We start from the raw sequence: 141,354 nt of genomic DNA on the forward strand, positions 1-141,354 counted from the left end.
CAAAAACAAAAAAAATGCTCTTCCATTCTATTCATTCATTTATTCCATAAACAGCTATTGAATTCGTACTACATTTGAGGTCTTGTTCTAGGTGTTGGATCTACAGTAGTAAATGAAATAAGCTAAGCCCAGCCGGTGTGGCTCAGTGGACTGAGCATGGTCCCAATGGACTGAGAGATACCGGTTCAATTCCAGGTCAGGGCACATGCCCAGATTGCTGGCTCGATCCCCAGTAGGGGGCGTGGAGGAGGCAGCCTACTGATGTTTTTCTCTTCCTTCGATGTTTCTTTCTCTTCCTTCCTCACTCTAAAAAAATCAATAAAAACTTATTAAAAAAAAAATCCCTAATAACCCAAAATACAAACAAACCAAGATGCCTGCATTCTTAGAACTTAATATTAGTGCAGGAGTTGGGAGTGTAGGGGGAAAGGGACACACGGACAGAATTAAGTTATGAAGAGTATTTATTTTAAAGGAAAAGAAAGGGTGTGCTCCTTGCATAGGGAGTCCAGGGAAGGCACCTCTGCTGAGGTGACATTTGAATAGAGATCTGGAGTGAGCTGTGCACACTGGGGAAATAACCTTCTAGGCAGAGGGAACAGCAAGATTAAAAAACTAGAACCTTGAGTGTACTTTGCGTACTCAAAAAAGCAGCAAGGAAGGCAAAAGAGCAGGTAGGAAATTGGTCTAGAGAAACAAGATGGGAGCCAGATGAATTATGGACTTACAGAACAAGGAGAGGACTTCAGATTTTACCCTGAGTGCTAGGAAACCATGGAGGGTTTGCATAAAAGAGTGATATAATCTGATTTATCAATGAAGAATTTTACTTTGGTTTATTCTTTGAGAATTGCCCCCAGGAAGGCAAAACAGAAGCTGCAAGACTAGTTAGGAAGCTACTGTATGCCTACAAGGCTAGTGTTGCAGTTTAAGTGGTAGGAGTGGTTGGATTCTGGATATACCTTGAAAGGGGCAGAAGTGATTTGCTAACGGGTTGAATATGGAGTGCAAGATAGTCAATATATCTCAGTTTTTACTTGAGCAACAGGTTAAATATCAATGCCATTTACTGACATAGAACTCCTGGGGGTGGGAGGACAGGAACAGGTTTGGGGGGAAAATACCCAGTTCTATTTTACAGGTTAAGCTGGAGATGCCTATTAGATTCCAAATGAGCTACTGAGTAGACAACAGATATATAAATCTAAAGCTCACAGAAGAGACAATTGGTGGTATTACTTGGGGAATCATTAAGGTACAAAAGGCATAGATAGCCAAAGGATGGGAAGTGCTCACTTCGTTAATGTGGAAAAAAGAGAAACAATCTGTAAACAGAGCCCTCTAATTCTGAGGCACTCCAACTAGTAGAGGTCAGAGAGAAAGAAAATCCAGCAAAATTGATTTAAAGGGAGCAACCAGGAAATAGGAATTTAAAAACTAAGAGTGCCCTGGCCGGTTTGGCTCAGCAGTTACAGCGTCAGCCTGCGGACCAGAGGACCAGGTTTGGTCCCTGCTAAGGGCACGTACCTCAGTTGCAGTTTGTCTCCAGCCCTGGTTGGGTTGTGCAGGTGGCAGCCACTCGATGTGTCCCTTTCATGTCAATGTTTCTCTCTCGCCATCTCTCCCTCCCACTCTATCTGAACAAAAAATGGAAAAAAAAAAAATGTCCTCGTGTGAGAATAAAAAAATAAAATGTTTCAAGAAGGGCACTATAAACTGCCATTCCTGTTTTAAGAGTTTGAAGTTGAAAATTACTGAAAATTGATCACTGGATTTGGAAACATGCAGGTTATTTAAGATCTCGACTAGAGTGATTTTAGTGGAGCTAGGGAGATAAAAACCTCCCCTTCTGTGATCTGGTTTCTGTGCTCACTGTTTTGATGGACACCATTCCTTCTACCACCAAATAAATTGCTATTATCACCAAGTCTTCTCTTTCTTATTTTGGGCTTTCCTATTGCATTTGAGGTTGTGATGACCCCTTCTAGATATTCAATCCCACTGTTTTCTGTGATACTGTATTCCATAATTCTATCATATTTCTCTGTCCATTTATTTCTACATGCTCTTCCAAACTGACCTTATCCATTCCCACCGTATAAACTACCATCCACATAATTATGATTCCTAAGTATTTATTTCCAACACAGGCTTCTCCTTCAAGCTTAGATTTACATAACTGATAACCAATGGCACTTTAAAAAAGTTTTATTGAGATGAAATCCACATATTGAAAGTGTACAATTTACCCATTGAAAGGCTTTTAATGTACCCATCACCAGTTAATTTTCAACCATTTTTATGACCTCAGAAAGAAACCCAGTACATGTTAGCTATCACCCCAATTTTCTCACACCCCTCTAGTCCTAAGAAACCATAAATCTACCTTGTCTTCATAGCTTTCCCTATTCTGGACTTTCATATGAATAGAATCATATGGAATATAGTCTTTTGTGACAGTCTATGCTTCTTTCATTTAGCAGTTTTCAAGTTTCACTCATGTTGTAGCATGTATCAGTACTTCATTCCTTTTTATAGCCAAATATTACATTGTATGGATATACCAGATTTTGTTTGCCCATGTCTGTGGATATATTTGGATTGTTGCTACCTTTTGGCTCTTATGAATGCTGGTATAAATATTCATGTGAGCCCTGGCTGAACCAAATATTCAGGTTTGGTTCAGCGGTTAGAGCATCGGCCTGCGGTCCTGAGAGACCCGGGTTCGGTTCCCGCTAAGGGCATGTACCTCGGTTGCAGTTTGTCCCCGGCCCTGGTCGGTTGTGCGGGTGGCAGCCATTCGATGTGTTCCTTTCACATCGATGTTTCTCTCTCTCTCTCTCTGTTCCTCTCTCTCCCTCCCACTCTACCTGAACAAAAAAAAAAAAAAAAGAAAATATTCATGTGAAGTTTCTGTGTGCATGTTTAATTTATCTTGGGTATATACCCAGGAATGGAATTGCTGGCTCATAACTTTATATTTAATCATTTGAGGATTGAGTCTGTTTTTAAAAACCGTTACCTCATTTTACATTTCAAACCAGCAATGTATGAGGGCTCCGGTTCTTCCCATCCTTTCTAATACTTGGTATTTGACTTTTTTATTCCAGACATCCTAGGGGATCTGAAGTGGTTATCTCATTGTGGTTTTGATTTGCACTTCCTTGATGACTTGCAAAGTCAAATTTCTTTTCATGTATTTATTGAACATTTTTGTCTTGTTTGGAAAAATATCTATCAGATCCTTTGACTTTTTTTTGTTGGGTTGTCTTATTATTATTGAGTTGAAAGTTTATGTTTTCTAGATACAAGTCTGTTTTCAGATATAATTTGCAAATGTTTTCTCCCATTCTGTGGGTTGTCTTTTCACTTTTTTGATGGTGTCCTTTGAAGAATAAAACTTTATTTTGATGGGGTCCAATTTATCCATTTTTTCTTTTGTTGATTATGCTTTTGGTGTCATACTTAAGAATCCTTAGTCAAATCCAAAGTTATAAAGGTTCTACCCATTTTCTCCTGAGAGCTTTATGGTTTTATTACTTTTAGGTCTTGGATCTATTTTGAGCTATTTTTGTGTATGATGCAAAGGAAGGATTGGACGCATTCCTTTGCATGTGGCTATCCAGTTGTCTAAGAACCATTTGTTGGAAAGACCATTCTTTGCCCCTTGGATGGTTTTGGTACCCTTGTCATAAATGATTTCATCATAGATATACGGGTTTATTTCTAGGCTTTTAATTCCGTTCCACTGGTATCTATGTCTATTCTTATGGCAATACCACACTGTTATGATTACCATTGCTGTGTAGTAATTTCTATTGTAGACTCTATTACAGATGTCTCCCATCCCCTCCCCCTTGCCTACCTTCACCCTGTGCCCACCCCTACTACAGAGTAAGTTTTGAAATTGGAAAGCGTGAGCCTTCTTTATTCTTCTTTTTCAGGATTGTTTTCTTATTCTGAGTCCATTGTGATTCCATGTGAATTTCAGAATTAGCTAGTCAATTTCCACAAAGAAGTTAGCTGGGATTCTGATAGGGATTGCATCAAATCTGGAGACTTTAGAAAATATTGCCATTTTAACAACGTTAAGTCTTTTCTGCTCCATGAACAAGATTTTTCTTCTTCCATTTTAGATTTTCCTTCTTTCAACAAAGTTGTAGATTTAAAAAAATTTTTTATTTATTGATTTTAGAGAAGGAAGAGAAACACCAATCTGTCATTCCACTTATTTATCTATTCATTGGTTGATTCTTCTGTGTGCCCTGAAGGGGATCGAACCCACAACCTTGGCATTTGGGACAATGCTGTCATCACCTGAGCTACCTGGCCAGAGCAAGTTTTGTAGTTTTCACATTATAATTTTGCACATTTTTTGTTAAATTTATTTCTAAGTATTCTTTCTTTCCTTAAGTTTATTATTTTGATGCTATTGTGAATAGAATTTTCTTTTTTGTATTCCTCACCTGAGGATATTTTTCCATTTATCTTCAGATAGAGCAGGAGGGAGGGAAGGAGGAAGAGAGAGAGAGAAATATCAATGTGAGAGAGATTCATCGATTGGTTGCCACCCACACAATCCCAACTGTGGCCATGGACAAACTACAACCAAGGTACATGCCTTGGCCATAATCAAATCCGGGACTCTTTGTTCCGTGGGCCAAACCGGTCAGGGCATAGAATTGTTTTCTTCATTTCATTTTTGGATTATTCACTGCAAATCTATAGAAATACAACTGATTTGCCCAGCTGGTGTGGTTCAGTGGTTGAGTGTTGACCCATGCACCAAGAGATTGCTGGTTCAATTCCTAGTCAGGGAACATGCCCAGGTTGTGGGCACGATCCCCAATGGGGGTCATGCAGGAGGGGCCATTTGATGTTCTCTCTCATCAATGTCTCTATCCCTGTCCCTCTCCCTTCCTCTCTCTCTAAAATAAAAAAAAAAAAAATATTTTTTAAAAAGAGAGATAAAATTGATTTTTTTGTATATTATGTCCTGCAACCCTGCTGAGCTCATTAGTTCTAGTTTTTTTAGGGGCTTCCTTAGGAGTTCCTATATACAAGATCATGCCAACTGCAAATATAATTTTATTTCTTCCTTTCCAATCTCAATGCCTTTTATTTATTTTTCCTGCTTAATTGTCCCGGCTAGAACCTCCAGCATAATGGTGACTAGAAGTGGCAAGAGCTGATATCCTTGTGTTGTCCCTGATCTCAGGGGGAAAGGATCTAGTCTTTTACTGTTAACTATGATGTTAGCTGTAGGTTTTTTATAGATGCGGTTTATGAAGTTGAGGATGTTTTCTTCTATTCCCACCAATGGCACTTGAATATTACCAAACTGAACTCGCCTTTGCTCTACCTTCTGTCAAACTCAAACTGCTACCCTGGCCGGTTTGACTCAGTGGTTAATGTCGGCCCGTGGATCAGAGAGACCCGGGTTAGGTTCCTGCTAAGGGCATGTACCTTGGTTGCAGTTTGTTCCCGGCCCCGGTTGGGGTCGTGTGGGTGGCAACCAGTTGATGTGTCTCTCTCACATCGATGTTTCTCTCTCTCTCTTCCCCCCTCTCTCCCTCCTGCTCTATCTGAAGATAAATGCAAAAGTGTCCTTGGGTGAGGATAAAAAAACAAAACAAAAAAACAAACTCAAACTACTCCTATTCTTATCTCTTAGTTGACACCACTGCTCTCCTGTGTTGGGTTGGATTCCCTAGAAGCAGAGCCTGAGAAAGTGATTCTGTGCAAGTGGTTTACTGAGGGGCTGCTCTCAAGTAAAACCTGTAATTCAGCCCTGGCCTTGGCTCAGCAGTTAGAGCATCGGCCCACAGACCAGAGTACCAGGTTCGGTTCCCCATAAGGGCACGTACCTTGGTTGCAGTTTGTCCTCAACCCCAGTTGGGGTCATGTGGGTGGCAACCACTTGATGCGTCTCTCTCACATGGATGTTTCTCTCTCTCATCCCACTCTCTCTTTCCTGCTCTGTCTGAAGATAAATGCAAAAATGTCCTCGGGTGAGGATAAAAAATAAAAAAAGTAAAAAAACAAAAAACCTGTAATGCAGTGAGAGAAGTAAGACAAGACAGGGGTAAAAGTTAGGCAAAGATATGGGTTCAGCTGATTAATTTAGCTTCCACTGGAAACTTCTGGCACATACATGGCACATTTGTTCCACCTTGAGGGAAAGGAATTTTGTACCCTAGTATCATTCGCAGATAACACTTACTGCATATTACCACTGATAATGCAATCCCTATCAGAATTCCAGTTGACTTCTTTGCAGAAATGGATATACCATTGGTTGTAGTGCTATCCCTTGGAGGGCAGAACCTTCCAGAATTGGCTCCTGTTGGCACAGATAGCAGTTCTCAAGACAATGCAGCTATGAGCTATTAGCAGCTAATATTCTTACTTCCTGGTAAAAGGGATCTAGACAGGGTACCAACAATGTCTACTATAGTCAACCTCTAGCATCACTCAGATCCATTTGCTTTGTACATTAAACTCACTCTATTCAGGCAGTTTCTCTAGCATTCTGGTCACAACTTCTGGGGACACTTAGAAGAGGAGGTTCTGAGCCCCTGGAGATCATGCCCTTATCAGGTCATAATTCACTTACTAATTAACAGGTAAAACTGAAGGCGGCCAAGAAATATCCTAGGGATCACATGTGCATCAAACACTTTCCTCTTGCATCCATAATGTAGCCACAGTCCTACCTCCTCACAATGGTCATTTATCCCAGAGAGTACAGTAACTCTTTCTTTGCCTGATAGTTTTCTGGCATTAGGAGCCCAAAGTGATTGGATGACAGCCCTGTCTTTGAGATTCTTCTATTGTGTCTGATAGAAGCCACCCCCTTCTGGGAACCAAGACCTCTAGACCCACAGAATTTAAAGTTGCTGGGATGGGAAACACAGATCCTCAAATGGGTGACTGGGAATAACGTTGAATAGGGTCACTCCTGTTTCTACTCCTTGATTCCGGAGTCCATGAGAGTTACCTATTGGGGATAAATCACCCTATTATGGTCACGTAAGTTTATATTGTGTTGCAAAGGACAGTACCCCATCCTCACCCGAGGATATTTTTCCATTTATCTTCAGATAGAGTGTAAGGGAGAGAGGGAGGGAGAGGGGGAGAAAAAGGGAAAGGGAAGGGGGGGGTGAGAGAAAGTGAGAGAGGGGGGGGGGAGAGGGAGGGAGGGAGGGAGGGGGAGAGAGAGAGAGAGAGAGAGAGAGAGAGATTGATTGACGTGAGAGGGACTGAACAAGGTATGTGCCCTTGACTGGTATTGAACCCATGACCCTTTGGTCCGCGGGCCAAAGCTCCAACTGCTGAGCCAAACTGGCCAGGGCTGTTTGTTCTTTGTTGCTAGCAGTTTGGATATTTAGAAACAGCACTATTGAGGTGAGCCTTAGGAGAGAGTCCATGCTAATAGGCCACCATACAGCCTCCACCTCTGCCTCTGTGATGATTCTATTTGTGAGAACTCTATGCAAGAACTGGGATAGCTAAGATGGTCCTGAAATCATGCCATCCATTTGGTTATTCAGCACTTTTCTGGTACTTTAACAGGTCCCACTCTCATAGATCACCCCAAATGCTCCACACCAGACCTTGTTTTCCACCATTTCCCTATCTTGCTCCATCTGAGTCCCTGACCAACTAGCTCACTGACAATGCATGCATGTATATCCTTGCCTCAGGCCACTTCTCTCCAGACATTGTGATGATCAGGTACACTGCCTAAAGCCCTACTCATTGTAAGAATCTCCCCTCACCATTGTCTTCCAGGATTACTTTGGATAGGGCTGTTGAGAAGCAGTAGTTCGTATTTAGTTTGCCCTAACATATTAAGCCAACCCATCCACAAACCAGACCTGGATGTTTCCTCCTTTGTCAAATGCTCAAAGAATTCTTATGCTGCCCTATGATGAACTAAGAGAAAGGTATCAGTGCAACAGAAGTCGGTAATATGAAGGTTTGGGGCCTTGTTCAATTGAACTTATTTGTGCCCACCAAGTTTGCTTGGGCTTCTTTTCCTGAATTTATCATTTCCATTTTAAGATGGATTGCAACTGTATCCACCTAATCTTATGGCTTGGCAGGCCTGACAAGAACCAGCTGGTTGGTTATATGGGTAACTGGTCACAGTCACTTGATATTTCATGGTCAGGCATTGAGTCTCTATCAGAACCCAACAGCATGCCAGGAGATACTTTTTAAGTGGTGAAACTTTCCTACAGATTACATCATCTTACCCCAGAACCCTAGAGGTCTGTACTGGAGCTCTCCTGCTGCAGATAGTCAGAGAATTCACACAGCATCTTTTCGTTCCACAGATACCTCTAGTACATTTCCAGGTCATATGGTCCTGCTATTATAGCCTGGACCTGCTGCAGAGGCCTTTCTTGCATTCCAAGTACAGAACATGCTGCCTCCAGAACAGGAAGAGGCCTAGATAGGCACTGTGCTTCTTTTTGGGGGTAAAAGACACAAGATGCAGTAATTTATCTTTTACTTTGGAGAGGATGTTTCAGAATGCTGAACTCAAAAACTTAATGTGGCAGGGCCCTGCATTTTTGCAGGGCTTATCTCCCACCTATTGGAGTATGTGTCTCACCAAGGAATTTCTTATAATGACAAGATGCCACAAGAACTTAACTCTATTTTGTATTAATTAGCCTATGGTAAAATTAGTTTCATTATACAGTTTCAATATACATATACATATACTTTCACTTAAAGTTACAAAACTTATCAACGTCGTTAAATGCCATCTAGAAACTAGGAAAGGAATTGTGACTTTTCATTGAAGTTACTGACCTCAGCATTCTGTTCACCCATTCTTGGTCTCTTTTAATCATATATAAATCAATATCCTCCTTCGCTACCCATCTATCTGGTCAGCACAACCACCCACGCATGGACTATGCTGCTCTAATAGAAATTCACACACCCTGCTTCTGAAAGTTAAATGCTGCCATTTGGCATCTGTTACGCCAGAGTCCTGTCATCCCCACTGCTTTGAAGGAAACTAGATCTTAAACAACACCCCCTTCCACCAGCCTCCACCAACAGAGACAGCCACTTCTAAACTTCTCCAAGATACTGGTTACCACTTTGTTAGTGCCTTTCCTTTATAAAAATTACAGTTAGCTGTCAGGTTTTCCAGTGTAATAGGCACTCATTCCTGCATGCCCACTTCCTCTAAATCCTTTGATCATTTCTCATATGGTCTGTCACCTCAACTTCAGATGTGACTATTGGGCCGTTGCTTTTCCCAAGCTCCCAAAAGCCATCTCAACAGTTTGTTATAAGCACCTCATGAGGAACTTGCCAGGATGTTCCGGAGTCACAGGAAAAGTGTCCCTATTATAACAAATTCTGTATGAATTTGATTCTTAATTCTGAAACCAAACAACCACAAATTTCTAACGTATAGAATTTTGGAACAAAGGGGCATCTCCTTTCAAATTGAGAGCAGCATAAACACTTCACATATAGCTTAAACCCAAGCTTTGTAACGGTTATTATTATTTTTTTGTTTGTTTGTTTGTTTTTTCATCCTCACCTGAGGACATTTTTCCATTTTTTGTACAGATAGAGTGGGAGGGAGGGGGAGAGAGAGAGAGAGAGAGAGAGAAACATCGACGTGAAAGGGTGTACACATCGAAGTGGCTGCCACCCACACGACCAACCAGGGCCGGGGACAAACTGCAACCGAGGTACATGCCCTTAGCGGGAACCGAACCCGGGTCTCTCCGGACCGCAGGCCGACGCTCTAACCGCTGAGCCAAACCGGCCAGGGCGGTTATTATTTTTTTAATCCTCACCCGAGGATATTTTTTTGTTCATCCTTAGATAGAGTGGGAGGGAGAGGGAGAGAGAGAGAGGGAGAAACATAGGCCATGAGTGAGAGGGACACATCGACTGGTTGCCTCCCGCATGACCCCAACCAGGGCCGGGGACTAACTGCAACTGAGGTACGTGCCCTTGGCCGGAACCAAACCTGAGATTCACTGGTCTGGGGCCGAAGATCTACAGCTGAGCCAAACTGTCCAGGGCTGTAATGGTTATTTTTAAGTAACAGAAAAGGCAGCTGGAAAAATACTAGAGATACCCTTTACAGTGACACACTATTGCTGAAGAAAAAAGTTTAGTGGGGGCAACCCTTACCTTGGAGACCTACAGAGCTACTGAAACTGGGGAGGGCCCCAGAGCAGCGCTCCTCAAAGGTGATTTGAAGACTTATACCGGTCTGTGAACTTTTTTGTTTTTATACCATTCTGTGACATGATGAGTTAGATTTTGGGGTGTTTAGAAATTTTTTAGCCTTTTGACATTGTGATATTCAAGTGTATGATCAGTGGACTTATCCTGATGAATGTGGTCTGATCAGTTTGAGTGTTGTCAAATTTTCGTGGTGGGAAGCATTGAGTGTGAACTGCACACTTGTCAGGGTAACAGTAACACATTGGTGGTACAAAGAACTGGCTATTTATAAAATGAAAAATCTGGTCCTTTACCAGTTTGAGGGCTGCTCCACCCATCCTTGCACAAGTCTTACAATAATTCAAGTAGTGTTTTTAGAACAGAGTCAATTTCTTCTTGTTAAATTGAAATAAAAATGAAAATAAATGACTTGAGAAAAAAACTAAAGTAGAAGGAGTTATCTGTTTAGATTCCTGGAGTAAGCCCTGGCCAATCCAGCAAAAAGTAAGAATTTGTAAAAGAAAATTGGCAGTACAGCAGGCACACAGTTCAAGAGGCAGGGCCCTTTGGTCTTCCCTCCCTCTTCTTTATCCTCATCCAGTTTTTTGCTGGAGCTCTGAAAATTTGGGCCATTTAGGTTCGTGACCATCATCACAAGTCTGTCTATACTTTCCCTTTCTCTTGCAGAGTAGAGGAATCTCAGATTCAGACCTGGGCTCTTCCAACACTCTGATATAAGGAATAGTAGCTAGACTTTCCCCAAAAGCCTGTCCTTCCTTAGCAATACCAGAGAACATGTGAGAGCTTATGGGTTGAAAAGGCTTACCCCAGGAGAAAGTGACATGTTAAGAGTTCAAAGTGACTCAAACGATGAGTGTGAATTTGCTTTGGTAGTTATTTTCTGAGTGCTGAATGAACCAGGACAGCCAGCTGGTCTGAGCAGTGTTCATCAATATATGGCAGCCAAGGTCCATACCTCCCCCCAGAGAAGGGCAAGGTCAGCTCAAAGAAAAATAATTTAGAAAACATGTTAACAATATATTACTAACATTAATAAAAATAATCTGAAATGTTAAAATAAATACAAATAAAAGGGCTTCCCAGATTGAAATACTCAGAGGAAACAAGGAAAGGTCATGCAATCTCCTTTGCCAGATTGAGCTGGGGAAGGGTGGTGGTGGTAGAACCCAGCATTACAATGTTATGCAGAACTAGTCTGCTAACATTACTCACACTGCAGCTTACAGAAGCTGAGGAAGATCAGAAAAAGACTTGGATGAAAAAAGGCCACACTCCTCACTTACAATATTTATTAGTCTGGAAAAAGGACCCAGGCTGCACCCCACCCTTTCCCAAACCACCTCCCTGTATCAAGGGACAGGATTCAAAGCTGTTTCAAATAAGCCAAATGTATCTGGGGAAGAACAGTCATTCATGTCCTAGACCTGACATAATTACATGTGCTGCCTGGGGAAGAGGGGGCCAGTGAGAATCACAGATGGACTAGATGTGGGGAAACAGGATGGGCCCTTCTTTGTCAGTTTGGGCCCAGAGAAGGGTTGAAATGAACAGGTATTTTTGAAAGAGGGGAGATATTAAGGAGAGACAAAGGGAGGTCTAGGGCTGGGTTCACCCAGATCACATAGCACTATGAAGAAACAGGGCAGCAACTTGAGTTCTCAGGCTGAAACAGGGAGGAGAGGACTCAGCACCTGGAGAGAGGAGAATCCCAAGGCTTCTTTTTCAACCCTACTGTGGTTACTTGCAAAAACCTCTACTTCCTTTCCCTTCAGAGAATTCAGAAAGGTCTGTCTGAAGGCAAGATGTCATGGTGACAGACCTATGGCTCCAGCCCAGGCTATGTTTCTCCCCAATCATTTCCAAAGGCCCTGCCCAAGAGAACCATAGAAATACAGAGTACCAAGACTCTGTCCCTGCTCCCCAGGTCCAAGAAAGGGGAGTGGAGACAAGGCACGAAGACCCTGGATACAAAGGTGAACATCAGTGTGGCCAAATATAACATTTTGGGAGAGGGAAGAAGATGCATACCCTAGAAGGGATGCCTTCCTTCACCTGGTAGGCAGCTGGGCCTTTGCTAGCAGCAGAAACCACAATTGAAAGGGCTCACAGAAACAGCCTGCAGAACAGGTCTTATTCCTACAAAGACAGGGAAAAAGCCTCAGTTGGTATGGCATCATCCTGGGTGGGATGACAGAGGGCAGCAGGCAGACCACTCCTGCAGACAACACTCCTGCTGCCTCAGCTCCCAGTGGTTCTGCTGACTCCAGACGTTCCCCATGGCTGGAAATCAGGGAGGAAACATGTTGTGTTTCACATGATCAGACACTGTTCGCCATTGGCACCTGGTGGGCCCGACAGATTGAGGGCATCCAGGTCAAAGTTGAGGCCAGGAGGCTGGAGAGAGATGAAGGAACTCAGATAACTGCTCACATTTCAGGTCAGAGCATCTGAAGGTCCATCCCCAGTAGCCACAATTATCACCTGAGGTGGAATTACTAAAGGTTAAAGAATTCTGGAAACCTGGGTTCAGATTAAAATCTAGGAGAAGATGTACTCACCATCTCCCCAGCCAGCTCTTTTGGAGGATGGCCCAAATCCTGTAGCTGGAAAATAAGAAAAGAGGAACATGAGACAGAGACAAACCCAAAAGACAATACAGCACCTAAAAAGAAGAATCTGAGCTATGGTCTCTCTGCTTTCTCCTGAGGACCATGCTATATGGCCTCTCTTGTGCTCCCTCTTCCATCTGGTTTTGGCAGTGTGGCCTCCTTCCCAGATGTATCCTCCACCAAACAGCCAACCTGACAGCACAAGCAGGCAGATAGCAGAAGGAGGCCTCACCTGCTGCATAAGATCCAGCACTGTCTCAAAGCGAGCCTTCTGAGTAGCCTCACTGTCTGTGGGGGTCTCAGCCTCAAACTGCTCACATATCTTGCCCATAACAGTGTGTTGTTCCTGATATTTTTCAAACTGTTCTGGAGGCAGAGATTCCCGGTGACTCTGCAACCATTCTGGATACTAAAGAAAGAGAACGTGTGTGGGGAAGAATTAAGCGAACAATGGGCAAGAAAGGCAATAAAATATGAAGCACAATAAAGTACCAAGGAGAGGTGAACACAAGAAAAAGAAAAGCTAAATAAGCTAGTTCAGCATGAGAAGTAGCACTGACTCCAACCAATCACCTGGCTGAGCTAGCATTTGTCACCAGATGAGGGCAAACTTTTCCCACGAAGGGCCAGACAGTAAATATTTTAGGCTTTAAGGGCCATATATGGTCGCTGTCACATATTTTGTTTTGATTTTGCAACTTTTAAAAATGTAAGAGTTGGCCCTGGCCAGTTTGGCTCAGCAGTTAGAGCGTCGGCCTGCGGACCAGAGAGTCTCGGGTTCGGTTCCCGCTAAGGGCACGTACCTAGATTGCAGTTTGTCTCTGGCCCCGGTTGGGGTTGTGTGGGTGGCAGCCAGTCACCGTGTCTCATATCAATGTCTCTCTCTCTCTACCTCCCCCTCTATCTGAAGATAAATGCAAAAATGTCCTCGAGAGAGGATAGATTTAAAAAAAAAAAAAGTAAGAGTTCGATTTGGTCTACCCAGACCCTGGTCTGCTGACTGCTGGTCTACACCATTCATTCACACTTGATCATATGTTGCCCTATATAACTGAAAAACTTCTATTCCTGTATTTTATCTCTTTAATAAAATTATAAACTCTTTCACTGCAGGAATCACCATTTAAATTACTTTTAAATTATTCATAGCAAAAAGCTAATAAATCCTTAGTGAAACCTTGTTGGAGAAATGAACAAAGAAATGCAAGAAAGGGTCGATCAGACAACTACTAAATAATATGAAACCAGTTTACAGCAAACTAGAGCTGAAGGATTTCCCCTTCTACTTTAAATATCCTGTGTGGGTAGAGCTTTATTCTTAGAGACACAGCTCCTCTCCAACTCTCCCCAACCCAAATAAAAAAAAATAGAAGAAAGAAACAGATGGACTTGTATACTCGAGTTTCTCTATCTTTGCAGGCTCTAAGCAGACAAAGTAGCCCACAGGAGTTGATACAACAGAGAACGAGGAGGAAAAGCAGAAATAGAATCTCAAACCTTTTCTGTGATCTCCTTCAGTGATGGGTACAGCACATCCTTGGACAGTAGGTTCTGCATGATACTTTGCATGATGGGGAGGATGTTTCCTTCACCATCCCCTTCATCCATGCCCAGCCCTTCCATGGCCTTGGTCAGCTCCTCTTCTGACATGCCTGAGTTCTACAAAGGACAGAAGAGAGCTGAGCAAGTCCATTACCTTCTTGGGACACTTACTACCCTTTCAGGTGGGAAAGAACTATTTAAACTTGCCTGTAGCAAAACAGTGAGGCAAAAACAGACTTGAAATGATACCCAAGAGTCTATCTTTGAGACTCTGCTGGTGAAGTGTCTGAGAGTGGGCACCTTGTGGTTCCCTAACCCCTCCCCCTCACCTGCAGATCAGTGGCATTTTTGGCTAGTCCACTTAGTGTCTCCTTTAGGCAAGAAGTGAATTCTTGTTGGGAAGTTGCATCACTACCTAGGAGAGATCGAAAGAGCCAAGGTCATTTATGATTTCAACTGCTTGCTTCCCTAGAGTGACCTGGTCACCAGTTTGGATATGGAGCATTTACTACTGAGTCACTAGCACTCCAAATTTTTTAATGTTCTATGGATATCTTCATAGTTATTTTCACAAATCTACATGAACTGTGTGTTAGTTTGTGCTCCATGATGACACCCACAATAACACTACAACCTTTGAAACGATCAGTTTTCATTAATACTTCCTATTTTATTCCACCTATTGCACCCCTTTCATCAGCAGGGTTCCATCCCTCCTCCCAAATCCTTCTCCACCCCATGGCAGTGGTACCATGATTGCTATCAACTTTACTAAGAATTTTGGTGGTCTCAAGCAACAATGACTTAAGAGGTTTGTTCAGATATTTCCAGTTGTCTGGGCCCCTCTCACCCACTCTTCCAGCAGCCTCTGAGAGCTTTTGGAACTGCTCCACCAGGTGGGGCTCTTCCTCAGCCAACTCCTTCATTGCCTTCTCGAACTCTGCAGTGGCTTGGGAAGCCAGCTCACTGTCGAATAGCTCCTGGAAAAACTTCTCTTGGGAGGCAAAGAGGGCATCCTGCAGGTGAGAAGTGGCCAACAGGCATCTCTTGGCACCACCCTGCACCTGGCCTCTGACAAAAGCCACAGGCAGAGGCTCTGGGAAATACAGTGCCTCCCTCCAACCACTTCTATTGGACATTCTAACCACCTCTCTTAATGAGGACAGCAAGAAAGGTATCTGGCCACTGAGGGAAAAGATATAGAGTGGCATTCCCAAACCAATCATTTAAACTTGCTCTTTTCTCAAGTAGATCCACTCTACTTCAAGTCCCTGTATCATAAGGACTGAGGCTTGTAAGAACACAGTAATGTGAGGTCAAGGCACCCTCTTCCCACTCCCCTCTGGCCCACAGGGGCCTGGCCCCACCTCTGCTCAGAGCTGCATGCCATCCCCTCCCCGTCCCAGGGTGAAATTTATACTTTGGCAGTGTCTCCTGGCGATCTCTTCTGGGGCCCTGAAGCATCAGGGGCGGTGGTGGTAGGAGGAGGTGCTGGGGAGGGTCTGGCCTTATCGAAATCATCAAGAGCACCTTCAGAGACAAGAGACATGGTGTGTATGTTGGGGATGCGTGAGAATAAAAGGCTGGGGCGGTGGGGGAAGGGGGTCTGGGGGAAGTACTGAGAGAACAATCTTTCATACTGCCAACTTTCCTAAATTTTTCTCCTTTTTTTGAGTCTCCCTATTCTGGCCCACCCCTCAGTAAGACTCCCAATTTCCTCCTCATTACTTAACTTATTGCAATTAAAGGGGAGGAAACACCTTAAGGTAACATAAGCATCTCTCTAAGAACCAGGAAAGTTAAAAAAAATTCTGCAGAAATATATCTCTATCTACACAGTGCCTTCCCTGCCACACTGTAATGATTCCATACAAATCCTATACATGTATCCAACAGAAGCAGAAAACACAGATCTCTTTAACTCCTCTGAACTCACTCTGGTGTCCTAAAGGAAATAATCTTTGGCAAAAAAGCAGAAGCCACAATATATCCCACCCAGCTTCCCATGGGTCCTTGGTACTAGTACAAACTGCACTCCATGGAAGGGCAGTTTCTTTTTTAAAACTTATTACAGTCTCTTTTTTAAAACTTATCTTTACTGTTGAATATATTACAGATGTTCTTCCTTTTTCCTCTACTGACCTCCTGCTTTTCCTTACACTATTGTCTGTGTCCAATGGTTATACATATATGCATATAAGTTCTTTGGTTTATTTCTTCCCACCCGCTCACCCCTTCCTTTTGAGGTCAGTACAACAACCACTCTGTACTTCTTAACCCCTTCACCTTTTTCACCCATTCCCCCAAACCTCCACCCATCTGGCAACCAACAAAATGTTCTCTGTATCTATGAGTCTGTTTCTGTTCTGCTTGTTCATTTCGTTTGTAGATTCAATTGTCAATAGATATGTATTCATTGCCATTTTATTGTTCATATTTTTTATCTTTTTTCTTCAAGAAGACCCTTCAACATTTCATATAATACTGTTTGGTTTTTTTTATCCTCACCTGAGGACATTTTTCCATTTTTTGTTCAGATAGAGTGGGAAAGAGGGAGAGGGAGAGAGAGAGAGAGAAACATCGACGTGAAAGGGACACATCGAGTGGCTGCCACCCACACGACCAACCAGGGCCGGGTACAAACTGCAACCGAGGTACATGCCCTTAGGGGAAACCGAACCCGGGTCTCTCTGGACCACAGGCTGACGCTCTCACCGCTGAGCCAAACTGGCCAGGGCCATATAATACTGTTTTGGTGGTGAACTCCTTTAGCTTTTTCTTGATGGACTCTTTATATGTCCATCAATTCTAAATGATAGCTTTGCAGGATTAAGAGTAATCTTTGGTTGTAGGTCGTTACTCTTCATCACTTTGGTCCTTCTGGCCTACAAAGTTTCTTCTGAGAAATCAGCTGACAGTCATATTGGAACTCCCATGTAGTTAGTTAACTGCTTTTCTCTTGCTGCTTTTAAGATTCTCTCTTTGCTTTTTCCCTCTCCCTTCCCCTCTCTCTAAAATCAATGAAGAAAAAAAAAATTTTTTTAAAGAAAAAGATTCTGTATCTTCAACCTTTTGCATTTTGATTATGATGTGTCTTGGTGTGGGCCTCTTGGGGTTAATCTTGTTTGGGACTTTCTGTGCTTCCTGGACTTGTATGTCTGTTTCCTTCACCAAGTTAGGGAGTTTTCTGTCATTATTTTTTCAAATAGGTTTTCAACTTCTTGCTCTCTCACTTCTCCTTCTAGCACCATGATGCGAATGTTGGTACACTTGAAGTTGTCCCAGAGGCTCCTTACACTATCCTCATTTTTTTGGATTCTTTTTCTTTTTGCTGTTCTGACTGAGTGTTTTTTGCTTCCTTATATGCCAAATCAATGGTTTGCTTCTTGGCTTCACCTACTCTACTATTGATTCTCTATAAATTTCAGTTAGTGCCTCCTTCATTTCTGACTAGTCCTTTTTATGCTCTTGAGGCCCTCATTAAGTTCACTGAGCATCCATAAAAGCAGTGTTTTGAACTCTGAATCTGTTAGATTGCTTATTTCCATTTCATTTAGTTCTTTTCCTGGAGTTTTGTTCTGTTCTTTCATTTGGGACATGTTTCTTTGTTTCCTCATTTTGGCTGCTTCCCTGTGTTTGTACTTATGTATTAAGTAGAGCTGTTACATCTCCTAGGCTTGGTCGGGTGGCTTACTGTGGTAGGTTTCCTGTAGGATCCAGTGATCTCAGGCACAGCCTCCCTGATCTCCCCAGCTGTGCCCTTGAGGTGCACCCCTTGTGTGGACTGTACACCCTTCTGTTGTAATTATAGTCTTTTTTTTGTTTTGTTTTAATCCTCACCTGAGGATATTTTTCTATTAACCTTCAGATAGAGTGGGAGGGAGAGAGATGGAGAGAAAGGGAAAGAAACATCCATGTGAGAGGGACACATCGACTGGTTGCCTCCCGCACGACCCGACCAGGGCCCAGGATGAACTGCAACCGAGGTACATGCCCTTGGCCTGAATCAAACCTGCGACTCATTGGTCCGCTGGCCAACATTCTACTACTGAGCCAAACGGGCCAGGGCTGTAACTGAGACTTTATTGCTGTTCGCGTGTCAGGCTCATCAGCCTCAAGGACTGGCTGTGCCCACTGACCACTGACCTCTCACTACTTTGGATGACCAACTGTGCAGGGGCCCGCAACACAGAGCAAGACGTACTTCAGCAGGGCTCTAGTACCTACTAAATCCACTCCTTGAGTGCATGGCTTTTGGAGGTGGTTGGGTGGTGGTGCTTCGATGTGTTCTGAAGCTGTCCACTGGGTGTCCTGGCTCTGGGGCAAAGTGAGACACTGCCTGTGTTCTACCAGAAGCCACCAGACATAAGCTACAAAGTGATCTACAGATGACTGCTTCTTGTGCTGGGCTTGGAGGTGCCCAGGCAAAGCCAAGTTGTGAATCAAGGCTGGCTGCTTCTAGTGCCAGGCCTGGGGGCACTTAGTGAGAGGTATGGGGCTCACTGAGGCAGATGTTCATGCCCTTTAAGAGGAACTGCCTGGGGCTCCAGCTGCCTCAGCCTCCCTTAGCCTCAGTTCCCACTGGTTTTTATAGGCAGAAGTTATGGAGACTTCTTTTCCTGGCACTGGAACCCTGACCTGGGGGCCTGGTGTGGGATGGGGCCCCCTTGCTCCTCAATGAGTATCTTTGCAGCTGAGGTGCCCCTTCCTGATTTATATCTGCCAGGTGGGTGTGGGACCAATCTGTGCACGCCTCTGCCCGCTTCTGCCCCTCCTACCAGTCTCAATGTGGCTTATTTAATTTTGTAGTTGTAGGACTTCCATTCAGCTTGATTTCAGGTGGTTCTGAATGATGGTTATTCTGTAGTTTGGTTGTAATTTTGATGTGGTTGTGGGACCAGGCGAACACTGCAAGGACCACGTTTACCTATGCCATCATGTTGACTAGCAGTATCAAACTCTCTCTTCTTATCCTCCAATTTAGCCCTCCCAGGGCAAAGCTCCTAGAGCTCCCTCAGACCCAGTCTCTGCATATAACTGTGTGCCAATTTACACTGAGTCCCTTGGCACTCTTCACTGGTTCTATTCATCCTTCCGCCTACCCACATCTCCGTGACTGGGCAAAACAAAAAATATTCACCTCTGCCTTGGAAAGCCTATGTTCTAATCACCACTCTGCTTGCCAGGCCTAGGGAGAGAGCACTGGCCCCAGTCTGGGCAAGACACCAAGAGGAGCGGTGGACATGGCTAAGGAGGAACAGAACACCCACCCTCGTTGAGGAGGGTGAGCTCTCTTCTCCTGAGACCTTCTCAACCTGTTTTTCAAAATAATAGAAAGGGAGTGGGCTTCAGCTCTGACATGAGGAAGGAACTGGAAAGGGGCCTGTGGGAGACGGGTGCACAGGCTGGGAGAAGGAAAGACGTGTCTTTTGCGTTCAAGAGGGCAGGCTGCTGGGTGGAAGGGCGCGCTGGTAAGCGTTAACGCGAGCGATCCGTGCGTGTCCGCTTCGCAGCCCACCGAGGACCGAATGCTCTTCTGGAGAGAAGTTAGACTTAAAGTAAGGCCGGTTTGGAGCCGGACCTTGAACGCTGGCCTCTGGGTTACGGTTTCCCCTCCGGCAGGGAGATGGACAGTCTGGGCCCTCCCGGGCCCAAGGGGAGCTGAGACCCTCTGCCCCCGTCCAACCTTTGGACTGCCTCCCCGGCTCCGCCCCAAATATCTAAGGTTCACTCCACGCCCTGAATGGGTCCTCACACCCGCCCTCCTCGGGTCTTTCCATTACGGGCTCTTACTTTCCAGAAGCTCTTCCAATTCCCGGTCCGCGTCGGCTCCGACCCCGCAGTCGTCCTCCGCGGCGGCCATCTTGCTGCTACCTTCGCAGCACCGTGAGAGGCGGAGCACCGCGAGAGGCGGGACTCCGCGGCGCCTCGCGCCCCGCCCCTTCCGCCTCTGCGGCCAATGGTAACACGGCCAGGGCAGAGTCGTCCTCTTTAAAGGGACTGAAAGCCTTGGTTTTTTTCCCCCCTTTTTGCCAGGACTGTGTAACTGGTGAGACCTTACGGTTAGGTTTCTTACTGGCCTGTCCTTTCAACTTCCCGCATTATCCAGAGAAGCAGCTCTTCCATGATTTTTTTCAACACTTAGAACTTTCTGACATATTGTATATTTTACTCATTTATATTGCTTATATTGTCTTCCCTTCCCCTTCCTCTATCCCCCTACCCCTGAATTTCAGCACCATGATGCCAGGGATTTAAATCCTGTGTCATCACTAGTGTACGCTCAGCCCCTAGGCTAGGGCCTAAAACTTAGCCTGCACTCATTGGCTCTCCCAGACCCTTACATGAAGCACATCTCTGTGCAGAATCTAATGGATATCTCGTGTTTCCTATTCTGCATTAGAACTGTTAGACTAAAGGATAGAGCCAGGAACTCAGTTAGAACTCAATGTTAGTTAATTCAGGTAGAGAAAACAAATCTGGGATCTTGAACTGAGCAAGAGGGTGATTTGAATGTAGTAGTAATAGACCCGCCTTCCCTGATCCATCACCTTTTCTCTGTACAGAACCTAAACTCCAATGGAGTGAATTTGGAGAAGCTCACATAGAGACAACTCTAGACATCCCCTTCCTCTTCTGGATTGTTCTCCTATTCAGATCTGTCAGAATACATAAACTGCCTCAGACACAAATCTATTTTAGCACTTGGAGTGCATCTACTATTGTCTAAGGCCCCCACAGTGGAGGACAGATAAACCAGTACCAACTGTAAAGTAGCTGACTGGGAATTAGGCTGGAGGTAGGACTAGACATATGCACAGTAAGAATGGCACAAGGTCTTAAGTGTCTTAAAAGTGGTAAGGGTAGAATGCTCTTTAGTTTTAAAAGGGCCCTGGCCTGCACTGGCCAGTTTAGCTCAGCTGTTAGAGCGCCAGACTGTGGTCTAGAGAGCCCCGGGTTCAGTTCCCACTAAAGGCCCAGACCTCGGTTGCAGTTTGTCCCTGGCCCTGGTTGGATTGTGCGGGTGGCAGCCACTTGATGTGTCCCTTTGTTTTTTTTAATCCTCACCTGAGGACATTTTTCCACTTTTGGTTCAGATAGAGTGGGAGGGAGAGAGAGAAAGAAAGAAACATCGATATGAAAGGGACACATCGAGTGGTTACCACCACCGGCATGACCCAACCAGGACCGGGGACAAACTGCAACCGAGGTACATGCCCTTAGCGGGAACCAAACCCCGGTCTCTCTGGACCGCAGGCTAACGCTCTAACCGCTGAGCCAAACTGGCCAGGGCTCGACGTGTCCCTTTCATGTCGATGTTTCTCTCTCTCTTCCTCTCTCTCCCTCCCATTTTATCTGAACAAAAATGGAAAAATGTCCTCAGGTGAGGATTTAAAAAATTAAGAATTAAAGGGCCCTGGCCAGTTTTGCTCAGTGGTTAGAGCATCTGCCTGAGAGTCCTGGGTTTGGTTCCTGGTCAAGGGCACCTGGGCTGTGTTGTAACCCAGGAGAATCAACCTCACTCAGACACAAAGTTGGGTGAATTAGACGTGAGCTTTATTATCTGCGCAGGGACTGCAGCCAGGAGCTCAGGTTGTAGGGTTGCTTATATAGGACAGGGGTCATTCAAGAGTTTAGCAGAGCAAGCAAGCTACGTGTACAGAAATGGAGGCAGTTAGCAATAAGCAGGAGGGAACAGAGATGGGCAGGAGCTGAGGCGAAAGGGAACTGGGTGAACTGGGTCAGCATACATCTATCCTGCCATTTATTCTATTATCTAAGATTTAAAAACTAACAAATTTGAGACGGATGTCAGCAGTTAGCCAGGTGCAATACATATATTTTTAACAATTACAGTTTTATGGGGTAAGGGAAGCTTCAGTTTTTCCCTATCAGTTTATTTACAGAGTATGCAGGACACTCTGGCCTTGGGGCCGTTTCTGTCCTCCCTTTTTCTGAAGTATGTTGCTTTTCAAATTCCCAGTGAAGGTCAAACTCTAGTTAATTGTTATGGGGCTAAAGCCGGCTATAACATTCCCCCCTTTTCTTGCTGTCCCTGAGGCTATTAATTAGGGCAGCTCAAAGACAAGTTGTTTTTCTTTATTGAATTCCAAGGATAGTGAGCTATAACAGGCTGCAGGTTCAATACCTGGCCCTGCTTAGGGTTGTGTGGGAGGCAACCAATTGATGATTAAAAAATAAAATAAAATAAAGGAAAAATCACATTGAAATGAAAAAAGTCACTTCATGGCTTTCATCCTTAACTTCCCAAACACACACCTAAATACTTAAATATTGTTTCAAGCACCAGATTTGGTACGCCCTTTTTCCTTTACAGACAGGGCACAGACTTGTAAAATCATGCCAGGGAAAACTTACTGTATTTTTCCAAGCACAAATGGGAGAAAACATTCTGAAGTGGGAGTCAGAAGACCTAAATTCTAGTCCCGACTTTCACTAAATTACTTTGTTAAAAACCCTTCACAACTCTAGGCCTTGATTACAAATATGTAACAATAAAGTTGGAACTCTAGAGTCCTTGTCAATCCTAATCTTCTCTAATGGAGTCCTCTGATTAACTTTTCTCCCCAACACCTGTAACAATCTATTACAGGCTAGCTTTCTCATTCAATTCCAAACTGTTTACACTTGTATCTCTAATATGATTATAGTTATATCAACCACATGATTAAAAATATAACAAGAATTTCTATTGGCCTTTCACTAATATGCTAATATAAGCATGTTAATAAGGAAAATACTAGATTGTAATTTACTCACCTCCTGCCTCTCTATTGTATAGTGAACAATGTTGCAAAACAGTAATTTACAGCATTTTCTTTATATCACTCTCACTTAAGGACATAAAAGCTCTCCACTGTTTATTGATCAATTTCAAATTCTTGCCTGGTATTCACAATTATTTCACATATATACCTTTTGTTTCCCCAATTCCATAAGCTTCAAGAGGCACGGATTATCCACTTTTTTCATATTCCTGAGTTCAGAATAATGTATATGTTTGTATGTAAAGTTAATTTTATAATTTAATTTTAAAGTTACAAAAGATTTTTTTTTGCCAAAATTTATCACCAACTTGCATATATTTACAGAAAGAATGTTTATAACTTGAGAAAGTGTTATCAAAGTAAGGCAGGCTTAGTCTGGGGATACTATGTTTAAGAAAGAAACTCTTAAAGCTAAAAAATATTAAGGCCTGTGCTCTTTGACACAGAAGTTCTATTTCTAGTTTACCCCCCACCTGTACAATGTATGTTCAAGTTATTCATTGTAGCACTGTTTAAAATAGCCAAAGACTAGAAATAACCCAAAAATCCATCAAGAAAACAACTTACATAAATTATGGCAAATCATATATGGTACACTATGCACAGAAATAAAAAAAGAGTGAAGCTCTCTAATACACTGATATGAAAAAATATCTCTAGCCCTGGCTGGTTTGGCTCAGCGGTTAGAGCATCGGCCTGTGGTCCAGAGAGACCCAGGTTCGTTCAGTTCCCACCAAGGGCACGTACCTCGGTTGCAGTTTGTCCCTGGAACTGGTTGGATCATACAGGAGGCAGCCACTCGATGTGTCCCTTTCATGTCAATGTTTTTTTCTTTCTCTCTTTCTCTTCCTCTCTCTCCCTCCCACTCTATCTGAACAAAAAATGAAAAAATGTCCTCGGGTGAGGATAAAAAAAAAAAACTCTCTAAAATACGTTAAATGAAATAACTAACAAGGTGCAAAATCATTAAATAGTATGCTTCCATTATGTATAACAGGGACAGGGAAGAACATATTCATACCTGCTTGTATATAGATAAAAATCTCTGGCCCTGGCCGGTTTGGCTCAGCGGTTAGAGCGTCCGCCTGCGGTCCTGAGAGACCCGGGTTTGGTTCCCGCTAAGGGCATGTACCTCGGTTGTAGTTTGTCCCCGGCCCTAGTCGGTTGTGCGGGTGGCAGCCACTCGATGTGTTCCTTTCACATCGATGTTTCTCTCTCTCTCTCTCTGTTCCTCTCTCTCCCTCCCACTCTACCTGAACAAAAAATGGAAAAATGTCCTCCGGTGAGGATTAAAAAAAAAAAATCTCTGGAAGGATAAGGAAGCTAACAACAGTGGTTACTTGTTTTGGGGAAGGTGATAGGAACTGGGTGGCTGAGGAAAGGGGTAGGAGGAAGACATCACAGAATAGCTTTTTACATTTACTGATTTTTGAACCAGATGAGTGTACTTGCTTATTGAAACATGATTCTAAAATAAAAAAGGTATGTATTTTAATTAAAGGCATAGCATGTCATTCTGCTTAGTACATAGCAAGCAAAAGACTATATTGGCAATGTAATCATTATAATATAATGAATTTATTTCTAATTAATCTCATATATGTATATTACATGTAAAACATCTAGAACAGTGACAGATATGATAAGTGCTTAATAGATACTGGCCATAATTAACAACAGATGAAAGATTGTGGTCGATAATGGAACAGGGGAACTATCTGCTTTCCACCATTCTCACAGCCGTGAGAAAGAAAAATGTGCACTTTGTTTTAAACAATGGGTATTTACTACTTTTGTAATTAAAAATAATTATCGAAGGAAAGATATGCTTTGGTGGGGCAGATGCATGGAGTAAGCAGGAACATGAAAGTGTCCAGGAAACAAACAGAAGCCACAAAACTCACAGTAATTTACTTTATTTTGTGTGAGAAACAAAAAATAAGAACAATTATAAAGAACAAATCAATAAAAAGTGATGTGCAATTTTGGAAACAAAACAGTTTCTTTTCAGACTTAAAGTTTCTGGGCACACAGAGAATACTTTCCTAGAAGTTTAAAATGCAGGATGGCTGAGTTTGCTGTGACAAAGCAAAAGATGCTATCTTATTTATTACATCCCGCTCCTTTCTGGCAAAAAGGATACAAAGGTAGTAGGGAAGAAAAGGATTAATGTTGAAGTAATTTACTAAACAAATGTTTACCACTGAGTTTTCATTTGTTCCTTGAAAGAGCTAAGCTGGGAAGGCAAGTCCAATTGTGATCACAACTGTAATGACCTTGAGAAAATGAAAGGTCCTCAGAAGCAAAAAAAAAAGTCAAGCTTAGACATTTGATTAGCCATAGAACAATAGAAGAGAACACTTGCTTTTAGGACACAGAAAGTTAAATACCCATTTAAAAAGTAGTTAAGGAATAGCAAGTTAGAAGGATATATAGACTAATTCTCGGGTCTGCGTCGAGATTGAGGGGAATATGTTGAATGACATACAAAAGGGGCCTTAGCGAAACTGCAGAGGACTGATCCTTAAACCAATCACATCTTTGCCAATCTCTGTCACCTGTGGAAGAGGAAAAAGAAAAAAGTTAGTTTATGAGGGTGAGAAACCTAGAAGGTTTACTCCCTCCACTCTCCGATGAGCACAGTAAAGTGCTTTATTACTGTTTGTTAGTGATTGATAAAGATCAGTGGGGAGAAGCTCTAGCTTTATCTAGTATCACTGTCACAAGGAAGTAGGGGCAAATGCAGTAGAAAAAGGACCAATGTGCTTCTTTCCCTTTCCCCTTCCCTCAATATCCTAGATGCATTTCTTGACAGTACTTACTGTAGTGACCCTGCAGATCTGACCCTTGAATTCAGGGGAATAGCAGGCCCCACTGAGTGGACACTTCTCCACTGGTTTTCCACGGTAGATGGGCCGGTAAGATGCAGCACAGATGTCGAAAGGGTTGTGCATGTCATAATTAAGCTGACAGGCATCTGTGGGGTTCTTCTCGCAGGCAGCCAGGATTTTGCGGGTCTAAGAGAGGGAAGGACATTTTATTTAAGAGGACTAAAAGTGTCACACAAGTCAAATGATCTCACCTTCATGGTTTTGTAGTTTCTTGATGCAGGGTGAAATTGTATTGAATACAGAATATATCCTCTGTACAGGACATATATGAAGGGGTAACAATGACCATTCCTGTGGTATCAGGCTTTCCCCTTCTCAATACCAAAGAGGCTCCATGGATCTAGACCCATACTCCTCTACCAGTCAGCATTATCAGGGTCAGGCCTGAGTTAGAACTGGCTTCCATTGCCCAATAACGTTTTTGGAGAACACAATGGGACATATATGTGGAGGTTAGTGGCGGTGGTAATGGGAGATCTGGAGCTTAAGGAGAGGCATTCTCACACTAGCACCATGTCTAAATAAGTTATTAGTTCGGTTTCCAGGAACAAAAGGAGGTATCCATGGCAGTAAGCACGCAGTACTTTGTTTTAGTGGCAAGGACCTTGGTCTTCCACTCCCTGCATGTCAGAGCAGATCTAGTTCTCTTATCCTCACTGAAGGAATTCCTATCTACCTGTTGAGCCACCTCTGGCTTGGGCCCAAGTTCCAACAGGCGCCGCGCAAAGGTGGCAGCAGTTTTAAAGTTCTTGAGCTTGAAGAAGAGGTTGAGGGCTGTCCGCAGCACCAGGATCATGTGCACAGGCTGCAGGTTTGAGTGGGTGAAATATGCTGCCATCTGGTGGACAAAAAGAGGAACAAATGCCAGGCTGATGCTACAGCTGAGATAGGTCACTCAGCTGGTACATGCATTGAAAACAAACAAAAAAACAGGATTGGCTATAAAGCAGAGAAATCTTCTGCTTCCTAGGTATAGAAGACTGATGAGATGAGGAAGAAGGGTAGAGAAATGCATTCTCTCCTTACAGAAATAGGACTAAATTTCTCTTACTCCCCAGATTGAGATCTGGGTTTGGAATTAAAGAATTCAGACCTAATGGAGGATAAAGGAAAGGACACCTCTTTACTGCTCAAAGGGCCAGAGATCTTACCTCACAGATGCGTTTCTGCTGTTCCAGAGTCTCTTTGGGCAACTTCTTCCTTTCTATCTCCATGGACAAACCCACGATGTACTCACGGCAAATGGTGATGAGTTGTTGGGCCTGGAGGAACGGGCAAAGGAAGATCAGGGTACAGAGGCAAGAATGTGTGGAAGCCCATGACTAGGACGAGTAGCTAGACCCCGCCTAACCTCTGAAATCTCCTGTTTATTGTCCACAACAAGGAGTGGTACACTGAGTAAAATGGATCGAAACTTTTCCACAGCCTCCTCAAACTTGCCAACTGTGGTGAGCTGGTAGCACAGTTGCAACCGTTGGATGAGGTCATTAAGTTTCAGGCCCACAGCTGGTACACCATTCTTCAGCCCTGCATCCTTCCTAGAAAGGGAAAAGTAGGAAGAAGACACAATAATCAGGAGCCCACCAGGACTCAACTTTTTCTGGCAACATGATCACAACTACCTTACTGTGAAAGTAGTTTGGAAATAGGAAGCAGAAGGTGTAGACTAAACCTCACAGGATGGCAAGCCAAAGACCTTTTCCTAATAAGAAACCTCAGCTTTGGGGAAATTGTGACTGCCCCTGAGGCTACCACCTGAAATATCTACGCCATGTTGGAACAGGTGAAAGCCAGGAGCAAGAAGGCTTACCAGTTGCGATTAGGATAGCCATACATGGAGGGCAGGCAGGGCAGAGCCTGATAGGTGGTACGACCTCGGGCATAGGTCTGTAGGAACAGTTGCTTGTAGGGGCCAAACTGGATTACTCCTACCTGGTCGTGAAGGAGCTGAAATGTAGGAAGCAAGAGACATAAGAATTTTGGTCCTACCACTTAAAAACTACGTACCTCGGGCAAGGTTCTTAACTTCTCTGAACTTGTTTCCTCATCAATAAATTACAGTTAATTATAGGACCTACTTCATTTAATAATACCTATTAAAGCATTTAGGATAGTGCCTAGCACAGTCAACAGTGAATAAATGTTAGTTGTTGCAGTTGTGATCATTGTTATTATTGCTATTAAACACATGGCTTAGTGTTCAAACATATACCTGTTCATGAAGGGATGCTTATTCACTGATGTGAGCCAGAAAGCAGGCTATAAAATGAATGGAAGATGGCTGGAAGGATTCACCCTAGGAGATTACTAAGCCAAATGGAAAGCAGGTAAGAGGAAGGCCTTAGGAGATATTTCCTCAGTCAGGACCAAGGTTTCCATGATAAATACATGCCTCTGACCTTGTGGGTGGGATAACTTCCACTTGGTTAAGGTGAGTCAACCATCTCCCTGGGACCCTGGTTCAGACACACTCAACAAAAGCCAAAGTTACTTTAAGACTTACCCGCATGGCGGTTTCAAAAGAGCCTGCCAGGATGTGATCAACTGGAAGCTGAGAGTTATTGCACCAGATCTAACAAGAAACAGAAAACCCAAGCCAAGTGAAATCTTGCTCTTACTTTTCCCAAAGAATTCTACTTTGTATCAGTACTCCTTACATAGCAATCAGTTTTAGCCAGTTCTGAAACACTCACCCCACAGGACTGTGTTTCCCTGCTTACCTGAGTTGGGCTTGTTCCCTTGGTGGGAGGTACAAAGAACCCATCCTCAGCCCCACCAGCTGCCCCAGTGGGTATATCCTAGGGGAAAAACAGAAACTGAGTCATTTTTAAGCCATTCAAGCACTTGGTCCTGATAAATCTAAACAGAGCCCGGTACCTTGTCCCCAGTCTCTATCAGAGAGAGGGATGGTGGATGCGGGAGAAGACCCTCAAAATAGGAGCAGCTTCGCAAGTAACAAAATGATATACCAAAAGTGTGTTGACAAAAAAGCTTGCTGCCTTTTCATAAGCTGCTACTGGCACAACCCTGATTATCTCATTATTCTTTCTTTCAAATGGGATATAAAGCGTCAGATTAGGAGGGTCTAGACCCCCTTCTTCCGTTTGGGGACCTCAGGACACGGGTGTGATAGGGTGGAGGGCAATAAGGCCACTGACTTCCACAGGGAGAAAGAGAATTTTACAAGGGTAAGAATCCCACATACCAGCTCAGGAGGGAGCTCCAGATCTTCTTCTACATCCCAGCCACCTCCTTCTTCCTGTCCCTTCCCAAGAGCGTCATCCCCTAAACCTTCTGTAGCCTCCACAAACCCATCTGTAAGAAAAATGCAGGCTCAGAATAGCTCTTTATAGTGACACAATCTTAGCCAAAGAAAAGCAAAATGTTGAGATCATTATCAGTCCCATGGTTTGGAACCCCGCAGAAGTGCCCACAGCCCACTCTTAACCCAGGGGGCCCATCTTCCCAGGCCAGTCCTAGCACAGCATTCTTACCTTCATCCAGCTGTAGCTCTGCGTCCTCTCCCCAACCCTCAGTACTAACAGTGTCAATGTCAATGTCAGCAGCCAGTGCTCCTCCCTTCCCTACAGAGGGAAAGGACAAAAAGAAGCTTGTCATAGTCAGGCAAATCTGAGATATGGCCTCCTCTGCAGGCAAGTTGAATCGTACAAAAGCAGGTGACTTGTTATTTTTATTTTTATAATATATAAATTATGCTAACTTTCAGTAGGTTTTAGAGAGAGATGGAACAGAAAAGAGAGGGAAACAACTGGCCTTACTGCTACCCCAAACTGCCTCTTAACCATTTTTTACTTACCAGCCTTTGGCTACGAACTTTAGAATTTCTTACTGAGATCTTTGTTAAATTATCATGAGTGTTCACAGGGCATGAGAACATAGGGTTGGTTAGAGGAGATGGAGGAAAGAGCAGAGCTGGGCAAAAAATACCTAATGGTCTATTTAGGCTCTAAGTCAGGAGAACTGCCTTAGTAGACATATCCAAGAAGACAGGAGGAGGGTTGAGGGAGGGTATGGTGGCACACATCTGCATATACCCACATGAAAGAATCTAAGGTGGCTGAATCTGTACCTTTAACATTGTATGTCATGAGTCAAAATACTGAATGGAGAATATAACCACATATATGTAGTAAAACCCAAGGAAAAAGACCAAAATCCTAGCAGTGGTTGTTAGTAGCATGGACTAAGAGACATCTCTCTTTTTTCCTCACCTATTTTCCAAATGTTAAGGATCTCATAATGCTTTTATGTATTATTTTAAAAGACTATACCGTAACTCTGTTTGGCATCTCAATGCTCCATGAGGCTTCACACAGAAAAAAGGACATATGAAAAGGACGGAAAAGCTGATGGTACTCTCCAGGACAGTTCTTCACAAAATAAACAACGAAAATGCTATGGCAGAAGTGAGCACCTACCCTTGCTGGCAATGGAGCCTTCAAAGAACCCTTTGGACACAGTCAATAAGGGCCAGTTAGTATCCAGTGGCATAATAGGTGCAGGTGGCTGGAGCAACTTGGCCTTAGGGTCAATATCTGGAATCTGAAAGGTAGAAGAAGGCTAAAAGCAAACAACTCTAAGGAATCATGTAGAGAAGGCTATAGAGCCTCAGGTAGGACAATGAATTTTGTAGGTTTAAAATGTCCCAAGATTTCAGTGTTAATCCTGTAATCAAAGACATTCATGTAAATAAAGACTCACTGTCTCCTTCTCTGGGTCAAAAGTCTCCTTCAGGCTCTCAGCTTCTTCATCTAAGCCATGGGTAGCAGCTGTGAGATAAGCCAGTGACTCTGTAGAGAAAACAGACTTTGTGGTTCAGGTACATTTCCAAGTGAATGCTGCTGTGGATAGACAGGCTCAAAAATGTCCCCTCAGTGATCTCTGCCTCTTGGTGTTTGTCCTTGCATAATTCTCTCCCCTTAAATGTGGGCTAGACTTACTGACTTGCTTCTAATGAACAGAACATGGCAGAAGTAATGAGACCTCAATGCTGAGATTAGGACAAAGACTGCAGCTTCCATCTTGGGTGCCCTCTCTTGCTCACCTGCTCTAAGGGACACCAGATGTCATGAACTGCACTATGGAGAAGCTTATATGGCAGAAAAACGCCATCTCTCAGCCAATAGCCAGCGAGGACCTGAGGACTGCCCATAGACATGTAGTGAGCCCAGGAGTGGACCCTCCCCAACTTGAGCCTCGAGATGTCTGCAGCCTTGGCCAATACATCGATTGCAGCCTCATGAGAGAGACTGAGACAGAGGCACCCAGCTAAGCCATGCTGCATACTGAAATAGTCACAGTGTTTGTCATTTTGTTTTAAACTTTCAGCACCATTTGTTTTTCCTGGAATTTACATATAATTAACTGTAACAGTATTTGTCATTTTAAACTACTAAGTTGGGGTGCAACCTGTTACACAGCAATAGATTACTAATACAGTTGCCTATCCTTCAGATCTATCATCCCAGAACCTGGGAATCATTGCTGACTCATCTTTTAAGCATCCCACATCCAGTCCTTCAGTAAATCATGTTGATTCTACCATTATATGCCAAAGCTGACCATCGCTCACCTCTTCACTGCTAGCACCTTGGTCCAAACCACATCTTTTACATTTCTTGTTCTCTAATATATCTCACATGCTAGTATACTGCTTGGTATACAGTGACTTCTTAAAAAAATGTCTCTTGAATACATAAACAAATAAACAAATAAATGAGCAAAACCTCCAGAATTGAACTAAAAGTATAGACTCCGGCCCTGGCAAGTTTGGCTCAGTGGTAGAGCGTCGGCCTGTGAACCAATGAGTCACGGGTTCGATTCCAGCCAAGGGCACATACCTTGGTTGTGGTTTATCCCCAGCCCTGGTTGGGGTCATGAGGGAGGCAACTAGTCCATGTGTCCCTCTCACGTCGATGTTTCTCTCTCTCCCTCCCACTCTATTTGAAGATAAATAAAAAAATATCCTCAGGTGAAAATTGAAAAAAAAAACAAAAGAATAAAATCCAGATGGCATGTCCAGCTGGTGTGGCTCAGTGGATTGAGCGTCGTTCCATGGACTGAGAGGTCCCAGTTGGATTCCTGGTCAGAGCACATGTAGGGGTTGCGAGCTCGATCTCCAGTGGGGGGCATGCTGGAGGCAGCTGATTATTGCTTCTCTCTCACATCAATGTTTCTCTTTCTCCCTTCCTCTCTCTCTAAAAAATCAATGAAAACATATTTAAAAAAAAAATCTTGCCCTGGCTGGTTTGGCTCAGCAGTTAGAGGGTCAGCCTATGGACCAGAGTCCTGGGTTCGATTCCGGTCAAGGATACATACCTCAGTTGCAGTTCAATCTCCAGCCCTGGTCGGGGTTGTGTGGAAGGCAACCAATTGATATGTCTCTCTCATGTTAATGTCTCTCTTCCCCTCTCTCCCCCCTTCCCTCTCCCCCTCCCACTCTATCTGAAGATAAACAGGAAAATATCCTCAGATAAGGATTTAAAAAATAAAATAAAATTTGAATGGCATCCAACTAACTGTACTAACTAGAGTGCCTACTCTAGGATCTTTTAAAACCTTCTAACTCCTACTATGCAGCCATAAGAAAGATCTTTTATCCTTTGAGACGACATGGAGGGACCTGGAAAGTATTATGCTAAGCAAAACAATCCAAACAGAGAAAGACAAGTATCATATGATCTCACTTATTTGTGGAATATAATAAACAGAACAGTCTGAGGAATGGAGTAGTCCCAGAGGCGTGGATGTGGGGTACAGACTGACAATCCCCAGAAGAGGGGGTGGTGGGGAAGAGATAAACCACAGAACTTATATGCATGTATGCGTGAACAATGGACATGGACAACAAAGCTGGGGACAGGACAGGGAGGGAGGGAGAGGGGGGAATCAGGGGGGGAAAAGGGAGAAACATCTGTAACAAAAATAAATAAACTAATTAATAATAAATAAAACCTTCTAACTCCTATATAATAAGAATACATGGACAGACTGAATATTCTGGCTTTACCTCCCTTTAGCTTTGAAGAAAGTCTTCTGAGCGTGGTAGGAGCATACTGTCTCTTCTGAAAAACTGCACAATCAAGGCAAATCCCTCACCACTACACATGAATAACTTACCACGAAGAGAAAGGCCCCGAAGGAGACGGTGAGCCTGAATAGATACTTACTCTGCCCACAGTTCTTGAGGATCCGCACCCGTTCTGACACATCACCCAGGTACAGGGCATTCTGATAATGGCCACTCATGTCCTTTCGGATCTCAGCTGCACCAAGTCAATAAGAGTCGCCAAGTTAGGTCTTCTCTCTTAAGTTCTCTTTCCTCTATACCTTCCACCTTCCCCCAGAGACTCCTCCTCCCATTGTTAGTTTCTAGGGCCTCACCAATCTTCATCATTTTGCGAAGTTTCTCTAAGTTGCCAGTGATAAGATACAGGAAGGAAAGTTTGTCAAAGTTTTTGGTGCGCTGATAACACATTTCCACAATCTGGTGGTTCCCCTGTAGCAAGGCCACTTCTCCCAGCTTTTCCCAGCAGTTCTTGTCATCCAGCGCTTTGGCTGCTTCCAGCGCAATCTAAAGAATCCCCAGGGTCAGAGTTAATAGGATGGGTACTGTGGCTCCAGACCAGGGACTGCAATCAAAATGTCTGCCTCTAAATAAATCTCTCTATATTTTCAATCACACCTAACTTTCAGTCTAACTGTACTGAAAATCCTATCAACACATATAATCCCGCTGGAGCCATTGATAGAATTATGTCACACTGTGCTCCTCAGAAATTGATTTTTTACAAAATTATCTCTTAGCCATCGTTGATTCCATAGGGCCAATTCTTTCTTAACTATGTTATTTCCTACTTCTCAAGTCTGAAGATCCACAGGGCTTTAGGAAAGAGAAAAAATAATAAAAGAAAGAACTTCCAAACTGAAAAGTCAATGTTCCTAAGCCCTTTCTCCATTTAAAAATAATGTCTGGCCCTGGTTGGTTTGACTCAGTGGTAATAGGCTTGGCCCGCGGACCAATGAATTGCGGGTTTGATTCCGGTCAAGGGCATGTACCTCGGTTGCGGTTCATCCCAGCCCTGGTCAGGGTCATGCAGGAGGCAATCAGTTGGTGTGTCTCTCTCACATCAGTGTTTCTCTCTCTCTCCCTCTCTCCTTCTTTCTCTTCCCCTCCCACTTTACCTGAAGATAAATGGAAAATATCCTCGGGTGAGGATTAAAAAAATAATAATAATAAATAATGCCTGCAGACTCTAGGCTCCAACATTTAATAAGTACTCTTTCATTTAAGCAGCCAATTAGCAAGTCAAATATCAGGTAATGAGATTTTTCTAATTTCATGCCATCTTGCTGCTATTCTAGAAGTTACTGAATTCAGACTAACTGAGCATGACAACAACAGTAGAAATGCTGTGGTAGAAGCAGACAGGAAAAAGTAGAGAGGGCAAACAGCAGCAGAATGATGGCTATATCTAACAACTAAAAAATAAAAAAATCCCAATTCCATTATACGAGCTAAAGAGGCAAGCCCAGAATAATGCCTCCCCAATGCCACCCTAACCTTCTTACCTTCTCCACAGTGATATAAAACTTATAACCACATTGTTCTCACCTCAATGTTTCCACACTCCAGTGCCAGGCTAAAGCGAGTTTTCTCATCCTTGACAAAATGCAGTGCCACTTCAGGATAGCCCTTCTTCTGTAGATAAGCAATAATAGACTGGCCTACTAGTTTGGCATTTCTTACCATGTGCAGTACCTAGACATTTGGGGTGGGATAGGGCAGGAAATTAGAGATTACTTATAGGAAAAAAGGAATGCTTCCCCTCTCAATACTCCTAGCATGTTTTTTTCTTTCATACCTCATCATATTTTCTGTTGATCAGGGCCAGCTTGAACTTGAACTCAGTAGGATCAATGGTGAGCACACGAGGACGACACTCCCGATCTAGGCAATATACATTGTTGCCCTTCACCCTTGTGACGTAGATGGGTAAATCCAGAGTTCGAATAATCCCATAGTCCCTAAGAGCAGTTAGAAAGCACAACTTTCAGTGAGTGAGGGGGAAAATCCAGTCTGTAAAGAAACAGAGCCAGCCTAGGAGACACTTCTCACTACCCTTTTGTCAAGTGCCGTTTGAACAACGGTACAGATGGGAAGTGATTAAAAATACAAGCAGAGCCCTGGCCAGTTTGGCTCAGCGGTTGAGTGTCGGCCTACGGACCAGAAAGTCCCGGGTTCAGTTCCTGCTAGGGGCATGTACCACACACACAAAAAAACAAGCAGAACTAAATGCCATATTTAATTATCTTATTCTTTGTATGAAGTGGGAGAAATTGGGCAAATAGTATGATCTTTCTTCATAAGCTATTAATTTAGGAATCAACAGACATGGCAATAGGAATTAGACCTAAAAGTTAACTCAGGTTCTGATATATAATCACTAGGCCATTATGGACAGTTACATTCCTTCCTTATAAGGTACAGGAGAAAGTAGAAGAGAGGTCGATATGAAGAGTTCTGACACACAAAGAAATGATAAAAAGCCCTGGCCGGTTTGGCTCAGCGGTTAGAGCGTCCACCTGCGGTCCTAAGAGACCCGGGTTCGGTTCCCGCTAAGGGCGCGTACCTCGGTTGCAGTTTGTCCCCGGCCCTGGTCGGTTGTGCGGGTGGCAGCCACTCGATGTGTTCCTTTCACGTCGATGTTTCTCTCTCTCTCTCTGTTCCTCTCTCTCCCTCCCACTCTACCTGAACAAAAAATGGAAAAATGTCCTCGGGTGAGGAAAAAAAAAAAAAAAAAGAAAAGAAATGATAAAAAGCATAAAATATTTTAAACTGAATGAAAATAAAAGTTTACAAATTAAAACTTATAGGTATAGCTAACACAACACTTGATAATTTACAGTGTTAAATACATATACTGTGTTAGAAGAAATACTAACGATCTTTAATACTAATGATCTTTAATGTATATATTAGGAGAAAAACAAAAATTAATAAGCACCCATCTAAAAAAATTTTGTTGTTTTTAAAGTTAAACCAAATAGCTCAGCCAATTTGGCTCACTAGTTGAGCACTGACCTATGCACCAAGAGGTCGCCGGTTTGATTTCCAGTCAGGGCGCATGCCCAGGTTGTGGGCCCCATCCCCAGTGGGGGACACACAGGAGGCAGCCAATTGATGTTCTCTCTCATCAATGTTTCTATCTCTCTCTCCCTCTCCCTTCCTCTCTCTCTAAAATCAATAAAGAAAAATAAAGTTAAACCAAATAACTTACTTAAAAGAAAATAATAAAGCCAATAATAGAAATTAAGAAACAGGAAACAAAAATACAATAGAGAAGTTCAATAAAGGCAAAAGGTGAATAAAACTGATAAACCTTGTGAAACTAATAAAGAAAAAAGAGAAAATGGCAATAACAGGAATTAAAAAGTAGATATCTATCATTAAAGATTCTGAATAATTTAATTCTTAGAAAAATGAAATTTACCAAAATTAACTAAAAAGGAATAGAAGACCCCAATGGTCCTATAATTGTTACAAAATACAGTGAATCAGATTTTTTGAAAAAATCCTCCTATACATAAAGCCCCAGACTTGGATGACTTCACTGGCAAATTCTACCCAACATTCAAGAGAAAATTAATTCCAATATTTATTTTCAATAGTTTTTATTGATATTTTAGAGAGAGAAGAAGTGAGAGAGAGCTAGAAACATCGATGTGAAAGAGAAACGTCAATCAGCTGCCTCCTGCACGCCCCCTACTGGGGATCAAGCTTGAAACCAGGTATGTGCCCTGACCGGGAAACGAACCAGGACCTCTCAGTCCATGGGATGATGCTCAATCCACTGAACCACACCAGCCAGCCTAAAAAATTATTTTAAGAAAAGTATAAATACTGGAAAAGAAGAAATGAAACTATCATTGTAATTACCCAGATGCTATGACTATTTGTAAAGAAAATCCAAAAGAAAAAACAAATAAATTACTAGAATTAATAAGAGTCTAACTGGGGTTCAGAAATAAAATCAATTTAAAAATGTAATTGCAGCCCTGGTCGGTTTGGCTCAGCGGTTAGAGCGTCAACCTGCGGTCCAGAGAGTTCGGTTCCCGCTAAGGGCGTGTACCTTGGTTGCGGTTTGTCCCTGGCCCTGGTTGGTCACGCGGGTGGCAGCCACTCGATGTGTCCCTTTCGCATCAATGTTTCTCTCTCTCTCTCTCTTCCTCTCTCTCCCTACCACTCTATCTGAACAAAAAATGGAAAAATGTCCTCGGGTGAGGATAAAAAAAAAAAAAAAAAAAAAAAGTAATTGTATTTCTAAATATCAGCAAAAATTAAATAAAAATTTTAAACAAATATTATCTATTTACAAGTAGCATTAAAAGTATCAAGTGGCCCTGGCCGGTTTGTTTAAGCGGTTGGAGAATCAGTCTGCGGACCAGAGAGCCTCGGGTTTGGTTCCTGCTAGGGGCATAACTAAAAAAAAGTATCAAGTGCCTGCCCACCTGGTGTGGCTCAGTTGGTTGAGCATTGCGGTCCCTTGCAATAAGAGGTTGCTGGTTCGATTCTCGAACAGGGCACATGCCTGGGTTGCAGGCTCTATCCCCAGTAAGGGGCATGCAAGAGGCAACCAATCAATGTTTCTCTCTCATCAACACTTCTATCCCTCTCTCCCTCTCCTCTTCTCTCTCTGAAATCAACAACAGAAAAATAAACAAATAAAAATTTTTTTTAAAAGTATCAAGTATCGCCCAGCTGGTGTGGCTCAGTGCGTGGGCGTCGACCCATGTACCAGAGGCCACCAGTTTGATTCTCGGGTCAGGGCATATGACCAGGTTGTGGGCCTGATCCACAGTGGGGGGCATGCAGGAGGCGTCCAGTCAATGTTCTCTCTCATCGATGTTTCTGTTTCTCTCTCCCTCTCCCTTCCTCTCTCTCCCAGATAAATAAAGAAAAAAATTATTTAAAAAAAAAAAAAAAGTATCAAGTGTCAAAGAATAAATCTGACCAAATAAATGCAAGATCTCTATGGAGGGAGTAAATAAAGAGCTAGTATACCGCCCTGGCCAGTTTGGCTCAGCGGTTAGAGCGTCGGCCTGCGGTCCAGAGAGACCCGGGTTCGGTTCCCGCTAAGGGCACGTACTTCGGTTGCAGTTTGTCCCCGGCCCTGGTTGGTCGTGTGGGTGGCAGCCACTCGACGTGTCCCTTCACGTCGATGTTTCTCTCTCTCTCCCCCTTCCTCTCTCTCCCTCCCACTCTATCTGTACAAAAAATGGAAAAATATCCTCGGGTGAGGATTAAAAAGAAAACAAAACAAAGAGCTAGTATACCATGTTCATAAATTAGAAAAATTTAATAATGTAAAGATGACAATTATGCCCAAGATGACATACAGATTCAATGTACTCCCAACTAAAACCACAATAGATAACTTTTTTGCTTATTTTTGTGTGTGTAGGATTTCACAAGCTGATTCTAAAATTTTGACTTTTTAAAGCAAAATTAATTTTAAAATAGCTTAATAACTTTAGAAAATAAAACAAAGCCCAGCTGGTGTGACTCAGTGGCTGAGCGTCAACCCATGCACCAAGAGGTCACCAGTTCAATTCCAGTCAGGGCACATGCCTGGGCTGTGGGCCAAATCCCCAGTGGGGAGCATGCAGGAGGCAGCCAATCGATGTTCTCTCTCATCGATGTTTCTATCTCTCTCTCCCTTCCTCTCTCTCTAAAATCAATAAAGAAAAAAAAGAAATACTGTAAATGCATGTTCTCCTTATGATTTTCTTAATAACATTTTTTCTCTTTATTGTAAGAATACAATGTGTAATACATATAACATACAAAATATGTGTTAACTGACTATTTACATTATCAGTAAGGCTTCTGGTCAACAGTAGGCTATTAGTAGTTAAATTCTGTGAAGTTGAAAGTTAAGCAAGGAATTTCAATTTCGTGGTTGTGGGAGGGAGTGGCGGTAGGGTGGATTGGGAAGGGGGTGTGGTGCCCCTAAACACAGCCTTCAAGGGTCAACTGTATAAAAGAATGCCTACAAATTAATAAGGATTACTCATTAAAAAAAAATAAAAGAGGAAAGACTTGAATGGAATTCACAGAAGAGAAAATCCTGATGAATAGCCATATGAAAAGTTGCTTAATCACATTAGGAATCAGAGAATAACAAAGTAAATGAGACTGTTACACATCCACCAGATAAGACAAAAATAAGTCTAACAAAGGCAATTGTTGGCCAAGATGAAAAGCAAGGAAACTTTTATACAATACTGACGAATATGCAAATAGTACAACCACTTTGGAAAGCAGTTTCATATTACCTAGTAAATGTAAACATATGCATACTCTATAATCCAGCAGTGTCTGTTCTAGATAGACATCTAAGAGAAATATATGTGCATATGTACCAGAAACATGTAAAAGAATATTTAAAAGAACATTGTTCATAATAGCCCAAAACTAGAAATCACTCAACTATCCCTCTAGAATAGAACTGATATTGTGGTACATTCATATAATATTATACAACAATGAAAATAAATTAGAGCTACAATGTGGATGTATGAATCTTACCCAAAATAATGAACAAAGTAAGCAAAATACGAAATAATATATTCAGTATGATTTCATTTATATGACCATCAAAACCAGGTGCAATTAAATCATATTATTTTTTTAATCCTCACCTGAGGATATTTTTTCTATTTATCTTCAGATAGAGTGGGAGGGAGGGAAAGGGAGAGAAAGGGAGAGAGAGAGAAACATCAATGTGAAAGGGATACATTGACTCGTTGCCTCCTGCAAGACCCCAACCAGGGCCGGGGATGATCTGCAACTGAGGTACATGCCCTTGGCAGAAATCGAACCTGTGACTCACTGGTCCGCAGGCTGATGCTCTACCACTGAGCCAAACTGACCAGGGCTAAATCATATTATTTTAAGAAACACACTGAGTGGTCAAATTGCAAAGAAAAGCAAGAAAGAAGTTATCATAAAAGTCAGAATAATGTTCTCTTTGGGTGGTGAGTGTAGGGGGTTGTTATCAATAATGACTAAGTGGCAAAGGACTTCTAGGGTGTCAGAACTGTTCTATTTCTTGATCTAGTGGCAGTTGTACAGATGTTTACATAACTATTTGCTATTCTATGTATATATACAATCGACATAATTTTCTATATTTGTGCCACATTTCACAATTTTAAGAGTTAGAAAGAGAATGCTCTGATGCTCTGAACACATATATGTCTAATATGCTAGGCAAAGCTTTTCCATGAAGAAAGTTCAGGAAGGAGTTCAGTTACATCTCTTGAGACAGAACAGTGATTTCAAGAAGCCACCTTCTCCCACACTGTGTCTTAGATAATTAACTTACCCAGTGGTGACAGCATATTTGATGTGGTTGCTTGTGGTATAGATAAATACCCCACTCTCATCCCAGGCCCCACTCTTGACACGAATGTTCTCATGAATGTTACACAGAGCCTCCAGTTTGCGGTTACAGATCACAATGGCTGTAAGAGGCAAAGGGCATGAGTGCTCTGCTGGAGAGGGTGAGTGAAGCAGACTTGCAGGGATAGGGAGGGAGGGACTGGTCACCACATTAGGGTGGATATAATGAAGACTTACCATGTTTGGCCAGTAGAGCTACATGGGACATGTCAGCTGACCAGATAACATATTTCACCTTGGAAATCTTCATAGATGCCAGAGTTCTGGGACAGAAATAGAGGGCAGACATGAGTAGACATGATGCCTCTGTCTCAGGGTATGGTCTATCTTCTTCTTATCTCCAAATTAATGTAAATTCCAATTTCTTAAATAGTACCAAATAGACAGTCTCTGTATTGTAGCTCAGTAACTTAAACATTTTGGCTCACACTGTACACTTACTCCTTCTTCACCTCCCTTATTATGTAATAATACAATGATCTTATTTCCATATATTATTAGGGATTTGTGTACGTCTGTTTTTACCACTTGACTATAAGCTCCTTTAAGTACAGAAACTGTGTTTTTCATCCCTGTGTCCCTACCATTCTGAATCCCAAGAGCATTCTTTGTTTAGGTTAGTGCACTAAAAACAAGTAAGCCCCTCATTATAATGTTAATGTGTATGTACATGATCCAAGGACGGCCTAAAATGTGAAAACCTTCTCACTCAAAGCAGTTTATTATGGCAGGTAGTCATGTCCTAGGCTACCCCCTAGCAAGAGAGAGTCCACGTCTGCCTTCACTGGGCCTGTCTATTGTTGGAAGGCAAGAGTGATCACAGAGGGAAAAATGTAGCCTGGAGTTACAGCACCAGTGGTCAAGCCAAGAGGCAAACTCACAAAGTTCCCACTACAGATGTCTATTCTCCCCCACTACATGCCTGTCTGCTTAGGGGCATCTGACATGTTACCGCTTCTGCTGCACGTCAAAGAGGGTGATGGACTCTGCATCTCGAAGCAGGAGGTTGCCTGTGCCAGCATAGAAGATCTCATCACAGTTGGGCACTTGAACTTTTTTGGTGATTTCATTCTTCAGATTCTTGATCAAAAGCTGAAATGACCATTAGAAGGGGGCTTAAGAGAAGTGTATGTATATAAGATGACAACAGCTGACACTGTCCCTCAGCCATTGTTCCTTAGCTTCAATAAACAAAGTTTTTTTTTTTCCTTTCCAGGTCAGTCAGCAGTCTAGGTAAACTTTCCAACCAAGATCCTCGCCAAGGGCCCTGATAGCTGCCCCCCCATCCATCACCAACTGAAATATCCTGAGAAGCCCAATAAAGGTTTAATTCCTCAATCAACCAAAGAGAGAAAACAGTGCTTCTGAGATTAACTTGTTAAATATTTTCTTAAGAGAACTTCATCGTGTTTAGGACCTATTACATTTTATGTACCAACAGAAGTAGTAGGATAAGAAAGAGGGTCAACTCCTCATCCAGCCCACCTTTTTCAAATTTGATGTTGTCAAGAGTGACTTTAGCTTGGTTCTGAAGCCCAGGGCCACAGTAATCCGATCAAATCTATTTTAAGGCCATTTTTCTACAGGGGGATTGGGGAGGGCTAAGGATAGAGGTAGAACTGATACACAAGGATCACAGCTGTCCAGGGGAGAGTGAGGGAAAAATGCTCTTTATTCTGCAATACAAAGGCCAAATTGCCACCACATTCCCCAAATGACGTTCCCCCTTTAGTCTTAACTCACTGAGTGCATCCGATCTAGGACAGCAAACCGATTCCGAGCAACCCAAACGGCTGTCAGGCCCGAAGATCGTTTCCCTTCAGGAGCTGAAAAGCACAAAACCAAAGGGCGGGAGCATGTGGTGAGCCACTGGCAGGTGACAGAGTCAGGTGCCATGGAGCTGCCAGTCTTGCTGGTTGCCATGTTGGCTCTGCCAGTTCAGCTGCTTCATAACTAATTCAGCCATAACCGGGGGCTGTTGTCAGTGACTTTTTCCCACCAGTCCTCTCCAAACTCCAACCTCCACCCCTGCCAAGCTTCTTTTCTCTAGGCCAAGTGACTGCATTTCAGCCAACACCATGTACTGGCAGAAGGACTGCCCATCTTGGGAGACAGCACATTCCATCAAGCTAATGAGCAGGGCCTCGCTGGCCAAGCTGTGGCACACTACAAGCAGCCTGTCAGTGTCACAGGACCTCCTATCTCAACAAGCTGCAGTAGAGACAGAGCCCCCTCCCCAGGATGCAGCTGCTCTGCTGCTTTTAACATGCAAATGCAGACCTCCTAATAGAGCAGGGTGGTGCAGAGCACTCCCAACAAAACCTATGCTGGGCAGTATTTAGCACCAAGCTGTTGCTCCATAAATGTCAATCAATCATTCTCATTACTCTGAAGAAAGTTATAAACCCTTCCTCAGTTCCCAAAAATTTCAGGGGCTGCTTAGAATTCTGAATGGGCACTCCACTCCCTGAAAAACATCAAGAAAGATATACCAAAGAGTGTGCTGTAATATTCTTTTGCCTATTAGTGTCAGCAGAAAACTAGACAGAATGTGCTGGCTGGCCTTGCTTTGTACATCTCTGGTACCTGGGGTTGATGGGCTATTTACAAAACTAATTCTTAGGACAACCAACACTTTCACTTTCTAGGGGCTGGGGAATTTCACTACTCAGGCTTTTACTCTTCTTCCTCTCTGCTACCTACCATTGGAACACACCTTTATTCTTTTACTAATTATCATCTCCCTCAAAAGATGAAGAGAAAATAAAAGTGGCAAGACAAAACCAAGATATCTTAAACTCTATTCATTGTAAATATATAAGGTAAAAAAGCAAGCAGGTGGGTAAGGAGGGACCAAATCACAAAATTCAGTCAGAAATGGCTGAACTGATAAATTTATAGGAGAGACTTTGCTTTATGGATGCCAAAGACACATACATTTTCTCTTTTTTTGCCATAACTACACTTAAGAGAGTGAACCATATTAGCAGCAATACTGACACAGTGGCACCCACAATAGGGACAGAGCTAGCAAAATATTTCTCACAATTTATGGATGGGGTTGAAACGACCATAAAAGTATGCTAGTAAGAGTGGAGCCCTGAGGAATAAACCTATAAAACAACTAGAAGTGCACTGAAAGGAGCATTAATAAGACTCACATCTATTCTGACAATGTTTTGTCAGCAAGTTCCAATAGTAAGGACATCAACAAGATATACTGGTGATGGAAGAGGTAGGCAGGGGTCTCAGCTGGATCCTGGAATCCCTGGTGGAATGTGGGGCTGTTAGCAGCCTCATCTTTTTGACATGCAAAAGGAAGCAAAGCGAATCTGGATGTGGATGGGGGAGCATAAATTCCCAGTCCCAGGATGAGACATTGCAAGACTGGAACCACATTTTTAAATAAATGAAATTACCAGGGTGAAAGTCATATCAGCTGACAATAAACTAGGATTACATGCTGTGCTGAAAGAGAAAATGGAGAGTTTCTAATAACCAAATTATAAAATATATATATATATCTAGCTGGAGTAATAAAATGGAAGAGGAACATGAATATTTCACACCACGGTCGCCTGTGATGCAATTGTCAGTGCCACCTGCCACAGCCGTGAGTGATGTGGCCACAGCCTGAGGATGGAATGTGAAAAATTCAAAGAGGAGTGATGAAGTGGGAGAAGAGAGCTGGAAGCAGAGTTGGGTAGATAAACAGAACACATACCATCTGGATTCTGAGAGTCAGCATCCTTGGGGATGGTGTATAGGTCATAGGTACTATTCTCTAAATTGCTGGCTCTCTGTAGAAGGGAAAAATTAAACTGTTAGTAAGAGGCATTCAAAGTACCAGTTTATCCTGACAGAGAAAATGATATGATTACACGGACAACAACATGAAACTATACTTTTCTCACTCTTCACCCAGATGGCATTTGACCGTCTCCACAGCTAAAACTTATAGGGCTTATTGCCAAAGAACTCAGCATTCCTGTCACTTCATTTTTTTTTATCCTCCAAAGACATAGATAGTACTTGAATGAAAACAACGATTGCTCTCTATTCCACAAATTAACAGACTAAGACCCCAATATTCCAGTGCCCAACCTGAGTATATTAATCAATTTAAAAGTCTGCTTGAAGGGGAAAAAAAGACATCAAAGAAAAGACAATAAAGAAAATTACCAGGAGGAAAATATGGGTGTTAGATATTGAAAAAGGACTGGGATTAGACACTAGATGTCAAATGGGGAAAAACAGGTTTTCATTCTTGTTAATTTAGCAACCAGGGCTCTAAAATTAGAACATCATTTCTTTTTGAGTTGTATGGCACTTGAGGGTGATTGTACTTGATGACCCTGAAGGCAACTGCACTGAGAGGAATGCCCCTCAGATCAGCTCACACAGGGAGGGATCAAGGTAAGCATCTCTCTCCCCTAAAACATAGCCCTAAACATTCTCTCAAATTACTTTTAATGATCTGGGTCTTTCATCTCGATGCTCCATTAGGCCTAGTAGGTGTTAGTTAGCCTCATGAAAGATGGAAGTTCACAAAACCTTAACGTGTTTATGACAACTGAAGCCTACTTGGTTTGAGCCTCTGTTTTGTGTTAGTTCTCTCAAAATGACCATTAAATAACTTCTAAGACTACATTAGAGATTCTTATGGCACAAGAAAGAGACCTATGGGAAAAGGGAAGGCCCTAGGAGCACTTGATGGTTACTTACTGTACATAGTAGGACTGCATTTTCTGCTGGATTGTATGACATATTGAACACTGGAAACTTGGAACCACTAGAATTATATAGGGAAAAAAAAGAGAAAATAGGAAATAAGCATAAGGATAGAAGGAAGAAAGGAATTATTTCTACACTTCTTGTTTTATCTAATCTTTACACATATACTCATCACTTTTATAATCAAGAATAAAAGTAAATAAATAGTGCATCTATTCTCTTCCTTCCTTTAAGGTTTGGGGACATTCCTATCTCAATTTTGAACAAATAGTTTTTTAAAAAAGCAAAACCTACTACAAGTCAAAATATTCAATAGAAGGTAGGGTTAGCAATACTGCAGTAAGTAGAATTGGTTTTCCTTGGATACAAATTTCCTTGGATACATAATTGCAGTGGATGCCACAGAGTAACATGAGGTGATTTGTCTCTGATTAATTTCTCCTGTTCCCACAAACCCATTTTTTTTTTATTGTAGTCATGTTAGAGGGTTCTTATCAAGCCCTCATGCCAAAGTGTGCCACTATGAATGTTTCAGAATGATGATGCAGCTGGCTTTCTAAGAGGACACTTCCTTTTACCAGGCATCCCAGAGCTATCATATCTTCAGAGTTAAAGTTTCCAGAGACATATGTCTGGTTTAGAGTTTCATGTATTTTGCTAGAAAGCAAGGACGAATTATAGAAGTGTCAAATAAAGGCAAAAAGGCCTGTCATCAAGTTGGGCTACTCTCTACCAGGAAGCTTCCTATGGTTTGCAAGAGAGCTGGCAAAGTGTGGCAGTATGATTTCCTGTCCACAGGGTCACTAGTATTCTCAACAGGGGAACTCCCATTGCCTTCATGGCTACTTCCTTGCTGACCATGGTCCTGGGGTTTAAACTAAGCAGCCTCAGCCAATGGGGGTTCAATTTGTGACAGGAGATGAGATCCAAAATGTTACAAAAACAGAATTTGGTTTGTGGGCATTATATCATGGTGACAGATGAGTTCGACAGGAAGAAAGAAATCGGATTTACCTCCGCAACTGCATCACAGCTACATCTTTAGAGCTGTTGAAGTCCAATTGACGTAAGAATCGGTCCTTGACATAATGCAGCATATTGCCATGAACAGCATAGGCTGGCCTTTCCCGTTCCAGTTTAAACACAATCATGCCACCATCATGACCTGGGGCACAGGGGGAAGAGAAGAAAGAATTAGCTATAGGCAAGAAGGAAAGCAGAAAACAGGATATATACAAGGATGAGGATTATGTATGCATGCTAAAACAAAATTAAGACATTTAAATGTATCCTTTATTTGCCTAAATTTTCATGATTCTTGGAATCTTCATTCAGATAAATTTCTGTAAATCCTTTTCTAATGTATAAGTCCTCACTTAACATGGTTGATAGGTTTTGCAACTTTAAGCAAAACTATGTATAATAAAACCAATTTTATCATAAGGTAATTGATATAAACAAAAGTTTAGTTCCTACCGCATCTTAACATTATAACAAAATGCTGAACAAAACAATGTTATTCTTATTTGAGGAGCTGCTGTATTCTGTCACACTGCTACATTTAGACCTGCCGTTCTGAGTTCTCCTAACACTCTGTACAAACCTCCCTTATAGCATTTATCCTATACTCTGTAGTAGGTCTACCACCCCCACAACGTCCGCCATAAGCTCCCTGAAGGCAGAAATTACAATCATTTCCATCCTTCCCTTGCTTATAATAAGAACATAAACATATTTGCTGAACAAATGGATGCTAGTTTTAAAAGACTTTGTGGTTGTTTTAAACTAATGATTTGTGTTTTCCCTATTGGCATCATCCATCTCTTAGAAAAACCTTCAACTTTTGCCCTCCAGTCTGCTCTCCACACATAAGCCAGATTGTGTCACTTCCAATGGTTTTCCATTCAGAGTAATAGGCACAATCTGGCCTGGTCTTACCTCTTATATTTAGCCCCATACTCACTGTGTTCCTACTGGCATGTTCTTCAAACATGCTCAACATCCCTCACATCATGGTCTTTGATAATCTCTACACTCAAACCTCCCTTTCTCCCTTAGTTTTGTTTAACTTTTCTTCAAAGGATTTTTCACTATACATTGTTATGGTCTATCTCCCTTCACTGTAAATAAAAGTTCCATCAAGTCAGGGACATCGTTTTATGCTATAACACCAGCACCCAGACTAAGCCTGACATTCAGCATATATTTGCTATATGAATAAAACTCAGCTTCTAGCTCCTCAGTCTTAGAATTCCAAGTGTCCAGTATTAGCTTCCTAAGCCTCCTAGGAACTAATGAGCTTTACTGTTAAATGGCTCTTGGTGAAGAAAGAACACTACTCCAAGAAGATAAGAAGGGGAAAAGCCTCAATTATATGGCTCTGAGAATTCTGTTTCTCCATGTCATCCTACTATGCATTTACTGGAGACAAATCTAGTGGAAAATCACTCTCAAGTCTTATAAACTTTTAATAAAACAAGAAAAAATAAGGTATAGCCCTTACCTGCTGCAAAGAGGTTAAGGTTGGGGTGGGCAGCTAAGACCCAGAAACGATCATGGTCCCTACGGAAGGTCTGAACCCCAGTTCTAGGAAAATAAAAGGTGCACAAATAAAAATATTAATTTCCAAGAAATCTTCAGCCCATCATATATAATAATATTGAGCAATAAGCCAGAATGCTGATTTAAATTAGTAACAGTATACTGCATATCTTAAGTAAAGTTAGTCATGATAAATTCTACCAAAAAACAGGAAAAGGAAACTCTAAACTGACCCTATTATTTTGATATTTCAATTTCTCCCTATTTACCATAATTTTCTACTATACTGCTTTCATTTCATATTTATTTCTCTAGCTACAAAAGAACATGCATAAATTTAGCATGGATATTTCTATTTGATAGAAAATGTGTAAATGTTGGCTGATCTGTAGGCCTCTTCAAGTTTTCATAATACAAACATATCTCATTTAATCAAGTTTCATTGTATTGTGCTTTGCAAATATTGCATTTTTAACAAATTGAAGGCTGTGGCAACCCAGCATTCAGCAAGTCTAGATACCATTTTTCTAATAGGCTCACATGATGGTTAATATAACTTTTATATGCACTGGGAAAACAAACAATTTGTGTGACTTGCTATATTGGCATATTTACTTGATTGCAGTCATCTGAAACTGAACCCACAATATCTCCAAGGTATGACTGTACATGATCTGACTTCTCTACATGCTGAAGACAATGAAAAACAAACACGAGTATTCCAATTTAATTTTTTAAAAAATTTGTTTTCTTTATTGATTTTAGAGAGAGAGGAAGGGAGAGGGGGAGAGAGATTGAAACACTGATAAAAAGAGAACATTGATTGGCCACCTCCTGCATGCCCCACACCAGGGATTGGGCCCACAGCCTGGGCATGTGCCCTGACCAGGAATCGAACTGACAACCTCTTGGTGCATGGCTCGATGCTCAGCCAGTGAGCCACACTGGCTGGGCCCAATTTAATTTTTAAAAAGAGAGAGGGTAAGAAAAAGAAAAGAGCTTCCCCTGGGTTTAGCCCCACAACATCATAACCCCCTTACCTTTTAGACATATCCCAGACTCGGATACTCTTGTCCTCAGAATTGCTGAGGATCAATTCTTGGCGAGGGTGGAAGACAGCACAAGATACATTGTTGTAATGGCCCCGGCAGGTATCAACCTCCCATGCCTTGGATTCTGAATGACAAAGAAGAATTAGGTCATCACAACTTCCTGCTACTGTAAGTTTAGATTTTGGAATTATGAGATCCTCTAGCCAAATGCTAGGTATACTACAAAATGCAAAATTAGCAACTTCTTTCTAATAGGGCAATTTTCTTCATTTAAGCCCCTGAATTTTTATATATTTGTTTTTTCTTTCATTTTGATCCTCCTATCAGTTACAGCACCTCTTCTCCATCATTCTTTATTCCCTTACTCTGTTTTACTTGTCACTAACTGTCACTAGAGAATCAATATATAATTCTATATGGCAGGAGTTTTATCTGTTTTAGTCATCGTCGTATCTCCAGAGCTTTGAAAACTGGTTAGTACAAAGTAAGTAAATCAATAAATAATTGTTGGAATGATGTCAGAGAAACAGTGATGTGAGAGATCCCCTTGCTCTCTCCCCTTGAAGTTTCAACTATTTGAACAGATATATTTCAACAAAGGATCCCTGCTCAACGCACAATCATGTCTGAGAGATCCGCACATTGAACCATCTGAAGGTGGACAAGTGGGAGCAAACCGGGGAGGAGAAAAGGAAAAAAATCTGAGAGGCATCATGGATACAGTCCTGTAGCCAAGAGCTCATGGCAGGGCTCAGCCCTAAGAGGGGAAAAATCAGGCTGTGGCTGGTACTCCCTTCAGCAGGGAGGAGCAAAGATGTTTAGTGAGCACTCCTGCGGGAGTCGGCAGTACAAGCTGTGGCTGAGCCCAGCGACCTGAGCAGGAAGAAAGCACAGTGGTGTGACCTCAGCTGTCCAGCAATCAGCATTCCTGAAGAGAAACAAAGCCACAGAGCCTGACTGCCCCTTAACCTCTCAGAGCTCACCCCCCTTTCACCCTTCTAATTGGGTTACAGAGCACATTGTCTGCAAACCTGAGAAGTGGTACTACAGAATCACTTTTTCCCTGAGTGACAGGTGCACTCTGTGACTAATCCCAGGTTCGGGCAGGGGCACAGGAGGTATGCTGTGGAGGTGCACTGGTCACCATTACTGGGAGGGCAAAGCAACAAGAGGTGGCAGGGTTCCCCCAGCTCACCCTGCCACATACACACACACATCTTGGCTGCACTGCCAGCAGCATCTGACTGCAGAGGACAGCACTGGGATTTCACAGACCTGGAGCCACATCGTCCACAGTGTTCTCTGTGGGGTTGGTCCCCTGGGATCAGGGAACCAAATCATAGGGGAGGCACCCACCCTCCCAGGGAGCAGACTATTTTCCACCACCCTGTGGAACTCTGAAAAACTACAGAAGTGCGAGAGCTAAAAAACTTGTCATTTAGTACCACCTACTAGAAAACAACAGTAAAATTTCTAATCAGTCTAGAGAAATACTTCTCATACACAGACGCCTAGACAGAGAAGGAATCCATCAAATACCATGAATAACCAAGGTAATGAGGTAGCTCACAAAGAAAATAAAAAATCTCCAGAAAACAAATGTAAAGACATGGAAATACTTGATTTAAATGACCAAGAATTCAAGATTGCAGTTCTAAAAAAACTCAATGATGCAAGGAAACACAGATAGGCAAATTAATGAGCTCAAAAATCAAATCAATTAACAAAACAAGTACTTTGCCAAAAAGACGGACCCTTTAAAAAAGAACCAAACAGAAATCTGGAAATGAAGAACTCAATTAAGGAAATCAAGAATGAACTAGAGCCCTGGCCGGTTTGGCTCAGCGGTTAGAGCGTCGGCCTGCGGTCCGGAGAGACCCGGGTTCAGTTCCTGCTAAGGGCACGTACCTCGGTTGCAGTTTGTCCCCGGCCCTGGTTGGTCATGCGGGTGGCAGCCACTCGATGTGTCCCTTCACATCGATGTTTCTCTCTCTCTCTCCCTCCCACTCTATCTGTACAAAAAATGGAAAAATATCCTCGGGTGAGGATAAAAAAAAAAAAAAGAATGAACTAGAGAGTACAGGAAATAGAGCTGGCCAAATGGAGGAAAGAATAAGTGATGTCAAGGATAGAAATCAAGACATGACTCAGAGGGAAGATGAGAGAGACTTGAACATAAAGAAATTTAAAAAAAAGAGAGAATTCTTTGAGAACTATCTGGCTTCATCAGAAAGAGCAATATAAGAACAATAAGTATACCAGAAGAAGAGACGAAGAAGGAAATGAAGAGCCTATTCAAACAAATAGTTTATGAGAACTCCTCAAACCCAGGGAAAGAGTTAAGTCCTCAAATCCAAGAAGCAAACAGAACACCTAATTACCTCAATACAAAAATGCCTTCTCCAAGGCACGCTATATTAAAATTGTCAAAAACTAATCACAAAGAAAAAATTCTCAAGGCAGCCAGGGAAAAAAAAATCTATAAAGGAAAGCTGATTAGACTATCATTGGACTTCTTAGCAGAAACTCTACAACCTAGAGGAGGGTGAAGCCAAATATTCACACCACTGAAAAAGAGAAATTACCAACCAAGAATTATATATCCAGCAATTATCCTTTAGATATGAAGAAGAAATAAAGACTTTTCCAGACATACAGAAGCTGAGGGAATTTATCACCAGAAGACCTCTATTGCAGGAAATACTCAAGGGAGTTAGTCTACCTGAAACGAAGAATAAAAGTCACAAAAGTACGAGTAAGATCACCAACAAACTTACAGCATAAATAGGGATAATCTGTGACAACAGAAACATAAAAGGAAAGAGGTAAAGGTCTGAATTTGCAAAAAAAAAAAAAATAGAGATCAGAAGTATTCAAAAGAAATACTGTATATATGGAACTTTCTTTTTCATAAACCTAATGGCAACCACACACACACAAAAAAAACAAAATTGAGACACATAACTTTAAAAAAGGGAAAAAAGGATGAAATACCACCAAACAAAACAACAGACAGAAACACAAACAAAAGAATCAATGTATGCACAGAGCTACCAGAAAACAAAAGATAAAATTGCCATAGGAAATTCTCACACATCAATAATCACCCTAAATGTAAACGGACTGAATTCACCAATAAAAAGGCACAGAGTAGCAGTTTGGACCAAAACCCAAAATCCAACCATACGCTGTCTTCAGGAGACACAACTAAGTTTCAAAGACAAAGATAAACTGAAAAGTGAAAGGGTGGGAAATGATTCTCCAAGCAAATAGCATCCATAGAAAAGCAGGTGTAGCCATAGTTATATCTGACAAAATAGATTTAAAGATAACAAAGGTTGCCCGGCTGGTGTGGCTCAGTGGCTGAGTGTCAACCCACACACCAAGAGGTCGCCAATTCGATTCCTGGTCAGGGCACATGCCCAGGCTGTGGGCCAAATCTACAGTGAGGGGTATGCAGGAGGTGGCCAACTGATGTTCTCTCATTCACTGCTGGTGGGAACATAGACTGGTACAGCCACTATGAAAAACAGTATGGCGGTCCCTCCAAAAACTAAGAATAGAGTTACCATATGACTCAGCAATCCTTTTTCTGGGTATCTACCTGAAAAACTTAAAAAACATTTATTCACAAAGATATATGCACCCCTACATTCACAGAAGCACTATTCCAGGTGGCCAAGACAAAAACAACCAAAATGTCCTTCAATAGATGATTGGATAAAGAAAATATGGTACATAAAAACAATGAAATATTGCTCAGCCATAAAAAAAGATGAAATACTGCCATTTGTGACAACATGGATATTGTGCTAAGTGAAATAAGTCAGTCAGAAAAAGCTAAGGACCATATGATTTCACTCACAGGTAGGATATAAAACTGAAACTTACAGACACAGACAACAGTATGATGGTTACCAGAGGGAAGGGATATGAGGGAGTAGAAAAGGGTAAAGGGAGCCATTTATATAGTGATGGAAGATGATTTGACTTTGGGTAGTTAGCATGCATAGCAATATACAGATCATGCAACACAGAAATCTATACTGGAAACCTACATAATCTTATTAACCAATGTCAACCTAATAAATTTAATTAAAAATAAATAAACATTTGTTGAATTAATTTCTACTCTTGACTGTGTTCATACTCCTCAAAATCAGGATGCCATCACAAGAAAACAGGGAATGAGGCAATTTTTATGCTCCTGGGATTAGCATAACCACCTAAAGTAGAAAATGGGTCACTAAGTCCAGAAGACCTGGCTACTTCATCTTGCTGGTGGCCAGTAGTCAATTTTTTAACCATGGTATTACCATCACTGTTCACTCACCATTCATGCGCCAGATCTTCACTTGACGGTCATCTGCCCCAGACACAATAAGGGGCATAGTGGGGTGGAAGGCAGCCCAGTTCACTCCACGATCATGACCCTATGGAAAAAGAGTGGACAGAAATGGTTCTTCTGAAATGGCTTTATGTCTGTTACTCAAAGCAAACCAATGAACCTGCTGATGATTATAAAGTGTCTCTGATTTTTACTCTTCATGTGAAAAGAGTAAAGGGGACTATTACTATGTCAATCTATCCAATATTACCCCCAAATTCTCATGGGATTTCTTCCACTCCCATATTCAGCTTCATTTGAATTTGTGATATACTGCCTTGTTTTGTTACTTGTCTGTTTATCAATTTCTCCAACTAACTATAAAATCTCAAGAATATAGATCAGTCCAGCTGGTTTGGCTCAGTAGTTGAGCATCAACCCATGCACCAAGAGGTTGCCGGCTGGATTCCCAGTCAGGATACATGCCCAGGTTGTGGGGTCAATCCCCAGTGGGGGGCATGCAGGAGGTGGCCAATCGATGTTCTCTCTCATCGATGTTTCTATCTCTCTTTCCTTTTTCCTTCCTCTCTCTAAAACCAATAAAGGAAGAAAAAAAAAATTAAAAAAAAAAAAAAAAAGAATAAAGATCAATTTTATATGCTGGCCAGTTTTTCTCAGTGGTTAGAGCACTGGCCCACGGACTGATGAGTTGAGGGTTCAATTCTGGTCAAGGGCATGTACCTTGGTTGCAGTTTGTCCCCAGCACTGGTCGTGTCGTGCAGGAGGCAACCAGTCGATGGGTCTCAATGACATTGATGTTTCTCTCTCTCTCCCTCTCTCCCCCTTCCACTCTATCTGAACACAAATGGGGAAAAAAATGTTCTCAGGTGAGGATTAAAAAAAATCAATTTTATAACTTTTTTTTTTTAATCCTCACCTGAGGATGTTTTTCTATTTAGCTTCAGATAGGGTGGGAGGGAGGGAGAGAGAGAAATATTGACTTGAGAGGGACATACTGACTGGTTGCCTCCCACGTGATCCCAACCAGGGCCCAGGACCAAGATGCAACTGAGGCACATGCCCTTGACCAGAATCAATTCCATGACCCTTTGGTTCACGGACCAATGCTCTAACTGCTGAGCCAAACCGGCCAGGGCCCAATTTTATAACTTAATGAAAAAATGAAAAAATTCTCAAAGTGTAGTAAAGAAAATGGATGATCATCAGGATTCTTTCAGGAAATCTGTGAGGCCAAAGACATAATAACACCAAGACATTATTTGTCTTTTCATTCTTATTCTCTTATAAGTGTAGTTTTCCAGGGGCTACATGACATGTGATATCATTGCTTTGATGGCTAACAGAATGTGTACTTACATATTTTATATTTTAGAAGTTCTTTGTTTTAATTTCAAATATGGTAACAATTCACAGCTATAACCTACATTAACAAAAACTCTTTGGGGTCAATAAGTTTTAAGAGTATAAAGAGGTCTTCAGATCACAAAGTTTAAGTACTGCTGCTTTTAAGATACATTATACCCTATTTATATAGTTGTGCTCAGTATTATGACATAATCATAGGAAGGCAGTTTCGAATTAGCAGTATTTTTTGAGAGAGATAGTGTGGTGAAATGCATGTGGGTTTTGGAGTCAGATCCAAGTTCAAATCTATTTACTAGGTACACATGTACTTTAGTAAACTGCTTGATTTTTAAATCTTATTTCAGCAAAATGAGTAAACAATGTCTATTTCAATGGATAACTGAAGATTAAATTAGATATTATTTTTAAAATCTACTTTCTAGCCTGGCCAGTGTGGTTCAGTGGACTGAGCATCAGTCCATGCACCAAGAGGTTGCCGGTTTGATGCCCAGTCAGAGCACATGCCTAAGTTTCCAACTTGATCCCCAGTAGGGGGTGTGCAGGAGGCAGCCAACTGATGTTTCCATCTCTCTCCCTCTCCCTTCCTCTCTAAAATCAAATCTTAAAAAAATATGTTTTCTATCTTATGCTTTTGTGTTTTTCCACTGTGCATGCAAATTATTTACACATGGTTGGTTCTCCATAACTATTATTAAATCCCTCCCCCCACCTTGTCCTCCCTTACAAAAGGCTTGAGAATGGGCTCTGCTTTGGGATGGTGAAGGAGCCTATGACAGCTCTACCCCTCTTTTCCCACTCTTTTTATAAGGTAACATGACTCTCCCTTAGGTGGCATGTAAGCTCCATTTCTGTTGACTTACCCACTATTCTATTTCCAGTGCCTCACATTTAATAAGCACCAAATAAACCTTTGTTGAAGGAATAAACATATGAATGATACACTGTCACCATTTCCCTGGAAAAGAGCCCATATCCTGCTAATCGCTGTAAAGATAAGTACCTCCAGTACATGCTTCACCACTGCATCCGTAGTTCCAAACAGATCAACCCCAGTTATTCCTCTCACATCCGACTCCACTGCGCCAGGGGACAAGTTTTTTTTCCTTAGACCTTTGAAGGGGTAAGGAGCAGGATGAAAGATGTAAACATAATGCTACCAAAAAGCATATATTTTTTAAATATGTTTTATTGATTTTTTAGAGAGAGAGAAAACATCAACATGAGAAAGAAACATCAATCGGCTGCCTCCTGCACGCCCCCTACTGGGGATCGAGCCTATAACCTGGGCATGTACCCTGACTGGAAATCGAACCAGGACCTGTTAGCCCATGGGATGACACTCAATCCACTGAGCAACACTGGCTGGGCCCATAAAGAGCGTATTAACAAAAGCATAGAAAGGTACAGTGATAGACTAACATTTTAAAAAAGGAAGAGAGAAAGAGATTTAGGGAGACTGAAGAAGAGATACTCAAGAGCTCCTATCTCTTTCTTTCTAAAAATGTTCAAAATATTAAAGTATATTCACTATCTTCTCCTGTGCTCCCTTAACACTCAACAGACCAACTAGTGGGATTTCTTCTCAGAGGACAATCCAAACTTCTAACACACTTAACTTTTTCAACAAACCCCAACTCAAGAATTGTCTACTTGAGATAAAGCTCATTTCCATTCTTCAATGTTCTTGAAATGTAGTCTCAAGACTTAAACATTCAATTTTCACTTTTCCACTGTCAACTTTATGAAATCTATAGCAACTTTTCTTCCATCATCTCAAAGAATTTTCCAATAAAACCATTTAGGGAGGCCATAGTTCAGTGTTTCTCAAATTGGGAGCTTTTAGGCAACTCATAGGGAAGTTCCAAAGGAGTTGAGGAACCTCGACCTATTAAATATAGTATTAAAAAACTATCTGGTTGGACACTGTAAAACTACAAACTATGCAAAAAGTGTACTCATGTCTTCTACTTGCCTCTTGGGCAGGGTACAAAATAATTCAAACTGTCATATCTCATTAAGCTCTTACTTAAAAGACTGGTGATAGATCTGAATACATGTATTTTGCCATTAAAACATTTGGAGGCTAGTTTCATTGGGAGGAATTAGCCCATAATTTAAAAACAATGAAAAAAAGGACACCAGGATAAAAACAGTCTTATTTGCAGCCATAAAAAGGAATGCAGTAGTACCATCTATAAAACATTGATGGACCTAGAGGGTACTGTGCTAACTGAAGTAAGTCAGACAGAAAAAGGAAAATACCATGTAATTTTATTTAAATGTGAAATCTAAAAAACAAAATCAACTAATAAGCAGAACAGAAACAGACCCATATGGAGAATATTTTGACGGCTGCCAGATGGGAGAGGTTTTGGGATGGGTAAAAAAAGAGAAGGGATTAAGAAATTGATAGCTACAGAATAGTCATGGGGATATAAAGCACAGCACAGGGAATATAGTCAATAACATTGTAATAACTATGTATGCTGTCAGATAGGTATTAGATTTACTGGGGTAATCAGTAAGTTATATAAATGTCTAATGACTAAAACTAATATAATACTGTACATCAACTGTCATTGGAAAAAAAAAGAAATCTTATTTGTATAGGACCCAAACTTATGGTAAAACTACAGTAACTTTAAAAGCTAACTATCTGTATTATAGTCAGAACCAAAATTATAACAATATTACTACCTTACATTTGAAAAGACCTTTGTGATTTCCAAAGCATTCTAACATATATTACATGATTTGATCCTGATAACAACCTTTTGAGACAGGCAAGCAAGCACACTTATACCAGTTTATAAATGAGATAATAGATTAGAACTCAAATCTTATCTTTTGAAGTATTTGGGTGGCAAAGAGAAAAATGGAACTATGTGGCATTTGTAAAATAAAAAACAAATATCTATAAGGGGGGAAAAATAAAAACTATCATTGGAAATTAAACCTAAATAGTTTTAAGCCTAATTTTTGGCATCTGTAGGCTTTTTTTAAGTTTACAACATTTAAGTTTAATGATAATATTTATTTTCATTGTATTAGAATCATAATATACCTTATATTATAGTGGCATGTAAACATCAGCACTGGAGAAGCAAGTACTTAAAAGGACATGATAGTTTTAATGATCTTGTCCCCTGTCCAAGATGAGCATTTAGCCAATAGTAAAGAGAAATAAAGCCGATGCTTAAAAAAAAATAAAAAGCAGCCCTGGCCAGTTTGGCTCAGCGGTTAGAGCGTCGACCTGCAGTCCAGAGAGACCTGGGTTCGGTTCCCGCGAAGGGCGCATACCTTGGTTGCAGTTTGTCCCCGGCCCTGGTTGGGTGGCAACCACTTGATGTATCCAGTTCACGTCGATTTTGTCTCTCTCTCTCTCCCCCTCCCACTTTATCTGAACAAAAAATGGAAAAATGTCCTCGTGTGAGGATAAAAAAAAAAAAAAAGCAGCAGCATTCTCCCAAAGCTTCATAAATGCCTTATCACAGGGGTACCTCTTTTCACTTAATTCACTTGTCCCTTTAATGGGATCTGTCAACTTTTTCCGAGTCTGGGTTATGAAACAGATTCAAAGAAAGATACAAAAACAGATAGCTATGAGGCACTTCACCTCCAATAAGCTTCAACAAACATATTAAAAGGAAAAGCTGTATGACAGAATGGAAGCCTTTGCTGCACTTGCTTGTAATGATGCAGGAAAAGGGAAGGGTAAATGCAGACAGATGAATATTGACAGGCAGTGAAAAGATACTTAGAAAAGAAATATTTGAGCCTTTGACAAGTCACTCACTAGAACTGGATAGATGGAAAATTTCTACAGCAGCTACTCAAATCCAGAGGGAGAAGAGGACATTCTCAGAATGGACCAGTTTGATGTACACCTCCCAATGGGGACCAGGAGAACCAGTAAAAGAAAGTTGGATAAGGACAGAAGTTGGCAGCAAATTAATACTTTTGTAGTTGTCACTGCAAAGATTAAGCCTGAATTGTATGGGCTTGACATGCAAAGTTCTAAGCACATTAAGATAATTTCAGTTTCCTTGGAAGTTTAAGGTAAAAAAGCAACCTGTCTTCTATATCTATATTATAAGTATTTTTTTTGACAGGCTAACACAAAAGATTCAGGTTAAGTTAAGCCCCACGGGGCTCAATTCTCATGGGAGAGGTATCAAGAAGACAGGTTTTCCTTTAAAGATCTGTTTTCTTATTGCTTATCTGGCTCAGTGTCACCTTTCAGACACCCAGAAAAAGTAGAATTTTGAACAGTTCTCTAAATGTGAGGGTATTCATTTTCTGACTCAGAACTAATGTTTCCTCTCCTGGTAATATTAGCTCTGCCCCTAATAGACCTCTTCCTGTATTCAGACTTAATGGAACTCAAGCAAAAATGACTGCTAAAAAGAGTATGCTTATTTCTAGAAGGAAAGATGTAAAAGTCTAACCCAAAGGCTCCTTCCATTTGGTTAATGCCAAAGCATCTCCTTCTACTCTGGTTAAGGGGTTTTGGAAACCAAAACACTTAGGAATGGTTAAGAGAGCATTAACATTAGTACAGCAGTTAGCATAAAATTTTCAGTACCACAAATACTAAATAGAGCAATTGCAATGTTATTACATAGTAATCCACGCACTTCACACATTCAAGAGCAAGTATAAACGCCAGTTGAGGCCATACTCTCGTCTCTGATGTAAAGCCCTTAATGATGATGCAAAAATGTTCTCCTGCCTACAAAAGGGAAAAGGATTTCTTGCCTTGAGCATTTCATGATCACTAATGAGAATCCATCCACCTAACTGCCCCAAATTGCCTTAGCTAGGCCACAGGGAAACTACGGTGCTAGTAACAGGTAGCATAAACTCTTAAAGGCGAGCACTATAAGGTCCTTCTCAACCTGGTGCTCTAGGAAAGAATTAAATCCTAATGGCCAAAGCATCAATTTATGCATATAACAAAATAATTCTTTTATGATCTAGAATGGCGTTAGCTATATACCATTCTCAGAAGAACTAAGAAAAGAGTCACTCGAAGTGTTTGAGTAGCCTTAATTCTCTCACAGAACCCCAGCTGTGAAAAACTACCCTAAATAACTACCCCTGATAAGCTGGAACAGCATGAACTAGGATCCAACCCCATCAGGCGCCTATGTCCTGAGATAGAGAGGGTGCTTTGAATGTGCATGTAGTGAAAACCCATGAAAAGCCACAGCTAGGTTATTGAAGAGTGAATAATAAGCTCCAGGTTCACAGTGTCTGTGCCTAACTCTTCCTCTCTTCCTGTTGGCGTGGCTGGTCACATACGAGTGTACTTCAAAATGCCTAGCCAGTCTGACAAAAACTGCAATGGCAAAAGCCCTAGCTGAAGAGGTCCAACTGCCCTATCTCCAGTACAATCTTGTTAATACCACTCCCTTCTAATTCAGAACCTTGAAAACTGCAAGCATCACATGACCTAGAGGTTCTACTCTCCAACTGTCATCTTCCCTTGGCCTTGTTTCTGTGCTACATGAATCTTAAGACACAGCTATTAAACATTCCAAATGCTGCCCCCAGGAATCCAAATTTTCAACTCACTGTTTCAAATGGCTTGTTGGAATGGCAACTCCCATACTGTCTCAGCCTACCTAGCCATGAAAGAGTTGGGAAAAATTATCACCTTGGCCATACAATGCAGAAGGGTGACCCCTTTATTACCAAAAAGAACCAGGCAAGACCTATAAGGGAACCGTCCTTTTACAGAATGAAACAGACTTTTGTAGTCTAGTCATGAGCCTTTCAGAGACCCAATTTTCAAGAATTTATAAGGCAACAAACAGAAACGACTCAGCAAGTGATAAGTAAACGTAATTGGGCAGAGAATCACAGCTTTTAGAGTTTCATTTCCATATTCCGACTCTCAGCAAAACACTTTCATTTACCCAGCATGTCAATCTGGGTAAAGTTTCTGGTTAAAGTTTCTGGTTAGCGCCCTGGCCGGTTTGGCTCAGCGGTTAGAGCGTCGGCCTGCGGTCCAGAGAGACCTGGGTTCGGTTCCCGCTAAGGGCATGTACCTCGGTTGCAGTTTGCCCCCGGCCCTGGTTGGTCGTGCGGGTGGCAGCCACTCGATGTGTCCCTTCACATCGATGTTTCTCTCTCTCTCTTCCTCTCTCTCCCTCCTGCTCTATCTGAACAAAAAATGGAAAAATGTCCTCGGGTGAGGATAAAAAAATAAATAAATAAAGTTTCTGGTTAGCAACTTGTCAGATCTCCTCCATGCAGCACTAAACCTTTAAATACTATATAAAATCAAGAAATATAAACTGTGAAAGGATAAACTATCCCATTTACCCAAAATCTACAAATTATTTTAAATTTGGTCCTAGAAGTCTGTTCTAATATTAAAAGAGATTCTGGATATACACCCCCTCCCCATGCTCCTTATACTAGAAGAAATAGAAAAGATTTTCCTATTTCTAAACAAGGCCACAGGATCTAAGAGTTCTATTTCCCTGTACTAATTTATTCCCCAAATTTGTTTTTGTCAAAGATATTTTAAATCTAGTATAAAGCTTGATTCTTAATTAAATATTGCCAATAGTATATAGATTTTAACTAAAACTGATCTAACTAAAAAAATGCAACTTTCTTCAAATTAATTAAAATTGCTAGAGAAACCACTTTTCTTAGGAAATACCTCTAACATGAAGAACCATCAAACAAATTTAATATCCTCAGAAACAACAATGCTATTATATGAGAAGAGAATATTCTAAATTTTCCTGCTTCAATCCGACTCACCTCACTATTTTAAGCAATTGCAGTTTTGCACCAGACATGACTAGGTTTTCCCCTGAACTTGGGCAACTCACCAGAAATATCCCAAACACGCACAGTCTGGTCCAGGCTGGCTGATACAACCAGGTCTTCTGAGGGGTGGAACTGAGCACACATTACATAATGGTTGTGCCCCGTTAAAACACTGTAAGAAGACAAAATAAAAAAGACAATACCAAATTAGAGGCAGTAATCACCAGACTTCTACATGCTAAATACCATTCTCCATATTCAACAGATGCAAATCCGATTACACTTTCTTCAAGGCAAAGACAAGTCATCCTAACAATTCTGAACAAGTAACAATAAAAAAAGTCAGCTGTTTAAACAATAGCTCTCTTCTAACTGCTAATGCTTTAGTATTTAATATTACTGACTCCAGAAGAATTAAGGTGACACCACCCCTCTTAAAGACATATTAAAATATCAAAATAAGTGGAATCTTAGTAATTCATAGTGGAAATTATCTGTTAAATTATAGTTGAATGTCCCCTTTAAGGAGCATCACTTAAAATGGTCTTTGTATCACCCAGGCCAGTTTTAGAGTGTTAGAGCGTTCCGTCCACAGGTTCCATTCCTGGGCAAGGGCATGTACCTGGGTTGCAGGTTCGATCCCTGGCTATCATCGGGGTCCTGTGGGAGGCAACCAATCAATGTGTGTCTCTCACATCGATGTTTTTTTTCTCTCTCTCTCCCCCTTCCTCCCTAACTAAAAATCAATGGAAAAATATCCTCAGATGAGGATTACCAAAAAAAATGAATTAAAAGAAAATGGTTCTTACATCTTCATGAAAAGCTCAAAGCCAAACAAGCAAGACAGAGGTCTAGACCTTGACTCAGGTTTCACAAGAACAGAACTGAAAACCAGCTAAAAGTGTTGTTCTAAAAGTCTAGCTATATGACTTCCTTTCTCTGGTAAGAAATAATCAGAAAATCCAGATCCATACATTACTTACAAGACTGCTTCTGTATTTAGCATTTTGTACATAAAAGCATCTTATAAATACAATCAGTAATGAGTAAGCAGGCACTGTCCATTAGGGGAGGGAGATAATTATTCTGAAAAGAAGTTGATTATAAAAACACTAGGAAGAAGGAAGACCCTTTCTGAGCCCTCTGGTTCCTGCTTTACCAGACACAGGTTCTAGACTGCCAGTTCCACACTCGGATGGTCTGATCATCTGAGGCACTCAGAATCCAAGGATATTCCTGAAAGATATTCCAGATAAAGGGTTTAAACATTAAACAAATGTGTTCTTTCAGGCTCCCGTAACCACATCTCTCTTTCGAGGGGACATTCTACTCTCTAACATCTCAGCTATATTAGCAAAGAGAATGCTGCTACTGATTTAATTCAATATAACCCCGAGTGCTTTCTTTTTCAGAAGGAAGTGAAGCAGGATGGTCAACACCACAGAGCTCCTAGAAGAGTCACTCCAATAACATAATTCTTCTATTAACGTATGGGTTCTTGAAGAACAAGATGATTTCTACTGGGAAACTAAAGAATGCTCTAAAACTAGAGACACATGGCTACTTACATGATGAAAAAATGTGGTACGTATGTAGTCTAAGTGCCCTAGCAATGTAAAGAGACAGCGTCGAAGCTTGTAATTCCAAACCTGCAAAGAGAGAAATACACCAAAAAAATAAGACCTGAGGGCTTTGAGTATCTAAAAGGCTTAGGTTTCTTAATAAATAAGTTTGTATTTATATTTGGGTACTTCTAAATAGGTGGGAACCTTGACAGAGAGTCTTGTTTACAGTTAGAGGGAGAAAGACCAAACGACATGTGGAGAAGTAAAGAAAGCAATGCTAGGAAAAACCCAGAGCTAAAACTATGAAAATGATTTTTCCTTTTTTGATGGAGAAACCATCTTTATTTACTGACATAAGACAAGATGCTTATCCAGGCTTAACTTGAAGCTCTTCTTTCTACTACATAATTGCTCTCAGCTTTAATACAACTCCCTAGTGCTTTGCTGATCATCTTAGCTCAGGGTAAAAAAAAAAAAAAAAAAAAGGCAGGACGAACACCATGATTCCAAAGGAAACAATAATATATCATATGGCATCATCATCTCTTCGACTCTAACTTGGTGGCAAATGATGCCAATACATTCACGATCTATACTCATCTACCATGCAGACAGACTTTAACTCGTTACTGTGGAAAATACCATATTGCTCAGTTAGTCTCAACAAAGCAGAGAAACATCATATTCAGATATAAAGTTGATGTAACTACCAAAGTACCAGGCATCAATGGGCACATTTAAGAAGACACTAAAATCAGGACCACAAATGTAAGGCAGTTCATGCTCCCCATCCAAAAGCCCCCCCAGAAAGTACAAAAATGAGGGGTCAGATGTTTTTTTTCCCTTTTTTTAACATTTAACACTTGTTTATAATCTCTCTAGGCCAACTTGTTACTATTCTTTCTTTTAACCTAAAATTTAAAAAAGTTTTTTTTTTTTTTTGTAAATTACAAAACTCAAACAACCCAAAAGCATGCTTGTCCAAATAAGAATATAAACTCTGGCACTGGCCAGTGTGGCTCAGTTGGTTGAGAGTCATCCCAGGCACTGCAAGGTCGCAGATTTGATTCCTGGTCAGGGCACATGTCCAGGTTGCGGGACTGGTCTCTGGTTGCGGTTCGGTCTTCTTCTCCACTTTGAATGCTACTGCCTAAGTTCAGACTCTGTTCATCTCTCACATGGACTTACACAACAGCCTCTTAACTGATATCTCTGCCTCTTGTCTTACCCAATTCATCTTATCTCTTCTCTATACTACCACCCAAATCACTTTTTAAAAATGTGTTAATCTGATTATCACTCCTCTTCATAAACCCGTTTAATGGCTCCTTGTCATCTGTATAACATCCAAACCCCTGAGCATGCGAACTCCATGATCACTTTACATTCAAGTGCTAAGATCTCTCCTTTCTCTCACTTTATCCAGATTTTCCTCATACAAAACTAATTATAGTTTCTCAAATGTATCAAGCTATGTCATGCCTTTTGGTCTTTGTACCTGAATTGCCCTTCCATATTTCACTTTGGTTATCTCTCTATTGTATTTACTTACTAAACGGTACAGCTATTATTTGGGTAAATTTTTTATCTCTTTTATTGGAATAAAAGCTCCTTAAGACCAGAGACCATGTCTTACTTATTTTTGAATTCCCAAAAAATAGTGTCTGGTACACAGTAAGCATCAATAAATGTTGCTGAATAAGTGCTCTGCATAATGTCGGAATCATGAGCTCTGCATGAGTAAGAAGTACTACTGCTTTTTAGTCCCTTTCACAATTCCCAAACCCCACATCCTCTGTCCTTTACTCCAGTAATGACAGACCCTCTGTACCTTAATCTTATAGTCATCTCCTCCAGAGACAAACAGTGGCTGCTGCTTATGGAAGTCAATGCCTCGCACTGGACCTGGAGAAGAAGGCAGGCAATATATGTTAAAGAGAGCTACGCTTCCTAATCTCCAAAGTGATTCTTATTCAGGATTTTTCAGTTCTGTCCCTTCCACATTATTTAATCCTAAAGGAATTCATGTCAAACAAGGATTAAACTACTCCAGAAAATAAATACTTCTATCTTTAACTTCCTCCTAGAAACTATTATCTTACCATCATGTTCATCAAACTTGTCAATGAGGGTACACATCCGATAGTCCCATAACTGGATGACCCCATTGTGTAAACTGGTCAGGATCCAGGGTCTTTTGGGGTGAAAACTGAGCCCTGGAAAAAACAAACAGATAATGATCCAATGAGCGAAGTAATCCCACAAGTCACTTCCTGTCAATTCTGATAAGAAAAATAAACAGCTTAGGCTAATCCTAGGTTCCCTTATTCATTCACTGGATGCTAGACACTGCGAATTTAGAAGGTGCTGGATTTTTGTTATATTCCTTTAAATATTACTGGGCTTTGTTTTAGGATGTAGTTATGTTACTTGGAATTAATTGCTTCTTTCAAGGCTTGCTTTTAAGTTTTATTAACATGGGTCCACAGCAGCTTTAGTGTAGGTCTAATTTGGCACTCCTATTGAGGTCTTTGCATGATGCCTTGTGGTATTAGGAGGTCTTTCCACCTTGGCTAGTAGGAACACGAACTATTCCCAGCCCTTTGTAAGCTCCAAGGAATGTTCTGCCTTCTTTTCTCCAGTGGTTCTTTCCCAGGCTTTGGGTCCTTTCCTCATATGCATTAGTACGCCAAGGCCTGACAGGAGTCCTTGTAGAACTCATGTTCTCTGAGCACCTCCCTCTTCTCCGGTATTTTGCCCAGCAAATTCTAGCTGTCTTGGCTTCCCTGAACTCTAAACTCTATTCTCCTCAGTGAGATCACAAGGCTCTTCCCTCCCCCTCTACTGCAGCCTGGAAACTGTGTCCAGGTAGTAAGCTAAAAACAATCATAGGACTCATCTTGTTTATTTCCCTTCTCTCAGGAATCACTCTCCTGTAGGGCCTGCCATCCAATGTCTGAAATCCTTTGTTTTATACATTTTGTTCAGTTGAGCAGCTGTTAAAGGTGGGACGGTAAATTTGGTCTCTGTTACTCCATCATGATTGGAAATGAAAGTTTAAAGAAGTAACAATTGCTAACAGTTTGAAGTATATCCTTTCAAATTTTTAATGCAGACTGTATCACTTTATGAAAATGAAGATAACAATTTAAAAAAAGATAACAATGTTTTCTTGCAAACTTTTTTTTTTTTTTTTTGCATTTATCTTCAGATAGAGAGGGAGGAAGAGAGAGAGAGAGAGACATCGATGTGAGAGGGACACATCGACTGGTTACCACCCACAAGACCCCAATGGGGGCCTGGGACGAACCGCAACCAAGGTACATGCCCTTAGCGGGAACCGAACCCAGGACTCTCTGGTCTGCAGGCCAATGCTCTAACAAACAGGCCAAGGCCAAACTTCTTTTATTACCTAACTATATATCATAAATCTCATCACATTTAAGTACATATAAACAAAGCCTCATTCTTTTTAACAACTGCAAGGTACAAATGCACCATCTTAACATTATTCTAATGAATGGGCATTAAAGTTGTCCCCCCTGACTTTTATCTATCAGAAAACAGGGCCAAATTAAGATACTTCTACATATATAGTCTATTTGCATTATTACTGCTTTAGGCTACAGACCTAGAAGTGGGATTGCTCAGAATAGGTTATGTGATGTGCATTTAACATTTTGGTAGATACTATTTGACTGCAAAAAGTCATCTTCTAAAGGTACCCATTTCGCACATGTTAACCAATATGGGATATTATCAGCTACTTGCTTTGTTTGTTTTATTAACTGAAGACCAAAAAATAAAGGTATTCTCACTTTCTTTTTCACACTTCTTTCATTACTAGTGAGCTGTACAGTATTTTCTTTATTTAATTTTTTAAATTTTATCAAGATTTAATTTTCTCTCTCTTTTTAAAATTAGTTTACATTCAATTCTATTCTGTATTAGTTTTAAGTGTATAACGAGGTATATAATATTTTCATTTGTTTATTGAACATTTCTTTTAAATTGTCTGTTTTTCCATTAGTTTACTTTCTTCCTTTATAACACATAGGAACATTCATTAATGAATATTAACTCTCAAATACTTTGACACCTTTCCCCCCACTTTCCTTCTCTAAAAAAGTAGGAGAGAAAATACAGGATTATAAAGACCCATTTCAACCATCCAGGAATTCTTAGTGCTACTCATCATGATCATATTCCCACAAGATTTATAAACTGCTCAGAATCTATTCTCACATTAAAAATCACCTCTAGTTTTTGAGCCTGCCCATGCCAGGTGCTATAATAAGCATTTTTCATATACTTTCTCATTTTAATTTTCTCTGTAAGAGAATGTTAATTAATTATTCATATTTCACAGATGAGGAAATAAATTTAGAAATGTTAAGTAAGTTGCCCAAGGTCATACACCTTGGTAATGGATGTTTTGGTATTCCAAAGCAAGCCCATCTGACTCCAAAGGCCAAGTTCCTAGCCACTTTGCTAAACTGCATCTTACTAAATATTCAAGCTATATATTTTTTCCAAATTTCAGAAGATCTTACATCTCTGCCTTTCCCGTTCTAACATTCTAAGAGACTAACTACTGCTACAATTTCAGTCATCTGCCCTCCACCCCATCCACTGATACTCAAACTCTAGGTTTGCCATATTTAAGAAATAAAGATGCCCAGTTAAATTTGAATTTCAGATAAACCACAAACAATACCAAACAAGTATTCATTGTTTATCTGGCAACCTTATCAAGCTCGGACTTGACTGGGGTTACAGGCCCCTGTGTCCTGTTTCCAGGTAGGAAAAGAAAGCCAGAGGAGGCACTCAATGTTGATCTGGTGCGGCCCCGGCCTTTCAGTGGGGTGGCCACTGCTCATCTCCGAAAATGCCACTGAACTGTACACGAATGGCAGAGATCGGGGCTCAATCCCCCCGGACACTCCCTACAACACGGCCATCAAGAAGCCAACAGGTCACAGGGCCTTGGAAGCTGAACTCAGCCCCAGGCGAGGAGGGGAAGGAAAGAACAGGGGCTGGGGCTAAGGAACCTTCTGATATGTGGGAACCACTACAGGTACATGAAACTGCAAGGACACGCTAGAGGAGAGCGGGCTGGAGAACCGCCTGCCAGGTCTAACCTCTCCTGCCTACCTTCCTCTGGGTTCATACTGGGGGCCAAGTCTGCGCACACGTCTACCCTGTCTCTCCCGGTGACAGCGCCGCCCCTGACATCCGGCCCCCATGCTCCCCATCTTCTACTCCACTACCTTTGACCCGCGCGCTCTTGGTCTCGAATTTGGTTAGCATCCTTCAGGCCCGCGGCTCCGAGGTCCCAATCCGAGCCCCGTCACTCCCCGCTGCCCTGCAGTTGCCTCCACGTCAGCTGCCCTCCACCCGAGGCTCCCGGAAGCTCCTCTGGACACGAACTTCCGGTCCCTGGAGCTCCGGGCCACCGAGACCGCACCAGGGTTGGGCCTAGAGAGGCCACTGCCGGACAGGAAGGGAACAGATGCTTCCGCTCCGCGGAGAGGCAAGATGGCCACGGCTGGGGGCGGCTCTTTGGCTGACCTGAAAAGTCGGGGTCTTCTTCGCCTTCTGTCTTTCTGCGTCCTCCTGGCAGGTGAGGCCTCCCCCACCCGTGAGCTCCATTCTTGGAGGAGAACCCTCCGGACGGGCACAGCCGCGAGCGCCGCCGTCTCCCTTCTGGTTCCCGTTGCCCCTCTGTCCCCCCACCTTGTATATCCTCTTTCTCTTTCGTTCCCACGACAGAAGTTCCCCTTTACCTGATCCTGAAGGTCCCTTCTCCTCTGTGGCTCGTCGAATCGCCCCATTCTTCCTCCAAGCCACCTCCTGGACTTTATCCGGATGCCTCCTTTCCCCCGGGCCCCAGCCACCCCACCCACAATCAGAAAGGACAGGTGTCAGTTTAGCTTCCTCCCCAACGCGTTTAGACATTTCAAGCTGAAAGCAACCTCGTTCTGTAGGGACAGTGCAGCGCTTACTAGAAAAGTAGATTCCCCATTTACTTCTCTGTTGACTCCACTATAAACCCGTGTTTCTGGGCTTTACCTCAGTTTGGCTCATCAGTAAAGTGAGAAAAAGTAGGACATGGGTACTTTTACTTCTTGATGTTCAATTAATGTTTATTGGATAAATAAATAAATGAGAAATCTGATGATACTAATGGAATTCTTGTATTTATGTAATGACTTCCAGAAATTTATGTGCTGGGTCTCAGTCTTCTAAGGGAACTACTTCACCAGCATGATATAAGTTTGATCTGTATCTCTTTCAAGTCAGACCAGTTAGTGCACTGGTGCAATTATTTTCTTTTTTAAAATTTATCTTTATTGTTGAAAGTATTACAGGTGTCCCTCCTTTCCGCCTCCCCCATTGACACACCTTCCCCACCCCACCCCCTTCACCGCACTGTTGTCTGTGTCCATTGGTTATACATATAAAATTCTTTGATTTATCTTCCCTCCACCACCACCACCATTACCCTTCCCTCTGAGGTTTGTCAGTCTGTTCCCTGCTTCCATGTCTTTGGATCTATTTTGTCTGTGGATAAAAAAGCTGTGGTACATTTGCACAATAGAATACTATGCAGCTGTAAGAAAGAAAGACTTCTTACCCCTTGAGATGACATGGAGGGACCTGGAGAGTATTACGCTAAGTGAAATAAGCATGATCTCACTTATCTGTGGGATATGGGTATTCTTAATTGTTTGGATCGTGAAATAATGATTAAGGGAACTTTAGGCATTTATAATGGTATATGGCTTTTCAGTTTGTCGGGCTTCAAAATGTAAACATGCCTGTATATAACCATGATCATACCTTCCTCAAATTCACATTGGTTTCAGAGATTCCCAAAGGAGAAACTATAGCCACCCTACACTATGCACACACACAAATCAGCTACTGATGATAGATTAGCTGACAGGTGTGTGGCATAAGTTTTCTCCCAGTTCTATTCAGGATCCTGGAAAAATGTCTCAGAAAGATTTTTTAAATTGCAATCTATATTCTTAGATTAGAATCCTTTTTATTAACTAATTAGTAATATACATACAGGCTAGAAAAGTAGAAGTGTGGTCACCCATGCAACCAGAACCTGGTGCATCTGAGGTTAAATGCTTTTCCTTTGACAAATGACGTTTTTCTCTCTTTGAGCCTCACTGTTGGTTGCTCTATGTAGAATTTGTAATAACCCTCTGAAGCGCATAGCTGGGTGTGTTTATGTGTTCCAATAATGTGCCCAAGAAGAAAGAATGGATGTTAGTCCCATTTCAGAAAGTGTGATATACTCAAGCCATACACTGAGGTAATGACAGGATGGAGACTAATGCTATCATCTCTCATTTTTTTCTAACACTTTTTATCTTCTGATCAGGTTTATGTGGGGGAAACTCAGTGGAGAGGAAGATCTACATCCCTTTAAATAAAACAGCACCCTGTGTCCGTCTGCTCAATGCCACTCATCAGATTGGCTGCCACTGTGAGTTTGAGGTTGGGAATTTGTGTTTGTGGCTGTTGATATTTCAGTCTGTGCCCTAGATACAAAGATCCAAGTCCTACTTGAGAGGCTCAGCACACAAAATAAACTATGTGGGTGGGAGCTGGTAGAGAACTATTTGTCAAACCAGGCAAGATAATTAGGAAAAGCTAACATTTAGTAAATGCTGCATGCTAAACTTCCTAAGCATGCATTTCATCTACTCCCCATGATGTAGCTACTACTATTATTTTTTGGTTAATCCTCACCAAGGATATTTTTCCACTGATTTTTAAAGAAAGTGGGAAGGAGGGAGGGAGGGAGAGAGAGAGAGAGAGAGAAAGAGAAACATTGATGTGAGAGAGACATAACGATTGGCTGCCTCCCGCACGACCCCAGCCAGTGCTGGGGTTCAAACCTGCAACCCAGGTACATACCCTTGACCGGAATTGAACCCACAACCCTTTGGTCCGAAGGCCGATGCTCCAACTGCTGAGCCAAACCAGCCAGTGCCAAAGTGGCCTTTTAAAGGCAATGGACTATTTGAAGAGAAGGTATTGAGAAAGTCAAATAATTTTGAGAGGAATTAGTAAAGCATTTGAATTTGCTGCTTTTTAAATGTGTTCCAAAAGACGGTACCATGACAGCATGCTTATAAAACTATGAATGGGGAAAAAAGTTGTGATCTAAAGGTTGAATCCCAGTTCCCTTTCTATTTAAACTGCTATCTTCAGAATTTGTTCTTCTGTGGATAGTAAGTAGCTCTGTCAGAATGTTTTCCAGGTAAGCAGGAAACAGAATCAGATCTTGACTCCTTCGTCATGAAATTGGTCATCTCTGAATTTCACTTCTGTGAAAACAGTTACACAAAGCTGAAAGTCAGACTACCTTTAGTAGCTGTTTATTGATGATTCTGATTAAGTGGTGTGCTCTCAGCAGTACTGTGTAACTTCCAGTAAACCTTCCAGTTTGGTAGGAGAAAACTGGAACACTAAGAAGTGAAGGACTTGCTCAAAGTGGCAGTTATTACTTATCTACCTGTCCTTCCCTGAGTTATTCTCTGTTCACTGCCCCATGTCTCTGCTACAGTAGGTGCTGGGAGTAGGTTAACTGGTTCCTGACAGTTCCAAATAAAATTTTTGTTGGACTTAGTGCTTAAACTGGGTCTGTGGGTAGAAGGGAGCCACGTCCATTGTGGGCTGAGATCAGACTTCTGGTCTTGCTGGGACCCAACTCTGGTGCAAAAGGTTAGAACCCTGTCCTCCTGGAGCTGGCTTCCAAGATAATCACCTCTGGGAATGAGTCATTCTGCTGCATGTTTTTAGAGCAGCCCTGTGGGAAGCAGAGCAGTAGGCAAGTGCCAGTACAGAGAAACAAGCAGGGAGGGGCTGGACTCTGGCCACTTCCTCATTAAGATCTTGTTTTCTTTTCATCCTGCTCATTTATAAGCCTTCCTTCATCATGTGTGCCTATCATTAAACTAACATGATAACACTAAGAAGAAAGAGACTCAGGTTTGATTTTTTTTATTATAATGCTGTTTCTGTTGGACCCTTTTAAAGTACTCAAAGGGCTAACGTAGGTTTCTTTTAGTTCCTTCTTTCCTTTTTTAATGTGTCCCCACAGTATGAGTTAAATGGGGGTGGGGAAACTTCTCATTGCAGGTTCAGAGAAAGTATGCAAGTTACATAAGCCTACATAGTCACTCATTGGAGCACAGGCTAGCATCCAAGTTTCTTTAAGTTCATTGTCATAGCTTGTCTTCTTCCTATCCTACTGCCAGGCTAGCTGCTCCTTTTCTATGTTTTAAATGCTATGACAAGGACTGTTGCCTTTTGTTTTCCTTAGAACTGTTATTGGCAAGTAGATCTTTACTAAAATTATCCCAGTCTTATATTCCTCTATACTTTATTGTCATTGTCAACATGAACTTAAGTATTTACTGTGGATAAGACATAGTTGAATGTTGAGGACCTGCTTCCACATCTAGATTTTACCACAACCCATAGGAGAAAAGTACCCCCTGGCTGGCAATCTGAAAGTACTTATGGTTTTGTCTCTTGCAGGTTATATGTTTCAGTTCCTTAGTCTAGGGCCATAATTCTCATTCCTGAGTATGTGTGATAAAGAACCACATGTGGTATGTTTTGAAAATACACATACCTAGGCCTCATCTTTAGAGATTTTAATTGAGTAGATCTGAGGTAAGGCCCAAGTATCTGTATTTTTTTAAACTCCAAAGTGAGCTCTGGCCAGTTTGCTCAGTGGTTAGAGTGTCAGACCATGGACCTAAGGGTCGCAGGTTTGATTCCTGGTTAAGGGCACGCACCTGGGTTGCAGGTTTGATCCCTGGCCCCACCGGGGCTGTGTGGGAGGCAGTCAATTGGTGTCTCTCAGGTTGATGTCTCTCTCTCTCTCTCTCTCTCTCTCTTCCTCCTGCTCTATCTAAAAATCAGTGAGGTGAGGATTTTTTAAAAAAGTGTCTGCTTATAAATCTAAAAGAATTTGAATAAATGGAGGAAGACTCTTTTAAAAATTCCAGAGTGATTCTGATACACAGCCAGGGTGGAGAACTACTGCTCTAAAACAATTTATGAGTAACACATCCAATTTTCAGTGAGGAGACTCATGAGGAGACCCTATGACGTCTCTGTGGACCAGTAGGGAACTAAGGGTGTGGCTACATAGAACTCAAGGCATTCGGGACCAGGGCTCGTCCATCCTCTATGCTGTGCAGCTCAGTCTTTGTCAGGTCACGAGACACACAGAAAATGGTGTTCTGGCACATACAGAAATGGATGATATTTACAGGGGTAATAGGGGTAATACTAATCTGTTCCTGGCTGGGGGTGACCAGCCTAGAGTCTTTGGAAAATCTAGGTCCCCAGAAATGAGGGGAATCAATATCATCACATTGCTAATCTATTAAGGCCCATCACTGGGAAACTATTCTAGAGACATCAGAGTTCTTGAACTGTACCTAAAACTGACCAAAAGCAAGTAAAGCTATTCTCAAATAGGGCAAAGGAATGGAAAGCTAGGGAAGCTGCTGAGGCCAATGGAATCTGGTCATGTGTTTTCACAAAGGAAGATTCAGTGGTAGAACAATGAGCTACAGATTCAGAGCCTGCCATTTTCTGGACAAAATACAGGTTTGAACACTTTATGTCTGCTGTCCTAGGGGGAAGAGGGCAAGAAAATGAGCATTACAGAGCCTCCCTGACTCTGAAGGAACAAGGCCTCCTGAGTAGACTCTTTTGTCCTCCATTCCCTCCTGGTATTCCTCAGGTAGAACAGGGCCCTTTCAGCTCTCCAGTTCAAGTCTAGACATGGCCGTAATAACCCAGATGTCTTGGGGATAGATGTATTGGGGATAGATGACCTGCAGAGTCAGTGTGGCAAAATCAGAACTGTCGACTGTGGGAGCTTTAATGTGATCCATTCTGTGCTGGCAGCTTCCATGAGTGGGGACACAGGGGTTATCCACGTAGTGGAGAAAGAAGAGGACCTGCGGTGGGTGTTAACAGATGGCCCCAACCCCCCTTACGTGGTTCTGCTGGAGGGCTCGCTCTTTACCAGGTAAAAACTGCATGCACCTGCTGGAGACCGCATGGAGAGAAGGGGAGATTCAGGGACCAGTCCTTACACTTAGGAGTGAGAACTTCCCTTGGCTTCCCTGATCTGATCTGGACAGGGTGCTCCTCACAAGGAAAGATGAACCATCAGAAGGAATTATCTCAGTGACCATATAAGTAGAGCTCTAGTGAGTAAGGACCCCAGGGAGGGAGTAGGGGTGCACAGGGTCACTCAGACACGGGGTAGATGAGATTAAGCTCTGAGCTCAGATTGGGTCATAGTCCTCTCAGAAGTTAGAGACAGGAAAGGCAAGAAATGAGTCAACCGGTTGATTCCTTCGAGTCCCCATTTGTTTCCATCCTTGGGGGCAGGATATTGGGCTGCCTGATAACCTTTCTGTCTTCCTTCATGCCATTCCCTTCCTGTTCTAGGAAGGTGATGGAGAAGCTGAAGGGAAGCACCAATCGAATCGCTGGTCTTGCAGTGTCCTTGGCCAAGCCCAGTCCCGCCTCAGGCTTCTCTCCTAGTGTGCAGTGTCCCAATGATGGGTTTGGTAAGAGCCCCAGAGGATCTGCGGAGCCTACTGTCACCCAGAGCCCCTTGTTGCATCAGTCTCGTGTCTTTGTGTGTGTGTGTGTGTGTGTGTGTGTGTGTGTATGTGTGTGTGTGTGTGTCGGGGGGGGGGGGGGGGCTGTCTATGTGTCATGCGAGCAGCTGAATCCCGAACAAAAGATTGTGTTTCTTGGTCTTTGCCTTCACCCCTTCCCTCTCCTGCTTCCCCTTCTTCCACTACCCTTCCATTCTCGCTTTTTGTCGCGCACTCAGATCCCTAATGGCCAGCCTGGGGCTCCCTGATACCAGTGTCTATTTTATTGTGGGTGGTGACAGGTTAATGCTGCTTCTTTGAGCCCCTATAATATCTTAGCCTTCCTCATCCGGACCCTAAGTGCTTGGTGCCCCAACATCCTATCCCTCTCCCCCTCTTCAGGTGTTTACTCGAGCTCCTATGGGCCAGAGTTTGCGCACTGCAGGAAAATACAGTGGAACCAGCTGGGCAATGGCTTGGCTTACGAAGATTTTAGTTTCCCCATCTTTCTTCTTGAAGATGAAAATGAAACCAATGTCATCAAGCAGGTATTGACTCTGCCAGCTCCTAGCAGTTCCAGTTAGAAAGAGTTATTTTTTTAGGCTCTCCTCTTGTTTGGAGGGAATCTCATTCCTCTGAAAGACAGTTGCTTCAAGAAGAGCCAAGACATGTATTGTTCTCATGCTTCCCCTCTCCCATTTCTCACCTGCCTTCATTGTGTTAAAGGTTTTTAGACTGGAAGACAATGTAAAGGATAATTAACATGAAACAAGGTATAGAGCCCACGTGAAGAACCCCTAGTGTGATAAAAGGAACATTGAACTAGAAATTGAGAGATTCGGTTCAGTCATTTCTGAAGTTCTTTTCAGCTCTGATGTTCTCTAATTCTAGTCTGGCGTCTTCATTCACACAGAGCAGTTAGATTCATCCAAAATTACATGGTGAGGTGATGTCCAAGCCGTCTTGAATTTGATGTTTAATTTCCAGTTCAGTGCTCTTTACCTCAAATCACATTATGAACAGTGGCTGAAGCCCCAAATTGAGCCAGGTCATTTGATACAGGTTAATGTCATCTGCCCCCTCCAGCTAGCCATCAAGTCTGTGCCCCTTCACACCTCTTGATGAGTTTTTCTCTTTGACCTTATAGATCCTGTGGTTGTACCAGACACCTGTAGCTCAGGGAGAGGTGTTGGAGAGGCTTCAGGATAGAGCTGGGCCCTCCTCTTTCTGGGAAGTATGGGAGGGACTCCCAGCTAGCTGCCTCAGTGGGGTCCATCTCCCCTTCTAGTGCTATCGAGATCACAACCTGAGTCAGAATGGCTCGGCGCCAGCCTTCCCACTGTGCGCCATGCAGCTCTTCTCACACATGCACGCTGTCGTCAGCACTGCCACCTGCATGCGGCGCAGCTCTATCCAGAGCACCTTTAGCATCAACCCAGGTAGGACAGATCCGAGGCATGCTGGGTGGACTGGGTGGGTCGGGGGTCAGGGGACCAGGCCAGGGAATGCTGGGACGGAGTGGGTACAGGCAGGGAGCACTGGTGGGAGAAGTGGAAACCGTTCTCAACCATTGCAACTTGTCCCTGAAGTGGATGGTGGCAGAGAAACCAACATGGAGCCGTGGAGACAGAGAACGTGCCTCATAGAGTCGTGGGGCACTGGTCAGAGAGGCCTTCCATACTTTCTTTTTAGCTACCTTCTCCCTTACACCAGTTGATGTCTCACTGTTTGTGTCCTGCTCAGAAATCGTTTGTGATCCCCTGTCCGACTACAACGTATGGAGCATGCTTAAGCCTATAAATACATCTGGGACGTTAGAGCCTGATGACAGGGTTGTGGTTGCTGCCACCCAGGTAAGTGTTGTCTCCTGATCAGAATGGGCAGGGCTGGCACAGAAAGGGCAGGCAGGCCTCTGTTGTGCATATCAGGTTTCAGAGTTGCCACAGTGGGGAACCTCAAGTGGAGAGGGATCTGGGCTGTGGGACTCTGGACTTCAGGACATGAGTATTTACTTGACTGAAACAGGAGAGAGGGCCTGGGGCCTGGTCCTGATTTCCATTTTCAAAGTGTACTTCCCTGCCTTTTCTCCTGGACCCAGCTGGACAGTCGTTCCTTTTTCTGGAATGTGGCCCCAGGAGCCGAGAGTGCTGTTGCCTCCTTCGTCACCCAGCTGGCTGCAGCTGAAGCTTTGCACAAGGCACCCGATGTGACCACCCTGCCCCGCAACGTCATGTTCGTCTTCTTCCAAGGGGTAAGGCCTCTCTGGCTTGAGTTGGAATGGCCAGGAATTGAGGCTGGGGGATAAAGGTGGGAGTGGCCACCGTTTGGGGAAGATCTCTATACTTGACTCAAGTTGTTATTCAGCAGAGAGCTTCTGGATGTGTCTACATATATATCCCCTTCAGAGTCCCCTGTTGTAGGAAGGCTCTGCATCCCGCCCGGGAAGGGTGCTTTTATTCCCTGCACCCTTTACTGTCACCTCCACTCAGGAGCCCTGAGGCTCCTGACTCTCACTCTCCCCATAGCCTGGCCCTGGAATAAGGGAACAGCAGCTGTGGCTGAGTTAATGGACAGATGGGGGTGGGGGGGCACACAAGAAGCAGCACATAGCAGCTGATGTTTGCCTCAGGCCTTACTGAGGCCGCTTTACCCATCTATAAGCTCAAAAGTCATGTGATACAAACATGTGAGGGATGGTCATAGCTGGGAGGCGAGGTAGGGAGGAGGACAGTCACATGACTGCAAATGCTACCCAGCAGTTTAGATGCCATGAGACAACAGCTTTGTGCTGAGAGCTTTGATCTAGCCCCAAGGAATCAAGGCTGCCCTAACCCTTTGGAATCTCTGTTCCCTTTCTCACCCATCTCTACCCCTCAGGAAACTTTTGACTACATTGGCAGCTCCAGAATGGTCTATGATATGGAGAAGGGCAGGTTTCCTGTGCCGTTGGAGAACATTGACTCGTTCGTGGAGCTGAGACAGGTGTGCAGCATGTGTCTTCGCCCCTTCCTTTCCACTTTTCCTTTTGTTCTGTTGTCCTCAACGCAGGTTCTGCCTCCTCTTCCCTTGACTTCTCTTTTGATCCCACTCCTTTCTCCCAGAATGACAGACTGATTATGAGTGTTGCTTCTTCATCCTTCCCCCAGGTGGCCTTAAGAAATTCCCTAGAGCTTTGGATGCACACAGACCCTGTGTCTCAGAAAAATGAATCAGTACGGAAGCAGGTAATCTGAGATCTCTTTCCTCACTTTTCTTTTCAGCAGCTGAGAATACAGGCACCTCCTTGCTCTGGCCCTATCTCTGCCAGCCCCCAGGGCCTGTGAGACAGGACCTTAAGTTGGGTGTTGGTTAAAGGGTGGACACCGTGGCTGTTACAGCTCCCCAGCAAGATCCATGAGCTCACTCATGTTGCTGGTTCCGTGCGATGGGTAGCTCTCTGATCATTTGGTGCCTAGCAACTCTTGCTGCCCATTGAGGACAGGGTAGTGACAGGGCTGCCTTCTCTCACTGCTGCCCCACAGGTCCAGTTGTCCAGGCCATGCTGCCCCATTCTAGCATGTCAGAGTCCCAACCCAAAATGTCCTCCACTTTCCTCACTACTTGTTCAAGTTCCTGCTTCCTCTCAGTGTCTAGCTTTAGGCCTTTTTTCCTCGAGGTCTCTTCCTGCCATTGCAGCTTTAGTGTTATCCCTGCTCTGGGCTCCTTTACCACCTGCATTGCTGGTTTTGTGTTATTATTTGTCCCTCCAACTATGCACAACAAATGAGTGAAGCATCAACTGAGGATAAGACGGAGTTCTGAGGACAGTTGGGTTTACCTATAAATTTGAAAGACACAGGCCTCTTCCTTCCTTATGCAATAATTTTGAAAGGGTGGTAGGAGCTGCAGGAAATTCAGGGGGCCTTGATCCCAAAATCCTTGAGGAATTTCTATCTAGGAGGGTTTAAGGCAACTCCCCGAGCTGAAGACTTGAAGTAGAACGCATTTCAGGCCTAAAAGACCTCCCGCTTGCCATTCCCCAGCCGTGAGTTAATCTCCCTTGCCCTTCCCCCAGGTGGAGCATCTCCTGACCACACTGGAGAAGAGTGGTGCTGGTGTCCCTGCTGTCGTCCTCCAGAGGCTGAGCCAGTCCCAGCCTCTCCCACCATCATCTCTGCAGCGATTTCTTCGAGCTCGAAACATCTCTGGTGTTGTTCTCGCTGACCATGATACTGTCTTCCATAACCGGTAAGAGTTACCTGGCCTGCATCCTCTTCCTTCTCAGAGAGAGTGTTCTGCAGTCAAGGGTCCACAGAGAGATGTCTTCTGTGTCCAGAAAGATCATTGCTCTCCCCTGTCCCCACACTACCCTCTCCAAAGCCTCAGCTCAGTTTGTGTTCTTGGTTCAGTGGCCTATTCATATCTATCTTGGTCCCCTCACTTGACTGATGTTCATCTTAGAAAACAATTCTTTCCTGTACAATTTTCCTTGCTTGTGATTCCTCCTCCCCAAGCTCTCTAGGGGCCCAAATTCCCCAGGGCTGCCAATGGAAGGTGTTATCTCAGATAAGTGCTGGATTGATGATAGGGTTCTTTTTTAAAATTTCTTTTTCTTTATTAATTTTAGAGAGAGAGGAAGGAAGAGGGAGAACAGAGATAGAAACGTTGATGAAAGAGAACATTGATTGGCTGCCTCCTGCATGCCCCCCACTGGGGATCGGCCCATAACTTGGGCATGTGCCCTGACTGGGAATCGAACCTGCGACCTCTTGGTGCATGGGTCGACGCTCAACCACTGAGCCACACCAGCCAGGTGATGATAGGGTTCTTAAGGTGTAGGACAGAGAGCCGTCCTGTCTGGGGCCCACCCAAGGATGCTGCACACCATACTCTGAAATTCGCGTGTTCTTGCCACGTGGTGAGTGCATGTGTTTCAATGTGAGGGGTGTAGTGTCCTTCTACAGCTGAGGGAGCTCCAGAAATGAGAGGTGAGGCCTCTTAGTCACCTCTCTCCTGGTCCTAGGTACCTCGAAACTTCCTCTAACTTGAGCACTGGGCTAACAGGGACTTCTTACTCAATCTGGACTGCTAAGCCCCTAGCCCCCCTTCCTTTTTCAACAGGTCTAAGGAATTTGAGTGAAAATGCTTAAGCTCTGGTTCTCCCACCACAGCCAAGTAGCAACTTCTTGTTTATTTGGGGCAGTGACAGTTCTGATGCATTGGGTCAGTTCTCCTCCCCCAGGTTGTCATCCATGCTACTTCAGGGTGAGGGGGTGATTCATCATTTGGACACATTTTGGACTTGTGTGGCTGACTTGAGTCTGTATGGGATAGGTATTCACTGATGGTAAAGGCTGGGAGTGTTCTTCTCTTAGCCTTGCTTCTAAGATCTGTCTCCTTGGGGCTCCCCAAGGAGCATTGGGGTGGTTTGACCCAGTGTGGTCTTATACATCTGTGAACATGTGTGCTAATCCCCCTCTATTTCACCCACCTTTAATATCTGTTCCCTGGAACAATCACATGTTGCTCTGATGATTTGTGGCAGGTGCCACTGAAAGTCAGGTTAGCCATCCTCCTGTATCTCCAGCCCAAGAAACATGAAGATCTTACGTTTAAAGATCTCTCGGGGAGGAGATTCCTGCATTCTGATTTCGTTCACCTTTTCTGCCCTGTCTGTCGGGAAGTCTTTGTATCTCACTAACCACTGCTGCCCTCACTCTCACCTTCCCACTCTCCACACCTTCAGATCTTAGTCTCTCTACCCTTCCAGGTCAGTGGACAATGACATACCAAGTTGCTGCATAAGGGGCATTTGAGGGAGGGAAGGGGCCCTGGCTGAGTGTAGCCAAGGCTCATGTTGGTTTTCCTGGCAGCTATTACCAGAGTGTTTACGACACTGCCGAGAACATTAATGTGAGCTACCCTGCATCGAAGAGCCCTGAAGAGGACCTGGACTTTGTGACAGACACTGCCAAGGTAGCACTGGCCTGGGCTGGGTGGGAGCAGGGGGGACACAGTGAAGATGGTTAGAATGTTACCATTCGGCCCCCACTCCTCACCTACCACAGGCCCTTGCAGATGTGGCCACGGTGCTGGGACGAGCACTGTACGAACTTGCAGGAGGAACCAGCTTCAGCAGCACTATTCAGGCTGATCCCAAAACAGTAAGAACAAATGGGCCATGGCTCCTTTCTGTCCATTTATACAGCACGCTGCCCCAGCCTTTATGTCCCTTGCCTGGTCCCCACACCTTGGAATTCAGCATGCCCGTGTGTGTCTGTGAGGGACACCTGATGCCCCAGAGAGCTCTCAGCTGGGCCTCATCTGCACCCTCATGAGCCAGCCACTGCCCCTCTAACTCCAGAGTCTATCTGGCCAGTCTGGTTTCTCCCCGATGACTGGACCTCCACTAGTCACTCTGTCCCTGGGCTCCAAGTCACAAAGTCTCTGTTCTCACTGTCACAATTCTAGGTTACCCGCCTGCTCTATGGCTTCCTGATCAGAGCCAACAACTCATGGTTCCAGTCTATCCTCAGGCAGGACCTAAGGTCCTTCTTAGGTGAGCACCAGATGTGGGAATGGGACCCTTTGCCAAGGAAAGGGATAGAGATAAAAGTTATCATTTTACTTTAATTTTTACTTTTTTCTTTTTCCTATTTTCCCTCCTTGTTTCCCTTTTTTTCTGTTTCTCTTCCCTGGCTCTGGCTGATCCTGGGCTCTTCCCATCTCTGCCCATCTGCACTGCACCTTCTGTCCACCAAACCCTCCCTTCCCTGTGGTGTCCAATCAGGTGATGGGCCTCTTCAGCATTACATCGCTGTCTCCAGCCCCACCAACACCACTTATGTTGTGCAGTGTGCCTTGGCAAATCTGACTGGCAAGGTGATCAACCTTACCCGAGAGCAGTGCCAGGATCCAAGTAAAGTCCCCAATGAAAACAAGGATGTGAGTGGTAGAGGGTGTCAGAGGTGCCCTGAGGGTCCCTTTCCCTTGGGAGAATTGGAGAATCTCCTAGGCCCAACTGGACCCAAGGGCTTGGGATGAGGTGGAGGGATGCAGCCCTTTGAACTTGAGTGTTGAACAGGCAGTAGCCTGAGAAAAAGGACCAAAGGGCAAAGGGAGTAAGTGAGAAGGGTCGCCTCAGCCCATGCTCTGGTCTCTTCCTGTGCAGCTATATGAGTATATATGGGTCCAGGGCCCTCTGAGCCCCAACGAGACAGACCGACTCCCCCGCTGTGTGCGTTCCACGGTGCGACTGGCCAAGGCCTTGTCCCCTGCCTTTGAACTCGGGCAGTGGGGCTCTACTGAGTACTCGACATGGACTGAGAGCCGCTGGAAAGACATCCGTGCCCGGATATTTCTGGTAGCCAGCAAAGAGCTTGAGGTGAGATGGGGAGAGAGGTGGTGGCAGAGACCTATTTGACCCCTTTCATTTCCCATTTGCCCCAGATTTGCCACAAAACCCTGCAAATCTGTCCTTTGTCAGCTGGTGTGCCCCGTTAGGAAGCTTGTCTTCACTGGTAGTTTGATTCTGTGCTCATTCTGGTGATACGCTCTCATAGAGACTCAGAGGAGAGGCTCCTAACCCTGTGGTCCCCAGGTAGTCCTTCCACAGCCTCGCTCCCACCGGCATTCCCACCTGGCCTGGCTGGATGAGGCCGTCGCTATTTACCAAACACCTGCCACAAGGAAGTCAGTAATGTAATTGCCACCGAGAGTGAGTCATGGGTCCTGCTTTAAGAGGCTTAAAATCTAAGTAATACAAGATAGAAGCAAGAGCAGAGGTACTTTGCTTCTCTTTTATTTATTTTTTTAAATATATTTTTTCTTCATTGAAAAGAAAGTGAGAGGGAGAGAGAGAGAGAGAAACATCGATGAGAGAGAGCATTGATGGGCTGCCTCCTGCATGCCCCTCCACTGGGGATCAGGCCCACAACCTGGGCATGTGCCCTGACCGGGAATCAAACCGGCGACCTCTTAGTGCGTGGGTCGACAACGCTCAACCACTGAGCCACAGCAGCCGGGCTTTGTTTCTCTTTTAAAATGGGTAGACTAAGTCTCCAGATTGCAGAGATGTTGCCTGTGATTGTTCAGTACTTGGTGCTTAGAGCCAGCTCCAGAGTTCTGATGTCCTGGCTCCCAGCCCCAAGCAGCCACCCCAGACTGCACTGAGATGGTCTGAGAGCACTTCTCTCCCCCGCAGTTCATCACCCTGACAGTGGGCTTCGGTGTCCTTGTCCTGTCTCTCATCGTCACCTACTGCATCAATGCCAAAGCTGATGTCCTTTTCATCGCTCCCCGGGAGCCGGGTGCTGTGTCTTTCTGAGGAGAACCCCAGCTATTCCTGCCAGCTCTGTGGTTCAGTTCCTAGATCATTTGTCCCACTGGGACAGAAACCACTAGTTTGTCACTGGAACCTCTCTGGGCCTGGCTCAGAATGGGATTAACATAAAGAAGTGGAACTGCACGAAAGAGACAGTGAGAGAAATAAGTCCCCTCCCCTCCCCAGCTCCCCCTTCCAGGCTTCCCTTTCCCGTGTCTTCTTTCTCCCCACCGCCAGATTCTGGGACGACAAACAAGCTTCTTGCTCCTGTTTAACTCCTAGCCGCCCACCCTAACGTACCTTCTTCAGGATCTCTCCTCTACTCTCCACCCTGCCCCGTGCCTTCCTCTGCTCCCCACCCACCTTCTGTACCTGTCCGCCTTCCTGACCAGGAAGGATGAATGAGGGTTCAATGCAGCAACAACTACAAGGAAGCCCTGAGGAGGAGGACGGAGCGCTCCGTGGGCCGAGCCTGCTGTCCCCTCCCGCCGCTGTCCCCAGGCCCTGAGATGGCGCACCGGGGCAGGTGTGCTGCCGGGTGGGTATCCCACCTCCAGCCCACAGTGCTCATTTGTCATTTTTTAAAGCTGTAATATCTATTTTTGTTTTGTTTTTTTTGTTTTGTTTCGTTTTTTGTTTTTTTGATGTGTGTGTGTAAATATATCGGGTTTCATTAAAATAGACTATCCCACATGACCTGTTATGCGTCCCAGGTTCCCTTGTTCAGTGACTCCAGACTGGAAGTCATGAACTGTTACCTCACTGCTCCGTCCCGGGTCTTCTGGGGCCCACGGAATAAGGCTCCGTCAGACCAGCTGGAGTCCTGAAGGAAGGGCTCCTGCTGGAGCCTTGGAGCCCTGGCTTCTGTCGTAAAAACAATGTTAACAGAGTTTCTTTCCCCCTTTGTGTTTGACAGACATGTCTTTATCACTTTGAGATACTGGCGAGGGTACAGAGATGAAGGGAATACAGCCCTTGAGTAACTCCCAGTTGGGGTGAAGGGAGAGACAGATACACTCCCAATGGGGTGTGATCCGGTGCGGTAAATGGAACAGTTACAGAACATCCCGAGTGCCAGGGTGGCACGTAGCGGGACTGGGGCCGTGGGGTGGCATTTGGAAAGGCTGCACAGAGTAGGAGGCACCTGAAGTGTCATTTAGGCTCACCAGGTGGAAGCACAGAGCCAGGAAAATGATGAGTGACTCTGTGCCCCAGCCATACGCCACATGGATCCGCAGGAGAGGCTGGGGCCAGGTCACGAAGGCCCTTGAGGGGTCTGCCAAGGAGCGTGTCGATGGTGGGCATTTTGTAGCTCAAAACATGAGTGGTTTGGGACTCTTTGGAGACACTGATTTCCTGGGTCTTCACGGAGGCAGTGGAGTGGAGCAGCCCTGCTAAATGACAGGCAGAGACTGAGTCAGCGGAGAGAAGGAACTGGCTGGGGTGACGCCGAAGCCAGCGTCTCCCCTCGCTGCGGCCAGGAGGCTGTCTCCCTCACGCCTGCAGACAGCAGAGATGGAGGAGGACTGGCCATTTTCAAACTCCCAAACCCTCCTCTCAGTTTCCTGTTTGAGCTGTCTACCTTTTCACACCCTGCTGACAGAAGGGGATTATTCTCCAGGTTTCTTTCCAGATTCCCTCAGGGGTAAGTTTGGGGTTCTGGGAAATGGAAATACATGCTGTTGCTCCCCCCACCACACACCCCTGGCAGTCTGAGCTGGAGGAGTTGTGTGTGGTGCTGGCGGGAGCTGAGCACAGCTGCCACCATCGCCTGGGCTGACTCCACACTTCCCTCGGCCAACAGGTCTCCCAGTGGGCAGAGCCCACTTCCTCATCCTGCTGGTGGCTTCAGGAAACTAGCAGTGGCTGGGTACCAGGGAGGGCGTTGAACAGGGAAGCAGAGGGGTGGGTGGAATCCAGGGGACAGGGTGGGCAAGAACGAAGGGACAAGAGGCATAGCCTTCAGGATCCAGGCTCCGGCTCAGGAGTCCGCATCACAGGCTGCTTTTCTGCCTTTCATGCTATCCCACCTCTCAGCACCCACCCCTCCCTCAAAAATGCAGAACCAAAAAACTGGATCTATGGCTCTTGGGGAGAAACAGGCCCTCAGATGACCCACTGGGGCTGCCTTTCTGAGACTGGTCTGGTTCCTCACCAGGTACCTCTGGTGCGCTGGAGACCACGTGGGACCAACTGGCAGCATCTTAGGGCCACAGAGTTTAACTCTTTAGCCTCCCTCCCACTTGCTCCGGGCCTTGCTCACCCCTGTGCCTCTGACATTTATTTCCCAGACCCTCCCTTTCCCAAACGGCTTCCCTCCCTTCCTGCTCCTTCCCACTGATGGCTCACAGGGCACCTTCCCTTCCACCCAGCCTATGCTAAAAGCCGAGTGACTGAAATCCCTGCTCCAGGACCCAGCCTCTGCCTCTTGTGCCATCGCGTCCTCCACACTGATGGCTCCCCTGTCAGCTGGCCTCCTCCCAGCTTCTCTTCTATTTCCCACATCTTGCCCCTGCTCCCAAAGGCCCATCCTGGGAGGTTTCCCATCCAGAGTCTGGTGTTTTGCACTGAGATTCCACCTTACTCAGTAGGACTTGTTTCTTCCAGGGACCATATAACAAGACTTTAAAAATGATGTGCTTGGTCTAACTTATTTGATAGATGGAGGGAAACAATCACCCGGAGGAATGATACGGCTTGCCCAAGGTCACACAGCAAATGGCAGCTGAGACTAGAACATTTCTTCTATCTGCGCTGGCAGCGTGGCTGCAGTAAACATTCACTGAGCATGGCTGTGGACGAGGCACTGTCCCAGCATCGTAAAAGGGTATGGGATAGGCCACCTTCCCTCAGAGACTGAAGCCACAGTCTAGATGGCAGGAAGGGACATGACAGAAGATAGAACGATGAGATGCGGCAGCTGTGCTGTTTTGCAAGGAGCACAAACCCCGACCCAGAGGACAGAGGGTTTGCTTTGGGTAGGGCCAGTAAGGGGTTTCCCCTTGGAGGAAGAGCTCAGGGTCGGATTTTCTGGTGTGCCCTGGTGCTCTGCGTGACTTCGGAAAGGGCACTCAGTCTCCCTCTGGGCCTCAGCATTCTCTATGCAGCGTGAGTCAGGAGCTCTCTGAGGTCCCTCTGCTAGGGCTGACTCTATCTGGTTCCGTGTGGCCTCTCTTTCTCCCTTTCAAACTCCTCAAGGCAGGGCTGATTTGAAAGAATAATTCATGAACTTTCTAAGTTATTGGGATCTATCTAGAGAGGGAGGCCTGAGGGGCACTTGTTATCCTCCAACCCAGAGACAGCAGAAATTTGGGGAAATTGTGGCATAATGCTGCAGAAAAGAGGCCTGTCACTTGCATCCCATCTGCAAAAAAGCCTGGAAGGAGTTGCTGAAAGTTGAGCTTGGGAAGCAGAGACCCTTGCACGGTCAGGGTCTGAATGGGCCTAGGTGGGATTCCTTCCTGCATCCTCGGAGGTAGAGGAACCCCCACATTCTGACGTGAGAGGAGAAGCCATAGCTCTTGTTCCTAGCCAGGGAGAACTGAGCAGGAGTGCAGGGGGTATCTCAGGAGGCCCAAGGTGGTGATGCAACTGTGTGTAAATGTTACCAGCCTCTGGCCCAGGCTGGCTGGCTGCCCAGGGGCCGGGGGCTAGGACCCTAGAGTCCTCACTCTCGCCCCCTCCCCCATCAACGGAGGAGAAGTTCCAGAAACTGGAGGAAAGGAAGGAAAAACCGATGAAAGAGGGTATGGGGCGTGGGGGAGACACAAAGGGGTAATGGGATGTAGGAAGGAGGGATACCCGGTAGGGCTGAGGCAGGAGAGGGAGCCTGGGAGTGCTGGAGGGAGCTGAGCCTGAGGGGAGAAGGCCAGGTGGGTGTGGCTGGGAGGGGAGTGGGCCCTGAGCTGGTGGTGACAGATGGGTGATCACAAAGAAGAGAGCTTCGGGGAAGACAGATGGATGGGGGAGGGAAGAGGAGAGGCTGGGGGTGGGGTGCAGTGGTCGGAGGTCATAATAAGATAGAAGATGGGCTCTGAGCTGCGGAGAGGTGAGTGGAGAGGAAAGAAGAAAGGAGAGGCTGCCTTCAGAGACAAAGGCTTCAAGGCTAGGGGGCCATGGGGCAAGAGGGCTCAGGGCTCGGGCGCTGAAAAGGGGGGCTTCCAGCCAGGCTGACAGCAGAGGCTGACAGATTGTGCAGTTAGCCCGAGTGGAGACCCGCTGTCACCTTCTCGAGGCACAGAGAGGTGGAGACAGAGAAAGACAGACAGAGACCAAGTGGAAGCAGGCAAGGAGAGAACCTCAAAGATGGAGAAGACCCAAGACCTGCAGCTGCTGCCCAGGAACACAAGTGCTCCAGCTTGACTTGTTCCTGTGACCCAGAGCAGCACCCGAGCTCCAGGCCACTCCCAGGAAGGGTCAGGCAGTGTGGCACAGCAAGGGTTAACACTGTCTGCTCTCCTTGCCAGCCGCTTGCCTGGTTGGGTCCCCAGGGCTCCCCGCATATGTCACCCTCTCTCATGCCAAACCCACTGCTTCCAAGCTCCTCAGACCCTCCCCCTACCCTCAAGGACCAGGCCTAGGCCCCAGGGTCTTCCCTACACATCAACCTTTCTTCCCAACAGTCTGACTTGAAGGCTGAGTGGAGATGAAAAGAGATTGTACTAAGCTGAAAAAAGAGAACACCTCTGAAATGCAGAATAATAGTAACCACAGAGCCACTGACACCTCTCCCATCCTGAGCCCTGCTCCTCCCGCTCTCCTTACAGCTAAGACCCCTACACAAGTCCAGGGTCTTCCCCCTCGGCAGGGCTGACCTCCCAGCCTCCCCACCCTCCCGCAATCATACTACCCCCTATACAGGTGCAGGAAACTCCGTGTCACCTTCAGGTCACTGTGCACAGATGCAAAGGTTGCGTGAATACTTCACGATTTACCTGGCACTTTCCCATGCACGGAGTGCCAAAGCCCTATGCGGAAAGCAACACTGTCCCCACTTCACAGGTGACAAAAGCAGGCTCAGTCAGGGTTAAATGACTTGTTCAAGGTCACCAGGACTTAGAGCCAGGTTTGTTGGCCCCAAGTTTAGTGCAAGGAGTGGTTCTTCCCACCACTCCAGGCTTTCAGCTCCTCTTTATCACACATGTATGTTCTCTTTACTCCCCGGAGGAGCAAAAGCTGAGTCCCTGAGTGATGACTGGTGGTGGTCCCCGCGTCTAGGATCCGGGGATGACAGATGCCACAGAAGAGGAGGTGGTCGCAGAGCACACTCAGACCCCCTGCCATCAAACCTCAGCTTGCAGGGGGAAGAGCATGGGCTGGACAGTTCACGGCTGGAAGTTGCAGGTCCAAGAATCTGAGCTAAAGGCCTAAGGGGTGGGAGTCTAGGTGCAGGGATCTGGTTCCTCCCTTCTCCACACCACCCTTCCCTGCCATAGTTCCCTCTGCTTCTATAGCGTCTCTAGGTTCTGCTTCTGTTTCCCTCAATGTCTTACCCTTTGGGGTCAGTAATAGTCCCTCATCTCTGTAGTTCTGTTCATTGTGTCTTCCGACCTTGTCTCTCATCTGGGGTATTTGGGGTTCCTCACAACTCTGGGCTCTGCCTCCTCCGTGTTCATATGTCTCCTTCCTGTCTTGGGGCTTTCCTCAGGACTGTCTCCCAGGACCAGTATCTGCCCATCCCTAAACATCTGTGTTTCTCCACATCTGTGTTTCTCCCAGGTCTGTGTCTCCTTAATGGTTTCTTCTTTTCAGGTATCTCCCCATGTCCCTGCCCCACTCATATCTTGTACCCCTGGGTCTCCCACAAAGCCTTGGCAACCTAGCAATTCTGCTCCCGTCCTCTCTTTTTTGTCTCCGTCTCCCCATGTCTCCATCTCCCTGTGAAAACTCTTCTCCAAATCTGTCACCCAGTGACTGTTCGCTCTTCTCTCTCTCTCTCTGGGTCTCAGTCTCTCCCCATGTCTCTCCCTTCATTTTGTCTGCTGCCTCTCTATCTTCCATGTGTCTGTATCTCTCCTCTCCCTCATGACACAGTCGCCTGAGACTCCCGGTCTCCCAGTTTCTTGGATGGGATAGAGGGCAGGAGGGTGGGGGAGGTAGAATTGTTGTTGCTGGGGGCTCATTAGGTGGAGATTGGTTTTTAATCAGCACCATGGCAATGATGATGCAAGAACTGAGATGCCACCTGATCCCCTGCCCCCCCCCCATCCTCCTCCTCAAGCCTCCTTTCCCTTCAAGCTCAGCCCATCTGCTGGTGCCTGGGCACCTGTCTGGGCCTGCCCAGGTGGGAGTTGCTCCCTCCCAGACCTGGGGGTAGGAACGAGTTGAGGAGCTTGGGGAGGAATTGCAGGACTCCCCTTAGGGAGTGCCTCACCCTGGAGAAAGCCCAGAAAGGGTTGATCAGCAAGGGAAATGGCAAATGCCTCCAAAAGCCTAAACCTGGGATGTGGTCCTACTCAGGTCCAGGCCTGTCACTTGCATTATCGTGCCTAATCTCTGTGGCAACCTAAGAAGCAGCTAGAATTAGCCCCATTTTACAGAAAAGGACAGTTGAGGCTCAATATAACTATGTTACTTGTCAGAGGTCACACCGCTGACAGGGCTTTCTTCCCTGTGGCACACTCTCTGGAGTCCTCCCAGCCGTGGTTCATTCTGGAAACCCCCAAAGGTTCAATGAAGACATTCAACAGCCGACCGAGGGAGAGAATTTCAGATACTGACACCTAACCTGTTGCCTCCCTGAGCTTCCCTTGTCCCAGCTCCTGCCACCCTGCAACACACACACAAACATGCACATGCACGTACACACACAGGCTGGAGGCAGCTGAACTATTGATATGAACTTAATCAATTGCCATTTGCATATAATTTTGTATCTAGTTTTCTTACTGCTCATGAGATGCCCCAGCATATGAGAAGCCTGCCTGGGCTGCCTGCTCTCCTACCCCAGTGTACTTCACTGGTTTTTCCTCTCTCCTCCACTTTGTTTCTCTTAGCCCTGATTTTCCTCCTAAGAGCACCTTATTCCCAGTGGGTCAGGTCGGGATGGGCAGCCTAGATCTGTGTCAGAAACCTTGTTTGTTTTTGTTTTTAGTCCTCACCCGAGGATATTTTTCCATTTTTTGTACAGATAGAGTGGGAGGGAGAGAGAGGAAGAGAGAGAGAGAGAGAGAAACATCGACGTGAAGGGACACATCGAGTGGTTGCCACCCGCACGACCAACCAGGGCCGGGGACAAACTGCAACCGAAGTACGTGCCCTTAGCGGGAACCGAACCCGGGTCTCTCCGGACCGCAGGCCGACGCTCTAACCGCTGAGCCAAACTGGCCAGGGCCTGTGTCAGAAACCTTATCTTGCTTCCCCAGGTGATGGAGTAGGTGGGAGAATGGAGGCTGGGATAAGAAGGTGTAGGGTGGCCCTGGCTGATGTGGCTCAGTTGGTTGGGTGTCGTCCCCTGCACCAAAGGGTTGCTGGTTTGATTCCAGGTCAGGACACATGCCCGGGTTGTGGGATCGTGCAGGAGGCAGGCAATCGATGTTTTTCTCTCTCTCCCTTCCTCTCTCTCTCTAAAAAATCAATAAAATATTTTTTTTTAAAAGGAAGAAGTATGGGGTGATTGAGTTCCAGGGTGATGAGGGCAGAGGCCTGAACAGTTGCCACAGGCAGCATGGCAAGGGGGGTGTTAGTACCAGCTTTATGGAGGACGAGAGCTTGGGGAGGGCAAGGACTCTTGGGTCCTCTTCTGCATCTTAGTGCTGACCACTCGTGCTTTCCTAGGTTTCCCTGTTAGTGCCTTGGGGAGCCTTCTTCCCAGGGAAAGGGAGACAGGGAAAGGAGCTGTTAAAGTCACGCTGGGACTTAGAATGGGACCGTGGCACTAAAACTGAGCTTGCCGGGGGTCTCTGTTCCTGCTGCCTCTGCTGAGAGACGGAGGGGTTCATCTGCGCTCCTGCCCTGGCTCTCGCCCCAGCCCCACCCCTTCCCCAGCTCTCCATTTCTCGCTTATGAAATATGCATGGAGAACAGATGTCCCTGCTCCCCTACTGCCTGCCCCCCCCAGGGCCAGCCCCTGCCCCCAGCTCCCAGGGTGGAGGGGTGGTTCCCAGGTCCCTCTGCCAATGGCTGCCTGGCCTGCTTGTTTAATATTGATGAGTGGGGAGCCTGGGCCAGCCAATGGAGAGCTGGGGGTGTGCATGTGTATCTCCATATATATACACATAGGGCTGGGCCAGCTCAGGTGTGTATGTGTCTGTGAGTGTGTGTGCATGTGTGTGAGTACTGGTGCCCCAGTACCTGGCCAAGCCCACCCCTTCTGCCTGGGTCCTATATCCCCACCATGTGTACCCCTCTCATCTGCTCTGGAGCCTGTACAACCACGCCACGCTGCCCCCAAGAGCTCTAGAAAGCTGGTCACTAACTTTGCAGACGGATGAGCTCTGAGCAGCCTGAGGAGACTGGGGCTGTCAACGCGCCCCTGTCCTGCCAGCTTGGATGCCCTTACAGGGTCCTCCTAGGTAAAGGGGGAACCGTGGGCTGGGGAGGCATGGGCGTGTCCCTCCCACTCTGGCTCAAGTCCCCTCCCAGAGCCTCCCTCTAGTTCTCTCTCTAATGTGTTGTGTCTTTTCCACCCTGCACCTTCCTCTTACCTTTGACTTCTCCCCTTTGACTCTGTGCCTACCTATTCTCAGTCGGGTTGGGGATGGCAGAAGTGAGGCAGGAAGTCATGTCCTGGATGCTTGAAGATGCTGCTGTCCTTGATCCTCGGAGCCTGGAAATTTGAGACCAGAAGTGGATTTTGGGGTGAGGACTTGATGGGTTAATAGACACTGACAGTGGGGCCAGGTGGAGAAGGGGCAGGGGTCAGGTTGGGAGCAGACAGAGCAGAAGGGAGGGCATGGCAGAGCGATCAGGGATGCAGGAACGTGGGGACCGGACAGGGGGAGAATCAGGCTGTGATAGATGTGTTGAGAATCCCACAGCTGGACTCCTGAAGCATGGGGGTGGGGAGTTGGGCAACTGAACATGTACGGGAAGGTGCTGTCTGTGGGGCTTCCCACACTGTTGCCATCCCTTCTCGTTCCTTTGGACCTCAGAATATGGAGTGTGTTCTAAATTTCAGGACTCACCTATTTTCTGTTATTGCTGTATGTGTGTGTGTGTGTGTGTGTGTGTGTGTGTGTGCGCGCTACTCAAATGATGACCTTGCACCCCCCCCCCCCCAGCCTAGTAACTATTTGTTGACTACAGTTGAGCCTGTCTTCTGTGCAGTGGCATGGGGTAAGCTTGGGGGTTCCTGACCCCTGAGAGGGTGTCTGTCAGGCAGGAGAACCAAGGCTGATGAAGGGTGATGGTGACTGTGAGGGAACCTCAGTGCTTCTGTTTCTGGCCGTTAAGTCTGGCTGAACTCACAGTGAGTGGTCCACTGTTCCTGCTTAACACCCCTTAAAGCAGAGCCCACTCCCCAGCCTTCCCAGGTCATGTTCCTGCTACCTTGTCCTGACCTCCTCTGATCCAAGGGACAAGCAAATCTTAGCCAAACCCCATAGTGGTGGCTCCAAGAAGCTGTCCACACCCTCCTCTGCAGGCCATGTCTGAACTGACCTTGGGCTGATTATGGTTCCTCTCTCCAATCTTCCTTGCAGAGGAAGGTCTGAGGTTGAAGTCAGAGCCAGAGAAAAGAGCTGGTCCTGAACAGGGGGATCATGGCCAGAGGAGATACCTTTCCCTGATTCTAGTGGACAGGGTGGTAGGATCTGGTGTCTGTGGTGGCCGTGTTTGGGAGTTGGGTGTGGGCTGAGAGCCACTGAGCTGGGGCAGCTGTGCCGAGCTCCATATGTCCCAGTCCACTCTACAATGGGCAATCTGCATGTTTATTCCAGCCTCCTCCCCACCCCCACCCCCTACACACACACACACACACACACACACACACGGATGGAGAGGGCCCTGGAGGGAGAGGATCACAGGCCAAGGCTTGTAGTTCTCCCCTCACTGATAAAAGTTTAGAGTCACAGCCAACCTCTCTTGGAGCTATGGCTTCAGGGTTGCTCAGTTTTTTTCTGTTTCTTTTCTTGTTATTGTTATCATTTTTAATTATTGTGGTAAAAAACACAACCTAAAATTTAACATTTAAAGTGTGCAGTTCAGTAGTGTTAAGTATATTCACACTACTGTGAAACAGATCTCCAGAAATTTTCATCTTGCAAATCGAAGCTCTATCCCCATGGAGCAACACCTCCCCTTTCTGCCTCCCGCCAGCCCCTGGTAACCACCATTCTATTTTATATTTTTGTGAAAATGACTGTTTTGATACCTTATATAAGTGGAATCATACAATATGTCTTTTTTTTTTTTTAATCTTCACCCAAGGACATGCTTAGAGAGACAAAGAAGACGAGAGAGAGAGAGAGAGAGAGAGAGAAACATTAATGTGAGAAAGAAACATTGATCGGTTGACTCCCCACATGTGCCCCAACCATGGCTGGGAATTGAACCCACAACCTAGGTATGCGCCCTGACTGGGAATCAAACTGGTAAACTTGCAGTGAGTCGTCCACTGCACACTTGCAATGCACAGGATGGCATTTGACCAACTGAGCCACTCTGGCTGGGCTACATGTCTTTTTGTGACTGGCTTATTTCACTTAGCATAATGTCCTCAAGATTCATCTATGTGGTAGCATGTGACAGGGTTTTTTCCCTCTGTAAGGCTGAATAATATTTCATTATATGCCACTCGTTCCTATCCATTCATTTGTCAATGGACGTTTGAGTTGTTCCCATACCTTGGCAATTGAGAATAATGCTGCAATGAACATTGGATGACAGATACTTACCTTTTTTCTGATTTCAATTCTTTTGGATATATATTTCTATATTGTTTTCAATAGTGGTTGCACCATTTTACAATCCCACTAACAGGGTACAAGGGTCCCAATTTCTCCACATCTTCAACATTTGTTATTTTCTATGTTTTTTATAGCATCCATCCTAATGGGTGTGAGGTGATATCTCATTGTGGTTTTGATTTGCATTTCTCTAATGACTAATCATGTTGAACTTCTTTGCATATATTTGTTGGCCATTTGTATATCATCTTTGGAGAAACGTTTTTACAGGTCCTTTGCCCATGTTTTAATCAAGTTATTTGATCTTTTGTTGTTGAGGATCAGTTCTTTATAATATTCTTGATGTTAAGCCTTATCAAATAGATGATTTTAAAATATTGTCTCCCATTCTGTGGGTTCCCTTTGCACTCTGTTGACTGTGTGTCCTTTGATGCACAGAGGTTTTTAATTTTGATGTCCTATTTGTCTTTTTTTGCTTTTGTTGCCTGTGCTTTTGGTATCATGTCTAAGAAATCATTGCCACGTCAATGTCATGAACCTCCCCTCCCCCACCACGTTTTCCTCTAGAAGCTATGTAGTTTTAAGTCTTACATTTAGATATTTAATCCACTTTCTGCTCCATGTCCTCCTCATCACTTCTCCTCCTCCCCTGTTGCTCACTTCCTGAATTCTCTCCCTTCTTACCATCTTTCCTCCTGCTCCTTCACAACGTGTCCACCTGCCTCTGTCCTGCTCTCGCCCTCCCTGACCCCTCCCCTTGTGTCGCCACCCCCTTACAGTACCGCCCCTCTCCCAGTCCATCTCAAACCTTCCTTACGCTCTCCCCATCTCTCAGCTGTCCCTCCTTCCTCCCCATCAATGTCCTCTTCTCTCTTTCAGGCTCCCAACTGGAACACTGACCATGGAACCCTGAAGTGGTTCTGACTTCTTCAGCTCAGTGGCAGACCCCGCCTCCCCAGGCCCTTCCAGCCTCTCCCACAACCAGCTTTCAGGCTCCCAGAGGGAGGGCTGGGAAGGGGATCCTGATCTCACAAGGCAGGGGGCGTCCATCATGATGCTCAACTCAGACACCATGGAGCTGGACCTGCCTCCCACCCACTCTGAGACGGAGTCAGGCTTCAGCGACTATGGGGGCGGGGCGGGCCCTGACGGGGCTGGTTCCAGGGGGCCAGGCGGGGGCCAGACCCGGGGCCTGGAGCCGGGAGAGCCCGGCAGGAAAGACCTGCAGCACTTGAGCCGGGAGGAAAGGCGGCGCAGGCGCCGGGCCACGGCCAAGTACCGCACAGCCCACGCCACGCGGGAGAGAATCCGCGTAGAGGCCTTCAACCTGGCCTTCGCTGAGCTGCGTAAGCTGCTGCCCACGCTGCCCCCGGACAAGAAGCTCTCCAAGATTGAGATCCTGCGTCTGGCCATCTGCTACATTTCCTACCTGAACCACGTGCTGGATGTCTGAAGGCGGCCTGGATGTGCCCTGTCCCGGGGCCTCGCTAGGTGTCTTCTCATCGCCCACTGGCTAGAACAGACATCTCTTTCCTGAGCCCTGTACCTTGGCATGGAGTGCCCCAGGCCCTGGGCCCAGGAAGAGTACCCCACCCCGAGCTGGTCGTGAAGGCAACTGTCTATTACCGACCCCGCATCCCAGGGCTGTTCTCATGGGCGCCTTCTGCAGCTTGTGGTTGGACCCCAGCTGTTAGAAGTATCTGCTTGGAAGGTCGTTATACAGTCCTTGCTGGATTTACTAAGCCCACCACACATGGGTCCTCTCTAGCTCTCTCGAGGGCTGCTGCCTCTTCTATCCCAGATATAAATTTTCAGAGACACACCCACCCATCCTCTTTCCACCCAGTTCCAGTTTCTCCTGCCCCTGGTAGGGAGGGAGCATCAGAACAGGGAGCGGGTAGGCTGGGCTTAGACGGGGATGGGCTTCTTCCTCAGAGATCTCAGGCTAGTTTGGCAAAGGATCCTGGGGAAATAACGCCTGTGAGGGGAATCTCAGTAGCTGACATTAGGGAAAAAGTCTTCCTGTTTTCTATCTTGTTCCTGAGGATGCAGACCTTGGATCGTACTTGGTAGTGAGTGCCTTGCCCTCTCTGGGCTACTTGGTTCCCCTCCCTGCCCGCTCCTACTCCTCCTAACTTTCCAATTTTCTCCCTCCCTGGGCACAGAGCTGGAGAAAGGGAAAACTAGATCCTGGGGTAGAGGATGATGTCTCCAAACTCATCCCAGGGACTGGGCGGGCCAGATCTCACATCTGCTTCCTCTACGAAAATGTGCAAACCCACACCTGTTCCTCCCTTAGATGCAGGGGGGTGCCCCATCATTGACCTCTGGGAGTGCTCAGTTCTCCTGGCCCCAGGGCCTATTTATTACTTTTTTTCTCCTCCTTCCCTAAACTGTTTTCAGTAAGGGAAGTGACCGCTTTCTGCACCCACTACCCACGTAGCTGAGCCCCACATGCTCACTGGAGCCTAAGGTCAGCAGTAGAACAAGGGCCCTGGGACCTGTGTAGAAGAAAGGAGCTCATTGTATTTCCCATGCTCCTCCTCCCGCACACCAAACTCCTAGCTCTACAAGGATATTTATTTATGTATTTATTTATTCATCTATTTATTTATTTATAAATATTACTATTTATTGCCAAGTTGTGCACTTTAGGGTAGAGTGAGGGGGGTCCTGGAAGCCATAACCAGGTCTCTCTTGCTTCCTCCCTAATTACTCCTTTCCCTTTTGTGCTCCTTCTGCAACTGCAGGTGTGTGGGGGGGATCTCCTTTGCTCACGACACCCATATCCCTTTCTCAGATCCATCTGTCCTGACACCCTAGTCCTCTGGGATGGTGCCCCTCTCCCAGCTCCAGGGCTCCCAGCTCCTTCCTCAGCTCCCTCCATCCCCAGATAACCCCACCCTGTTCTGCCTGCCTCTTTTCTCTCTGCAGCCTTCCTCCATGACCCTCACTGATTCCTAGTACCCCTAGAGGTCTGTGTCCTGTGTCCTGTGTATGAATCCCGCCTGTTGCAGTTCTGATTTTATACAAAAAGAAAAATTAAAATGACCTCGTTCTAGCACCAGGTATGGCTTGGATCATTTGATTAGGTTGAGAAGGTGGCCTGAAGGTTAAGGTAGGGTGGGCACAGAGGGTCCTAGGCCTTGATGGCTCTTCTGATGGGTTCATGAGCGCTCAGTCTGGTGGGTAAATGAGGACAGAAAGAAGAAGGGGTCACAGAGTAAAGAGGTGCAGAGGAAGGTGTAACACACAGGTCCCAGACCTCTCCACCTGAAGTCTCATGTACCCCTATCTTGTCACTCATTGAGTGACACTTTCTGATCCCTCTGATGTGCTTCTGCTCCTGCTCTCTATGGGCCTGAGAAGGAGCTGAGTGCCCCAGTGGAACCTAAGTTAAACATGTGTCTGTGCGTCCATGCTCCTGGGAAAAGCCATGGCATGAGACACTGCCTTCCTGTTATTGCCTCCAAGCTGGGTCAGAATTCCTTGCAATCTCAGTTCTTGGTTCATTTTGTATTCCCCAGCCTTAGGATTCTAGGGAGAATACCATGGAGGACCTAACAGGGGTGGGGAAACTTTTTTTCTGCCAAGAACCATTCGGATATTTATAACATCATTCACGGGCCATACAAAATTATCATCTTAAAAATTAGCCTGCTAGCCCTGGCCGGTTTGGCTCAGCGGTAGGAGCGTCGGCCTGTGGTCCAGAGAGACCCGGGTTTGGTTCCCGCTAAGGGCACGTACCTCGGTTGCAGTTTGTTCCCGGCCCTGGTTGGTCGTGCGGGTGGCAGCCACTCGATGTGTCCCTTCACGTCGATGTTTCTCTCTCTCTCTCTTCCTCTCTCTCCCTCCCACTCTATCTGAACAAAAAATGGAAAAAATGTCCTCGGGTGAGGATAAAAAAAAAAAATTAGCCTGCTAGCCCTGGCCGGTTTGGCTCAGAGGTTAGAGCATCAGCCCGCGGACCAGAGTCTCGGGTTCAAGTCCGGTCAAAGGCATGTAACTCGGTTGCTGCTCAGTTCCCGGCCCTGGTCTGGGTCATGCCAGAGGCAACCAGTCGGTGTGTCTCTCTCACATCTCTCTCTCTCTCTCTCTCTCTCTCTCTTCTCTCTCTCTCTCTCTCCCCCTTGCACTCTGGAGATAAATGGACAAATATCCTTGGGTGAGGATTAAAAAAAATTAGCTGCTATATTTGGTGAGGGTAATTTGGTGAGACGTGTGATGTTAGCTGGTATTGATTTCTCAGGCCTTATAAAGCCGGCAGGCCAGACATTCCCCACCCCTGATAGGACTAAGAGAGTAATGAGGAAAGGGATAAAAAGGAGTGCTGAAGGAATATCAAATGAATTCTGGAAGGCATCTAAAATCAATTTATAGATGAGGAAACTAAAGCCCAGAGAGGAGGAAGTTTTTGCCCAAGGTCACACAGCTAGTTATGGGCAGAGATAAAGTTCCAACCCAGGTTTTGTATGTTCGCTGCCAAGGACCCTTAGCCTCCCTAAAATGACTTGGCCCTACAGGTGGCACTCTGTGGAATATATCTACATCTATCTATCTATCTATCTATCTATCTATCTATCTATCTAATTTGTTTTAGTTAATCCTCGCCTGAGGATTTTTTTTCCATTGACTTTTTAGAGGGTGGAGGGGAGGTTGTGAAGGGGAGAGAGAGTGAGAGAAACATCAAGGTGAGAGAGGCACATCAGTCAGTTTCCTCCTGTGTGTGCCCTGACTGGACCAGTGATTGAATCCGCAACCCTAGTATGTGTTCTTGACCAGGAATTGAACCCGTGTCCCTTCAGGGCATGGGATGATGCTCTAACCACTGAGCAACACCGGCCAGGGCAAGGACCCCATATTTTAATGGAACATTGATAAACTAGTGAGTATTCAGAATTGTGTGGTCAAGAGGGTAAAGTCCTAGCGACTACTTCACAGAAGGAGTAGTTGAAAAACTGAAGATGTGCGTCTTTACAAGAGTAGATTTAGGGGCAACGTGCTGCCCATCTTCAAATACTGAAAAAAGAAACAAAAACAGACATTCTATGTGGTTCTAGGAGTCAGAACCTGGACCAGTAGGTGGAAGTTATAGGGAACAGATTTAAATTGCAAGAAAAACTTTGCAACACTTGGAGCTGTCCCACAATGGAAGGACCACTCTCAAGGAGGCGAGGTCCAAGTAGACAGTCGGTGATACCAGTGAGCACACTGCTGCCTAGATGGTCTTCAAGATCCTTTTCAAACTAGAGGTGATCTCAGAAGGCTGAAGGCAGACAGTGGGAGGGAAATTCTAAGGTGTCCTTCAGCTTCTGAATGGTGCCATTTCGTCTGTGATGAGCACAGAATGAATGACATCAGCAGCAAGAGGGGTGTGAGTTAGACTGAGGGAGGAGAGTTGATATCTTCCCTTCCCCATCTGAGTTAGATTAAAAGATGCTCTGCCCCGAACATGACAAGAAGGAGGGCGGAACTGAGGCCAGGGAGGATCAGAGGGGCGAGAGTGGAAAGGGAGTACAGGAAGCATTCAACCTGACCCCTTTGTTTTAAAGGCAGGCTACTGCTGTCCACAAGGCTGATGGCACTCACACATGATGGTGGACTGGGACTCGAACCCGGTTCTTCCACTCCTGGCCCCGAGTGCTTTGTGCCTCCCCCTGCACAGCAGCCACAGTCCCCTGAGCTCCCTGCCCCCTCACTCTTCACTTTGCCGAGCTGGAAAGCAGAAGGGGTTACAGGACCCCTCCTCAGGGGTCCCTGAAGGCCTGGGGGTGGTAAGGGCTGGCAGCTGCAGCTGTTCTACCGCTAGCTCCGAATTTCTTCAGATAATCAATTGGCCTCGCTGTTGCTGGGCTCTGAAGGACAGGCAGGGAAGGAGGTGGGAAGTGAGAGGGGGAAGGGAAAGGGGACCAGGCGCTGGGAAAGAAGACTGTCAGGGAAATGGAGTCCCCAGGCTGAGGGACGAGGGAAAGAGAGAGCTCCAGGGCTAACAGACACGGAGGAGGGAGGGAGGGAAGGCTAGCAGAGCCTGCCATCTTGGGGCCTCCGTTTCATCCTCCAAAACCCAGCAAGTGGGCCAGTGGGTGAGGGAGGGGCAGTTTGGGGCACCAGGTAAGGGGGCTCTGGCACCTCACCCCTCCCTTAATTCTCCAGTCCCTTCTCATCAGGTCATACCCCTTGGAGTTGCCCATGCCCTCGTCCACCCCTGGTTACCACAGGCCCTGATCCTCCAGTCCCTTCTGTGGAAATTGCTCCTCTCTGCCCTCCTTCTCAGCAAACCCCACCCCCATGACAGAGCAGACAGCAGGGCCCCTGGGGTTTGAGAGCAGTGGTGGTGGTGGGGGGGACTCTTAGCCACTCCTTCCCCTCTCCCTACCCCCCCCCCCATTTTGTGTAGGCTGCCAGGCAGATGGACCCTTTGTGCCCACACAATGGAGGCCCTGCCTGTGCCCTCTTCCTCAGTTCACCCAGTCTTCCTTCCTTCCCTGTCCCCAGTCTAGTGCTGGCCTTCCTTGCCTTCTCTTCCTCTGTGTGGCAGGCTCCTTTTATTGGCCCTCTTTGACATCTTTCTGCGTTTTTCTTGTGTCCTCAAAAATCTGGCTGTGTGAGGACTGTGAGCAGGAGAAAGAAGCTAACAGGAGGGTTGCAGTCCTTCGTTGCTAGTTTGAGGACAGAAGGACACAAGCATAGAGGGAGCAGGGGGAAGGGAGGCCGTGGGGGCTGGGGACAGGGACCAGCAGCAGCAACAGCAGTGTTGTGCTAGACAGGGTGGGGGTGGGGTGGGAGGGGAGAGCACACCTGGCAGACAGCACCTGCATGCATCTGGGCTCCACACTCACCTTTCCTCGTTGTGCCACTCTGAGCAAACCACATGCCTCCCTGGGACTCAACCTCCTCATCTGCAAACCGAGGAAGGTAATGAGACCTGCCTCACAGGGTTTTAGGAGAATGAAAGGATTTCATCCTGGTGGTGCTCAGCGTATAAGTGATCACCAAATGGCATCTCAGGGGCGGTAGGTAGCGGGGCCAACCTGTTGTTGTACAGCTTGTGTGCTGTACAAGGTGTTAGGCCTGGGCAGTGAAGGGGCTGACATCCAGTCCCCGCTCCACCAGCCAGCTGTGCACTAGTGGGGAGGTATGGACCCAGAGGTGGCCCTGGAATCAAGGCCCTAGTGTAGGGTCCTGAGTGTCAGTCACAAGCCCGGCAGAAAATTCATGAGTCCTGATGGCCTTGGAAATCAAGATAGAGGGGACAAGAAGTTATGGGAACACCAGAGCGGAAGATCCTTTAGTTCAGCGTTCTCCGGAAAGTTGGGAAGAGACAAACTCTGAAATCTGCTAAACTGAGAATGGACACACTACAGCTGAGGAGACACACAGGGGTGCTGAGAAAAACAGAAAAGGAGGGAGACCTGGGTCTGGGATGTGATTAGAAAATTGTGTTGCTCTAAGGACTTCTGGTCCTTGCTCCTTCTCCATTCCCTCCAGGCCAGTTTCTGCGAGCCTGGTCTGATTATTGCTTGTTGAACACTGCCCCCTGCTGGCCACACACAGAGATGTTCTCACTCTTCCCCCTTTCTGGCTGAAGGCTTCTAAGAAACTGAAAGAGAAGATCAGACTGGGGAGAGCTGAAGGAGATGTGGAGGGATGGGAGGGTGGGGGTGGGGGAACCTGCCGTCCAGAGTTTTTGTTAGAGATTATTTGAAGGTGAGTAAGGGTTGACTTCTGACTAGCGATAAATAGAGACCAGAATTCATAGGTATTCATTTACATATGTTAATGGCCTATAATTTTCAAATAGATTTTTTCCCCTGCCTTTGTTAATTTCGTGTGTGTGTGTGTGTGTGTGTGTGTGTGTTCTGTCTCCGGAGATGCTCGCCTGCTTCTGTGGTTGCTGTGTGTGCATACACCACTGTGTTGTTTTGTGTCCTTTTTTAGGAATCTGAGTGACAGCTGGTCAGCTGGAAACTGTTTCATTTCCTCTCCCCCTTGAAGCCCTTTCCTTCCCTCTAGGTTTTACTTCTGCCTTTCAGTTCCATCAGCCACAGGGCTATTTTCAAGTGACATTCTTTTGCTGGCTCCTGCCCCACTTGTGACCTTCTAAGCTCAGAGCCTTGCTTTGGCCTAACCCGGAACTCTTGGACTTGCCCAGAAGGGCCTCCAGCTTGGTTTCAAAGTGACGTGAGAGGAGATGGAGGGCCCTGAGATCAGAGCCTCTGCCACTGTCTGCCCTTTTGTCCTTACTGGCACTTAAACTCCAGGTTTCTCTTTTCATAGCCTTGCAGCTATCACCGTCATTAGTCAATCCCATTTTAGTCAATGCACTATACATTCATCGAATAGCCAGTGTGTGCCAGGCACTGTTCTAGACTCTGAAATACAGACCCAAGCTCTCCTTAGCATCTACTGGGGAGGTGGTGTGGGGACACAGACATGTACACACATTAATTTTTGACAGTGAATAGAACACACCAGGAATAGAAGTTGTGCAAGGAAGGAAAGATGAACTCAGAGGGAGTGTTGATGAGGGAGGGAGCAGATAAAGTGTGAGTTGGGCTGTGAAGAACCATAGGGCTTTGTCCTGGCTGGGCAGCTCAGTTGGTTAGAGCATTGTCCTGATAGACCAAGGATGCAGGCTTGATCTCCATTCAAGGCACAAAAATATTCAACCAGTGAATGAATACATAAGTGGAACAACAAATCGATCTCTCTCTCTCTCTTTTGCTCTCACTCTCTCTCTCTCCTTCTCCTTCCTCTCTCTCTAAAAATCAATCAATAAATTAAAATTTTAAAAAAGAAAAGGACCAATAGGGGCTTGCCAGGTCTGCGAAGGTGCTTGCAGAGAATTCTGTGATGTGCCGTCAAGACCCTCCTTCACAGATTTCCTCCTTCAGTGGACGGGACCACTCACTTCTTCAGCTGCAGGAGAGTTGACTCACAGCGAACCATCTCAGCTGTAGATCCCCTGTGGGATTACCAGAGGCCTCTGCTGCAATTGCATTGCATTTCAGCTTTTCTCTGTGTTTAACCCAGCTTTCACACACTTAACAGGTGTTCCCAGGGGCACGCCTACGAACACTCTCCTGCATATAATCTCAGAGTGCAAGAATCTGTATCCCAGGGAACCCTACCTAAGAGTGTGATAATCCAGGTAAGAAGGCACGGTAGGGATGAAGGCATGGAGGCCTGAGGAGGCTTGGTGAGCAAGAGAGCACTATAAGCAGTTTGATACTGTTAGGACATAAAATGCAAGGGGCTGATGGGATAGCAAAGTGACGGAGAATGGCCTGGAGAGGTAAGCACATGGAGCATGGTCAGGAGAGGCAGTGCATGTAATGCTAGGGAGCTTGTACTGTGCCACGTAGTGATGGGAAACCAGTGGTTGTTCTTCAGCAGGGTAGATAAACACCATCAGATTTACGTGTGAGAAATGTCACTTGAAGGGCAATTCTGAAGATAGACAAGTGAAGGTAAGATCTGTGCAGGAGACACTTTTAGGAAGCCATTGCAAGGTTACCGGAGAGAAGATAAGAGTCTGTATAGACAGTGGCGGTGGGAATGAAGAAAAAAGGACAGATTTAGGAATGCTATTTAAATGGTAGATTCAACGGGGTTTGGCAATTGATTAAATGGGGTAGGATGGAAGAAGACTCCCAGGTGTCTGACTGAGAGCCTGAGTAAACAGTGTTGCCACATTCCAAAATAGACAATATAGGAGAAAATCTGTGGGGAATTGTGGTAGGGGTGGTGACAGTCGTGGTGACATAATAAGAACAAGTTAAATGAGAACTGTTGTTCTTTCCTGTGGAGCTGTCCAGAAGGAAGTTGGCTTTCCAGGTTTGTAGATGAAGAGTTGGACCTCTCTGCTAGAACTTTCCCAGGAATTTCCACATACCCCAAACTGGACTCCTCATTTCCTCCTCCCCCAACCCTACTTCTCTCCTGGTGTTCCTCACATGAATACACGGCATCAGCAGCATTTGATTGCCCTGCCAATCACACGTTGCTTCCCCTCACTCTCACCTCCAAGCCATCATCAACATCTATTTATTTTGCCTTCTAAATGTGACTTGGAACTGCTTCTGTATTTCCACCTGTAATAGTCCTGATTTCCTGGCACTACTGCAGTCACAGAGCCGGTCTCGCTGCCTCTTGGCTCACTCCCCTTAAATCGGCCCCCCGGACTGCCATCAGAGTGACCCACCCAAAATGCAACTCCAATCAGAACAGTTCCATACTGGAATTCTTTTATTGGCTTCCCATTATCTCTAGAATAAAATCCAAATTCTTCAACATGGCATAAAAGTTTCTTTACAGTGCAGCGCCTGCCAATCTGTTCAGCCCCACCTTCATCCTTGCCAAGTTGAGCTCTAGCATTCAACAAATCTCAAAGCTCTGGCACATTTCCTATTGTCCTCTATTTCTGTGCCTGTGCTCACAGGATTCTTCCTCTGATGTCACCTAGGTGAGTCCTGCTCATCCTTCAAGACAACGCAGATGTCCTCTCTTCCAGGACACCTCCCGACTGGGTGTGCCCGTCTATACCCTCAAGCTTGGCTCCTCCTGGCACCCTTAGCTGTCTATGACTTGTACTGAAATCATCAATGAGTTTTAGTGTGACTTGGGACAAGTTACTTAAAAATCTCTGACCACCTGTTTCCTCCCCAGAGACAACATGTAAGCCCTCAGCCTAATGCTAGTGCATAACAAAGCTTAGTACATGGTGGTTATTAGAGGATAATTATTGCTTTTATTATCTTCCACTTCAATTTTTTGAGTTGTCACAACATCCACCTTTCACCATTCACCTTGAGAATACGGATTTGCTCATATTTCCAATCAGTTTGACATTTCAGATGGGGTTCTCATATGTTATTTCCCTCCAGAAGCTGTGTGTTATTTTTTCACTTTCACGTCACAGGATTACCCAACTTTAAAAAGTTTTAAAAATGATCAAAGTAGTATATGCTTATTGTAACAAATTCAAATAATACTAAAGTGCATAGAGGTAAAAGTAAATGTATGATTCTTATATACCAATTGTGTAGGTATGAATTACACATCCCTCCCCAAAGATAATCTACATTAACCATTTGGTCTGTATCCTTCCAGACTTTAAGTGCATGCATTTAAAATTGTATTGTAGCCCTGGCCAGTGTGGCTCAGTTGGTCTGATGTCATCCTATGCACCAGGAAGTTGCTGGTTGGATTCCCTGCCTGGGTTTCAGGCAGCCAGTCGAAGTTGCGCTCTCACATTGATGTTTCTCTCTCTATCCCTCTTCCTTCCTCTGTCTCTAAAAATCAACAAACTGTTCTTTAAAAATATAAATAAAATAAAATTGTATTGTATATTTACTGTTAGACTTTGTTTGCCTTAATATGTACTACTCTTTACTTGCCTTTAACAGTATATTAATAACATCTTTTTATATCTACATATATGCACTCGCTTCACTTTTTAAACTTTTACATAAGACATGTGTATTATAACTTATATAACCACCCTCCTGCTGATGAACATTTAAATTAATTCCAATCTTTTTAAAAAATATTTTTTTAAATGTTTTTATTGATTTTTTTTAAGAGCTAGAGGAAGGGAGAGGAAGAGAGAGATAGAAACATCTATGAGAGAGAAGCATCAACATCTATGGGCTATCTCCTGCACGCCCCCTCCACTGGGGATTGAGCCCACAACTGGGCATGTGCTCTGACCAGGAATCAAATGAGCCACCTCTTGGTGCATAGGTCAATGCTCAACCACTGAACCACACTGTCTGGACAATTCCAATCTTTTGTTACTGACAGTGCTGCAGTGTACATCATTCTAGGCATATATTTGTACACTTATGTGAGCATTTTTGGAGGATAGACACTTAAAAAAGGAATTGTTGGATTAAAGAGACTGTACATTTTAAATTTTGATAGGCACTTCCAAAATGCCCTCTAAATTAAAGTCTTTATCAATATACACTCTTGTGACTTTGGTAGGAAAAAAATATATACCCGATTTCCAGCCACACATGTCTACACACCCTTTATAGCAATGGATATCAGCATTATTTTTTAAATTTTCTCCAATTTTTTTTGGTCTTTTTTTTAAAATTAATTTATTTTTGTTACAGATGTTTCTCCTTTTTCCCCCCATTGACACCCTCCTCCCCACCCCCCTCGACCCCATCTTCAGCTTTTTTGTCCATGTCCATCAGTTATGCGTACATGCATATAAGTTCTGTGGTTTATCTCTTCCTCCTCCCCACCCTCTCTTCTGAGGATTGTCAGTCTGTACCCTACTTCCATGTCCCTGGGCCTACTGTGTTCCTCAATAAATTTTCTCCAATTTCATGGGCAAAAAGAAATGCCAAATTTTTCTTAATAAAATTTTTTCTCATTATTTGAGGTTGACTATAATAATAGTACATGCTTATTAGATGTTTGTATTTCTTCTGTGAATTGCCTATTCATATCTTTGACCTACTGAAAAAAATTTATTTTTACTTTATGCAGTTTATTTTAAATAAAATAAAATGTTTCTTTTCCTCACAAAATTGAGTTGCTGTGATTAATGAAATTCTTTCATGTGGCACATTACATAACTGGTCCATGCCTCCCTTTCGTTGCTTCCTCTTTTCCCATCCCTGACCCTGATTTCCTTGCCAACCCTCCCGGAGGCAGCTACTCGTTTATTTAGCGCACATCTTTGAATCTCCTTTTCATTTCTTTATGTATCCATGATCAATGCATTATATTATTTTGTGTGTTTTACATTTCAGGACAATATTGTAATGTACATCTCACTCGGGTTCTTTTCCTCTTTCTTCTTCTTCTTTTTTTTTTTAATCCTCACCCGAGGACATTTTTTCATTTTTTGTTCAGGTAGAGTGAGAGGGAGAGAGAGGAACAGAGAGAGAGAGAGAAACATCAACGTGAAAGGAACACATCGAGTGGCTGCCACCCGCACGACTCACCAGGGCCGGGGACAAACTGCAACCGAAGTACGTGCCCTTAGTGGGAACAGAACTCGGGTCTCTCCGGACCACAGGCCGACGCTCTAACCGCTGAGCCAAACCGGCCAGGGCTTTTCCTCTTTCTTCTTAATAAACATTGTGCTTTAAGATTATATTCTGCTTTAATATATGAGATTGAATTTAAAGCACAGTATGTGGTGAACTAGTTCAGTTTTATCTACACATACCATATGTTCACTTCACCATATTTTATTACACAAGATTTCCCCCAATTCTTTGTTGCAATGAGTATCCTTGACTATGTCCTTTTATGTATCTTTTGCTGGATTATAGACTATCCTATACAGATCCGATTTTACTAAGAACTTTTAAATTGCCCTACAAAACATCAATTTATACTCACACCTGTAGCTCCTGAAGATCTCTGTTCCCCACCACCTCACTAGCACTTGATGTTATCCAACTTTTAAATTTTGCTGTTCAGGTAGATGTAAAGTGATAGGTATTCTTTTCTTATTTTGTTTGATTGCTGGGAATTTTCCAAATGATTGTAGGATCTCTAGGATCATAAAATTGCAGGATCCACAGGACATGAACAGTAACTCTATTGCCATAAAAAACATTTCTATCTCATCAAGTTTATATTCTTCCTATGTCTTCTGTCTCGTAGGCCTTGGCCTTTCCTGATCCAGTATCATAAAAAAAACAAAACAAAACCCTCCATTGATTTCTTCTATTACTTATACTATTATTATTTTGTTTTTCTTATTGTTTATATCTGCATTTTATTTGATATAAGAATGAGGTAGGGCCCTGGCCGGTTTGGCTCAGCGGATGGAGCGTCGGCCTGCGGTACAGAGAGACCCGGGTTCGGTTCCTGCTAAGGGCACGTACCTCGGTTGCAGTTTGTCCCCGGCCCTGGTTGGTCGTGCGGGTGGCAGCCACTCGATGTGTCCCTTTCACGTCGATGTTTCTCTCTCTCTCTCTCTTCCTCTCTCTCCCTCCCGCTCTATCTGAACAAAAAAAAAAAAAAAGAAAAAAAAAAGAATGAGGTAGGAATTCAATTTTACTTTTTCCAAATGGTTGCCCAATTATTCTAATACCATGTATGAACAGTCTATCTTTTATTTATTTATTTATTAAAAAAAATTTTTTTCTTTTACTGATTTTAGAGAGAAAAGAAAGATAGAAACATCGATGAGAGAGAACATCATCTGTCTGCCTCCTGCATGCTCCCCACAGGGGACTGGGCCCACAATCTGGACATGTGCCCTGACCAGGAATCAAACTGGCAACCTCTTGGTTCATGGGTTGATGCTCAACCACAGTCACACTGGCTAGGCCCATCTTTTATTTATTAAAAGAACAGTTTTATGTCTTCATTTTGATATATTAATATAGTATTTATTTTACTTATTTATTTTTTTTCTTTTCTTTCTCTTAGTTTGGTTTTGAAAATTCTCTTTATAATCTGGATACAAGTTCTTCATCAAGTATGTTATCTGTAAATATTTCCTCCACATCAGTGACTTGTCTTTTTAAAGTATCTTTTGAAAGCAGAAACTCATAATTTGGGTAAAGTCCAATTTATCACTGTATATCTTTTACAGATTATGCTTTTATTGTCTAGCTAAGAAAATTTTTGCCTAACCCAAAGGTCACAAAGATTTTCTCTTATGTTTTCTTCTGAAAGTTTTATGTCTTACATTTAGTTTTATGATCAATTGTGAGTTAATTTTTATGTTTGATGCAAAGTATAGATTGATATTCTTGTTATTTTAGCATATAGATCTCTAATTGTTCTATATTAAAAAGACTATCTTTTGTCTACTACATTGCCTTTGTACATTTGTCAAAAATCATTTGAACATATGGCCCTGGCCAGTGTGGCTCAGTTGGTTGAGCATGGTTCCATGCACCAAAAGGTTAGCCAGCAGTTCGATTCAGTCAGGGCACATGCCTGGGTTGTGGGCTTGATCCCCTGTGGGGGCATACAGGAGGCAGCAATCAATGTTTCTCTTACATTGATGTTTCTCTCTCTCTCTGCCTGTCCCTTCCTCTCTCTCTAAAATAAATAAAAACATATTAAAAAATCATTTGAACATATGTATGTTTATCTGTTTATGAACTCTATTCTGTTTCATTGATCTATTTTTTTAATGCCTATAATGTACTTTCTTGATTATTGTAGCTTTATAATATATCTTGAATTTATATATCTTTCAAATTTATTCTTCTTTTTTATTTTATTTTTCAATTACAGTTGACATTCAATATTATTTTATTTTTCAGGTGTACAGCATACTGTTTAGATATTTATATAATTTATAAAGTGACTCCCCCAATAATTCTAATAATTACCTGGCACTATACATACTTATTACAATATTATTGACTATATTTCTTATGCTGTACTTTACATTCCTATAACTATTTTGTAAGTACTAATTTGTATTTCTTAATATCTTCACTTTTTTTTTTTAATCTAGCCTCCAAACCCTTTCCATTGAGTGACCTTGTTTGTTCTCTGTATCTATTAGTTTGTTTCTGTTTTTTTTCTTTTTTGTTTGCTTTGTTCTTTAGATTTCACATATAAGTGAAATCATATGCTATTTGTCTTTCTCTGTCTGACTTATTTCACTTATCTGAAATCAAGAATATACTGGAAGGCACTAAAAGCAGGTTTGATGAAGCTGAGGATGGAATCAGTAATTTGGAAGACAAGGTAGAAAAAAACACTCTGTTAGAACAGCAAAAAGAAAAACACTTAAAAAGCATGACAAGAATTTATGGGAACTTTGGGACAACTTGAAATGGAATACCATTTGCAACTTAGGGGTACCAGAGGGAGAAGAAAATAATTAGAGAACCCGTTTGAAGAAAAATGGCAGAAAACTTTCTTAATCTCCTGAAGGAAAAAGTCACACAAGTTCAGGATGCACACAGAGACCCAATAAGAATAAACACAAAGAGACCCACACAAAATGCATCATAATAAAAATGGCAAACATTAAAGCCAAAGAGAGACTCTTAAGGGCAGCAAGAGAGAGTCAGTCAGTTACTTACAAGGGAGCTCCCCTAAGGCTGTCTGCTGATTTTTCAACAGAAACACTACATGCCAGAAGGGAATGGCATGACGTATTCAAAGTGATGAAAGGCAAGTCTCTACAAGTTTAAGAAGATTGAAATCATATCAAGCATCTTCTCAGATCACAATGGCATGAAGCTAGAAATCAACTACAATACTCAAACACATGGAGGTTAAATAGTTTGTTATAAAACAATGAATGGGTTATCAATGAGATCAAGGAAGAAATAAAAAAACTTAATGGAAACAAATGAAAATGAACATACAACAATCCAAAATCTATGGGACACAACGAAAGCAGTTCTGAGAGGGAAGTTCATATGTATTACAGGTCTATCTCAAGGATCAATAAAAAGCTCAAATAAACTATTTAACCCTACAACTAAAAGAATTAACTTTTCATTTAGTCAGATTTCTTCCATATCAATATTTCAATCAAGTAACCTTATTCTTTAGTCTAACCCTCATAAAGCTTTCTCTTAATTTTGCAACTTTGATAACTAAAAGGTAACTATGTCACATTACAATTTTTGTTTTTTTGCCCTGGCTGGTTTGACTCAGCGGTTAGAGCGTTGGCCTGCGGTCCTGAGAGACCTAGGTTCAGTTCCCGATAAGGGCATAAACCTCGGTTGCAGTTTGTCCCTGGCCCTGGTTGGGTGGTGCGATGTGTCCCTTTCACGTCGATGTTTCTCTCTCTCTCTCTCTCTCCCTCTCTCTTCCTCCCACTCTATCTGAACAAAAAAAATGGAAAAATATCCTTGGGTGAGGATAAAAAAAAGAATTAGAAAGAAAACAAGAAAAGCCCAAAGTAGAATGAAAGAAATAATAAAGATCAGAGTGGAAATAACTTATATAGAGTCTAAAACAACAGTAAAAAAGCTCAATGAAACCAAGAGTCGGTTCTTCAAAAAGGTAAACAAGATTAATGAGCCTTTAGCCAGACTCATCAAGAAACAAAGAGAGAAGACCCAAATAAATAAAATAAGACATGAAAGAACGAAAGAAACAACTGACCTCACAGAAATACAAAGATTGTAAGAAAATACTTTGAGCAACTATATGCCAACAAACTGGACAACCTGGGTGAAATGGACAAATTCCTGGAAATATACCATCTTCCAAAACTCAGTCAGAAAACCAGAATAGGCTGATAACAACTAATAAAATTGAAGCAGTAATAACAATAATAATAAAAACTCCCAGCAAACAAAAGCCCTGGACTAGATGGCTTCACAGATGAGTTTTACCAAATATTCAAAGAAGATAAACACCCATCCTCCTCAAGCTATTCCAAAAAAATACAAGAGGAGGAAAAACTTCCAAGGTCTCTTTATGAGGCCAGCATTATCCTAATTCCAAAACCAGATAAAGACATTACAAAGAAAGAAAATTACAGGCCAATATCTCTGATGAAAATAGATGCTAAAATTATAAAAAAATGTATTAGCAGATCGGATCCGGCAATACATTAAAAAAGTCATACTACATGACTAAGTGGAATTTATTTTGGGGATGCAAGAATGGTTCAATCTTCACAAATCAATAAACATGATATACCACATAAACAAAATGAAAGATAAAAACCATATGATCATATCAATAGATCTAGAAAAATCATTTGAAAAAAATCTAGCACCCACTCTCAGCAAAGTGGGAATAGAGGGATCATACCTCAACTTAATAAATGCCATATATGAAAACCTACAGCCAGCATTATACTCAATGAGCAAAAATAAAAAAAACATTCCCCTTAAGATCAGGAACAAGACAGGGATGTCTGATTTCATCATTGTTATTCAAAATAGTATTGGAAATCCTAGGCACAGTGATCAGACAAAAAGAAGTAATAAAAGGCATCCAAATTGGAATGGAGGAAGTAAAACTATTGTTATTCACTGATGACATGATATTGTACATAAAGAACCCTAAAGACCCCACCAAAATACTGCTAGATTTAATAAATATATTTGCAAAGTAGCAGGACATAAAATTAACACCCAGAAATTGATGCACTCTCAGAAAGAGAAGCTGGAAAAAAAAATCTCATTTAACATTGCAACAACAACAAAAGACACCTGGGAATAAACTTAACCAAGGAGATAAAAGACTTGTACTTGGAAAACTATAGGATGTTGGAAAAGGAAATAGAGGAAGATACAAACGAGTAGAAATGTATACTGTGTTTATCGATTGGAAAAATGGACATCATTAAAATGTCCATAGTACCCAAAACAATCTATAGATTCATTGCAATCCCTACTAAAACACCAATGGCATATTTCACAGATATAGAACAAATATTTCAAAAATTTATATAGGACCAAGAAAGACCCCGAATAGCCACAGCAAGCTTGAGAAAGAAGAATAAAGTTAGACAGATCACAATACTGGATATGAAACTACTACAAGGCCATTGAAATCAAAACAGCCTGGTACTACGTCCGGCTGGTGTGGCTCAGTGGATTGAGCATTGTCCCATGGACTGAAAGTCCCAGTTCTATTCCCCATCAGAGCATATGCCCGGGTTGCAGGCTCAATTCCCAGTGGGCGGCGTAGGGAAGGCAGCCAATCAATGTTTTTCTCTCACATTGATGTTTCTATCTCTCGTTCCCTTCCTCTCTCTCTAAAAAAAAAAATAAATAAAAAAACATATTTAAAAAACAACAGCCTAGTACTGGCACAAGAATAGGCATATAGACCTATGGAACAGAACAAGTACACCAGAAATTGACCCATGCCAATATGGTCAATTAGTATTTGACAAAGGAGTTAAGAGCATACAATGGAGTAAATATAGTCTCTTCAATAAATGGTGTTTGAGTCCGGCTGGTGTGGCTCAGCGGTTGAGCATCGACCCATGCAACAGGAGGTTGCTTGTTCGATTCCTGGTCAGGACACATGCCCGGGTTGTGGGTCTGATCCCCAGTGGGGGGCATGCAGAAGGTGGCCAGTCGATATTCTTTCTCATCGATGTTTCTATCTCTCTTTCTCACTTCCTCTCTCTCTCAAATCAATAAAGAAAAAAAAATTTTTTTAATATAAATGGTGTTTGAAAAATTGGATAGGTACATGCATAAAAGTGAAACTAGACCACCAACTCACACCATACACAAGAATAAACTCAAAATGGACAAAATACTTAAATGTAGGTCATGAACCCATAAAAGTCCTGGAAGAAAACATAGGCAGTAAAATCTAAGACATCTCATGTAGCAGTATTTTCACTGATACATAGCCTAGGGCAAGGAAAACAAAGGAAAAAAATAAACGAATGGACTACATCAAACTAAGAGCTTCTGCCCAGCAAAAGGAACCATCAACAAAATGAAAAGGGAACCTACTGTATAGGAGAACATATTTGCTAATGATACATCTGATAAGGGATTAATTTCCAAAATATACAAAGAACTCTTATAACTCAAAAACAAAAAGACAAAGAATCCAATTAAAAATGGGCAAAGAACCTGAATAAACACTTCTCAAAGGGGACATACAGAGAGCCAATATACGTATGAATAAATGCTCAACATCATTAATCAGCAGGGATATGCAAATTAAAACTACAATGAGGTATCTCCTCACATCTGCCAGAATAGCTAATAAATCAACAAACTACAAGTGCTGGCAAGGATGTGGAGAAAAGGGAACCCTAGTGCATTGCAAGTGGGAATGCAGACTAGAGCAGCCAGTGTGGAAAACAGTATGGAGGTTCCTCAAAAAAATTAAAAATGGAACTGCTGTTTGACCCAGGAATTCCACTTCTTGGAATATATCCTAAAAAACCCTGAAACACCAGTCAGAAAATATATATGCACCCCTATGTTTATAGCAGCACTATTTACAATAGCTAAGATCTGGAAACAGTCCAAGTGCCCAACAGTAGATGAGTGGATAAAAAAGCTGTGGTACATATACACAATGGAATACTATGTGGCTGTAAAAAAGAAGGAACTCTTACCCTTTGAGATAGCATGGATGGACCTGGCAACTATTATGCTAAGTGAAATAAGCCAGTTAGAGAAAGACAAGTATCATATGATCTCACTTATATGTGGAATCTAATGAACAAATAAATTTATAAACAAAATAGGTCCAGAGACATGGAAGCATGGAACAGACTGACAAATCCCAGCGGGAAGGAGGTGGGGAACAGGTTAACAAAAGAATGTATGTGCATATATGCATAGCCCATGGACACAAACACTAGTGTTGTGAAGGCCTGGGGTTGGGTCAGGAGCCAGGTGGAAGGGGGCAAAGAAGGGTAAAATGGGGGACTTCTATAATACTCTCAACAAGAAAAAGAAATAAAAAATAATAAAACACGGTAAGAGAGTTAAAGAATTGGGATTTCAGAGACAGGAGAGATTTGGTCAAATGGGTGGCATCAGGAATTGCTTAATAGAGAAAACATCATTTGACTTGGATCTTGAAATATTTTGCATAAGGGTGATGAATGGAAGGCACCCCGAATAGAGGGAGTAGAATGAACAAAGAGGATGAAGGTAGGATATACATGTTTGGTTCAGGGACTAATAGATCATCCAGATGGTCTAAAAAGAGTGACAGGAGAAGATACCAAGGTACTTGTGCTATTGCCAACTTTGTGTAAACATCCTCACCCTAATGGCCTGCAGCCATCTAAGACACCTGTCAAACCAAACACGTGATTTACCTTTCAAACCCACTTTCTCTCAGTTGCCCCAATTATATGTGTGACACCACCATTCTCCTTAAGATCTATGCCAGAAGACTTTGAGTCATCTTACATGCCTCCTTGTTTCTCAACTCTACCTATCACCTGCAGGTCACCTCTTAAATTTGCACTTTCTTTTTTATCTCCCTTATCTTGGATCTTGTTCACTCATTGTCTTACTCTCTCAACTGGTCTTTCCATTTCTAGACTCTTCTGTTTTCAAACTATCCCTCACTCAGTCACCAGCTCTCTGTGTCCCCTAGAAATGGATGTGAAATCCTATATGCATTTTTCTGGAGGGAGCCTATAGCTTTCATCAAAGTCTCGAGGAGAACAACAGTCCACACGAAGCTAAGGGCCACTGTTCTGTACCTTTATTTCTTTTTCTAAATAAGATTTTATTTATTGATTTTAGAGAGAAAGAGGAAGAGGGAGAGAGAGAGAGTTTTGTTGTACCATTTATGCATTCGTTGATTAATTTTTGTATGTATCCTGACAGGGGGTGGGGGGAATCAAACCTGAAACTTTGGCATATTGGGATGATGCTGTAACCAACCGAGCTACCCAGCCAGGGCCTGAACCTTTATTTCAAGTGAAACAATTAGTGCTCAGTTAACATGGTGCAGTTGACAGACTACTGAACATGAAGTCAGGAGACCTAGGTTCTAGTTTGGGTGCTGCCACTAATTAGCTGTATGATTTTTGAGCAGTGAGCTACCTGCTCTGCACCTGTTTTCTCATCTGTAAAATAAGAATCTCTTCAAGTCTCAAAATGTTATTTTTTTTTATTATTTACAAGCAGATTCCTTTAATATCAGATATTCTATAGTGCATCTCCTCTCAGTCTCTTCTTTGTTTCACTAGACAAACATTTACTGCCGTATGCCATTCACTGAGCTAAGTTCTGGATGTAGAAAGATAAATAAAGTATTGTTCCTTCCATTTCAGAAGCTCACAGACCAGCTGGGCAGACATATGTACCTAAGAAATTACCATACAATGTCATTAAAATTGCAGAGCTCTGGGAGCACAAAGGCTCTCTGGGGGAGAAGGCATCTAACTTGGCTTGAAAAAGTTAGCCAGTCAAAGAGGAAACCACAGCTGAGTCTTAAAGGATGAACAGACCTTTCTAGGCAGAGAAGGAGGGGGGTGACATTTCAGGCAAAGGAAGCACCACGTGAAGGCAGAGGCAGTAATCCAGCTCCAAGTTGGCAGAACAACCAGTAGGTGAGCATAGTTTATGTGTGTGTTGAATGTTTGGACTTTGAATGCACAGGAAGCAACAGAAGATGAGGCTGAAAGTGAGTCAGGTACTGGAAGTCCTTTTATCCAGCACCAAGACGTTTTGGCTTCATCTTGTAGAAAGAGGGGCGTTATTGAATTGTTCCAGGAAAGGGAGTGACAGTCTGATTTTTCCTTCTGAAAAGTAAGATAGATTAGAAGGGAATGATGCAAGTTTGGAAGTGAAAAACGTCTGAATAAGCCAAGGGTGTGGGGTGGTGGTGAAGGGAAGATACTATGTTCCCTTTAAACTTATTACATTTGGAGTACCCAGAGAATAGCCAAGTTAAAATGTCTAGTAGGAAGTTCAAAATATGAGTCTGATGCTCAGAAGAGATATCTAGATTTAGGAGCATTAATAAGTAAGCACTGAATGAAGCTATGGGAAAGAATGACATTATAGTGGGAGACCACATAGGATGAGGAGCAAAGGGGCCAAAGGCTGAATTCTGGGAAATATCAATATTTGAAGTCAGGAGAAGGAATGATATTAAGAAGATAGCTGGGTTGGAAGGAGCTGAGGAATGAAGGAAGGTGGTGAGGAATCTACTCTTTTAAGAAGATCGAATGAGAAGAAAAGGAAAGAGAGGGCTGAAGTAAGAGGAAGCTGGGTAGTGCAGAGAGGCATTTTGTTTCATTTCACCTGCTAGGTGAAGATGAGTGAAGAATTAGATACAGGAGAGATGGCGGACATCGAGGGGTGTGGGGGGCACTTATTCTGCCAAGAAAGGAGGAAGAGAATCAGAAAAAGTTTGATTTAATGGTTCTCACATTAGACTCACTAAGTTAACTTTCTAAAAAATGTCACTATCTGGGTTAGACCTTGGAAGTTTCTGGTTTAATTAGTCTGGGATGTGTCCTGGGCATGGGTATATTTTCAGAGCTTCCCAGGTGATTAAAATCTGCAGTCAAGTTTGAGAACCACTGGTTTAATTGTAGGTAACTTTCTAGATTGGTGATAATGAGATGGGATGTGAGGAAGCTCACACTTGATAAAGTTTGGATGAAGAAGGAGTGGTAAAAGTTTGGGATAGGTGAGGGATGGAGGAAAACACGAAAGTTAGAAGGGAAGCAAACTAATACTTAGTGACTTTTATGGGCTAGTAAATGTAGAAATAAATGAGACTCGATGCTGTTTTAAAAGAGATCAGGAGCTTATGTGAGAGAGAAACAGCTCACAACAACCCTGTGACATTGCAGAGTTGTTAACCTGCTAAGGTTTTTATTTTTGTTTATTTTTTGCTATTTTATTTCCTTTTTATTAAAAGTGAAATAAAATCCAGTTGTTCCAAAGATTGGATCTAGTATTTTTAAGTATTGAAAGTAGTCTTTCTAGAAAAGTGGGTGCTGGGGAAAGAGCTCTAATTATCATGGGAGATGGAACTGTCCTGGTTTTATCTGCAGGATGCAAGAAGATGGTGGGTCTGGCCTGGGATGTGGGTACATTACTGGGGTCACCTGTACCTGGAAGTGGTTGAAACTGGTAATCACTCACACTGAAAAACTTTGATGGCCATCCTGCTAAGGTGTGAAGCTTCTGTGCTTGAGCAAGACACTAAGGATTCCCCTTTCTCTGCAGCGGTCCTGGGAAAGGGCTCTACTTTTAACCAGAGTAAAAGACCTAACCTTTGCCACCATGGTCTGGGCCTTACTTCTGGGAACAGCTTCATCTGCACAGAAAACCTCTGGAGAGCATGCATTGCCACTCCTTGAGCCCTCTGCATCTTTGCCAGGAGACTCAACCTTTCAGGGCAGTCTCTGCTCTGCCAGTTTCGTCCCTGCTGCCTCAGGCCCATGAGCTGGTGAGGAGTTGGAAAAGCTCTTACTGAGGCCCTGACTCTTGGCTAGGAGCCCTGTTCCTTGAACAAGATTCTGGAAAGTACTAGGAATCCCCTTGGCATGGAACAGAAAGGGGAAGTTTGATTGGGAATTTACTGGGGTATTATGGATATGTGGAGGGAGTTCCTTCTGTTACCTTATTAGTTCCATTCCCCTCCCCCCCACTGATTTCTAGATAGAATAGAAAGAAGGAAGGAAGAAAGAGGGAGAGAAACATCAATGTGAGAGAGACACATCAATTGGTTTCCTCCTGCATGACCCCAAAACTGAGGTTCACGCCCTTGACAAGGAATTGAACCTGCGACTCTTAGGTCTGTGGGCCGATGCTCTAACCAGCAAGCAAACTGGCTAGGGCTTATCAGTTCCATTTTATATACAGAAATTGAGGCTTGAAGAAATTAAGAAACTTGCCCATGTCCTCAAAGCTGGGAGCTGTACATTCAAAGTTCAATGTGTTCCATGATGTTGTCCTTCAGGCTCCTGACCACCCTCTGTCACTGTAGGTGGGCCCCCTTGAGAAAATCCAGTTAGATGTCACCCCAGTATCTACCAGCTTCCTGAAGAATTAGGCTAGCTCCTTTGGGCCCTGAGGCACATGAGCTTCTCTGGGTCTCTATTTTCCCGCCCTGTGAATAACGAATGTGTAAGATCAGGTGGGTTTGTGTCCTGCTGGTGAGGGTGGAAGGCAGGCCAGAGAAATTGCTGCAGGGGACACACCTCACCAATCAGATTTCATTTTGGACCTCTCCTCTGTAATCCTGTGTTGTTACAGAGATATAATTGAAAGCCCCCAATCTCAACCTCAGAGAAGAAAAGGGAGAGACCAAGTTTATTCTAGCTTGATGCCTGATATCTGTTGAAATCTTGATTTAGGTTTTGAGTTTTATGTGGGGCCAGTCTACAGAATTATCTAAGCTCTGTTTACAATTCTTTGGGCCCTTCGGAGGTCTGTGGCACAGGCTAGCATCATGTGGACATTGTTCACTCTGACCTGCTGGATAGTCAGTTGAGGCCATGGCAGTTGGACACTGTGTCAATTTACACACTTGCTGCCCAGCACTGAGGCAGGGGGAACACCCCAAGGCCTCCCTATCTCCCTTTACCCTTCCCCACCTCTCCTGACCATTGTTTCTCATACTGTCAGGACCCCCAGGGCAGCCCAGTTCCTGGCACACAAGAGACACCAAGCGAATGAGTCTGGATGCATGCAGGGATCTAGGAACTTGAAATAATGATTCTGCATATTCCATGCAGTCTGCACAGGATGTTGGAAAGGAGAATGAGGAGAGGCAAAGGTTCAGACAAAGGAGAAGGGGGATGTTTCTAAAGGTTCTCCATCTTTGAATGGGCACAATGCCGATGAAGATGGCTCTGTCCTCATCTTTAGTCAGGTTAGAATGGATGACCCAAAGGGATGAGATTGGGTCTCAGGGAGAAAAAAAAACAAACAAACATCAGTAAGGAGCAAAAAAAAAATCCCCAAAGGAGTGAGGAAAAGAGGCTGGGTGTCTCCTTCTCTGGGACTTCTTAATCACAGGGTTGGGAGAAGATATCAAGATTGGGAGATGGAGGATGCTGAGGTGTGGAGAGGGCCTTGCCCTGCCCAGGGAAAAGTGTATGGAGGTTCTTTTGAAGTATTACTATTCTAGTAAGTGCTGGGTTGCACAGCAAGAATACTAATGATAATATAATCATATTTTTTGCTTTCACTTCCTTCAAGGGAAACATGGATGTCCCGCAGCCTAGACTTTTATAGTGGGGGTCACTGTTGGTGGGTTCAGTCTATTGCTTCACTTCATGAACCCCAGCAGGCTTTTTGGAGGCAGAAATGGCCCAATTATGGCGGATATTTTTAGATACTCTGATCTTCGTGTAGTACCTTCAACTAACTCCAAAGTCTCTGAAACCCTGGGGCCGAGAGCCTCGCCTGCTCCTGCTCGGGGTTAGAGACCGGACAGGCCAAGGCATTTTTATTCCCTGAGGTTTCCTGGAAGAAGGGCCCCTCTCCTCCGCCAAACAAACTCCCGGCGCCTTGGTCGCCTCCCCACCCCCACCGCCCAAGGCAGGGCTCCCTTTGTAATTAATCCCAAAGCTCGAACCAGGGGGAGGAACAGGCGTTAATGAGGGAGAGTCCTAGACTGACTGGGCGGCCCCCGCTCGCAGCTAGAACACCGAGTAATTATTTTTGGAAGCCGGGGGGAAAGGGTGGTGTCTGTGTCAGGGAAATCCCCGTATGTATGGGAAGGGGGCGCGTCTCTCTCCAGTAATTAACATCAGGGACTATTCTACCTTCCCCAGGATCGGGGGTGTGGGGTGTGGTGTGGGTGTGGGTGTGTGTGGGGGCCTGGGAGGATCAATCTTTCCATGTCCCAGATTCCCCTGGATTTTGTGTAGCTGGGTCTGTGGCCCTAAAGTATTGAGCGCCGCCATCCCCGGGGGCTCGGGGCTCGGTCTCTGGCAGTGGGTCGAGGAAAGCGGCCCCGGGGGGGCTGCAGGCTGGGCCAGGCCAGGAGTGGCGGAATCCCCAGGCCTTCGGTGGGGCCGGGGTCGGTGTCCCGCCTCCAGGATCGCGGAGGGCCGCAGGCACCTGGAGGCGCAGGTTGGAGGAGCGGCGGCTCCGGGAACAGCGGAGCCGCAGACAATGGACGCGGCGGCGGGAGGGCGGCGGCGGCGGGAACAGCCGGGAGGCGGCACCGGGAGCGCGCTCCCCGCCCCCTGCACCCCACGCCTCGTCCCCTCCCCCTCCGCCGCCGGCTCCAGATCTGATTCCTGATTCCTGATCCCTGATTCCTAGATACCAGGTTCCGCCATGGGTGCCTGAGCGCCCCCCATTGCCCCCCGGCCCCCTGCCCCGGGGCCTTGAGGGGGCAGAGGCAGCGGTCTGGGACGAAGAGGGGGTGGCCAGGCTCCGGAGCCCCCTCCACACCCCCGCCGTCCGCACTGCCGGGCTGGGAGCGCGGAGTTCGGAGCGACCCCGGGCGCTGCGGATACAAAGGCGCCGGGCCGACGGGGCGCCCGCCGAGTCCACTGGGCAGGTCGCAGCGGCGGGTGAGTGCCGGGGCGCGGGGGCGCGGGGGGCGCGGGCAAAGTTTGCCAAAAAAGAAAGAAAAGAAACAGAAAAGGAGGACAGTCATGCAAGGGGCCAGGGGATGCCCGGCCCCCGAGCGAGCTGGGTGGCGTATGGGGGAAGGGGAGCGCGGGGCAACCCCCTTCCGGTACGCTCCCCCACTGCTCCGCGGAGTAGCCCCCCAACTTTGGAGTCTGGGGAGCCTGTCCAGGAGAGTAGAGGGTGTGTGTGTGCACGAGCATGGGGTTAGCGGGCTGGAGACCCGGGCACTGGGTATGCGGGCCCAGGGGACAGGCGCCGGCATTCCTCTCCCCACTATTTACCCATCTGGGGAGCTGTGGGCTCCGCACTAGTGAGTTTTAAAGGGTTGGTGGAGGACCAGTGTGCACCATTCTTTGTTTTCTGTGTCCTGCAGGTGGGCCCCTGGGTTTGGAGGTGTAGGTGTTTTTCTGTGCCGGTGTGTGCTCTGGGGAAGGGATGTGTGTCTGTGTGAACGAGGGAGGGGTTCAATGGGAGAGAGGTGTATAGGTACGGAGGAAGGTGGATGTGTAGGAGCAGAATGGGGCATACCCGAATAGCTGTGTGTGCCTGGGAAGCAGTGCCAATGAATCTGTTCTCTTGTGTGTAACCTTTGTAGGTGGATAAGTACCAGTGTGTGTGTGTGTGCCCGCCTTAGGTGATGTGTATCTCTGAGTGGTGTTGGGGGTACTACTTCTTGCCTCTGCAGGCAGACTTTCCTGGCAGAAAGCCCAAAGGGAGGGCTGTCTGGAGGATTCTGAGGCTTCTTGGATGTCTCTGACTGGGTTCTAGGGCACTGCCTTAAGTATCTGAAACATCTATGGGTGAGGGTGAGTGGGCCATCTTATGAGGGGCCTGTTTTGGGAAGTGGGTTATTCTAGAAAAGGGTGTGTGTTGTGAGGAACAGGGAAAAGGAGTTCTGATTCCTAGAGGAATTAGAGATTGGAGGAATCAGGGAGAATAAGGATGCTCAACCCGTTATCATAGGTTGGGTTCTAGTGCTTGGAGTGGTTACATTCTTGTCTTTCTAGCCCAAATTCAGCCCCTTGCTCCCCCCATCCTAGGCCACAGTTCTCTTGGAAAGCCATCTTGGAGTTTCTGCTTTAGAGCCCACTAACTGCCCTGCCTCCAGGGTCTGACAGTTCCTGAGGAGTCTTGGGGTCTGGAGTGGATGGAGGCCAGAGGAAGGAGCATGCATGTTTGAGGGATGAGACCCGGTGCCTAACAACTTGGGTTTCCCTCCATGAGGTTGAGGAGGTGTCATGGGAGCTCTGGGGAGGCCATGGATGGGTGGTGTTCACGAGTTTCTGAAAATGTGTGTGTGGTTTGTCACATAGTTTCCCATTTCACTGGCAGGAGGCATGATTGGATCGGGCTGTGGTCTGGAGCCAGGTCTGAGGGTGAGGAAAAGGGGCTCAATTTGTAAGAGGGCAGGTGCTCAAGTTGTGGAAGGGGCAGGTACCCATGTCCCATCATCATAATAGCACAGGGGGAGGTCATATTGCTGGGAAATGAATGTATCTTTTCCCAAAGCAGCAGCAGCCACCTGCTTTCCCTTCTCTTTCCCCTTTTCTCTTTTGGAGTGAAGGGAAGGAGGTGGCACTCCTTGTTTGCCCATTTCACTCTCTCAGCTGTTTTCCTCTTGCTGCCAGAGGTCAGGTCAAGACGCCCAGTTTTAGGAGCTGAGACTGTGATTGGCCATTAGGGTCTCTGGGAAATTGGATTGGAATGTTCTAGTCCCTAATGGGGACGGGCAATTGGAATGTTTCCTCTTTAGTCCTCAGGCTCCCTACCTTTCCTAAGACCCTGGGATAAGAGTAGCGGGAGTTAGAAAATGTTGGGTCTGGGGATAGGAGCAGAGTAGGAAAAGACTGGATTTTTAAAGAATGCACTATTCCCTCAACTCTGACACCTGTTCGATGGGTAGGGCTCCTGTGGCTAGCGTGTGCTTGCATCTGGGACATGTGCTGGCATCTAGGATGGGGTGCTCTGGACTTTGGGCACCTTGCTTGCTCCGTGCACTCTCACTGCATACATATATACTGGTGGGGCACTCTGCCAAGGAGGAGGAATTGTGGTCAGACAATAGGAAGTGCCATCTCTGCAAGTACTTCCAGACTGGACCCAGTGGCCGCATTGGCCCCTATTCCCCCATTTTCTGCTCCTGCTTCTGTTTCCTCTGATTTTTCAGGGGCAGGCCTTTCTGTTGTGTCCCCCACCCCCCCCCCAGGAAGGGCCCCTTTCCCTGGATCTACAGCAAGGCAGCCTTTTATCTGCTCATCTGGTTTCCAAGAGGTCCTTCCAGTTAGAAGGGGTGTGATCTTGACAGAAGGGGTGTGGTTAACAGAAGCTTTGGAGGGAAGAGTTCTGGGACTCCCCTCATTTCCTCTGAGTTTTAGGGACCCCAGTCATCTCCTTAGCTCATTTCTCCTTCCATAGCTCCTCACTTTGTGAGGCCAAAGGGAAGAGTCTAATATGGTTGTTTGGAATTAGTACTTAATAGTGATGTGATGTTGGGGGTTGAAAACCCCATTCCTCAGCCTCGTAGGTGTCTTAAGACACCATCCTCCAACCACAGACAGGGCATTTCTCAAGGAATCCCAGGTGCCCCCAGTGCCTCCTTCTCTGGGCTTCAGCTACTCTTAAATCCTGTTTTTGTCACTTCCTAGTGCTGTGGCCTCAGAGAAAAACACGCAACTTTTTGAAGCCTCACCTGTATAATGGAGTTAAAAATAGGCACTGCCTCTTAGGTTTATGAGTATTAAATGAAGTCGTATGTAGAGAGTGCATCGCACGGTGCCTGGCACATGGGGAGCACTCAGTGGTAAATGGTAGCAGCTGTGGTTCGGGCTCTGCTTGAAGATTGCTGTGGAGAGAGTTCTGGGCTGGAGAGGACAGCTAGGCTTGGTTCTGCTCTTCTTCTGGTAGACCATGGTGGGCACTTCCTATTTGTCAGGCATTATGTGAAGCGCTGGGGATGGAGGGGTGAATGAGACAGGTTTTCACAGAGGAGAAATGCATAAACATGTTGATTCACTCAGCCTAGTGAGTGCTATGTGGAGGTGTGTTCTGGAGGCCACCAGAGCTTAAAGCAAGAGTGCTGGCCCTGGGGTGGGTGTCAGGGAAGGTACATGGAGGAGATGTGCCCTTAGTTGGCTGTTTTTAAATTTTTAATTGAGATGAAATTCATGTAACATAAAATGAACTGCTTGAAGGTGAACAGTGGCGTTTAGTACATTCTCAGTGTTGTGCAACTATGGCCTCTATCTAAAATCATTTTCACCATCCCAAAAGGAAACCAGTGCCCATCAAGCAGTTAGTTCCTCCGTTTCCCACCACACTCTGTGTTTTGTCTCTCTGGGTTTACCTAGTTTGGATATTTCATATAAATGGAATCATCCAGAGTGTGACCTTTTGTGTCTGGCTTCCCTTACTCTGTGTATTCTTTTCAAGGTTCATCCACCTTGTAGCAGGTATCAGATTTCATTCCTTTTCATGGCTGAATCTTATTCCTCAGTATGGATTGCTCTTAGCCGGATTTAAAGGACCAGTTAGGCTGACAGTGAGGGACCAAGGAGGGCACTGCAGGGAGAGGCTGGGCCAGGTCAGGGGTGTTGGTGAACCACATACAACTTGGTTTTATTGGATCCTGAAGTATGCGGTGGGACTTTGCCTCAGTTTCCCTGCCTATAAAACAAAGTCCTATGTGGTTGGTGAGGGTGAAGGAAATAGAGAAGAGAGGCTGGGATATTACTGCCTCTTCTCAGAGTCTGGGTGGGATGGGACTTTTTAACTCTATCTTTCCTCTTTCCTGGGCAGCTCCTTCCTGTATGCATCTACCCTCATCCCCTTGGGTTCCCATCTTCCTGTTCTACTGAGTGTCAACTTCCCTTCTCTCTGAATTGACCTGAAATTCCTCCTCTTACTCTGTCCAGGTGGGTAACCGTGTGCTGCTGGGGGGCAGGTGTGAGAGGCCTGGGAGTGAATCCGGGCCACATCTGCTCCCCTGCAGCACTCCCCTTCCAAAGATCTGACTTGGTGACCTGACTTGGGTAGCCTCCTGTCACCTTCTTATGAGAGAAATGAACCTGCTCAGGGAGAATCTTTCCATCCCTTTCCTCTGCCCTGGGTAGTATCCAGTAGGAGGCAGAGGCCTGCATGGGGTGGGGGCCCTTTGGAAATGTACTGCTGTGCTTGTCCAATGCCCCTGGCAAGGTTGGTAATTACAGATGTGACAGCTGGGAACAGGTTTGGGAGAAGGGGTTGGGAGAAGCGGGCTTGGAATCAGTAGAGCTGAGGTTATCCTGGTAATCAGGGAGGGGCAGTGAGAGGGGAGAGTAGGAAGGAGCTAGGGGCTGGGGTGGGGCAGGAAGCTTGGGGCCCCCTTCCCTGGCCACTCCATACACAGCTGGGCTTAGTGCCTGTAGGAGAGTGGGAGGTGATTGAAGCACAGGCCCTGCTTCACTGTAAGTGCAGGGAGGGAGGGGAAGGGAGAGGCTGGGGGTCCAGGAGCCCTGGAGGAAAGAGGCAGAGAGGAAGAGGGGTATTGGCTGTTTTCTTAGGCAGTGCCTGGGTGTGGTCTCAGAGAGGGGCTGTCATTTGGACCCTGGGGCCAACACTGTAGCCAGAGGTGATTCCTTGAACTCTGGGTGGGGTTTTACTTCTCACAGTGAGGTGATGGGAAGAGGAAGTGGAGGGGATTGGCTGTTCATCCTCTAAAGGACAAAGAGGAGGGAAATAACATTTTATTGAACATCTGTTATGTACCTGATTCTGTGATACTCTGCATAATTATTTTGTTGAAAACTCTTAACCCTCTGAAGTAAGCACTATTATCCCCATTTTACAGGTAGGAAAACTGAAGTTTAGAGAAGGCGAGCAACTCATCTAAGATTACATAGCTCCTAAGTGGCTGTGCCAAGGCTGTGCTAAGGCTGTGCTAACTTCCTGGCTCTTCTGTTTCCCAAAGAGCTCTTTCCATCTTCCCTGACTCTCACTCCAGTTAGGTCCAGTTTTGCTTATCATTGCCTTTAATCTTGAACTTGACTAATTCCCCTGTCTCCTGAAAAGCAGACTTGAGTCCGGTTACCCCTGAGGAGTAGAGAAGTCTACCCCTGAGTGGGGGGATGCCATGGAGTCTTCTGGAGGAACAGAGTCTCCTAAGAGGAGTACTTTGTTGTCACAAGCCTGGGGTACGGCTGCTACCTGGGCAGAACATCTCCTGGGGCAGCCTCTTCCTCTCTGCTGGGCCATTTCACGTAGGGAGCTCCAGCCACCATAGCCCATGGGGCCTTGTTTGTGATTGGGAGGGGCCTGGCCCTCATTGCCTATGGAGGTTTCCAGCAGCCTCCTAACAGTGTCTTTCAGACCCTTGCAGTCTGGTCAGAAGAGAGATGATGTATTTGTGCACGAGTCTGGGGAGGGAGGCTCTGGCTTTTTAAGGTAAGTGGGGGTTCGACAGGAACAGGTGCTGAGCCTGAGGTGTGAATGCAGTAACTAAAAAAACAACCACGTGTAAACAGAGACAGTTTTTTTTTTTTTTTTTTTAATCACCTGCTTTCCCTAAGAATGGAGGTGACACGTATAAGGGGTGGGGGATGTTGGACTTTGTCAGGATGATGGAGGTTGCTTGGTACTTGGGCCTTTCAGCTGGCTTGGTTTTCCTACATAAGAACTGGCCAAGGTGTGATGAAAAGGTTTTCAGAATGGGGAACTCAGGCTTGCCACCTGCATCCCTAATCACAGTGTGTCTCGCACGCACCAGTAGGCCCACCCTCCTGCTTTTCCCACGCAAACCAGCAGCCCCACATCACAGCTGTCTCCATCCACACGCATGCCCGAGGATGGCTGACTCCTCCTCACAAGTAGCTCTCCTTTTCACCTTCTCCTCAGAGGCAGGGGTTCTTGGGGCCTACCAAGTGTCTTATGAAGAGAGGGAAGCATTTTTGTTTTCCCTGAGGGTGGGAGTGGTGTGCACAGGAGACTGGCCTGTGGGCCATTACAGCTTGCTCACCTTCCATTGCCCACCTTCTCTTGTCCCTGCAGACAATTTGGAGGTACCTGTTTTCCTTCTTGGCTCTTCCATAGGGGCAGGTAGGGGCCAGTCCTTTCCCTCAGCTGAGGGAGGAAGCATCTTGGAGCCTGGTGGGTGGGAATTGTGAGACCTGCCCATTGGTGAAAATTAAACAGAGCATCCAGGCATTTAGAAGCCCTGGTTACTTCTCACCAGCTTAGCCCCCATCTGGGACCTGTGCCAGAGGGATTACTCACCTTTGCTACTGCACGCTCTTACCTCTGCCCATGTTCCCTTCCAGACTGAATGGGAATGGGTCTAGGGGAGGCTAAGGAATGGAGGGTTTAGGGGTGTGTGTGTGCGCGCGCGCGTGAGTGTGCATGCCTTTGTGTGTGCTTCTGTGTGCTGTTTAGGGGGGCAGAAACCTTCTGAGAGCTGGGGTGGGGATAGGGGTGCCAGAGAAAGCAGGTCTCTACAGAACCTGCCTGGCCAGGGTGGGTGGAGCTGGGTGGGGCAGGCAGGAGCCCTTCCAGGTTTCAGAGGGAGAATACGCCTGTGGGTGTAAGTGTGTGTCTGTATTTAAGTGTGTCTGTGGATTTGGAGGGTACCCAGTCTTACTTCGGCCTTAGATGGAGGGAGATTAAGGAAGTAGGTGGAGAGGGCTTGGCGCTGGCTTCCCTGACTCCTTTTCAGTTAGAATGCACGCTCAGGTATCCTGGCGAGGAGCCCAGCCCGCGGGCCCTGCCCTGCTCCTGGCACTGGATCTGGAGGTGAGCAGCGGCTCTGGGAGCAGAGACGCTGGTGACCCACGTATAGGCTCTCCCTTGCTCCTCAGCCCTGTGAGGAGAAGGTTTCTGCCCCTTGCCCTGGGGCTGTAAGGGTGGTGAGCTCATGTCTGGGGCTGTCCTGGGAGAGTGTCTGGTGAGCAGGGCTGGAGCGGGGCAGTTGGTGCCAGCTCCTGTCTGTGCTCCCTGGTCCAGCTCTTTCTTCCCCCTCAGCTACTGAGATGCAGCTGTTTTCTCTGGCCTTCTGGACAGCAGTGTCACCCAGGGACACTGGGGCCTTTTTCAGGGTACAGGACAGTATTTGGGGCTGGTCCTGGCCCACTTTGTGGTTTAGTCCTTTTTGTGGTAGGGAAAACCCAGCATGGCCTCCTGGGACCGGTGGCTTGTCCACGGCCTGAGGCTGGATGGGAACGAAGGAAGGAACATCAGGACCCTCAGTCGGGAGTGGAGAACTGTAGGGGCAGAGACCGCCCGTTTGAGGGGAAGGGCTCTTTGGTCTCGGTTGTCTTGACTTTGGCCTATTTACTCCCTGTCCCTTTGTCACTGATGAGAAGAGGGGGTAGGGCAGGAGTCCGAGAACTGTCCCTCTCCTGGCCTTACAGTTTGGGCTATTCCAGAACCAGAAGGAGTCTCATGAAGGGACTGGGTCTGGCTCTGAGAAGAGCACACCGCAAAGTCACAGTGTTCGTGAGGTCTTTCTAAACAGTGGAAGCCAAGAGAGGGCTGCACAGATGTCATCGCCGTGGGCTAGCGGCCCTTTTTCTCCGTAAAACTCAGGGTTGTACCTTGAAGGCTTCTTCCAGCCCAGTGCTGGGACCTGCTGAGTACTGGGTCAGGCCAGTGTCTCCTCCTGAGGGAGGGGATTGAAGAGGGAGCTGGGGAATGATGTCGGTAGTCAGAGGTTTTGGTGCCTCTCTGTTCTCCATGGGAGCCATGTTAGGGGCTGCTTTTCCCCCTACATTGGACACCTTACATCCCCACTGGTGTCTGACAGGGTGGCGTGGATTGGGCACATCGATGAGACTCGGGGAGAAACATGGCAAAGGAAAGACAAGGAGGGGTCTGAAGAGGGACAGGTATGACTTTGAGTCTTTGCTGTGCCTCACTGGGACCTGATGACTTGGCAAGGTGCTCTCTGTCTGAGCAGACGTCTAGTTCCTGGGACCCTGGGCTGGGCTGTGGGGCTCCTGGTGCCACCAGGAGGGAGGGCATCGAGCACATGGGGTGCAACTCATATTGATATCCTTGGAAATTGGGGCTGTGGTGGGGAAGATTAGGGAGCTGGGGGCACCCACATATCCACACCACCCATGGGTTGCAGTGGGGAAAGGGGTGCAGGGCACATGCAAAGACCCAGGCTCTTGTGTGGGAATCAGAGACCTTTAAAGGACAGGGTCCCTAGACTCCTCTGCAGGTGGGATCTGAAGAGGTGGTTACGGCCATCCTCCTGCATCCAAGTCCGGACTTCCCTTGTCCGGACTGAGAGAGGAAAGCCACTTGTTTAAAGAGGTCCTATCAGAGATCTGCCCTGTCAGAGAAACACGTTTGGCTTCTTGTCCTCTTTCTGCCTTCTCCTTCCAGCTGGAAGTCCATTGAAAACCACCCCCCACACCTCCACTGCACTGCGGTCCTGTCCCTGGTGCCTGTTTGTGCCCTGCCCCCTCCCCTCCCACCTCTTCTGCTTTGGCTCCCACAGCACCTTCCCCAGCCCCATCCTCATCTCTGTCTTGCTTCCTTCCCCCATCCCAGGCCTGAAGGAGCTGGGACTGGCTGGTGGGGAAGCCCAGACTGGAACAGCCCAAGAAGGAGGTGGTGACCACAGCTGCCTGCTCCCTGGTCACCGGTCCACATGGGGGTGCCAGCATTTGCCTCCAAGCCCGCTTCCACCTGAACTGCTTCTCCGAGGGGGGCAATGGGGAAGGGTCTTGGTCTGCATTATGGCCAACACCCACCTCCCCTTCTCCCCTCCCCCTAGGGCCTTGCTTCTGCCTGTTGCCAGGTTCTGAGTGTATTTTTTCCAGAGGCCTCCAATTGTTTCCTGAAGAAACCTGATCCCAGAGCACAGACAAAAGCTGGGGCCGCCAGAGGAGAAACCCCATTCTCTCCCCCTTTGTCCCTAACCCCCACCCCCCTATAACCTCCCTTGCTTTGGATACTGGGTATGGGTTCCTGGACCCGGCTGCCATCACCTAGGCAACAGGGGGCTTTGGTTGCCATGGTGATCGATGTGGGAGAAGCTGGGCAGCTGGGACAAAAGCCCCCACATCTCCCCCATCCCTCCCCCCACCATCCCCTTGAGATGATACTGAGACACATTCCATTAATTTTATTTCTGAAAGGCCTTTGGAGGGGAAAAGGGTCTCCCTTTTATGACAGGCTCACTCTCCCTCCCTCTCTCCTCTGTGGTCTCCTTTTAACCCCAGATAATCCATGGTTGGTTTGAGCGGAGGACTGAGTTGAGTAAGTTTGTGTGTCTTGGGGGTGGGGACAAGGTGAAAAGTAATGGGACATATTCCCTTTTACAGCCTGCCACTCCCCTTCCCCCAACCAAGGCCCTCCTTGCCCCACACCAAGTCCGGCTTCCCTTCATTTCCACTTGTTGATCTGATCCGATGATCCCTGCCCCCACTCTCCTTCCTGGGAACGCTGCCCACCCTGGAGACCCTCCAAACCTCTGATTCCTGAGACTGATTATACCAGGGAAACTTCTGCCCTTCTCTTTGCTTACCACTATCCCGCCTTCCAGTTCTCCGGTGCTGGGATTAGTTCCCTGGGTACTTGAGGTGACAGAAATTGTTCTTGGAAATTGGGTTCATTTTTGGTCCTTCTGATTGGGAGGGGAGGGAGGAGCATGTTTTGTCACTTTTTGGGCACCCCGAGTTGGCTTGGTGGGGTGGGAGAAGCAGGCCAGGGGAGCAGGGTTTATGTTAGGTCTTTAGTAAGTAGCTGGGAGAGAGGTAGGCTCTAGGCTGAGCAGCTCAGAACAAAGGGCTGGGAGGGGGCTGGCACCCTTGTCTGGTGTGAAATTTATCTGTAGGGGAAACACAATGGCATTAGCTTCCCTCCTGGGTGTGTTTGAAGTGGTGGTTTTGGTCTGAGGGGGGTGTGTGTGTGTTTGTGTGTGTGTGAGACTTCTTTATTTAGTCATACTAACACCAGGATTTATTTATACCACCTCTTTTCCAAGTCTCAGAGGAAGTGTCTGGGGATTGGAGTATGAGTGATCCTGGAGCCAGAGCATATTAATTGCTTACTTAATTACTAGCTGAGCAGTTTATAAAAGTACTTCTTCACCCGCGGGATCCTCACAGCAACCCCATCAAATATGGATTATTATTTCCCCTGTCTCAAGGAGCCTACCAGATTACAAGATACAGAGAAGTAATGTGCCCATGGTCACAGAGCTAGGTTTTGAATGCAGATCCTTGGGTGCAGATTCCAGATTTTTCTTGCCAATGGCTCTGGCAGATGTGGGTATTTGGATTGGATGAAGAGATGGAGAGTCTGGGTTCTAGTGTCTCTCTACCCCAATGATAGTCCTTTTCCCCTAAATGTCCCCACCCTCATTGGTCTGTAACCTACTTGCTCTCTTTGAACTCCTGGTAAAATTCAGTTTTTAGGTGGAAGATAAAAAAGAATAGGCTGAACCAGCCCTGACCAGTGTGGCTCGGTTGGGCATCATCCAGTGCACCAAAAGGTTGCCAATTCAGTTCCCTGGTCAAAGGCACATGCCTGAGTTGTGGGCTCGATTCCTGATATGGGGTGTGTAGGTGGCGGCCAATCAATGCTTCGCTGTTTCACTCTCACATCGATGTCTCTCTCTCCACCCCTTTCCATTCCTTTCTCTCTAAAAATCAATAAAAGTATTAAAAAAAAAAAAAAGAATAGGCTGAACCATAGCAAGAGAGATGCAAGGGAGACATCTAAACTACAGGGTGAGGCAAAAGCTTTACAGTTGTTCATATGGAAGGTGATACGATGATAATAAATAATAACGAACTGTTTCATGTACTCAAACTGTAAACCTACTTTTGCTCTGCCCTGTGTATTGAGGACTAAACAATAGAGGACTAGCTCAGCTGGTGTGGCTCACTGGTTGAGCATCGACCCATGCACCAAGAGGTTGCCGGTTTGATTCCTGCACATGCCAGGGTTGTGGGCCAAATCCCCAGTGGGAGGCATGCAGGAGGTGGTCAGTCGATGTTCTCTCTCATTGATGTTTCCATCTCTCTCTCCTTCTCCCTTCCTCTGTCTCTAAAAATAAATAAGAAATAAGAAAAAAAATTAAAAAAAGGAAAATCGAGGACTAAAGCAGTAGAATGGGTTCTCAGGGGGAAGAGCCCAAGATGGAAGCTGCCCATAGAGCGATGAACAAGGGCCCTGCTTGTGGTAAAGGTTTTTAGAAAGGTATGGGGTTGGGTTAGAGTCTTATGTCTGCCTCTGTTGCACACTTGCCTTGACATGGGGATATGACAGACATCACTGGACCATGGAGTGCCTCCAGATAATTCGGGTGGGAGGATACATGAATGGACTTAGCATTGATTTCACCCCCCTGCATTCTTTGCCATTTCCCTGAGAGTCAGAGGCATACTCGTTTACTAGTGGGTGTCAGTTACTTGCTCGGTGCCCACCGGAAGGTGGCAGATACCGTTATAGTTCTTATTCGCAAGTTGCCTGTGGTTTAGTTTCATTGGGGAGAAGTTAACAACTGAATAAAGCAAACCCCTTTTAGTTCTGAACATAATCAACCTCTCAGCAGCACTTGATCTGACTGATTTTATTCCCACTCTGAAGAGCTCTGAGCCTTTGGCCTGCTCCTTTTCCTTGGACACATTTACACACTGGGGTTCTCAGGGACCTCTTCTTTAATTTAATTGCCTAGGTGATTCCATTCATTCCCATGACCTTGACGCTCCGGCTTCTGAGTCCAGCTCCTCTGAAACCAGCTGCCCACTCGACTGACTGCCTGGAGGCCATGAACTCAGCATGCTGGGGATGCAACCCGTCGTCTTCCCTGCCACACGTGCTTCCTCCACAGTCTTCCCTCCCTCACAGTGGCACTGCTCTTAGGCCCGAGATCTGGACCCTCTGCCCCACTTCGGCCAGTCCTCACTAGGTCCCGTGGCCCCGGCCACCATTTGTCTTCAGCGTCACTAGTTCTCGCCTCCTTTGCGGCTCTGCCCATTTAAGCCTGTGTGACTGCGGGAGCCTCCTTATGCATCTCCCTGTTTCTACTTTTCCCTCTTGCCGGTTCAGGTCGGATAGCTACAGTCCTTCACAGGCTTCCCGCTGCCTGAAACAAAACCCGAGCTCTCCACGGGCCCCCGGATCCTGGGAGAACCCGGGCCCTGGCTGCCCCTGCAGCTGCCACCTGCACGGCCCTCTCCCTTCCTCGGCTCCACTGGTCTTCTCCAGTTCTTGAAAACCCGAGCTCTCCACGGGCCCCCGGATCCTGGGAGAACCCGGGCCCTGGCTGCCTCTGCAGCTGCCACCTCCACGGCCCTCTCCCTTCCTCGGCTCCACTGGTCTTCTCCAGTTCTTGAAAACCCGAGCTCTCCACGGGGCCCCGGATCCTGGGAGAACCCGGGCCCTGGCTGCCTCTGCAGCTGCCACCTCTACTGCCCTCTCCCTTCCTCGGCTGCACTGGTCTTCTCCAGTTCTTGAAAACCCGAGCTCTTCACTGCCCTTGGCTTCCCACGTGTGACTCTCTGCTCCACGGCTTCCTTTCCACTCTGCCTGGTAAACTCCTCTCCTTCAGGCTCAGGTGTTTTCTCAGAAAGACTTTCCAGAGCCGCCCAATTTAAAGTAGCCCTGCCCTGCTGGTGTGGCTTATCGGCTGCATCAACCCATGGACCAAGGGGTCACTGGTTCGATTCCGTTCAGGGCACATGCCTAGGTTGTGGGCCAAATCCCCAGTGGGGGGCATGCAGGAGGCAGCCAGTCGATGTTCTCTCTCATCGATGTTTCTATCTCTCTCTCCCTCTCCCTTCCTTTCTCTCTAAAATCAATAAAGAAAAAAATAAATAAATAAAGTAGCCCCTGCTCCCCAGTGGTCTCTCATAGTTTCCTTGTCTTCTCCTTCCATCAGTACTATCATTAGTCATTTATACTCACCTGTTTACTTGCTCAGTGCACGCCTCTCCTGCTAAACTGTAAACAGCCTGTTTCACTCCCCGATACCCACTGCGCACAGTTCCTAATGGCGCCCCAGGAAGAGTTGATGACTCATAGCAGGTGTCCAAGGGAGAGTGGAGTTCAGTCATAAGTACTCAGTGCATGGGGATGATTGGCGGGGTTGGGGGGAGAGGGGAAGATAGAAGATTGGGTGCTAGAGTAGTTGGGGGTGGAGTGGGCTTCTGAGAAGGGCTGGGGGCCAGCTCTGAAGAATGAGCAGGATTTGGGTGAGAGTTGGGGAAGAGGTGGGAGGGAGAGGTCATTGTCCTCTGCAAAATTAGAATGTGAAAGTGCGAATGAAAGATGCTGCCTCTCAGCCCACAGCTGGCCAGATAAACTCACCAGGAGAGGCCCGGGATAGTTTCTGGACAGAAGTCGCTGCTTCCTGCTCTCTGGGGTCTCCACTGGTCCAGACTGTCGGCCTGGCCAACATTACCCTCTCTGAGCCTCAGTTTCCCTGGCTAGGAAAGCATTGCTCTGGCTCTCCCCTCCAGGGTTGGGTCACTCTGGGAGGCCTTTGCTGACATCTTCCCTCCACCCTGAGCCCTTGGCACAATCCGGGGGGGCTCTTTCCAGGATGCAGGGCAGGAAGAGGAACTGGTCCTTTGGATAGAGCAGGAAACTGTTCGCAAGCAGTGGCCAGGCTCACCGCAGCTTACTGCGGCTGCCATTCTGGGATGGTCTTCCTCCCCACCCCTACAGGAGCTCAGCTACCCCTAACCAGCTGCTTTCTCTTCCCAGGAGCGTCGCTTGATTTTCTCTGAGACAAGCCCACCTGTCCAGCAAAATAGAGTCCCTCAGGGTGACGGTTGATTTCCTGAAGGTGCCTTTTGGCCTGAAGAAGACAGTGCTGAAGGAGGTGGCTGTGGGGTCCCCCCAAAGGCCCCAGCCTGTGGCCCTGGAGCGCTACAAGGCACGGCGTTCAGACGCCATGGACACCGAGTCCCAGTACTCGGGCTATTCCTACAAATCAGGCCACTCCCGCAGCTCCCGCAAGCACAGGTGACACAGGTGGCAGAGGGAGGTTGGGAGTGCTCCAGAGGTGGGTACGTGCGGGGGTGGGGGTGGGGGAGGGCTGCTGGAAAGACCCAGGTCCTCCCCTTGACCTTCTGTGCCTGTTCCCCTGGCCTCCTGCTGCAGGGACCGACGGGACCGACACCGTTCTAAGAGCCGAGATGGGAGCCGTGGGGATAAGTCCGTGACAATCCAGGCTCCAGGGGAGCCCCTGCTGGACAATGAGTCCACTCGAGGGGATGAGCGGGTGAGCGTCAGGGGGATGAGGTGCAGGTCAGGTGTTTCCGGACTGACCCTGGGGAAGCTGGAGGTCCACCAGAGAGGGGAAGGGCCTGGAAGGCTGATCCAGGTCTGGAAAGGCATGCTGTGTCTGTCCCAGGGTCAGATCCTGCTTCAGTGGAATTGAGGGAGTTTCAGTAGAAATTCCTTTGGAAGCAGCAACCTCTTTCGTCCTCATCTCCAGAGAGGTGGGGGTGACCTAGGCTATGTAGTGGGAACTCCCTGGTTCCTCTGGCCAATGCCGGTCAGTCGGGCTCCTGGGAATCTAGAGTAGGAGGGCGGGTGCTGGATGGGGCGTGGGAATGTGGGCCGCACCGAGTTTTTCTTGCGGCCTTAAGATGAGGGCACTCTGGCACCCTCTGGTGTCGGCCCGTAGAAGAGCACCGCCTGGGTGTTGGGTGAAGGAGGTGTGGGAGGAGTGGCTGGAGAAGGGGGCGGGAGGAGAAGTGAGGCTGGGGCTGGAGCCTGGGCTGGAAGAGTTCCCCAGGACAGAGATGCTGTGGCCCGCTCTGCTCACCTGCTAGGGAGGTCAGTAGGCAGAACACAGTGCAAAACGGCAGAGCTGGGACGTGAGATGACTCTAGGTTGCCCGTGTCTCATTCTTCCTCTTCTTGGGAGCATCTTACGGGGCTGGAGACTCCCAGCTCTTTTTTCCTCACAAGAACTCTCTGTGACTGACATTGAGAATTCCTGGGTCTTGGGGACAGATCCATACAAGATGGAAATGTTTTTTCTCCCTCTTTCGCAATCCTGTCTTCTCCCTGAGACTTGGCCTCCTGGGTTCTTGAAGTGACCCTGAGATGTGATAGGCCCACCTGCTGTTGGGAGGAGTTCCCAAGCCTTGATCCTGGGAAAGGGTAGGTGTTGTGTCTGGGGGTCACACTAGGGCAAGGAGTGGACCCTGTTCCTTGAGCTGAAAGTGGTCAGTGCATCTGCTTTCTGTCTTCAGATCAGACTCTTCTCTTGGCCTTGGGGGAGGAGCCTCCTCAATCTCCTAGTCATGGGCTCTGCCAGGTGGTCTCTCATGTGCCCTGCCCCATGTCTCAGTCCTGGATCCCCAGTCCCGAGTGTAGGCTGTGGCTCCATATCCCCACGCTGTCCAGGAGTGAAGAGCATGGCCACTGATGGCCACTCGTAGTCTTGGGGCTCCTCCGTGGGATGGCCTTTAGCCTCTTCAGAGAAACAGCTTGAGTGGACCACACTCAAAGGCCTCTGGGGACCTCAGCCTGTCTACCCCCTATTCCAGGAACAGGCAGCCCCTGTGCTGTGGGCATGTAGATGGCCCAGCAGAGCTGGCTGGGCAGACACAGAGCCAGAGAGGCCCTAGTCTGCACCATGTCCCCACACCCTGCACTGATCATTCTCCTTTCCCCTGGTGTCCCCTTTTCTTCACCACGCTGCTTTTGTCCTGTCAGTCCCCTAGTCAGAAACCTCCAGGGGCTCTCAGGGCCTGGAGAACAGGTTTCCTTGCTCAGCCTGGCGTTGCAGGTGTCCTGCCTACTTTGCCTGATGAGTGTGACCTCAGGTCCCAGTCATTGTCTGAGCAGCGCCCTCGGCTTCTCTCTTGTGCCCCTGCTCTGAGGGGCATCTGTGCATGTGCAGTTTTTTCTGTCATGCTGACCAGTGTGAAGCTCCCCAGGGCCCAGGTCTCAGATGTCTCTTCTTGCAGAGGCCAGGCTTGGACACAGTGGAGCTCAGTCTGAACCTTGATGGCTTCACAGTGGCTGACTACCCTCTCTCCTCTCTCTTTCTCCTCTCCATGCTTCCCTCTCTGTCTTTCCCCCTGGTCCTTCCTCCTGTCCTCTTCACCGCCGTTGCTGCAGGATGACAACTGGGGGGAAACGACTACAGTAGTAACAGGTACTTCAGAGCACAGCATCTCCCACGATGACCTCACGCGAATCGCCAAGGACATGGAGGACAGTGTCCCACTGGACTGCTCCCGTCACCTGGGGGTGGCCGCCGGCACCACGCTGGCGCTGCTCTCCTTCCTCACACCACTGGCTTTCCTGCTGCTGCCCCCTCTGCTGTGGCGGGAGGAGCTGGAGCCCTGCGGGACGGCCTGCGAGGGCCTCTTCATCTCCGTGGCCTTCAAGCTGCTCATCCTGCTGCTGGGCAGCTGGGCCCTGTTCTTCCGCCGTCCCAAGGCCTCGCTGCCCCGTGTCTTCGTGCTGCGTGCCCTGCTCATGGTGCTCGTCTTCCTGCTTGTTGTCTCCTACTGGCTCTTCTATGGGGTGCGCATCCTGGACGCCCGGGAGCGCAGCTACCAGGGCGTGGTGCAGTTTGCGGTGTCGCTGGTGGATGCCCTGCTGTTTGTGCACTACCTGGCGGTGGTCCTGCTGGAGCTGCGCCAGCTGCAGCCTCAGTTCACACTCAAGGTTGTGCGCTCCACCGACGGGGCCAGCCGCTTCTACAACGTGGGCCATCTCAGGTATGGGCGCCTGGGCGCAAGCACATGGGCATGGGGTGGAGGCGGGGGGACTGCAGGGCCGGGGGTTGCGATGGTAGGGCTGGAGATGGTGGGCTAGGAGGGCCGTGTGGGAAGCAGTTCAGTGCTTGGCACACAGTATGTTTTTAACGGTTTGCTGCTTGGTGCGCAGGGTCCTGAGGCAAGGTGGGTGGGAGTGAACGGACGAACAGACAGAGAGATTAGAGAGGATGGCCAGCGAGGCGGAAGTTGTGGCACAAACAGGCTTCGGGATTGCTTGTCGATTTCTTCTGTGGAGGCGCAGCCTCCAGTGAGCACAGGGAGAGTGGTCAGTGAGCTGAGCTGGCCAGAGGAGGGACCCTCGGAGCAAAAGGTCATGAGGAGAGCTCTTCAGCCTTCCCACCCACACTTGTGGGCAGGATGCTCCCCACTGTACACAGTGTCAGTAGCACTTCCTGGTCCTATAGGAAATCTTGGGGGGAGTCCTGAAGGGGAGGAGTGACCCTTGGCTGGGGACCCAGGCCCAATGCCCTTTCTCCCCTGGGCTTCAGTACGGCAGGGAAGGACTAGGAGGCCCAGCCCTGGGGAAGGCGTGGGAACCTGGTAAGTAGACCTCAGGCCCTGAGCCAGGCTTCTTGGAAGCAGCTTGTCCCCGTCCTGTGTCCTTTCCTGCCCTACCAACCTGCCCTGATGTATCCCTTCCCCTACGCCCCTTGTCTGTCCCTCTCCCTTCCCCTCCTGTGTCTCCCCCACAGCATCCAACGCGTGGCAGTGTGGATCCTGGAGAAGTATTACCATGACTTTCCTGTCTACAACCCTGCCCTTCTCAACCTGCCCAAGTCCGTCCTGGCCAAGAAAGTGTCTGGCTTCAAGGTGTATTCCCTCGGAGAGGGTGAGCGGCCCTGCTCCTCAGCCCTCCTGGTCTCTTCCCAAGCAGGATTCCAAACCATCTCCTCCCCGTTTCTCTCGCACCCTCCTTCCCTTGCTTTCTCCTTTCCTCTGCCCTCGTCCCAGCCTCTTCTGTTCTGTCCGTTCCCTTGATTCCAGGTGGCTGGTCTTAGCTGCTGATCCTACTTGCTGTCCCTTTATGCCATGGTGTACCCCCCCAGTCTGGCTCCTTGCGTCTGCTCATCAGCTCTGGTCCTAAGCCCTTGGCTCTCTGAGCTCCAGAACCTCCTGCCCTGGCGAGGAACAGCTCTGCCTCCAGTGCCACCGTGTTGTTTCCTGTGGGCCCCTCCCAGGAGGGGCACGAGGGCTGGGGACAGGAGGTATCGCTGGGGGTGGGCACAGCTTCCTCAGGATGTGTCAGGCTGCTGTCTCCAGACTTCCTGGAGTGAGGAGCAAGGCCATGCTCCAAAGTGACCATCACCTCTCTCCTGCTCCTGTGCAGAGAACAGCACCAACAACTCCACGGGCCAGTCGCGGGCTGTGATTGCTGCGGCAGCCCGGAGGCGGGACAACAGCCACAACGAGTACTACTATGAGGAGGCGGAGCACGAGCGGAGGGTGCGCAAGCGGAGGGCCAGGTAGGTTTGGGGGCACAAGAGAGGAAGACCAGGTTTCTGTAACTACTGGAAATAGATGAGTGAGCAGTGATAAGGGTGTGGGTGTGTATTCGTGTTCTGTTGCCTCCAGAACAAATCACCACGAAGGCAGCTCTGTAAATCAACACACATCTGTCACCTCACAGTTCCCTGTGTCGGGTGGGGTTCACTAGACCTCCGTGCAGGTCTCACAGGCTGAAACTTGAGCCTGGGTTGTCTTCCTGGCTCACTGGTTGCTGGCAGAACCTTGTCACCTGGCCTTGTAGGCAATTCACAACACGCAGTCTGCTTTTTTCTTGAGGCCAGTGGGAACAGGTCTTCTGCCACCAGCCCGAAAAAAACTGCTTTGAAAGGGCTCATGTGTTAAGATCAGGCCCACCATAGCAATCACATGTTTTATTTTATTTTTAAATTATGTTTTTAGCCCTGGCTGGTTTGGCTCAGCGGTTAGAGCATCGGCCCGCGGACCAGAGAGTCCCGGGTTTGGTTCCCACTAAAGGCACGTACCTTGGTTGCAGTTTGTCCCTGGCCCTGGTTGGGGTCGTGTGGGTGGCAACCAGGCAATGTGTCTCTCTCACATTGACATTTCTCTCTCCCTTCCTCCTGCTCTATCTGAAGATAAATGCAAAAAAGGGTCCTTGGGTGAGGATAAAAATATATATACATATATTTTTTAGTGATTTTTTTTATATACAAAGGGAGGAAGAGAGAGAAACATCGATGAGAAAGAAACATCAATTGGCTGCCTCCTGCATGCCCCCTACTGGGGATCAAGCCTACAACCCAGGCATGTGCCCTGACCCGGAATCTAACCAGGACACTCAGTCGACTGAGCCACACTGGCTGGGCAATAACAATCTCGTATTTTAAAGTCAATTGATTTGGTGCTTTAATTTTATCCTCAAAATGTACTGAGGTTATGGAATCACCAGGGAGTGGGAACCTGGCAGAGGTGAATGGGGGCATCTCTGAATCTCGCTTACCACAGGGACCCAGTGAAAGGATGTGAACCTCCCCTGCCACAGCGGGGGCTGAGGCTGACGAGACCCCCCAGCAGACCTTAAAGACTTGCTCAGCAGATGGTACATTATATCTGCAAAAAATGAGGGTCTGCTGCCATATCTTGGTATTCTTAAAGGCGGTTTTCACTTCCCTGTTTTGCTCATTCACATTATTATATGAATGTAAGTCACACCTCAAGGATCATCTATGGTGCCTACTGGTGCCATGTTCCACCTGGGTCTGTCGGGGTTTCCCTAGGGTGGAGGAGACCTCAGGCTCCTCCTCCCACACAGATCTCCAGGTCTCAAGGGAGGAAGGTAGCCTTTAACCTGTCCTTCCACAAGCCTGGTGTCCCCTGCAGTAGATCAGAGATCATCAGTCCCATTTCTGCAACATTCCAGCATGTTTCCAGTGGGCATAGAAGACCCTCGTGGGAGGGAAACTAGAGAGGTTCCCTGCCCCCTTACCTTCTGCCTTGCCTAAGGTCTTCGGATCTGCACAGCCACCACCATTCTTGGCTTATGGGACCCTTTCCTTCCCCATTACCTGGGTTGCAAGCAGAAGAAAACTCTCCTTTGGTTCACCTGAGACAAAAGGATCATTTCAAAAGGAGCTTTCCCGAGACACTTAGGAGAAGCAGAAGAACAGAGGAGCAGTTGATACACACAGGTGCACACATTCACTTAGCCCAGCGTCCCGCTCCAAGCTACTTGAAGGGCTTCTGAATATTGGTGTTGCTTTGTGTGTCTCTGCTTTTAATGTAAATTGGCTTATTTTTCCTGTTTTCTCCCTTAACACTGTTTTCGGAGATTCACCGGTGTTGCCTACAGCATCCAGCTTGTTGTGTCCTTTCTCTGCAGAGAGTTCATTGAATACTCACAGCATCCTAACCAGTATTTGGACTGTAGTCCTTTTCCTAATTTTTTCATTTTGTTGGATAAGTAATATTTTACTAACATTTTAAATATCTCTAATTACTAGCAAGTGACTAATATATTTTTTCAGCCTTTTAGGCCTCCTGTGAATTGTTGTTCATCTCCTTTGCCCATTTTTCTGAAGTGTTCTTGCTTTTTTCTTCTTGATTTTTGCAAATTCTTTGCATCCCCTCCAACTCCACCCCAAGAGATGTTCATTAATGTTGTCCATGCTGTCGTGGTTGAATAGAAATCTGTCACTGTGATGTAGTTATATCTGTTCATTTTCCCCCTTGAAATGTGATGTGAGCGTCTTATTTAAGAAGGCTCGCCCTGGCCAGTTTGGCTCAGCAGTTGAGCGTCGGCCTGCGGACCAGAGTCCCAGGTTCAGTTCCTGCTAGGGGCACATACCACAAAAAAAAAAAAAAAAAAAAAAAAAAAAGAAGGCTCTTCTTAGGCTGGCTGCAATGCTGGTCTTTCCCATAG

At 45.5% G+C, this 141,354-nt stretch overlaps 5 protein-coding genes across 10 annotated transcripts in view; 3 read left to right on the forward strand and 2 right to left on the reverse strand.

Moving 5' to 3' along the window:
- Positions 1-11,320: 11,320 nt before the first annotated feature.
- On the reverse strand, positions 11,321-20,260 carry PEX19 (peroxisomal biogenesis factor 19). 2 transcript variants are annotated; one of them, XM_036273334.1, is made up of 8 exons: positions 20,181-20,260; positions 15,808-15,917; positions 15,238-15,403; positions 14,717-14,802; positions 14,343-14,504; positions 13,078-13,254; positions 12,795-12,839; positions 11,321-12,630 (listed from the first exon to the last, which is right to left on the reverse strand). In XM_036273334.1, the coding sequence occupies exons 1-8, from the start codon at positions 20,248-20,250 to the stop codon at positions 12,547-12,549; spliced, it is 900 nt and encodes a 299-aa protein (XP_036129227.1). In that variant the 5' UTR covers positions 20,251-20,260; the 3' UTR covers positions 11,321-12,546. The 2 variants fall into 2 exon arrangements, with proteins under 2 accessions (XP_036129227.1, XP_036129228.1); XM_036273335.1 differs by lacking the exon at positions 11,321-12,630 and adding an exon at positions 12,639-12,717.
- A 4,836-nt stretch (positions 20,261-25,096) lies between these two features.
- COPA (COPI coat complex subunit alpha) lies at positions 25,097-68,820 on the reverse strand. 2 transcript variants are annotated; one of them, XM_036271832.1, is made up of 33 exons: positions 68,736-68,820; positions 65,052-65,165; positions 64,781-64,854; positions 62,953-63,033; positions 62,544-62,620; positions 61,447-61,556; positions 55,596-55,705; positions 53,216-53,315; positions 48,871-49,006; positions 47,793-47,875; positions 46,304-46,454; positions 45,281-45,347; positions 44,280-44,355; positions 42,299-42,381; positions 41,508-41,647; positions 40,733-40,818; positions 40,479-40,617; positions 34,953-35,115; positions 34,703-34,849; positions 33,472-33,661; positions 33,258-33,353; positions 30,790-30,878; positions 30,507-30,630; positions 29,562-29,651; positions 29,273-29,382; positions 28,788-28,865; positions 28,571-28,639; positions 27,878-28,014; positions 27,419-27,605; positions 27,219-27,329; positions 26,744-26,905; positions 25,999-26,193; positions 25,097-25,734 (listed from the first exon to the last, which is right to left on the reverse strand). In XM_036271832.1, the coding sequence occupies exons 2-33, from the start codon at positions 65,086-65,088 to the stop codon at positions 25,675-25,677; spliced, it is 3,558 nt and encodes a 1,185-aa protein (XP_036127725.1). In that variant the 5' UTR covers positions 65,089-65,165; positions 68,736-68,820; the 3' UTR covers positions 25,097-25,674. The 2 variants fall into 2 exon arrangements, with proteins under 2 accessions (XP_036127725.1, XP_036127724.1); XM_036271831.1 differs by lacking the exon at positions 68,736-68,820 and adding an exon at positions 68,220-68,378.
- Positions 68,378-83,614, forward strand: NCSTN (nicastrin). 4 transcript variants are annotated; one of them, XM_036271833.1, is made up of 17 exons: positions 68,378-68,572; positions 70,349-70,453; positions 73,906-74,029; positions 74,458-74,579; positions 75,015-75,160; positions 75,901-76,051; positions 76,356-76,465; positions 76,711-76,863; positions 77,490-77,594; positions 77,759-77,836; positions 78,667-78,839; positions 80,465-80,567; positions 80,660-80,755; positions 81,063-81,150; positions 81,382-81,536; positions 81,763-81,975; positions 82,795-83,605. In XM_036271833.1, the coding sequence occupies exons 1-17, from the start codon at positions 68,488-68,490 to the stop codon at positions 82,915-82,917; spliced, it is 2,130 nt and encodes a 709-aa protein (XP_036127726.1). In that variant the 5' UTR covers positions 68,378-68,487; the 3' UTR covers positions 82,918-83,605. The 4 variants fall into 4 exon arrangements, with proteins under 4 accessions (XP_036127726.1, XP_036127729.1, XP_036127727.1 ...); XM_036271836.1 differs by lacking the exon at positions 82,795-83,605 and having other exon boundaries at positions 68,449-68,572; positions 81,382-81,510; positions 81,763-81,869; XM_036271834.1 differs by lacking the exon at positions 68,378-68,572 and having other exon boundaries at positions 70,376-70,464; positions 82,795-83,614.
- A 7,540-nt stretch (positions 83,615-91,154) lies between these two features.
- NHLH1 (nescient helix-loop-helix 1) lies at positions 91,155-95,214 on the forward strand. Its single transcript, XM_036273659.1, has 2 exons — positions 91,155-91,427; positions 94,641-95,214. The coding sequence occupies exon 2, from the start codon at positions 94,813-94,815 to the stop codon at positions 95,212-95,214; it is 402 nt and encodes a 133-aa protein (XP_036129552.1). The 5' UTR covers positions 91,155-91,427; positions 94,641-94,812.
- Positions 95,215-120,580: 25,366 nt separating this feature from the next.
- VANGL2 (VANGL planar cell polarity protein 2) overlaps positions 120,581-141,354 on the forward strand; it is a 22,809-nt gene continuing 2,035 nt past the window's right edge. Inside the window, exons 1-6 of the mRNA XM_036273059.1 lie at positions 120,581-120,675; positions 134,429-134,689; positions 134,828-134,948; positions 136,804-137,411; positions 138,164-138,300; positions 138,799-138,934. Coding sequence (XP_036128952.1) covers positions 134,619-134,689; positions 134,828-134,948; positions 136,804-137,411; positions 138,164-138,300; positions 138,799-138,934 — 1,073 coding nt within the window. The 5' untranslated portion in view covers positions 120,581-120,675; positions 134,429-134,618. The remainder of the gene's footprint in view (positions 120,676-134,428; positions 134,690-134,827; positions 134,949-136,803; positions 137,412-138,163; positions 138,301-138,798; positions 138,935-141,354) is intronic.

Source organism: Molossus molossus, unplaced genomic scaffold (assembly GCF_014108415.1).
Source record: "Molossus molossus isolate mMolMol1 unplaced genomic scaffold, mMolMol1.p scaffold_m16_p_20, whole genome shotgun sequence".
NCBI lineage: Eukaryota > Metazoa > Chordata > Mammalia > Chiroptera > Molossidae > Molossus > Molossus molossus.

Excerpts from the sequence above, each read along its gene's own strand:
- NHLH1 (XM_036273659.1), top strand. The coding sequence starts at position 94,813 with ATGATGCTCAACTCAGACACCATGGAGCTGGACCTGCCTCCCACCCAC.
- NCSTN (XM_036271833.1), top strand. The coding sequence starts at position 68,488 with ATGGCCACGGCTGGGGGCGGCTCTTTGGCTGACCTGAAAAGTCGGGGT. Across the intron at positions 74,030-74,457 it reads GAGGGCTCGCTCTTTACCAG|GAAGGTGATGGAGAAGCTGA; the intron begins GTAAAAACTGCA and ends TTCCTGTTCTAG. Across the intron at positions 80,756-81,062 it reads TTCAGGCTGATCCCAAAACA|GTTACCCGCCTGCTCTATGG; the intron begins GTAAGAACAAAT and ends TCACAATTCTAG.
- PEX19 (XM_036273334.1), bottom strand. The coding sequence starts at position 20,250 with ATGGCCGCCGCGGAGGACGACTGCGGGGTCGGAGCCGACGCGGACCGG. Across the intron at positions 15,918-20,180 it reads ATTGGAAGAGCTTCTGGAAA|GTGCTCTTGATGATTTCGAT; the intron begins GTAAGAGCCCGT and ends TTGTCTCTGAAG. Across the intron at positions 15,404-15,807 it reads CGCCAGGAGACACTGCCAAA|GATGCCCTCTTTGCCTCCCA; the intron begins GTATAAATTTCA and ends TCTCACCTGCAG.
- COPA (XM_036271831.1), bottom strand. The coding sequence starts at position 68,259 with ATGCTAACCAAATTCGAGACCAAGAGCGCGCGGGTCAAAG. Across the intron at positions 42,382-44,279 it reads TGACTCTCAGAATCCAGATG|CTCCTGAAGGGAAACGATCT; the intron begins GTATGTGTTCTG and ends TGTGCTTTTCAG. Across the intron at positions 29,383-29,561 it reads AGAGCTACAGCTGGATGAAG|ATGGGTTTGTGGAGGCTACA; the intron begins GTAAGAATGCTG and ends TTTTTCTTACAG.